The sequence below is a fragment of the Arvicanthis niloticus genome, chromosome 12 (genome assembly GCF_011762505.2).
Source record: "Arvicanthis niloticus isolate mArvNil1 chromosome 12, mArvNil1.pat.X, whole genome shotgun sequence".
Lineage (NCBI taxonomy): Eukaryota > Metazoa > Chordata > Mammalia > Rodentia > Muridae > Arvicanthis > Arvicanthis niloticus.
Window position 1 is genome coordinate 78924068 of NC_047669.1, and position 144179 is coordinate 79068246.

Genomic DNA, 144179 nt, shown 5'->3' on the forward strand with positions numbered 1-144179 from the left:
GGCCTCTGCTGCTGCTGCTGCTGCTGCTGCTGCTGCTGCTGCTGCTGCTGCTGCTTCCTCTTCCTCTTCCTCTTCTTCTTCTTCTTTTCTCTTTCTGTCTGTCTCTGTCTATGTCTCTCTGTCTCTCTCTGTGTCTGTCTCTGTCTCTCTGTCTCTTTCTCTGTCTCTCTCTCTCTGTCTCTCTCTGTCTCTCTGTCTGTCTCTCTCTCTGTCTGTCTCCCTCCCTCCCTTCCTCCCTCCCTCCCTCTACTACCCTCTTAACTCCCCTCCCCATGCCTTGAATAAACTCTGTTCCATACTATATCTTTGTGTGACTGGTCCCTGGGGGGAGAGGGGGGAAGATGCTTTGGCATGGGCCCACTAAGACATCCCCTTCGCCCATACCTGACAACACCTCCATAGAACATACCCCCTATCTCTTTATCTTTGTATAAACACATCAAGAGCCACCTGCATGAACCAGGTGCTAACTACCAAATCTGCCCTCAGTCTTGGGGCTGAGGTTAAGACCCCGTGACATGGTCTACTCTAAGAGGACCCTGGTGTCTGTCCTGCTAGTTTCCAGGACAGGCAGCCCAGGGAAAGGGCTGCAGCAAGCCAGTCCAAGAGCTCTGAAGAGGACAGACACTTCCCTGAGCTGAGGGATGTTATCTGCAGAGCAGGGCTCTCCTCTGCAGAGCAGGGCAAGGTGCAGTAGATCCCTGAAGGCACCTGTTTCCCTTACCAGCCCTGCAGCAGCAGTGTGCTCAGATCTCTAAACCTGCTGTCACAAGGGACCCAGAGGGGCTGGTAGGGTCCTTCAGTGATTCCTGGTATGGATTGTCTCTGACCCTCCCTAGTGCTGGGAGGGTCCTGACAGAAAGCAGGCATCCATCTGAACTGGTGTTCATATAGCATGCCTTGGTGGGCTGAGCGAGCCTACAATATCAATTTCCGAACCTCAGGACTGAGCCAAGGTCCTCTGAGGGTGAGTTTCATTTCTGAGCTCAGTGAGTTTCAGTTTTGTTTCTGAGCTCCGTTTGTGTGTGGTGGGGGTGGGCAGCAAGCTCAAGCCTTTTCAAGCCTTTTCACTAAGTTTCAATTCTCCTCTGGAAGGGGCGGAGCCAGCACTGTTTAAAGAGCTCTGAGCTCTGGCAGCTGCACACTCTGTCTCCAAGCCAGGAGTGGTGAGTATTGCACAGGATTCTGTGCAGGGATAGAGGATACCTTCTAATGGTTCTTTGTAGACATTGGTGAGCACTACAGGACATTTTTTGGTGCTGTTACAATAATGGGGACAGTGACAGTTTGTGTGTGGTGTGGTGGTGGTGGGAAGGCAGTGAGCTCAGTTTGTGTCTGATGTGGTGGTGGGAAGACAGTGAGCTCAGGCAATCTCTCTCAGTTTCATTTCTCCCTGGGAAGGGGTGGAGCCAGCACTGTTTAAAGACACTGGAGCCCAGAAAGCCAAGCTCTCTGTCATTAAGCAGGAGAGACTGGTGAGTATCTAGGGGACAACCCGAAGCTCAGGGCAAAGATGCCTCTGGGTTCCTTGTGGATCCTTGGGGGGGGGGGGCACTGTGGGACATTAAAATAAGGGGTCAGTGACAACACAGGTGGAGCTTCTGGGCTAGACACAGTGCCCTCCCCAGCTGCTGATTCTGGGGGCAGTGTGAAATACTCCCCAAACTTCAATTATCTCTGCTAGGAGGCAGCAGGAGATGGTGGGGGGTCCCAGGGCCTCCAGGGTCTGGGGCTAAGGCCTAGATGAGAAGTTCCAGATCCCCTGCTGCCTGGGCTAAGAGTCCATGAGAAATCAGATGCAGGTCTCTTGTTAAGGGTTGGGGGAAACCAGGTGACCCAGGGGCAGGCTTTGAAGTGCAGACTGGAGCCTGCTTTGGGGTCCTGCTGGAAAGGCTGACAGAGGATCTGTGTGGAGAAATGCATCTGTCCAGGTTCTTCCCGGTCCCTAGACAGGACAAGCTCTGGGTGGTCTGAAGCCCTACCTCTGCTCAGAGTGCAGGTGTTCCTTAGACCTTTCATTCTCAAAGGCTCAACTGCAGGGGACATGGAGGGCAGGAACCCTGGAGAGGAAAGGGCTCTTGAGTCTCTCTGTGGCCACTTGAACACCCTGATGGGCCTGGGAAGGCTCCCACTCTTAGCATCTTAGAGTTGTTCTGGACAGACATGGTAGTGGGTGGTTAGGGGTTCTGACACTGAAAGGAGCTGGATTCTATGTCCATGCTGTTCCTGTTTCCACTGGGCTGAGGATATATCCCCAACAGGGAGCCCTGCCTTAGGGATTTTTTTTTTTTTAAGAATAACTGATTGATGTCACATATCACATAGGGTTTACACAGATGTCCACTATGTACTATAGAGTGGAAGCAAGCCAACCATTCCAAGTACAGCAGGAATGGGCACAGGACCACCCCCCCCCCCACACACACACACACCTGTTTACTTATGTGTGCCTGACCCTGACCTTCAGGTGAAGCATGAGCCTGCATGACATGTGGTGGTCTCTGTGTGATGTGATCTGCAGTGGGAAAGAGTTAGGAAGTGGGGAGACAGGAGGCAAGGGTGTTTTGCAGGTCCCCTGAAACTTAGGATTGATCTAGTGCTGATTGATCTAGTGGAAGAAGCTTCTGTTTGACTGGACCGAGGTCTGAATGGGCAGATGCACCCACCTCAGGTGGACAGTACAGCTGGCTATCCAGGGCACTGAATGTGCAGAAAAGCATGTGACCTTTCAGGTTTCTCTGCTCTAATGACCCACCAATCTCAAAGGTGACTCAGGAGAATTGTACATGCTTGTGAATTGCAGGCCAAACACAGGGTTTAGATCTCAGAAAAGGAAACAAATGGAACAGATTCCTCAGTCCTGTTTTGACTGGTCACTCAGAATCTTTGGTCATGGAACACAAGGCTGGGACAAGTGATATTCCTTGATTGTGCAGTGAGACTAATCAAGACAGCCATGGACCAATATATGAGGCTCAACTGAAGTAAATGGGTGTTTACTCTGGAGGCTGGGTCCCCTTTAATATGTGGTCTTTCCAAAGCAAGGGAAGGAGAGCTGTGTCTGTAGGATTTTTTAGACTAACAGACTCCATGAGTGCCTTTAGGATTACTCCCCTTTCATGATCCCCTCCCACACAAGAAACAAACACCTGCCTTTCCAGAAGGACCCCTGGGATGGGATTGGCAGGAAAGAATGGAGGTTGTAATATTGGTATCTTTGGTGTAAATTTTAACCAAGGTCCAGAAAATTATATTCCAGACCTTTCTAACTTATAATATTCATTTCCAACAGAGTGGCCAATTGTGAGAAGAAATAAAAGATGGTTCTTAACACAGAAGAAAACAGAAGTGTTGATTTAGTCAACTTACCCAGTGACTCACTGCCCAGTGGAGAGACTGGCCTAGGAGAGAAAGACCAGGTATGACACATGTCCATCTGAGGGCAGCTCCTTTATGCCATACCCACTGGAGATGGAGTATGCATCCTGGGGCAGGGTGCAGATGTGCCTACTGGTATCTTTGCTTGGGCCAAGGCAAGACCAGTGGCCCTCTGGTGTTCTTCACTGAATGTGTCCAGGATTCTATCTTGCTCTGAAAAAAGTGGTATTATTATGGACTGGCAGGGCATTGGACAGTGCTATGCTGTCCTCTGCCCATACCATAGCTGTGTCTCCAGCTACAACCCCTGTTAGGACTCATGAGACATTACCTCCTGGAAGAAGCCACTTGGTATCTGTTTTCATAGATCTTTGCGGGATGTTTCAGATCTACGTATACACTCTCACTCACATGCTTTGGGAGCAGCCATCTATGGTTACTTAGCACAGTCTCTAGGCAGAAAGGTACTGAGCTTCTGATTGGGTGTTTTCAGGTCTATAGTAGCAGCACAGCTTCCTCTTCGTGAGTAAGAGTCCTAGGGCTGGAACCACTTTCTTGAACATGCACTGGTGTGCTCTGTTAGAGGTGCAAGTGAAACTCTTACATCGCTTGGGGACACAGCTGTTGTTAGCAACAAAGCCCTAATGGGCCTGGTGCTGCAGTCCTGGGAGCGAGGCCTGGGATGTAGAATACTGTTGCTAAAATTCTTTCTCTGGGGGAGACAATAACATATGACCGTCCTTCTAAGGTCCCAAGGACAAACCAAGGTGCATGCAGTTTAACCAGCATTCACCAGAGAACCAATGCATTTATTAGGCTTTCTTGCAGAGTAATGGGTAAGAATGACTTCTAAAAAGAAGCTTTCATTTGGGAGACCATCTCAGATCACCCCACAGACAAGAAGCCAAATATGTGATAACCAAGACAAACTATAGTAACAACTTGATAACTGTGATAAGAGTTCTCTAATGTAGTGGAGCTACACGCTGATCAAAATGAGAATAAAGAGAGTTTAGTATAATAAACCCCACTGGAGTGATCAATGTGAGAATAAAGAGTTTAGGATAATAAACACCACTGGAGAGCTGTGATGTGTGTGCATCTCAAAAGTGGGTAATAACACTTTAGTGTAACCAATAGCTGGGGGTTTGTCAATATCAAAGCTGGAATCAGAGATGGATAGAATGGGGCTTCAGTTACTCCTAACTGAGCAGGCATGACATAAACAGTTTATGATTATCTCTCTGGTTGGGCCAGAGGACATACATAGAGTATGGGCCCTGTCATTGGCTCAGCCCAGAACAGCCTGGAGAATTAACCAGTTTTCACAGAGATTACTTATAATAAAAACCTATAAAAACTGTGGACAAGGGAAACTGAATGGCTTTACTTCAGCCTTAGAAACACGTTTCTCTCTCTCTCTCTCTCTCTCTCTCTCTCTCTCTCTCTCTCTCCTCCCTCCCCCCCCCAAGATAGTGAATCTGAAGTTACCTTTGCAGGTCCATTACTGGAAATCAGGAGCCCGCTGTACTTTGGGTGCTTGGGCCATGCACAACATGGATCCTATCTTTCATCATTAAGACAGAAGAATCAACGTTTTTTTTTTTTAATTTCCTCAAATATATTTTGCCTATTTCTCACTGTTTAGGGAATTCTAACAACACATATATTGCTCTTGAACTCTGTTGGCTTTCCTAGAACATCTCCTGTGGAGCATGACCTCACTCTTGCTTATCCCTCATCTAGGAGTCTGTAAACAACCTCTGCAGTCAGTATGAGGAGAAGGTGCGACCCTGCATTGACCTCATCGACTCTCTGAGGGCTCTGGGTGTGGAGCAGGACCTGGCCTTGCCTGCCATCGCTGTCATTGGGGACCAGAGTTCAGGGAAGAGCTCTGTGCTGGAAGCACTGTCTGGAGTGGCCCTCCCCAGAGGCAGTGGTGAGAGCACAGTGCCTGCTGCTCTGCTAGGCTATGGGCCCTGGGACTTCAAGGGTAGAAACAGGTCCTCTCCTAGTTTGGGGACATAGCAGAATAAAGGTCAAGGTGCTCTTACTTTTTGGCTTGAAGCACAGGCTTATAGTTTATTCCTCCTCTCACAAGGGCACCAGGTTCAGGGTCAGTCACTAGGGTTCCACCCATACAGCTTCTCAAGCCATACATTGCCTCTTTTTGGGTTCTGTATCTAACAGTCACTCCAAGTGTTGGGGCTAAACACATGTGGTGGAGGCAGCTTTCAGTCTATCACACGCTCATTGTATATGTGAGAGTCACTTGAGGTCTGCAGTTTGCAGGAGTTCTGATTGAATGAGTCAGGTCCCAAACCCTTTCCTTTGAGGTGACTGCTCCCTTCAGAGAAGAGACTAGTGTCCAGGTAGTGTTGCTGTATAAATTCTATGGCTCAGGCAGTCATTGGGCACTCAGGGAGCCAACTGGTTCAAGGATGCAGGTGAAATGCCATAGACATGACAGGAGTTGAAAGGAGATCCTAATACAAGGCATGATGTAGTAACCTGAGGGACATGGTGACCAGGATGTGTAGGCTAGAAGGACATGTCAGGTATGTTAAAGGTTCTACCAAGGTCCCTGTGGAGCTGAGAGTGCCAAACTAGGAGGAACCCTCCTAAGGGTTCCTTAGCTATCAATCTGAAGTAGTTGGTAGCTTTTACCCCAAATACATAACCACGACCAGGGTTCTTGTTCCCAGAATATAGACCTGAGGTCACCCTGGACAGGCAGCATCAAAGTGAGGCCAGATGTTTCTATTCCCAGCATCTCTGCAGATGAGAGTGTGAAGGTGTGGGTACCTCTAGCCTAAGGCCCCATACTGGTGTGTGCAGCAGAGCACTGGATTAACATGGACCTTATCTTATAGGTATTGTCACCAGATGTCCCCTGGTACTGAAATTGAAGAAGCTGAATCAGGGAGAGGAGTGGAGAGGCAAAGTCACCTATGATGACATCGAAGTGGAGCTCTCTGATCCTTCAGAGGTGGAAGAGGCCATCAACAAAGGTCGGTATCCTGTTTCTCCCTTGTCCTCTGACTATCTGTCAACACTATGTCTTGAGTCAGTGGAGAAATGCTGAGTCTTTCTGTCAGGACCTTGTTCCCTTCAAAGCTGCTGCCACCCAGGACCCCTGCACAGAAGAGGCTTTGAATGTGGCTGTGGCACAGTTCTTCACAGAATGCCTTACAGGAGGATTTACATTCTATCCTGGATTCAGAGGGTTTTGTCCATGGTCACCTTTTCCTATGATCCTGGGAGGAACATTATTGTGACAAGGACAGGTAGAGCAGTCAGGAAACAGAATGCCACAGGAGGGGCCAGAAATAAGACATATGGACCTGCCCCTAATAAACTACTTCCTCTAGCATAGTTCCACCTCCCAAAGTGTCTAGAAGCTCAAAATATGAGCAGCTGAGGACCAATCCAACTTTTCAGTGAAGGAGTCTATGGGGTCACAGCATAGCCAAGGCATGCTTTCCCAGAATTCTCTGGAATAAGCTCTCTTTCCATCTGCCCTCTAGTCTCCTTATCCCACCCCACTAAGTTTGACCAGGCTATCTTTTTCCTCCTTTCTAGGTCAGAACTTCATTGCTGGGATAGGGCTGGGGATCAGTGATAAGCTCATTAGCCTGGATGTCAGCTCCCCACATGTTCCAGACCTGACTCTGATTGACCTGCCTGGAATTACCAGGGTGGCTGTAGGCAACCAGCCTGCAGACATAGGACGCCAGGTGAGACTCTAGACCTGCTCTGACACATTGGGTTGCAGAGGTGCTGAGGTATGTCCAGGGCTATATCTAAGAGAGACCCTGTGGAAGTGGGAGTAAGACTGGATAGCCAGGCTTTACCACGACCTCCATGTTTCAGGGAGACAGGGAGATAGGTAGATACAGTCCATGGAGGCCAGGGCCTGAATCCTGAAGCAAGTGGATGGTCAGGACCATTTCACTCTTGATTCTGTCACCATAATTAAGAGTCACCATCTCATTTCTTATAGATCAAGAGACTCATCAGGACATACATCCAAAAGCAGGAGACCATCAACCTGGTGGTAGTCCCCAGCAATGTGGACATTGCTACCACAGAGGCCCTGAGCATGGCTCAGGAGGTGGATCCTGAAGGAGATAGGACCATAGGTAAGGAGAGTGGGAGATAACAGTGGTGTGTGAGTGCAAGTGAGATACATCTCCTGGATCCAGATGGACCAAGCTCAGGATCCCACTGAGGCTATGGACCCCCTCATCTCATCTCCCTGGTAGAAAATGCCTGAGGAGCCAGAGGTGGACAAACATGGGGAGGAAATCGTATCTGTTGAGACTCACTGTGCCAGGAGCCATGGTAAAGTCCATGGCAGAGTGAAGAATGAACAGCTGTTGTCTGGGTGGTGGCCATGGAGAGGTGCTGAGAAGTCTGCAGAGGACAGAGGGGCTTTACAAGGCCACGTACACAAGTCTCTGTGGGTCGGTTTCTACCTTGCATGAGTTTTGAATAGATCATGTCTGCCTCAGACACAGGATGGGATTCTGGTGGCCAGTGAGAACTGAGCTTCCTGCAATCTTGGAGCGGTGTGTGTCCTCTGATCTCAATGCCTGTCCTTCAGGGATCTTGACCAAGCCTGATCTGGTGGACAGAGGTACTGAAGATAAGGTTGTGGATGTGGTGCGGAACCTGGTGTACCATCTGAAGAAGGGCTACATGATTGTCAAGTGCAGGGGTCAGCAGGACATCCAGGAGCGGCTGAGCCTGACTGAGGCTCTTCAGAATGAGCAAGTCTTCTTCAAGGAACACCCTCATTTCAGGTGCTTCTGCCATACTGTCCCATGTAGTGAAAATTCCCGGTTAAGAGCAGACCACAGTTGAATGGTACAAAAGCCAGAATCACAATTAGAGCAGAACAGAAGAAAAGTAGGAGACCCAGATCCTGGCCATGCATTTGACATGTCATAAAGGTAGACTCAACTACAAGAGATATCAGTTCAGCCATCCATTGCAGGGACGACTGTACAGTTTTTTCAGAAAATGATGCCAGGCTATTGTTTGATACATTACAGCAAAACAAAGGTTGGGCAGCAATAGACACAGGTGATAAGAGCTTAGCTTCCAAACGCACCTGCTGACGATGGCTTAGAATCCCGCAAGACCTTTGGAACTTCCTACTACAGGAACATTTTCTTTGAAAAGAAAGGGCTGTCCTAATCTTAGTGAGAATTGTTTGATTTTTTTTCCATTTAGTGTGATGTTGGCTATAGGTTTTTCATATATAGCCTTTATTTGGTTGAGGCAAGCTCTCTCCATCCCAAGCTTCTCCATGACTTTTGTCCTGAAAAGGATATTAGATTTTTGTCAAAGCTTTTTTCTGTGTTTAATGAGTTGATCATATGATTTGTGTTTGAGTTCATTGTGCGATGAATAATATGAATTGATTTACATATGTTGAACAATCCTTATATCTCTGGAATAAAACCAACTTGGTTATGATGGATGATATTTTTTATGAATTTTAACTTGGTAGACAATATTTTATTGAGAACTTTTCCATATTTCTTCATCCAGGAGAGTGGACTGTAATATTTTCTCCCCTCCCCTCCCCTCCCATCCCCTCCCCTCCCCTCCCCTCCCCTCCCCTCCCCTCCCCTCCCCTCCCCTCCCTTCCCTTCCCTTCCCTTTTCTTGTTTTGTGTTTATCTGGATTTGGTATCAAGGTAATACTGGCTTCATAGAGAAGAGTTTGGAAGCTATTCTTCATTTTCTATTTCTTGGAAAATTTGAACAGTACTAGTATGAATTTCTTGAAGGTCTGGTAGAATTCTGCAGTGAATCCATCTGGTCCTGGGCCTTTTTTAGTTGGGAAAGGTTTTATTACTGCTTCAATCTTATTCCTGGTTATGGATCTGTCTAAACTGTTTATTTCAATTTGACTTAATTTCAGTATGTCGTATACATCTAAGATTTTAGACATGTCTTTGATGCTTTTCAGTTTCATGTAAAATGTAGATTTTTAAAGAATGTCCTTATAAATTCCTGCATTCTACATGAATCTATTGCAATGTCTCTCTTTTCATTTCTGATTTTATTAACTTGGGTTTTCTCTCTCCCCCCTCCCCCCTCTCCCCTCCCCCACCCCTCTCCCCTCTCCTCTCTCCTCTCTCTCTCTCTCTTTTTCTCTCTTTCTCTTTCCTTCCCTTCCTCCATCCCTCCCTCCCCACTTTGGGTTTTTTAGTCAAAGGTTTGTCAATCTTGTTTATTTTTCCAAAGAGCCAAACTTACTGATTTTTTTTCTATTTTATTTCACCTATTTCAGCACTGATTTTAATTATATCTACCAATTAACTATTTGGAGATATTGTTTGCTCTTGATTTTCCAAAGCTTTCAGGTGCATCATTAAATTATTAATTTGTTATCATTCAAAATTTTTGATGTACTTATTCTGTAAATATTTCTCTTAAGACTGCTTTCACCAACCTGTTTCTTAGGACCATTTGCTTGAAAAATTGTTTTCCAGACTTTTACCCTAAGGTAAAGTCTGTCTTTGTCACTGAGGTGGGTTTCCTGTATGCAGCAAAATGCTGAGTCTTGTTTACGTGTCCAGTCCATTAGTCTATGTCTTTTAATTAGGAAATTGAGTCCATTGATGTTAAGAGATATTAAGGAACAGTGATTATTGCTTCCTGTTATTTTTGTTATTAGAGGTGGAGTTATCTTTGTGTGGCTATCTTCTTTTGGATTTGTTGGAAGAGGATTACTTCCTTGCTCTTTCTAGGGTATAATTTCCCTCCTTGTATTGGAGCTTTCCTGCTATTATCCTTTGTAATGCTGGGTTTGTGGAAAGATATTGTGTAAATTTGGTTTTGTCGTGGAATATCTTGGTTTCTCCATCTATGGTAATTGAGAGTTTTGCTAGGTATAGTAGCCTGGGCTGGCATTTGTGTTTTCTTAGGGTCTATATGACATCTGTCCAGCATCTTTTAGCTTTTATAAAGTCTTTTATAAATCTCCTCAGTGCTACCTGCCCTGTCTCTGACTGGAGCCTGTCTTTCCTATTATCTTGGTTGTATCAGAACTGTGTGGGGTGAGTGTTACTACTGGGGTTAGACTTTTTTTTAAAGACTTTTATAAAGCTTTTATAAAGTTTTATGAGAACTGGTGTGATTCTGATAGGTCTGCCTTTGTATGTTACTTGGTCTTTTTCTCTTACTGCATTTAATATTTTTTTTCTTTGTTTTGTGCACTTAGTATTTTGATTATTATGTGGCAGGAGGTATTTCTTTTCTGGTCCAGTCTATTTGGCATTCTATAGGCTTCTTGTATGTTTATGGGCATCTCATACTTTAGATTAGGGAAGTTTTCTTCTATAATTTTCTTGAAGATATTTATTGGCCATTTAAGGTGGGAATCTTCACCCTCATCTATACCTATTATTTTTAGGTTTGGTCTTCTCATTGTGTCCTGGATTTCCTGGATATTTTGTGTTAAGAACTTTTGGCATTTTGCGTTTTCTTTGACAGTTGTGTCAATATGTTCTATGGTATCTTCTACACCTGAGATTCTCTCTTCTATCTCTTGTATTCTATTGGTGATGCTTGTGTCTATGACTCCTGATTTCTTTCCTAGGTTTTCTATCTCCAGGGTAGTCTCCCTTTGTGATTTCTTGATTGTTTCTACTCCCATTTTTATGTCCTGGATGGTTTTGTTCAATTCCTTCACCTGTTTAGTTGTGTTCTCTTGTAATTCTTTAAGGGATTTTTGTGGTTCCTCTTTAAAGGCTTCTACTTGTTTACCTGTGTTCTCCTCAAATTCTTTGAGAGTGTTATTTATGTCCTTCTTAAAGTCCTCTATCATCATCATTAGAAGTGATTTTAAATCTGAATCTTGCTTTCCTAGTGATATGGGGAATTCAGGACTTTCTTATGTGGGAGAACTAGGTTCTAATGATGCCAAGTACCCTGGCTTGCTGATGCTTATGTTCTTGGGCTTACTTTTCACCATCTGGATCTCCTTAGTGCTACCTGCCCTGTCTCTGACTGGAGCCTGCCCTTCCTAATATCTTGGTTGTATCAGAACTGTGTGGGGTGGATATTACTACTGGGGTTAGAGCTGGGGCCCAAGATCTGCTCAGTGCTCAGGTGCAGAGAGGAAGGAACCAGTGTTCCAGGCCAAGAGTGACTTCCTGGGTCCTAGTGGGTCCCAGTTACTCCCTGTTTGGGGCAGGTGATGCTGTCTCCTTACCTAAGATACTGCCTGGGTTAGAGCTCCTGGGAGGCCCGCTTCCTCTGGGTTCTGTGAGATTGGGGGCAGAGCTGCCACCCAGGATTTGCTCAGTTCTGGGGCCCAGACCCATGAAGGATGTTATTTAATGTCCTGTGTTTGCTGAGATTTAATTTGTGTTCTAAAGGGGGATTAATTTTAAAGAGAGGTTCGTGAACTACAGAGAAGAATGTATTCTTTGTGTTTGAGTAGACTTTCTATAGATGTTTCTTAGGTGCATTTGATTTTTCTGTTTTCCTTTGTATTTTTTTTTTCTTTTTGACATAAGGTTGTGTTTTCAGTGTGTATATGTTTAAGATTGTAGTGTCCTTTTGTATTTCATTCCTTTGGTAAGTATAAAGTGTCCTTTCTTCTGTCCTCCCCCTCCTTGATTTTGGTTTTTATTTTTCAAGACAGGGTTTCTCTGTGTAGCCCTGGCTATCCTGGAACTCACTCTATAGACCAGGCTGGCCAGGCTAGTCTCAAACTCACAGAGATCCTCATGCCTCTGTATCCCTAGTGGTAGAATTAAAAGCATGCACCACCATGCCCAGCCCATTATTACCTCTTTTGACTAGTTTTAGTTTTATTAGCTATTAGAATATTTACCTTGTTTGTATCCTAAATCCATTTGCTTTTCTACCCTTTCCCTGAAGTTAGGTCTAGTAAGCTGTGTTTTCTGGGGGGAGCAAAAGAGATGAATTCTATATTCAGATCCAGTCTGCTAGTTTGTCTTTATTAGAGATATCAGATTTACTGTTCAGAGTTATTATTGATGGGTATGTGCTAATTCCTGTCATTGGTTTTGTTTTGTTTATTTTTGACTTTGCATTTTAAGACAGGGTTTCACGATACAGTTCTGGCTGTTCTGGAATTCACTATGTAGACCAGGCACACAGAGTGCACTACCATGCATGGCTTTGTTGTTGATTTAATGGTGTTCATTGATTTCTTTTGATAGACTATTGTGGTATTGCCTATCTTATTTCCCATAAGTTCTTGGATATGTTCATCTTTCTTTTCAGAGCCCAGTATTTTTTTTCAGAATCCTCTGTAAAGCTGTATTAGCAGTCATAAATTCCCTAAATTTGTTTTTATCATGGAAGTTTTAATTTCATCATCAATTTAATAGATAGCTTTGCTGAGTATAGTAGTCTGGGTTGACAATTGTGCTTTTTCAGAAATTGGCATACATCTTTCCAGGTTTTCCTGACTTTAAAAGTTTCTTTTGTGTGCCAGCTTTTAATGCCAGCACTTGGGAGGCAGAGACAGGTGGATCTCTAGGAGCTGGAGGCCAGCCTAGTCTACATAGTGAGTTCTAGAACAGCCAGGGTTACATAGAGAGACCCTGGTTCAAAAAATCAAAACAAAAGTTTCCATTCGATTCCATTTCTATTCTACCACACTGTGTTTGTTATTTTGTTTGTTTGTTTAAATAAATTGACCAGTGTAGAAGTTGGATCCCTAAGAGGAGTAAGCTAACCACAGGCAGGAAGAGTTCTAACTCACTTATGCCTTGCATCCTAACCATACCAGTGTACTGTGTGAGCACAGATTTTGGTGGTACGAGACTAGTATAGCTTCATGCCTTTAAGAGCTCATGGCATAAATCCTGTCTTGGGCCAGGGTGAATCTCCCCACTTGTTCATCACACATATGCAAATACATGTCAGCGAATTTGTATAAAGACCTGGATCTATATGTATTGTCTATATTTCTGTGTATTATGCATTTGAGTGTGCATGCATGTACTCATATTGTAGCCTATATGAAAGGGTATGTATACTAATATGTATTTTACATGTATATTGCAGGTTTCGGGGGTCCTGCTTGGGGTTTAGTAATAAAGACACAGTATAGTACAAAACACTGTACAGTACAAGGCTGCTAGCTTGGTTTCTGGGGCAGTTCCTCAGCTAGCCGTCCAGACTCTCTCTCTTCCCTGCCACTGTGTCTTTATCACATGGCTCTCTCTGCTGTACCTCCCAGTACTTCTGTTCTTCCTCTGCTTCAGCTCTAGCCTTCATCTCATTATTCATCAAGAGCCACACTCGTTTCTCATACAAAAAAGTTATTAGCATAGTGGGAGCTTCCACGGCTTCCTCACTCTTACACAGTCAGCAGCAGGCAGGACTGTACTCTATGCCTGTGGCTTGATTGAGAGCCACATGACCTCCCCCACTGAAGCTTGCTTTTTTTAACATGATAATCTCAGAGAATCATCTTTTTGGGTGGATGAGAAAGTGGCAAACGTTTACATTTAGAAAGTAGGTATTGTGGACTATAGAAATGACAATACCATATATCCTGCCAGCACCTGGCACTACCAGCCCAGCAATTAACAACTGAGAATACAGGGACACACCTTCATAGCCAGTTGATAAAATCTGTACGGATAGGTTACTCCAACACATGTCATGTGTGTGTTTACTCACCACACATGAAAGGATCTGTTGTATACTTGTGTGCATATGTTCATGTGTATCACACATGGACAGGGCTTTGTGTGCTGTGATAACATATCTGTAGTTGTGTACGTTTGTTTTCTGGAAAGCAGGTTTTACTCTGATTATTACGTGAGCCAAGGGGGATCATTGCAGCTCACTGAAGAACTATCCAAGCTGATTTCCCTACATCATCCCACAAACCCACCTCTGAGTAGGCATCCCATTCACTGATAGTACCCAAACTGCTCTGACCTCCCCACAGCAGGCTGCAGACTTGTTTTCTGGCCAGGTCTGATAGAACCCTCTCTCCTGTTCCCTCAGTGTTCTTCTGGAGGATGGGAAGGCCACAGTGCCCTGCCTGGCGGAGAGACTGACCACGGAACTCATCTCACACATCTGTGTAAGCTATAGAGATCCTGCTTGGAAACAGGAGTTCTTGGCACCTGTTGAAAACAACAGAAGAGTTTAGGGGTCATGTGTTGTTCCAACTTCCACTGTTTTAGAAGCTACTAGAAGGTGCTTTGTGGCACTTTCCTACAGAGAGTTCATGTCTCTGATACAGAAGGAGGTCTCCCTGGGTGGCTCTTTTAGGAACCAACCATGTACAGTAGACAGGGTTATATAGATGGAGGGGTGGGCAAACCTGGGTGGAAAGAGATGCTTTTCAAGTACTGCTCTGTACCCGGAAAATTCTCAGCACTTTAGAATGTTGTCCATATGTCATGATGACTGTGTAGAGTAGGCTTGGGGCCTCCTTTGCATTCCAGTCTAAATTTCTATGTTCCATTCACCTCTTTCCATTTCAGAAATCTCTTCCTTTGTTAGAAAATCAAATAAAGGAAAGTCACCAGAATGCAAGTGAGGAGCTGCAGAAGTACGGTGCAGACATACCAGAAGATGACAGTGAAAAGACTATCTTCCTGATTGAAGTGAGCATTGTCTGTGTTTCCAAACATGGTGACTACATCACTCTCTACACCGGAATCTGTCTGGTGCTCTTCAGATCTCATGCCTCCAAAGCTGATGCAAGTGCACCCTGCCTATTTAATGTTAAAAAGGGAGTCAGGACAGAGACCATGATTGAGTCCAGGGTTGAGCTGGGTGGCATTTTTCTTTTATTCACACTGAGAGAAGAGTTCTCCCTGAGGATCTCAAAGGAAGAGGGGTAAGGGAGGTATTTCTTGCTGCAGAAGTCCCTTCTCCATACTGTTCTGCTGGGCCCACCCACGAGGATGAGGTGGTGCTCCTGCCTTCAGAGCACACACATGTCCTTTCACTACCTTATCCCTTGCTTGAAAGATCTCTGTTTATATTGGTGTTTTTTCTTTTTGACAGAAACTCAATGCTTTTAACCAGGACATCACTACCATAGTACAAGGGGAAGAGAATGTTGGGGAGGGAGAATGTCGCCTATTCACCAGGCTCCGTAAAGAGTTCTTGTTGTGGAGTAAGGAGATTGAAAAGAATTTCCAAAGAGGTGAGTATCTTGTTCAATTGTGTTGGTATCCTTAACAATCTTACACTCCATTGTTATAGACACTAGAAGTTCATCGTTCATAGTTCTGGGTGCTAGGAAATCCCAGGTCAAGGCACCAGGAGATGGAGTGTCTAGTGAAGTCTTCATCTCTGCTTCCAAGATGATCTAGCCTGGTCCTTGTGTGAGGAAGATGAGAATCAGTTTCCTCTGTCCTCTGTTCTGAGGACATACATCTCCTCTGTGAGGATGGGGCAATCATGTCCTAGTCACTTCTTAAAGGCTTACTTTTCAATGCTAGTACACTAGATATGAAGTTCTACTTATGAACTTGGATAATGCATCAGATAAGGACCTGACAACAAGCCAAATTAAAAATACTACCAAAATCTAACTTGGTGAAACAAAGAAGTTTGGGGAGTGGATTACTTACAGGAATATGGGTAATTACAGGCACAGAAATGACTCAGAGATATGTGTATCCTCAAAGATTACCCCAGCATAGGTGATTGCCAATGAAATCTAGTACACACTGCACAGCCTGCACACAGCTTAATAGGTTGGAGTGTGTTTTTTCTGGGTAGTTCAATTGGTCTGAGCCTTTGCCAAGCAGCTTGACTTGTCTATGCTTCTGCCAGGAAGCCCAGCTTATATGAGAGTTAGTTTCAACAGTCCCTATTGTTTATATACACTTTAGAAGGGGGCCTAGTAAAATTTATCAGTTTCAGGGACTTCCTAAAACCACTCAGTTGTTTACTTCCTGAGTTTAAGGAGTCTCCCAGGAGGTTGTAGTGTTTACTTACCTTGGAAACATCCTATCTTTTCACCTCCTTTTTAACATCTTATGCCTTAGGGGCATCCCTCTAAAATGGAAAGTTTTAATCTTGGAGGAAACTGCTGTCTGTGCAGGGCCTTCAGGCTGGGATGTCTTAATGTGTTTCTTTTTGGCAATGAGAAAATAATATAAGTGCTAGCAGCCCTCTCCCTCTGCAGTACTTCACTTTTCCATCTTCATATCTTCAGAACCTGAAGCAGGAGAAAGGTGTTATATACCTATTCTTTTATCATATATCAGTGCTGGCCTGGCTAAGAGGAAATCCAAGGGACTTTGCCTTCCTTGAAGTTGCTTGATGAAGACATAGAATTGGTTTGCACCATTCAGAGATTCAGACAAACAGCTTCCCTTGGCATGAGTGACATATATATAAAGTGGAATGCTCTATCTTCCGCAGGCCACCTGTGGAATCCCTCTGTCTCCTGCGGGCCACTTGTGGAATCTGCTAGTCCCTTGTGGAGGATATGGAGAGTGGTCAGGTTGGGTAGCAATGCGCTTTTGTAGAGAGCCTTACAAGACACTTATTTAAAGGCTGTGACTTTCCATGTCCTCACTATGCCCACCATTTCTGGTGTGCTCACTACTAAGCCCAGACAGTTTAAGCCAAACACTATAGGCCCTACAGTGTGTCTTCACTCCAGGAAAGAGCCACTGCCCCATTTCAAAATTCTAGAAGTGTTCGCCACTACATCTAATAGATGGGGGAGGGGAGGTTAAAGAACAGAATATGAAGCAACTTTACAACTCCAAGATACCAGAACAAGATCCAGTTAGAAGAAAATGGGCAAAGGACTGTAAAAGGCATTCTGAAAAGAAGATATACAAATGAATAGTAAAACACTTAAAAGATGTATGACCAGAGGCCATCAGAAATGCAAATGAAAACACAGAAATAATTCATGTCCCAAGCCCTAGGGAAAGTAGATTCAGAAAGGCAGACACTGCCAGAGGCTGGAGAAGAAGCAGGGGAAAAGGAAGCCCTGGTGTAGGGATGGGGAATGTGAAATGGTATAGTTGCTGTGTATTACAGCCGTGACCCCTCAGAGAAGTGAACACACACTGCCTATTTCCGCTCCCAGGGGGATTTGGAAAGAAGTCTACAGGAAATAGACAGCATACAAGTCCTTTTGCCTTGACCTGACATTTCTCCCCATGTCATTACAAGTCTACTCTAGGTATTTATGCATTCTTGTCAATCCCTGTAAGGATCAGAGACCACACTAACAGACTTGTTTATACTTAGTACCTTTAAAAATCTCATCTGCAAATAGTGCCACCTTGAGGTTGTTGTGTGGTTAGGAGCACAGCACAGGAGTTTTGAGAAAGGCAATTCAGCTCCTAGCGTCTCTCAGTGGAGTATTTTAACACAGAGAAAGACATAGAAGGAATAGAGTCACAAGGTACTTGGCTGATGAACCTTGCGGGCAGGATACTGAGTGAAAACCGCCAGTCACAAGGGCCTGTGTCCTGTAATTCCATTTCAAAGACACCCAGAATATACATATGGTGTAGACAGAGGTAGAGCACAGGCTCCAGAGTTAGAGATAGAATAAGGTGAGGTACCAACTGCCAAGGGTAAGACTGTAGAGCTTGACTTACAACTCTCTGGATATATTTAATGTCTTGTTTAATGAGGTAAGCTTTCTTTTAATTAAAAAATATTCTTTGGAGCCTGGAGTGATGGCACAGTGGCTGTTCTTTTAGAGGACTTGAGTTTGATCTTTAGCACCTACATGCTGACTCACACAACCAACTGTAACTCCAATCCAGGAGATCTGACACTCTATTCTGGCCTGTGGAGGCACTGCATGCATATTGTGCACAGACATACATGGCAGGTAAAACACGCAAACATATAAAATGATTAAAAAACAAAACAATAACAAATACAAACAAACAAAAAACAAATTATCAGTTCATCGCAGAGAAAGCTGGTGCCATCTGAGTCTGCTGCCTACTTCCAGTAGAGGGGAGAGGGACTAGCTGTTTGTGTCATGAACAGGGGATCAAGTCACACTGGGGACATCAGATGCCTGTTTCTCCTGTCATCCCTTGATGAAAGGTGCCTCTCCTCCCACCCAGCTCATGATGCTGTCTAGGGGCCACAGGGCCTGGTGAGCCATGTGCTCTGACCTTTCTTTGGTCAAAATCCAGTTGGATTTATAAATCCACATGCCCACGTCTTTTTGAGGCTTGTATTTTCCTCTGTTTTCTACCTGTTGTATTCTGCCATGGTCTCTGGCTCCGATCTTGCCTTTTGCCTTAACTGAGAAGTAGCCTTGAGACTGTATTCTTCTCTATAACCCTGAATATTTTTCTTTCTTTCCTTTTTTAAAAAATTTATTTATTTTATCTGAGTATACTGTCACTCTCTTTAGACACACAAGGAGAGGGCATCAAATCCTATTACAGATGGTTGTGAGCCACCATGTGGTTGCTGAAACTTGAACTCAGGACCTCTGGGTGAACAGTCAGTGTTCTTAACTACTGAGCTATCACTCCAGCCCCTATAAATATTTTTTCAATATGCAGACATTTATTTGCTTCACTTTATCTTGCCAAATTCAGAAAGATCAGAATGGGTTTGTTTAGAAAAATCTGCAAGATGATTTTCTGAACAAGTAGCGGTTACTTCCTATTGCAGGTTATGATGCCTTATATAAAGAAGTCCAGACATTTGAAAGGCAATATCGTGGCCGAGAACTGCCAGGGTTTGTGAATTACAAAACGTTTGAGAACATCATAAGAAGACAAATCAAAGCCCTGGAAGAGCCAGCTATAGAAATGCTGCACACGGTCACGGGTGAGTGCTGCACAGGGTCTCACTGAAGAATGCTTTTGTTGCTCTTAGCCATTTTATTTCTGGGATGGGGACACAGGCAGTGCTCCACCTCAGAACTGTCCCTCAGCATTGGTTCTAGGCTGTGGGAGGTTTTCTGTGATCCCAGACACTACTGCGGTGTTCAGGAATTCAATATATCCTGACACTGTGGGCAGATTTGCTGTCAAAAGACAGAGTCACGAAACCTCCTAGGCCCTTAGCTCAATTCTATAGAGAACACGGCCAGAATCCTTCATGCAAGATGATGATCACCCTTCTGCAAATATATTATCTCTGGAAACTGGGTGTACTTCTCTCTTCATTGGGCAAAGAGAAGATAACGGGGAAAGAGCAGGAGAGCACCGGCATCCCTCACCTCTGCCCTAGTTTTGCATCTGCATAGCGTGAACACATGTTACTCCTCACCACATTAAACTTTTTTCTCTCTTCAACCAGAAATTGTACGAGCTGCCTTTGTAAGTGTTTCTGAGAGGAATTTTTCTGAGTTTCTTAACCTCCACAGAACTGCCAAGGTAAAACCAAATGTATTATTTTTAAAGCATAATGAATATAACAGTGGAGAATCGCTGTTTTGGATTGAGATTATTTCTGCTTTTCTGTGCTTGTTTGGAACTTAAGTTCCTGCTTGAATTTTAATGATGAGACTACTGGTGCTATCTGACTGAAGTCGGAGCATGGAGAGGAGGGGCAAGGGAGGAAGGAACAAAGGAGGATTCAGAGATGAATGCTGAAACCACAAATGAGTACCCTGTTAGGGAGGCTCACAGACCCATGTTACAAAGGCACTCCTGACATTGAGTGATAGATGTCAGATATGGGACTCAAGGGGGACATTAAGATGAATTGTGAGAAGTAAGACATTTATTAGAAAAAATTTTAGTGTTATAGACACAGAGTATCTAGGGCCCCAGACACCCTGATAGGGATCTGATGAGAATGAAGCTCACAGAAAAGACATGTGTCCCTTATAAGTCTCTGAGGAAGGAGGAATATTTTATAACCCTGTAGCCATGGTCTCTGATACCCTAACATGCAGAAGGGAAAGGGATGGGGGAAATGTGACCACTGGTAAGCATCAGATAACCAGCAGTAGCCTTTCAATGTCCTTCGACGTGTGCAGTGTGTCTTAGAAAACGTATTTCCCAAAATGAGAAATTCTGGTATCTGAAAACCTATTGGCTTAATAGGATAGCTGATATTCTGTGAAGCAGAGGAAAGGGCTGCTGAATTCTTGGGGCCAGAGTAGCAGTCTGGGCCGGATTCCATCAGTGAGAATGCTTCATGAAGACTATCCTCTATGACTCTCCTTAAAGCCCAGGACATGATGCCCATAGATGATTGGCCTAAAGTGAGCCCTTCTTATACCTGAACATTCTCTGGTAGAAACGACTTCCTTCCTGTAGATGTCAAAGCTGACAAAAAAAAAAAAAAAAAAAAAAAAAAAAAAAGCCAGGAGAGTAGCCAGGTCAGAGTTGAGAGTTCACACAGGTCCCAGCCCCTTCCTACCTGTATTCCTTACTTCTGTCCTGGTTGTGACCAAATACCTGATAAGAACAACTTAATAAGGGTTTATTTGGGCTCATGGTTTGAGGGGGTACAGTTTGTTGTGGCCAGAAAGACAAAGAGATAGGAATGTGAGCCAGCTGGTCACATTGCTCTGTTAAGAAAATAGATCAATGCTGATATTCAGAAGCCCAAACTATAGGATAGCACTGCCTACACTAGACTCAGTTTTCTATCTCATTTAAACATCTCTGGAAATACCTTCTCAGACATGCTCAGATGTAGACTCCTGTGTGATTCGAAATCTAGTCAAGGAGCTGGAGAGGTGATTCAGTAGTTAAGAATGCTTACTGCTCTTGGAGAAGACTTGGGTTCAGTTCCCAGTACTCACATCCAGTGGCTCTAGTTCCAGGGGATCCAGCTCCTTTGTCTGGCCTTTGTAGGCACTTGCATGAGTACGGTACACAAACGCAAACACATACAACACACATACACACATAAAATAAACAAATCTTTAAATCCACTCAAGTTGACACTGAAGATTGACCCTTGTGGCAGGGGGCCGCTCATACCTGGCTCAGATCTCCCTAGGTTTCCACCTTCAGCTCAGGAGACCTCCACACAGATGATCTGGGGGGTGAGGGGTGGGGAAAGGGACTACTCCCAGGTAATGACTTCTTTTATTTCTGCCAGGTGACTAGATAGATGCTTGTGGACCTGTTGAGTGTCCGTGTTCTTCCTCCACGGCAAGCATTTCTTGATAACTATTGCTTTTCTGTTTCTTTGCAGTCCAAACTTGAAGACATCAGATTAGAACAAGAAACGGAAGCAGAGAAGTCGATCCGACTTCACTTCCAGATGGAGCAAATCATCTACTGCCAGGACCAAATTTACAGGGGAGCCTTGCAGAAGGTCAGAGCAGAGGAAGCTGAGGAGGAGGAGAAAGCGATGAAGCATCGCACCATCAGTTCCTCTAAGTCCCAAGATTTACAGAACTCGAACATGGCTGAGATCTTCCAGCATTTGAATGCCTATCGCCAGGTAAGTATGTGAACATATTGGAACTGGGTTTTAGGCCATGTGTTCCCTTTAATTTTGTGTGTCTCTCTGTATAAGTCTGCAAGGGGTTTCAGGACAACTCTGTCCTACAGCTCTAGGTGAGCCTCTGGGAAGTAATTCTAATTCATCCAAATGAACAGGTAGTTTAGAGAAATAGACATCTGCCTTTTGTGGTCCATGTGGCCCTGACTGTGTGGCTTAGACTCTGAGAACATCAGCTTTCTTCTCTGTAAGATGTGGTTTCCCCATCCTGAGCACCAGTGATGAAGTGTAGGGCCCTTAGCACAGTGTTAGGATTCCATGCACTCATCAAGTAGAAGCTAGGTCCTGACACCTGTTTGGTGGGTACATATCACGTAACCTAGGTAACAGCAGATCCTACTCAATCAGAGCCATAGGGACTTAAAGCATCCACACAGGGGAAGTCATGGTGACCTTCTCGTGTACAGAACTTTGTCCTAATCACTGGCTGCTAGAAGGCCAGTCTTATCACGTGGCCAAGCCCATTGTTCCTGGATCCTATGGCCATGCACATATAGATAATCAGATTATCTATCTGTCTCTGGGACTCTGACAACTCCAGGGACCTCAACAAATAAGGGAGTAGAGGTTTTATTCTTTCTGACTGGCTTTTTTTTTTTCTCAGAGTATAATGTCTTCAGTGTCTCTACGTGTCATACTGTGAATCAGGGCTTGTCTGTAGACATCATCCCTTCCTTTTGGCCAAGGCCCTATTCCCACCTAAGGTACCCATGACTGGATATCTTGGGTCACTGTGCCTTCTCTGTGTCCCTCACCTGTGCACTTCACTCTTTCCCATTGCCTCAGTCTTCTGAGAGGACACTGAGGAAGGCCTGTATCTGCTTGCATCTTACTTCTCAGAGATGACATGGGCCACACCCTTGCCATCTGTCCTATGTCCTGACATAACTTGAAGTTTGTGCCCCAACTGTGACTGGGTACTTATCACTTGTCTGGCATCTTCTTACTCTGGTGTCTTGTGACATCCATTTAACCATCTCTAGAAGCCAGTGGTCATGGTATACTTGTATCCTAAAGAAGAAAACCAGAGAGACACCAGATGGGAAACCAGCAGCAGATGACATATAACTTGGAGAGCAACCTGTCTCAGGAGAGACAGGAAGAATTGAGCTGTTAGCTAGGAGAACAAAAGGGGCGAGTGGAGGCTGACTTCCTTCAGGCAGCTAATTTAAAACTCTGCCTGGTGATGCTTAGAAGCCTGGGTCTTAAGGACAGGTGAGCAATGCTCTCAGCAGAGGGGTCAGCCATTTTGAAATAGAGTTGGGGTGTCTCTGTGGACTATGTTCCATTGAAAAACCATTTGATGGTCAGGAAAACAAGAATCCAGAGTCTAGCTGCCAACTTGGACATGTTCAGTCAGGACACTGAGGGGCCTGAGGGAGGCCTGTATCTGCCAGGATCTCACTACTCAGAGATGACATGGTAAACTCAGGCTCCCTGCACCTCTCCCTCAAGCCTTCTGTGTCTCCCTCTACTAGGAGGCTCACAACCGCATTTCCAGCCACATTCCCTTGATCATCCAGTATTTCATCCTGAAGATGTTTGCTGAGCAGCTGCAGAAGGGCATGCTCCAGCTCCTGCAGGACAAGGATTCCTGCAGCTGGCTTCTGAAGGAGAAGAGTGACACCAGCGAGAAGAGAAAATTCCTGAAGGAGCGGCTGGCAAGGCTGGCCCAGGCTCGGCGCCGGCTAGCCAAATTCCCTGGTTAAGCTGGCTCTGTCCTTTCCTGTGTCTCCTGGATACTGATTCTGGGACAGAGGGCTCTTGCCTTTCCTGGTAGCTATACCACCACCCTTTATCCTCTGATAAATGTTAGTACTCAGATTTGAAGGAGCTTTCTGCTCACTCTTGAGATGAGGAAGGGAAAGAGGCTCCCAAAACTCAGCTAGTAGATGGATAGAGGAAGCCACTTTGCTGATAAGACAATGGCTTCACCCTGAGTACCCTTCCTACCCACCATGTGCTCTACCTTTTAGCACTCTTTGTTTAGGAACAAGTATTTGATGTACAAATGGGCCATGGTGTTGGGAGCTGCCTATATATTCCTTAATAAATCACTTTTCTTTGACTCACTTTGAATTGGGGAAAGGGGTTGCACAGGACTGCAGAGGGTGGAGGGCAAATGGGCAAAAAGATGGGTCACTAAAGCCAACCCTCTTGGAATTGGGAACCAAGGAGGGTTTACATTTTAGGGACTGCAGCAAGTGAAGCTTGGAAAGACAAACTATCAGACACATGCATGCTTTGTGTACACGGGCACTGGCCTGCAGGGAATACAAAGCAGTCCCGGTGTGAGCAGAAGCTGTGGAAGATTCTGTATGCACAGCTATGTTAGAAAAACCATCCAGAGTAGTCCCAGGTCAGCTAGGGAACCATACCCTCCCTGCAGAAGAGCTGCAGAGTCCCTCCATGACTGGGAGATGAGTAGATGAGCCTAACCCTCAGACTGACTCTCCCGGAACCCAGCTCCAAATCTACACAGCACTTCCTGACTTCAAGTTTAAGAAGCCTTGGTTGCAGGTCACAACACTAGCTGAGGACAGATGCCCAATAGAGGCCTTGACACCAGGTTCATTGAAGCACTGAAGCATCAGGAATGCCAGGCCCAGGAAAGAGAAGATGCCCCCAGTAGGGAGGGAGAGGGACATTCTCCAAGAAACATGATGAAGGACAAGGGGCACAGTGAGACTTCCAGAAAAACTAACTGCCTCAAGAGGCCTTGCTCCCTGAGGAGACCAGCTACACAGCCCACTCTTAGATGGCAGCTGAGCAGTTGACGAACTACCCTGTGCTCTCCTAACAGATTCTAGCCTACATGTCTTCTGACCTTTGAAACTCTATTATCACTGACTTTGAGAGGTTCTAGAATATGTTTACAAGGATGCTAGGAAGACAGTGGCCACTGTCCATGTGCAATTCCATAGCTTGGTTTGGGTGACACCAATAGGTCTCTCCAGGGCTGACTGACTACTTGTCATTCCTATGGTCACTGGAGCTCCCAGAGGCTGACTATGAACTGGAGCTTGAAGTATCCAAGCCTTTCATCACAGAAGATTCTGGAAGAATACAGTGGGCAGGGAGTTTAAACATCTCTGATTCGTATGTGTTCCTCCAGCCTGGTGTCTTAGGAGTTTTCCATGCCCAGGCCTAGCTCCATCTTATAGAGACATTAGATTCTGATGGACCAGAAACAGTCAGAGGCATCGAAGTATCAGATGTAACTTGCCTGGCTTCATTGGTTCACTGGATATATAGAGGGTGAGGAGGGAAGGTGAGAATTTATGCTATAAAGGAGAAAGTTTATGTAGCCTGCTGGGTGTGGTTCTCCCAAAGATCCAGGAAGATGGTTCTTTTAGGATATAAAGAACAAAATATTACAGAGTGGGGATGTTTGGGAGTATGTAAGGGGAGTAAGAGGAGGCCAGATATTAACGGACTCCAGTAGACTAAACACTGGGGCTGGCATGCTGCTGGCATGAGCTTTGTTTCAAAGGTCTTGTGAAATGATTTTTTCAATGAGGAGAGCCTTCTGCTTTCTATAAATCCTCTTCAAATGGAGCATATGCTTGCCACCAGCCAGCCAGCAGACCCCCACAGCAAGCCTCATATCAAGGAGGGAAGTTGATGTGAGTGTAACCCAATACCAGGTGATGAGCCAGCACACCAGCTGTGTGCCTCTCAAACTCATTGTATCCAGGCCAAGCAAGAAACTACCAGTCAGTGATGTGTCCCCTTTGTTCCCACAGAGGATGCTTCAGTGTTCCAGCTTGTTGGGTCTCAAGTACCATTACTGCAGGCTGATGTGTTTAGGATGAGCCCAAAACCTCCTGAGGGAAGTTCTCAAGTCTTCTTTCCAAGTACAGAGATTTTAAAGCTCTTGTCAAACACTGCACCCACCCAAGTGAGCCTGGGTTATGTCAAGCCACATAGTCACCCTTCTACACTGTGACTGGACAGAATTGCACTGCAGGTGTGCCTCTGGAAACACAACCTTGGTCTGAATGGAAAATAACTTTGAAATCAGGGACCTAGATCACAGTAGAACCTCAGAGACATGAGCTCAGGCAAAACTGTCATCCCCAAATTTAGCTAACCAGTGATCATTTCAAGGCTGGGTTCAGCTCCTTGCCCAGCTCTGAGAAGCTGCCAATGATGATTTTTACTCTAATGAGAGGCTGGGTTAATTTACATTCAGAAAATTAAATGTGTTGTTTAACTACACCAACATCAGTGTTTTCCTCATCTTGTTGCTTTTGGATTAATCTTTCAAGTGAATCCAGCCCTGTGTACAAATGAATCTGCCTAGGATGAAATTTCCCAACATGGAAGACGGAAACATCCCAGCTTGTTTGCCCGTGGAAGCACATTAAACCAGTATCAGTCTTCACTGTCCCCAATGTCTGATTGTAGTAACCCCAAGGCAGGTATCTGCAGCTGTGAATGGCCATGCCCTAGTGGCAGCAAGCAGCTAGCACTTTGCTTGGGGTTCCAACACACACGCTGAGGCAAGTCCTTCTCGGCCCGTATGTTGGCTTCTTTGCACATTTGCATTTTCATCATTTGCATAATGTGCAATCTTTGCATTATTTGCATTTTGCTGCTGCAAGCTCCAAACAGTGCTCTGTATCTGTAATGTATCCATCCTCAGCCCCATATGACTGAAGCAGCTAATGGAAACATGCTAGAGAAGGTTTGTTCAGGCTGAGATATGAGGCTGACAGATGTGGGTTCAATGGTGAGGGATCTACAGGGTATGTTAGATATGTTGTTTATGCTTACCTAATACCCAGGTAGCTCTGGGTTCAATCCCCAGTACCACATGAAATCTGTGTGGTAATAAATGACCTTGATTCTAGTACTCTGGAGGTAGAAGGATAAGGTCAAAGTTACCCTCTGTACATCTATGTATCGCCTTTTTTTTTTCTATCTATGTAGCGCTTGAGGCTATCCTGGTGGTCTTATACATAAGGTCCTGCTGGAAGGTAAGACAAGAAGGGAGAATGGTATCACAGCAGAAACACATGTATACTAAGAACTCCAAGCAGAGTGGCTTTTAGCTCTTATGTACAAGACCACATCCATCTTTCTCCTGTCCATAGTCCCAAATACAGGGAAGAAAAGTATACATTGTGTGAGGCAGCATCTCTGTCACCATGAACCATCTTGGACTTTGAGAAGAAGCCATAGGGTACAGATGCTGGACTTAATCTAGGTCAGCTTGCCTGATGATGTGGGAGCCTAGAAATGTGTCTCCAGCCGGGCAGTGGTGGTACATGCTTTTAATCCCAGCACTTGGGAGGCAGAGGCAGGCAGATTTCTGAGTTCAAGGCCAGCCTGGTCTACAGAGTGAGTTCCCAGCCAGCCAGGACTACACAGAGAAAACTTGTCTCGAAAAACCAAAACCAAAACAAAACAAACAAACAAAAAAACAACAACAAAAGAAATGTGTCTCCATATAAGGGCCACCACACGTCAACTGACATAAATAGGCTTTATTGGGTGCCTGCTCTGCTCTTTTTTCAGGGCCAAGGGGATACGAGGGAGGCCTGAGGAGGAGCTGGGATGGAGTGGTGGTAATTGTGGTTCTCGGAGTCTGACTTTGAGAGTTTGTGTTGGGGAGATGATAAGGCTCTTGCCAGAGTCACTGGAAGACTATATTCGAGCACAGGGGTCAACTAGGGCCTGCCAGTTCTGGGGTAGTGGTCTGACAGCATCTCTCTCCAGCCTAGCAGCAGCACTGACATCCTTCCCAAAATAGAAACTGTAGCCTGGCCTTGCTCCTGGGGCACTCTGACTTTGAGAGTTTGTGTTGGGGAGATGATAAGGCTCTTGCCAGAGTCACTGGAAGACTATATTCGAGCACAGGGGTCAACTAGGGCCTGCCAGTTCTGGGGTAGTGGTCTGACAGCATCTCACTCCAGCCTAGCAGCAGCACTGACATCCTTCCCGAAATAGAAACTGTAGCCTGGCCTTGCTCCTGGGGCACAACTACAGAGCCAACAAGTAATGAAAAGAATTATATACTTTATTCATATATTTCACAGTGGAATCTCACAGCTCAGAAAGCAGACACAAAGCAGGAAATAACCAACCAACAGCAAAGACAGGGAGAGCTAAGGAGGGGACATGTTCTCACACTTCAAGGTGTTTGCACATTTAGTCTGTAAGTAGGTACCTTATGGCATCTAAGAAGGTCCCTAGAGTGTTGATCCCAGAGGAAGCATGAGGGAGTTTTCTTTACATGGAGTGGCAACCATTCCCTGGGTGGGAGACCCTCCCCCCCCAAAAAAAAAGAGTCCCAGCTATGACCCATTCACTGCCTTCTGAAGAACCAGGCAGAGAGGAGGCAGAGCCTCACCATAGGTAAGACATTCATACTTCATATTTGGTAATTCTGGCATGGGTTTTCTGCTGTAAACCCAGGACCAGAAGAGGACAGAAGACCTCCTCTTTTACATCTATGTCCCAAACTAGGAACTTCTAATCCTTTTCCCAGTCTACAGAACAACCTAACCATCTAGAAGAGGTCTAATGTCTGAGGCACAACCACACAGTCCAAATACAGGTGAACTCCAGACATTCATCCAGACTAGTGTCCAGGTGCAGTGAGGTAGTAAGAGAAGAAACACGACCCAGAAGCAAGGTGACTGGAATCACAAGTTCCTGATTCTGATGGAACTTAGCCTCCAGGTAACTAGCTGAGCTATACAGGCTCCATCAGTTACTAGGCCTTGCGTGTAGTAAACCTAAGAGGTAAGTTTCAGGCTCCAAGAGGCTGAGAGAAACAGTGGTGGGGAGCCAAGAATCAGACTGAATGACACCATGCAGAACGTACCCAAGGGGCATGCATTAACTTCTTGCTCTGAAAGCTCTGCCTAGGCCCTCAGCCTGGCAAAGGCTCCATCCCTTAGAAATGGCTGTCATGTCAACATGTAGGAGAGCAAGCCCTTTACTCCCAGCCATGTTCACTCAGGCTGTTAATGAAGTCATTATAGAATGACCAGCCCAAACTGCACAGCAGAGCTAGGCCACAAGCAATGGGTAGCTCTCACTCTCATGGTACCTGTCCCTGGGCCCAAAGCTCTGCCTAGCCTCCCTAATCTTTCTCAGTTCATCAGGTTACTCAGAGGTCATAGTCCTTACTTATCCAAAAAAAAAAAAAAAAAAAAAGGCCTGAGCAGGAGCCAAAAAAGAAGTCCCAGTATGAGAGTGCCACCCTCCTCTGCATTTGGTCCTATGTGCCCAAACTCAACAGGATTTTGTCATCCTCTCTGGTGGGAGCTGCAGAAGTGGCCTGGGGGTGGGGCACTGAAGCCCGCACAGGACCAGGGAGCACATTCAGACAAGTCACTGTTTAATAAAAGTGAAAGGCCCTTTGAATCATCTCAAAAGGTACATTGTGCACCAGAAGTTAAAAAAAAAAAAAAAAAAAAAAAAAAAAAAAAAAACACCAGCCCCTCGGTTTTCTTGCAGAAGTTTGTTGAAGACAAAAGGAAGTCAGGGACAAAGCCATGTGGACTAGCTGTTCGCCTGTGCAAATAGGAAGAAGAGATGAGGTTAATCTCCTAAGACAGACAAAGCTGTCTTTTTCCCCTGATGATGTGAGAATCCCAGAGTCTGACACAGATCTCACAGACTCCTGCAGGTCGAGCTCAGGCCACAGGTTCAGGAAGCACATGTGACTCTGCCCAGAAGCCTCACTTGGTTCCAGCCACTCTCTACCTGCGTGGCCTTCAGGCTTAAATATACCTGCTGGTCAGTGCCCTCCATTCTGCCCCCTCCCTCTAGTCTCCTCTCTGTGCCCCTCAGCAAAGTCTGACTTGTCTGTTCCCAACTCTTCCTCTGACAGGAGGACTTCCCCTCAAGAGATAAAACACCCTGAACCCAGGTGACACTTGCATGGACATGATCAGGCTTCAATGCCTCAGTCCCATTCCTTCTTTATCAGGCAGATACTAGGAGAGATAGTCTTTCCCTAGGAACCCCTCCTATGAGTTCATGTCTAAGCAGACCATCATTTTGATCCCTGGAATGGAGGGGGCTGAAGACCCAACAGATTGTATCGATGAGCCAGGAGGGTAGGTTCACAGGAACTCCTGGGCTTCTTCCTTGCTGTGCAACCTCCACTGGACCCAAGTTGGGGACTTGAGGTCTTTAGCCACCCCTCTCCCTCTGAACATGAACATAAAGCCCCTCAAGAGACTCCCCTGAGGAAGAGTACTATTCTGACTATTCTATCACCCAAGTATATGAGTGGGTGAAGGTTGGGTAGGTGCCTGGCTTTGCTGACCCTGCACTAAAATGGGGAGACAAGGGGGTTCTATGAGTCCAGCTCTGCCATCAGCACTAGTAGGAAGGCCAGTAAGGTTGACAGTGCCTCCCTCCAGGTATATAGTCACCATAGGCCTGGAGTGGGTTTATAGAGGGATTGGGAAATGACAGGGATGGGGGGGGGGGGCGGGGATCTGGAAGAGAGGGGTGAAAGGTGATCCAGGAGAAGCTCAGGCCATGAAAGTGTCTGCTTTCTGTCAAGGTGCACTCTTTCCAGACCCGTGACTTAAGCTCAAGGAGATGGACAACCCAGGGATAGAGGAAATTACCCTCATTTGCTGGTAGATCCAATCTGTAAATACTGTCACGTTCCCATATACTCCAGGTCTGAATGCCTTGGCACAGCCCGAGCCCCAACTCGTGTCCCCAATCAGCCACCAGATCCCATTCTTCAAAGTAACCAGCGGCCCTCCACTGTCTCCCTGGGGAACACAGCAAGTTACTGAGAAGAAAAAGGCACACTAAAGCATATATGCAGAGAGGACACAGAGTCTCTGGATATGAGAGAGGCTGTGGATCTGTCTCCCACGAAGGAGGCAGTGATCACAGAGACATAATCCAAAAGATGACGTTGGTCTATGCCAGCTGCAGTTAACAAGTGCATGGAAGGACACACGTCAACCACACCAACACTTGTGCCAAGCTAAAGCTTCTCTGGAGACCATAGTGTACACAGCACTGGTTTCTGCCAGAGGTATAATTGCTGCTAGTAGCCACATCCCTCCCCACAGCTGCTCCCAGCTAGTTCTGTGTCCCTGGGAGGTATCTCTGATCCCAGCAGAGCCACATGTCTCACAGGGGCTCAGTGTGAACTGCACATTCAAAAGTTAAATAAATAAAAGCTCACAATTACCTGGCAAGAGTCGACAGAGCCCTGGAGGAAGCCGGCACAGATCATGGCTGGTGTGACTAGGTTGTTGTATATGTATTTACTATTGCATTTGGAGGGCTCGATCAAGGGTACCATGGCAGCATTCAGCACTTCCGAGGTCTTCCCTAACAACAGAGGCATCAGCCAGCAGCTCTTGTGGATATCTTCCTCAAGAGGCCCATACTCCATGCAGATGATCGCATACCTCTCTCCCCTCCTCCCTCCCTGTAATGGTTAACATTGATTGACAGGATCTAGAATCACCTAGGAGACAAACCTCTGAGCATGTCTATGAGGGAATTTCTAGAGTGGGTACATCAAGGAGGGAAAATGCTCAAATATAGCTGATCCGAGAGTGAATAAAAGGAGAAAGTGGGCTGAGTATCACATTCATCTCTCTCTTTCTGAATCTTGAACATACAGATGTGATCCGCCATCTGTGCTCCTGATACCGTGCCTTCCCCACAATGATGGACGGCACCTTCAAACTGTGGACAATAAATCCTTCCAATGCTAAAAGCCACTAAACAACTGGACTGGGATTCAAATGAAGAGGTCCCACTGTGGAAATCAATGTCCCATCCTGTGTGACCCAAAGCCTCACCTTTCTCATAGGTGGCCCCCCACCCTGAAATCCAGCACTCCTGGGCTAGGTCCAGCATCATGCCTGGGTTCGGCAGACACACTGGCTTCACTACATCTGTTTAAAGAAGAACAAAAGGTGAGTGAACAGTAGCTTTTGGAGAGATGGCTCAGTAGTTAGGAGCACTGTATGCTCTTCCAGAGAACCCATGTTTGATTCCCAACACTCACTTGGTGGCTCACAACTGTCCCAGGAAATTTGACACTCTTTTCAGGCACACAAATGGTACACAGACATACTTGTAGGCAAAACACCCATGCACATAAAATAAAAGTTAAAAAATTAAATTTAAACATTTTTTTAAATTATCAACCAGATGGCCTCAGCTGGAGAGGATGTTGTCCCACAGACACTAAGGGATGTTTGAAGCCAGCTCTGACCCATACAACCAGGGGGTGCTACTGCCCTCTAGTGGGCTAAGTCTCACGTACCATTAAAAGCCAAAGGCGTCTGCAGCTTCATGAGAGCAATGTCGTTATTCTTGGTCTTAGAGTCGTAATTTGGATGGGAAATCACTTTTTCTACCTGGTGTCTACTTCCATAGAACATGAGAGACTGTCTCAAAATTCCCGCAAATGCCGTCCAGTACCTCGGGCTGCTAAGGGGTCTAAGAGACAGAAGGACAGACATGGAAACTCAGGACCACAGATATGAGGTGTTCCCTTCACAAACACATATGCTGAGTCCTGGAGTAAGATGACAACTCAAGCCACAGAGTGAGGCTGGGGCAGGGGCTTTCTGACTTTCCTTCCACCTCCCCACAGCCGAATGGCTCCCCAAGGATTCTGTTCCTTCTCCCATCTTCTGCATCAGCCCACAAATAAAGCCAACACCTCTCTGTGATACCTGAAATAACATTCTGACAAGACCGAGTCTCACTAATCGTTATATGCCAGAGCATTTACTGACACAGGGGGTGCTTAATAAATGTGTACCGGTGGACATACTTGGAGTCTGATACTGGTCATGATTTTCTTTCATCTGGGGATTTTCTTTAGAACTTTTAGTTTCAACTACCAGAAGGACCTCAGAATCTGGGATGTGTGAGGAAAAATGGTACACTCCCAGTATAGAGAGCTTCCCTAACTTCCCAGAAGTGACTAGGAAGAAGAAGAGGAGGGTACTCTTGTGTGGTAGCAACAGGCTAAGAGACATTGAGTCATCTGTCCAAGGCCACACAGCCAGAAAATGGCTGGGTCAGGAGTTGAGCCAGACTGAGGCAGCAAGTACCCAAAATCTGTCCAATAAAGATGTGATTTTGTTGTAAGCAGGCTACACCTGTACACTCAGGAGGCTGAGGCATAATTATTCATTTGAGGCCAGCCTGAGCTAAATAATAAAACCCTTGGAAAGGAAGACGTGGAAAGAAAAGATGGAAGAAGTAAGAAAAAAAAAAAAAAAACAGAATGGGAACAATGTCTTTGGCAAGAGCTGACGCTATTCAGTATGATTGTCGTTGTCTTTCCTGCCCACCTGTGAGGGCAATGCCAAGGCAGAGGGTATCTATACAGGCTCCCAGAGAACCTACTAGGATAGTGTGAGGTTGTCAAAGTGGGCTTCGCCCTGAGATTAGCATCCAGAAAAAACAAGACTGATAGAACAGGAGCTTTCAGAACTTATACATGAAGCACATCTAGTCCCAGTGCTGTTGGTAGCCATCCCTATCTCAGGCTGGGATGAAGCAGCAGGCAGGATACACCATAGGAACATGTGTGTAACGAGTGGATGAGGCTGTGCACCTGTAGCACACATGTCCTTCACCCAGCAGCTCTGTCACCCCAGCAGGACATGGGAGCTTCCACACAGCTTGGTGTGGGTCACATGGTGGCAGAACCACACTCCAAACCCAAAAATTCTGGGCCATGTGACTCTACTCTACCACCCCAGACTTCACGGAATGTAGACATACTCTTCCACGCAGTGGGCTGCTGTCACAATCCACTCGGGGGTGATGATAGAGCCTCCGCAGACATGGACACCTTGGACGTGCAGGCTGACCTGCCAGGGCCAGTCTCCTGGTGAGGCGTTCGATCCACCTACAATCCTGCTCTGGCGTCTCACTGAGCGAACCCCGCATTCTGAGGGTGACAAGCACATGTCAGGTGTCAGTCAACAGAGCAGAAGACACCAGGGCCAGCACAAAGCCAATCATATGTGCTCTGCCCAGCTGCCTTTCCCTGACCTCACCTTGCAGTGGGGCTATTGGTCCCCAAGGGGCCACTCCTTCCCTGGCTGGAACACAGGCTAATTCTTATTGCTATCTGATTCCATCAAATCTCTGGCAGGATTAGGAAGATTCTGGATAACAGATTCCTCAGGGAGACTGACACCCCAACCTCCAGACTTTTGAGCAAAGAGGGAAGTAGATAAGGCTGAGAATGAATGAGGAGGCAAGCGAGGGTTTCAGCAGGTGGTATAAAGGTGAGCTGAGAGGCGAGGTCATGTGTGAGGTGAGTCAGTAGGTAAGTGAGGGGCAATGGGGTAAATGAAGGCCAATACCCCGGGAATAAGACACAGAGATTCTTTGCTAAGCAGGGATAAGATCTACTTCAGGGTGAACAGTCCCTGCTGGCCTGAAGAGGGAGCTCTAGAAACTTCACAGCTGTGGGTCAAGTTCTCAGTTGAGAGAAGCCAAGGTAATATGAGAAGTAGATGTTAAAGACTTCCTGATATGCTGGAAGGCCCCAAGGCTAATGGTTGGTGTGTGTGTGTGTGTGTGTGTGTGTTGGGGGGGGGGTACTAGGTGAGCAGGCCTGGTGCATCTCAGCACAGTATGGGGCAGGACTTCTGGAAGCCTTAAGGAGATTCAGAGCTTCTTTGCTAAAGTGTGGGCTTCAAGTCCCAGGCCTAGGCTGGACATCTATATTTATCTAGTGTGGGGGTCCATGAATAATTCATGCGTGCGCATGCATACACACACAGAGAGAGAGAGAGAGAGAGAGAGAGAGAGAGAGAGAGAGAGAGAGAGACTGACAGACACAGAGAGACCCCAGTTAGCCACCATGAAAACTCCTGAGGGAAGGTAGAAAGCATGCAGGCATGCTTGATGTCAGGCTCTCCTCAGGAAGCTGTGTCCAGCAGAAGACTGAATGATATTTCTCTGGCTTTGGTCTAGGCCAGGTCACTGATGCTGAGGCTTCAGGCTCACATTCAACTTGCTAAGCATCCTTCTGCTTCATGGAGAAGGATCCACTAAGGCCCCCTATTCATTGTGGCACCTAAAAGCAAGGCCTGTCAATGTCCAGCCATCGCCTACACTACAGTGCAGAAAAATTTCAAAATTGAGATCCTAGTATAACCAAGAGGCCTCAAGGTACATCCTTGCTGGTTCCTGGAGGCCTTCCCTCACCGTATCCCAAGACCCAAGGACATTTTCCCAAAACCACAGACTGGATCCTACTCAGAAACATAGAAAAGCACCATTGGGAAGTACTCACTCACCTATACAACGCAAAGAAACCACCATGCTGGATGAACATGAGTCACTGAAAAGAAGAAGGGACTCTGGTTACCACAGGCAGGGAGGGACATTGTTGTCTTCTCCCAGTGTTGCCTCGTGTCCACTACTAATAACACTACTGATATGACTAGACTTGCATTAAGACAATGTCAAAGAATGGATTCAGTCAGAGTACCAGACACAGAGTCCAGCTATGCAACCTTGGGTGTGATGCTTACCCTCTCTCTGCCTCTTCTCCACAGGTAGAATAAGACAACAACCCAAGTTGATCCTTGATCTGCACTGTGCCAAAATCTTACAACTTTGGAGCCCCTATACAATACCACAAATGACCTAACCACATGTGAAGTGTCATAGTCATGCTAGAATGTAATAACCTTCAGTTTGTGCATATAAGGTATGTACAAGAGCCAGAGAGATGGCTCAGTGGGTAAGGGTACATGCTTCCAAGTCTGAAAGTCTGAGTTTAATCCCTGAAATCCACATAGAAAAGATTGATTTCTCTGACCTCTGCATGTGTGCCATGACAGCAACCCCACCACATACACAGACTAAATAAATTTTAATAAATAGAGGAATATGTGAAATAAATGAATTCCTTAGATTTGATTCCTAGCCCAAAAATATCTCATATGAGTATTTTAAAAATATAAACTCTGAGAGGGCACAGGTGAGCTGGCCCCAAGGGTGAAAGTGTAGGAAAGCTGACACTACAACTTGTCAGCCATCCTGTGGGTGAGGGAGAGATGCCCTTCTCCCTTCCCCTTCCCCTTCCCCTTCTTCCCCTTCCCCTTCCCCTTCTTCCCCTTCCCCTTCCCCTTCTTCCCCTTCCCCTTCCCCTTCTTCCCCTTCCCCTTCCCCTTCTTCCCCTTCCCCTTCCCCTTCTTCCCCTTCCCCTTCCCCTTCTTCCCCTTCCCCTTCTTCCCCTTCCCCTTCCCCTTCTTCCCTTCCCCTTCCCCTTCTTCCCCTTCCCCTTCCCCTTCCCCTTCCCCTTCCCCTTCCCCTTCCCCTTCCCCTTCCCCTTCCCCTTGCTATCTGCAGGCAGGAAAGCTGGCCCTGCCCTTCACTGGTTATAGCATTCTAGAGAGAGGGCCCTGCACCTTGCCTGGGTAGAACAATAGAACTGGCCCTGCTGGTGTGGGCATGGGTGAGCTGGCCCCAAGGGCATGATAGCAGGAAAGCTAGCTCTTTCCCTTGCCAGCTGTAGAACTGCGTGAGCTAGCTGGGATAGTGCTGGAGAACCCACCCTGGTGGTGTAGGTGCAGGAGAACTGGCTAGCTGACCAATTCAGCTACTATACAAATCCATATCTAGGGCTTTAAGTTGGCCCACCCCAACATCTACCCCATCAACGAGCTTCTGGAGTCTATGAAGGAATCAGTCCTATAGATCCAAAGCTGCAGGATCTCCTTGGCAACAACAGTATATCTGAGAAGAGTCCTGGTAAGGATCTGGTACTGATACTGTAGCAGAAGCCAGTGACTTGAAAATGAACATCTGTAAGTAAAGAAGTGTGGACAAAGGGGTGTACCATGGGACACATGGCAACACACTACAGTTTCCACAACGAGATCTTTTTTCTTTTGGTAGGGGGAGGATTCAAGGGTGAAGGGTGAGTATAAAGGAATGTAGAGATGAGTGGAATTAGGGTGCATGATGTGAAATTCACAAAGAATCAATAAAAAGTTAAATTAAAAAATCTGAACTCTGAAATTTTTTCTGCCCTCAATATTTCAGACAAGAATGTTCAACCTTTGGCACCCACTAGGATCATGAGTTTGGGGAGAGGGCAATTCAGTTTTTACTTCTGTCCTTGTATAATTTGAAAATATTCTCTAATTTGGGTGTCATGGCAAACACTGGAAGTTTCAGTGCTAGAGAGTCTAAGGCAGGATGATTATCAGTTCAGAGACAGCCTGGGCTACACAGCAAGACCTTGTTACAAACAAATGAGCAACCATCCAGTTGTGTCATTAGGAACTTGTCTGGAAACTTCTGATTTTCCTGGATAGCTTTACATGTAAGCCACAGATCACACAACATAACCAACATTTTGCCAGGTATAGAAAAAAAGTCACTCAGTTGAAAGTCAAACTTCCCACCTTGTGCATGGGAAAGACAGAATCAGTGATTCTGTCCTATAGACACTGTCCCTGGTGCACTGAAGAGGCCACAGCATGCCCTGATGGCATCAACTGCCAACTGTGATTCTGTGGGGAACAGTCGATTTCCCAAACAGGCCACTTGGACAGACAGAGCATCACATGCACAAACCCACTACACTGTCACCCATGCATACACTGAATGAGGACCTTTCTAAACCCCCAAATAAGGAGCTATTGAAAGAGTTAAACATTTTTAAACCTTCCACAGATGGAGTCAAGAGTGCAGATCAGCTTGTTCTGCGCTCTGGGTCCTAGGAAACTAGCTATCAACAAGACAAAATAGATAAGATAGGAGTTCAGAGCTGAGAGTTCAGGTCAGCGTGACCGTGCACCATGGGTACCAGAAACTAAAAACTGACCATAAGATAGATTGAATAGGGTTTGAGCTGAGAGTTCAAGTTAGCATGCCTGTGCACCCTGGATACCAGGAACTTGGCTGACCACAAGATAGATGGGTGATTACATATAGGCTCTTAGAGAATAGCCTGTTCCTTGTACCCTGTCACAAACTGAATAATGGGCTGGGACTTTCCACAGGTGCTCTCCAATAGCCCTCCTTTACTCCCCCTGGGTTGTGGCTTCCCCCCCTGAGTTGTGGTTTTGGGCTTTAAATTCTCTCTGTCTCCAAAGCCCGGGGGTCAGACCCCACTGCCCCTGCATGGGTCATGGGTCTTGACCTCGGTATACTGATTGAAATATACCTCTTGCTGATTAGATCAAGTCCGGTGTCTTGCAGTTAATGGGTGGCCGCGAATTCCCGAGGCTTGGGTGAGGTCCTCCATTCGTGGGGGCCTTACACTATCATCACCCATCCTGGCTACCTTGTGCTCCCCACCCCGAGTACCAGGTAGGAAGCCTCAAGAAGGGAGCATTGGAAAGAGGGTATTTCTGCATCGTATGACTTTACTAAAGCTTTAACTCTGAACAATACCATGGACACTTTATACCGAGCACACAGTCAGGCCACATGCACCAATGAATACCTCTGCAAATGCCTCACTGGAGGTTCTAGACTTCTGTGTGTAACGAGCTGTAGAATGTTACTGTAATGCCTCATTTCTGAGTATAAAATATTCAGGTTCAATTGCAGAATGCAGGGACTCTTATGTATGTAAGTAAATTCTCATATTTTAATGTTATATTGAGCTACACAAACAAATGCATCTATCTCGGTTATTTTAGTATGCAAATTTGCTTTCATCTTTAAATCATACACACACATATACATACATACACACATACATACATATATACAAACAAAAATTTTATGGACATAAATTCTTTATGATTTATTACCAGTAAACATTTGATTTGTATACCTATCTTATAATCCTATAAACCTGAGGTTACATAAAATTTTCTTGGGTGAAAAAGAGTCACAACTTTAAGAAGCCCAATACTAGACAATAGCTTTCCTGTCAGCCACCTCTGGAGTTGTGAAGGGCCTCACCTAGGCTGGCAACCTGAGCCTACCTCTTTCTGCTGTGCTCCCTTCTGCACCAGAAGCCTGCACCTCCTCTTTCCTCCTTTCTACACCTGCTGACTCCTCTAGGCCCAAGTTCTTGTGGAAGACAAAGAGCCATTCAATTCACAAAAAGTACCCTGTCTCCTGTGCTAAGCCTTGCTGTTTGGGTGAACACCTGACAGGGTACTGTTCTCCAGCAAGGCCAGCCCTGCCACATTCTCAGGGATAGCCAGCCTACATCAGGACATGCTGGCTGGTGGCCACCAGGAAGGCAAGCCACTTAGTAGCGATGTGGATTGAGTGATTAGTTCTTCACCCCTGATATGCAGTACCTGACAGCTGGCCCTAGAGGCAGCTGAGCCACCTAGAGAAGAGCAATGAGGCCCTGGGGGAAGAAATTTCTACACAAAGAAGATATCATGGGTCCTCAATATCAAAACCATCAGAAAAGAGCTAAGGCTCTGTAAACTCACGCACAGATGATGGTTGTCTATGTCTCCCTCCAAACTTGAAACAGCTCAGCCAACAGCCCTATTATCTGTGGTTTGGGTACAGCAAATGTTTATTGAACTAACCATCCACAGCAGAACCTCAAATGTTACCCCATGTCATCCTCTCACTGACAGTCATGGGTTGGAGCTAAGGACCAGAAAGTCTCTTGAATTCCTGGTGCCCAATGCTGCAGTGTTATACAGTTTGTCCCTCTGAGCTTATGGCAGAAAATAAGCCCCAGAGTCACGGTACTGAGTGCAGAGACTTGATGTAACTGTGATCCTCAAAGGTGGAGCTTTGTGAAATTGAGTCATTGAATGGGGGAGTCTCTGTGAGAGTCCTGGTGACTTCATAAGGAAAAGCAGAGAGGCCACACAGGGCTTAGCATTCCTGACATGCTGAGATGTGGCCCAGGGACCCTGCTAGAGCCATGCCATGACATATAGCTCTTCTATTTCTTTTGTTTGTTTGTTTTGTTTTGTTTGTTTGTTTTTCAAGACAGGGTTTCTCTGTATAGCTTTGGCTGTCCTGGAACTCACTCTGTAGACCAGGCTGGTCTCGAACTCAGAAATCCTCCTGCTTCTGCCTCCCAAGTGCTGGGATTAAAGGCGTGTGCCACCACTGCCCGGTGGCTCTTCTATTTCTAAAAGGATGAGTCAATACATATAAACAACAACAACAACAACAACAACAACAACATAAACCCTTTTCTTTATAAAGCAGTCTGCTTCAGGCGTTTTGTTATAGTAACTAAAAGCCAACCAACATACACCCTAGCACAGTAGACATACCTTCTAGTGTCTGGAGAATAAAAACTGATCAACCAAACAACAACGTCTAACTAAAGTCTAATCTCATTTCACAATGTTAGTTATTACTAACAGGAGGCCAGACAGTAGAGATTGAAACCAAAGTGGCAAAGTACCATGTAAGTCCCAGAAGTTGGTAAGAATGAAGTCAAGGTCACTGCAAGTCCTTTTCTAACCTCCAGCAGTATGAAGCTCACCTCCTACCTCCACCCAGGACATAGTCTAGAAAAATCAACTCAGGAAGGCAGTGCCTATGGAATCGCCTCATCCTTCTCAAATTCTGCAAATCAAACAAGCCCTCCATACCTGTGGTAGAGTTTTTTATAGAGGTCGACGTTGCCTGCACTCACATTCAGCTTCATAAAGCTCGTGGCCCCACTGTGGTCTGGCATCCCTTGGCTAGAATAAAAATTGTTCCTGGAAAAAAGCAGGAAAAAAAAAGCAGAAAAACTGAAAATAATGCTTCAGTCATGTCAACTCACAGAGCATACTCTGTATCACAAAGCCACCCTTTGACGATGATTGCAATAAAAGGGACACCTGAACACTCTAGAAAACAAAACCCAAGTCCAAATTCAGCTACACTATGTGGGTGCTAGGAACTGGTCTCAATTTCTCTGGAAGACGAGCCAATTCTCTTAACTGTTGATCAATCTTCCTAGTCCCCTCTACCTTATATTTTGAGCCTGGGTTTCTTACTGAACCTGGGTATCATCAATTCAGCTGGGCTGGCTGTCCAGCAAGCCCAAAAGATCCTCTCGTCTCTGCCTCCTCATTACAGATGTCAGTTTGCCTCCAAAGCTAGCTTTTACGTGGGTGCTGGGAGTCAATCTGAGGTTCACATGTTTTTGTAGCAGGCACTTGACCCACTAAGTCATCTCCCTAACCCCATAGGGTGGCATTTTGAAGTGTCTCATTAGCTAAGATCCCAACCTTCATACCATAGACCAATTCACCTTCGAGAACTGGCAATCAGAACACCCTACTGTGCATAGGAACTCATGGTGACCCCATGGAAGAAAAATCCTCATTAAAACCATAGCTTTCTTCCCAGGCTTAAAGCCTGCCATTTTTATGAGAGTCATAATTTGGATATGGTTTGTCTGCTGAGAGGACTCTGATTCAGCAGTGTTGAGATGTGGCAGGAACTTTAAGTAACATTTGTGTAACAGTAACTCCACTCCCACAAAAGGATCAATTCTGTTCTAAGGGGTTGACTTTAAGTCTCTGTAGAACACAGCAGATCCAGCCCCCTCAATCTTCCCCACCACATGTGCTCATCAGCTCTCCCACTTTTCTACCATGAGGTGAAACAGTACAAGGCCTTCACAAGAAGCCAACACATGATCTTTGATTTCCTCCAGAATGCTGGGCTAAAATGAACCCCCATCCCCTATAAAGTACCCAACCTCAAGTGCTTTGCTATGAAAGAAGACACTGGGCAATGCTGGAGCCCCTGGCCAGAAAGATGGCAGAAGATACTCCAGTATTTCATCTCAACCCTGTCCAATGTCTCTGGTTGCTGCACACAGGAAGAGCATCTTTTTTTTTCTTTTTCTTTATTTCTTTTTTTTTAGACCACATTTCTCTGTGTAGCTCAGGTTTTTCTAGAACTCATGCAGACCAGGCTGGCCTCAATACCAAAGATCCACCTGCCTCTGCCTCCTAGGTGCAGGGGTTAAAGGTGTACACCACCATCACCCAGCAGAAAGGAATTCTTAAGTGTGACTCTGCCCAAGTCTCTTCCATGCCCTAAGCCTTTGGTGGCTCCCACTTACAGTGTCCAGAAAAAAGGCCCAGCTCATCTGACTAACTCCAAGGACAGAATGTGACCTATTTTTCTTGTTTTGCACCCTTCCTCTTGGCACCCCAGCACTCCATGGGCAATCCCAAGTAGCCAGGAAAGATGTAGGACAGGTGCAGTGAGGCTAGGTTGACAGTGTCGTGTGATGGGGTTGTAGGACCAGCTTTTGGAGGGTGACAAGTGTCTACAGCATTCAGTCCCTGGCACATACACAGAGCTGTAGAGACAGTCTTTCAGTGTCATTATGGTGGCATTGTGTTTCTCCTGGGCTGCCATACTCACTTGTATCCCATGTCTTTACATGCTGCTCTCCCATAGCTCTCGCTCCAGTCATCCTGGCACACAGGATACCAGGCTTTCCTCTGAGATGAGTAAACCTGGAGGATGAAGCTTGGTCCATAGAGCCTAACTGTTCAAGGAGAAAGATGCTCTGTGAGTCCTTGACTCTAACCCCATACCTTCTAGTTGCTGTCCTATCCTAACACTGCCCACACACACCACTACAGTTTCTTCCTAAGGCCCTGGCTGCACACAAAGAGGGTCCATGAATCTCTGTTCCCATGATTGAAAGCATTCTAAAAGAATTCCAAATAAATATTCAGACATAAATTCTTCACAATGGTCCACAGCCTACCAGTGATCACATTAATGGAAACATGCCACAGTCGAGCAATATAGTGGAAAGTCACCCAGCTGTCAATGGGAACCAATCTCTGACAGGAGCCAAGCTCTGACAGGAGCCACTATATGAATGAGCCTTTAAGGCAAAACACAAAATGAAGGAAATTCACAGCTTAGGCAACCTCAAACACATGAAATGTCTAGGCTAAAAAACCTAGGAAAGGGCTGGAGAGATGACCTGGGTCGTTAAGAACACATAGTGCCCTTGTAAAGGACCCAAGTTCAATTCCCAGCACCCATGTTGGGTAGCTCAAAAACAACCCCTTACTGCAGCTCCAGGGAATCCGATGCCTTCTTGTTGTGGTCCTGGGACAATTCACTAATGAAGCATACACACACTGAGAAGCACACATACACATATTTTTCTAAATTTATTTTAAAAGAAAATATTTTAAAAGGGGGAGATTAGTAATCTCTTGGGACCTGAACAAGGCTAGTTTTAAAAAATTAATAAAATACAGAGCAACACAAAGTCCCTACTAAGCTCTCATTTTGAACAAGTTGATCTCACATCCAAATCCCATGCCCTGGCAGAACACACGTGTCCCTGACAAGTGCCCCAGCATTACTACATGAATGCTGAACTGTTCATTTGCATTTTGCTTCTTGTAAACAAGCAGGTTTGGTGGAAATTTACCAGCCTGGATAAGAACTAATAGTCATAGACCTTGTGGATAGGTAGCCTTGGTGGATAGTACCAACTTATATAAGGACAAGTGATTCATAGACAGAATCATAGTGACCTGTTCCCTGAACCTCCACCCAGCCGATACCCTCTTCTGGAAGAGATCTGTACTCCCCCTGAACACCTACGCCCCTGTGTCATCCCCTTCCCCACAACCTGCCTCTATGTGTATATAACCCCTGTGTGAAAAAAGTAAAATCAGCGGTTTGATCAGACTATAGACAAGCCGCTCGTTCTTTGCGTTTGCCTGTTTCCCCCATTCTCTCTTTCAGGTGATCTCCCCGGACCCTGTTCAATGCCCTGCTGGATGGGCCAACATTTAATAGCAGACATGAAAGAGAGGATGGAAGTATGCTATTCCCATCTATACGGGGCACACACCATGTCAGGTCATCTGCCCCTTTTATATGAAACCTGCAAACTGCACAAACCCAAACCTCAAATGGAAATGCCTTCCTAGCAGCTCAGCTCCTAAGAAGGTATCCTACTGTCTACTCACAACCTAAGCATTACACCCTCGGCATTGAAATCTAGCCTTCATGAGAATCATGAGTTGAGACCAGCCTGGGTAACTTAAGGAGACCCTGCCTCAAAAAAAGTAGTGTATGCACAGGAATGCATGATAGTGGTAAGAATGCTGGCCTTCCATGTGTGTGGTCCTGGTTTCTATCTAGTATTGAAATAAAATGAAATGAAAGTTTATATATACACATGTGCTCACATATACACAGAAGCAGAAATACAGTGATATCTACTGCACATGACGCCTTAGCCATTTTCAACACAGACATTGGCCTCTTAAGACATTCGTTGTCACCCAAAGAAAGGGAAAGAGCCATCTTAAGCTGGGAGCACTGTATCCCCCAAGCACACATCGGCTGAGGAACCAGGGGGGGCACAGAACAGGCAATGGTCCACTCAAGTGAACTAACAGCCGGGACCCATGCTCCTCCATGGGAATTTCTTTGAGCCAAGACCAATGCCACAGATTCTAATTCATACAGGACATGGAGGTGAGAATGCAGCAGAAAGCTGCCCCCACCCAAAGTCAGCGCTAAATAAATACAACCCACCTTGGACAACTAGGTCTGTGAGTTTTTACCCCAAATTCCAAGGATACTGGAGACCACTTGGGTGGAGACAGCAAAGCTTGGTAGATTTCTGAAGAGAATCAAACAGAAATACGAACTTCCCATTTTGGAGAATGGCTCCTGGGTTAGGACACATCTGAACTTAACAGGAAGTCAGAGAGGAACCATGGCTGGCCTCAGCCCCTGGGCACGAGCAGTGCTTGTGGAACGAGTTCCAAGAAAGTCAAAAAAGCCAGACAAGACAGCTGTTGCAGGCAGCAAGACAGAGGTTCACTGTCAACTGCAGAGCCAGGGAAACCCAGGGTCTGCATCACCTCATCACCCCTTCAACATGGAGCAGCCAGACAGCAGGCTTGGCCCATGGTGCCAGAATGTCAAATGGTTTAGCTTCAGATTCTGGAACATGACTAACACAGCTCTGCTCCAAGAAAGGTGTCTTTCTTGGGCTCAGCCTCTTGACTGTCCTTGAAGTTAGCTTCAAAAATTAACAGCACAAGGAAGACAAATGCATTCAAGAAGATTCAGTGGGTTAGAAAGCCTGTCATCAAGCTGAATTTGATCTCCCAGAATCCTTGTAGTGAAAGGAGAGACCCAATTCCCGAAAGCTGTCCTCCACCTCCACACATGCACCATGGCATCTCCGTTCCTGCCATATATATTTAATATAATTAAATATATATTTAATATATATAAATTTAATATATATAAATATATTTATATATATAAATTTATAAATATATATAAATTTAATATATATAAATTAATAAATAAATTTATTTTAATTTAAAAATACAAAATTAAAACTTCTTCAAAGGGATATTGCCTTGTGCCCATTAAAACAGAATAGCTATCATTAAAATTTTGAACATAGCTTGTGCTGGTGAGAGTGAGGAGAGAGGAGAGAGCCTCTGAAATCAGCAATGGGATTGTAATGTGTCTAACCAGTAATGAAAGACAATATGGAGGCTCCTTGAAACCACTAAAGCAGAATTTTATCACATGATCAAGCAATCCAACGTCTGGAAACAAGCCTAAGCATCCATCAGCTGGTGCATAGAAATGCAGTACATGTACACAACGGACTAGGATCCAGCTCTAGAAAGGATGTAGCCCTGTCACTTGTGACAATACAGACAAACTTGAAGAACTTTGCACTAGGGAAGTAAGTCAATTCAGAGAGGCAAGCACCACAAGGACGTGGGATCCAGAAGTCATATTCACTGAAGCTGAGATCAGAGAAGTGCTCACCAGAGTAGTGCTGTAAAGGAGTGGTTGGGGACAGCTTGTCAAAATACACAAAATATTAATTTCACAGGAAGAATGAATTCAAGCGATCTATAGTACAAGATGGTGATAAAAGTTAACCGCACACTGTCTATCCAAAGACAGACCACAAAAGCCCACCATAAGAGCACAGGGGATATATCTTAAGCAGCGTGACTGTCCCAGCCACGGGGATACATGAATAGAGACATCACACTATACCTGACAAATGTGACACAAGCTTAGCTTGTCACATTTATTAAGTAAATAATTTAAAGAAAAAAGCAAATATACTTGTTCAATGCTGTCACATTAGACATGACCTTAAAGGCACTCATTTTAAAACCAGCATAGTGCACCCTAACTTATTTTCAACAGCCTGCTTGTTTTAACTGTCATCCAATGGTAGTTGGGAACATGTGTGTTCGAGTTACTGAGTCCTTGTTGGTTTTGTTCCCCTCCCTATCACTCTGTGTGCTGCAGGGCCAAAAACACAATCCTGAACCTGTGTTCAGCACTGTGCCTGGCTGTCCCCAGCTGCCACTTTGTAGCAGAGATACAGAGCCCAGTGGTTCCTGAGCCAGGACCAACTCACCACACCGGTTCTCGTCCTCCCCGTCAGGACAATGTGATACCCCGTCACACCAGAGAGAAGAGCTGATGCATGTGCCTGAAGACCCACACTCCATCTCGGATGTAGAGCACTTGCTGTACCCTGACACTGGATTGGGAGAAAGGGAGGAAAACTCATCAGGCTGAGTATCCAAGGAACTGCAGAGCCCTTAGGGGTCTTGTCATTTGCTCTCAAGTCCAGGGAACAGGAGAAACCACCTCCTTATAAGGAAGAAACATGCCTTTGCCACGTGTAGTGGTTTGAATAAGCTTAGTTTATGGGAAATGACAACATTAGAAGGTGTGGCCTTGTTGAAATAGGTGTGGCCTTGTTGGAGGAAGTATACAGAAGCTCAGCAAGGTACAGCACGATTGGTACTTGAATGAGAGAACTAGTTTAGGATTCCCACAAGCCACCAGTTAGGGAAGCAAGAGTACAGTGTCAAACATGTGCATGGAGAAAAGGGAGGAAAGAGCAGGCAGCCTTGGCCTCAAGGGAAGTCAAATTGGGAGGATCAGGTGGCTCCTCCAGCCTGGGGAGAAGGGTCATAGTCACAGCCATGCACACCAGGGCAGCATCCAGCCCAAAACTTACAGAACTTCCAAAGCAAACCAGCAGCCACAGCAGCACCCACGAGGACAGTGCCCAGGGCGAGGGCAATACACAGTGATTTCTTAGACTCTGTGGAAGAGAGGGATGCTCAGATCAGTGCTGTAAGAAGATGGTCCTTCCACCATGCTTAGAGTCATTGAACTTGAAAATATCACGTGTCAGGCTGGGCATGATTGCACATGCCTGCCTGTAACTCCAGGAGGTGAGAACAGGGGCACGAGTTTAAGGCCAGCCTGGAATACAACAAAGAGGAGGAGGAGAAGCAGGAAGGGGAGGATCTCAGAAGTCCAAGTCCAAAGTACAATTGCTACACATAGCAACTTACTTAACCTGGGCACCTTTAAACTAGCTTAGAACTCTTGCATTACCTAAAGCTGGGAAAACCACCCAGTTTGAAGCCTATTGATAAGGTACTGGATTCTGCATGCTCCTCACTGAATACCACACTGAGCCTGAGAAACAGAATGATTTTATGAGTACACATTAACATTGGCATGCAGCCAAAAGTCCTAGTTTTGCTGCTGTACATGGGCCCATTTACGTACCACGTTAGGGCTAGAAAAGGCACCGATTTATTCATTTGTTTTTGTGAGGCTAAGGATCAAACCCAGAGTTTCACCCATGCTAGGTAAGTGTTCTAATACCGAGCTACAACCACCCTAAGAAACAGGATTGCCACACACATACTAGTTAGTTTGAATGTTAAGGGTACCACTCTGAGAGTCCTGACGCTTCTGTAGCATGAAAACATGCTTGGGGAATGGAAGCTGCAGCTCTAATTTGACATGAAATCCAGCAACGCTAAGCTCTTAAAACATCTGGGACACCTCAGGAAGGGTTTGAAAATGAACCAGTGTTCACATAACTCAAAGAGGAGAGCTGCCTGGTTTCAGCAACTGCAAGAATGGGTTATATAATATTGTCCCCCAAAACATCAGGGGGCTCCCAGGGGGCTCCAGGTAGGGCACCTATCCTTTCTATGGTGACTTTGGGTTTTTCCTCCTGGCCACTTTGTTCCCAGAAATTACGACTCTGAAACAAATTATTTATAAGTAAATGCTTAGGCAATAAGCTTTGTCTTGTTCCCTAACTAACTCATAACTCAATTACCCTATTGATTCTATCATATGTCTTCCACATGGTAAGTTACCTCTCCTTGGGTTTATACAACTGTCTCCTCCAGAATTAAGGGCAAATCTCCCCCATCTGACTATTTCCCAGAATCAATCAGTCTCTCTCTCTCTCTCTCTCTCTCTCTCTCTCTCTCTCTCTCTCTCTCTCTCCTTGCCAGATGTCCCACCTTCTAATTCCTCCTGCAGCTCATTGGTCATTGGTTTTTATTTACAGGTGATGCTTAAGAGACTCTTTCTACATCCATGGCTGCTAAAAGAACCTTGTGGATCTGACAGCCACTAGCCACTTACTGCTATTGACACTTTCAGTAATCACAGTTCAGTGGAATTAAACTAAAGTGTATAAATTGAAATACTGAGCTGCCAGAGGGATTGTGGGGGAGGTTTACAAGATAGTTTGGCAGATAAAGGCACTTAATGCCAAGCCTGATAACCTAAGTTTGGTCCCCAGAACCTACATGGTAGAAGGTCAGGGCTGAATCCAACAGACTACTCTGACCTCTGCACACTCTGTGGTACACAAATAAATAAATGTTTAAAATGAGCAAACAAACAAAAAACAAAGAAGGAACTCTTTGTTTGGAGATGAGGCTCAGTAGTTAAGAGCACTAGTTCTGGCAGAAGTCGCTTGGTGACTTACAACTGACTTTGGCTCCAGTTTCAAGGGATCTAGTGCTCTCTGCTGGCCTCTGTGGGCACTACATGCACTTGGTGCACATATGTATGTCCAGGCACTCATAAAAAAGGATAAAAATTCAGCTAAGAATAAGAATTATTTCCAACAGCTCACTGATATCTTACAGCCATACAAACAGGGGTAGCACTGCTGGACAGAGGTTTAAGCCAAAAGTAGCATCAAGGTTTAAAGAAAGAGCCAGATGGCAGAGAAGGGACCCTGGGGAGTCTGAAATTTGGCCTCTTAACAGTGAGGGGTTGGTCACTCCCAGCAACTCCCCCTCCAGGTGGATTCCCAGTCTTGCAGGGAGCAAGGGGAGGGGTTCCTGGAGCTTTCCTTGGAAGAAAGGCTGAGAGATAGAATACAGGGCAGGGGAAACAGTATTGCAATGGACAGTCCCAGGTTAGAAAGAGCCTTCAGGCCTGGGGACTCCAGCTGCAGTGCCACTATGCTTCCAGAAGTCAACAGGGCAGGCTCAGGTTAGGCTCTGGAGCCAAAAGACCCAAGCTGACCTGCTTAGGACTGAAAGACTTGCTTTCATCTGGTTACTACATCCTGCTAATGGTATAAAAAATGCCTGGGAATTTGTCCTCATCTCCATCAACAGGGACTGTGCTCCTATGGTAAAGTGGGCAACCTGTACTCTCAGCAGCCTCACAGGGGAGGCCTGGGTCTGAAAACCTCACAAGGCAGTGATTTTATCAAAACGCAGTGAGGGGTGACGGTGCCTTCAGGCACCAGGGTGGAGCCACCAAGAAACCCACAAGAGAAATTCCTTATGGTTCACCTGATGAACTACCAAGCACACTTTCCTCTTTGGACAACTTATCTGCATGCCATTGTATCTGAGATAAAATAACTTGCTTAAAGCTGCCTGTGTAGCTCAGTGGTAAACATTTGCCTAGCATGTTCAGGAACCTAGCTCAGTGGAAAAAAACAAACACTGAATCAGTAACTTGGCTGGTGAGTAAGTGAGATTAAATCAGGTGTCCTTCACCTCTTGTTGGGGCATGTGCAGAGTCACAATCTGGCTGGTTTTCTCAGGACCATGTGTACAGCAAGAAACCCCCATTTCACCTCTGAACAGGCATTTGTCACCAGCTACAGTCTGCACAACATAGACTTGGAAGGTTCAGTCTCGGGCCATTGTTCATTTATATCCATCTTTCTCAGCAGAGCCTGTTGACTCAGTCCTATGGCATCTCTGCATCACAGGACTGTTGACTTTGATCTTTAAAGGCTCTTGCAGGTGCATGCACTGCCACTCAAATGGGTAAGTTCCATGACAGTTGCTAAAGCAAACAGATAAACCCAAAGCAGAATGTCCTTACACTCCTGACTTCTAAACTAGTGCTACCAGCTTAATGTAGGACACAGGTTCAGAGATTAATATTATGTCCTAACAACAACAACTTGTTTCATTTTTCTTTTGTGTGTGTGTGTGTGTGTGTGTGTGTGTGTGTGTGTGTGTACACGCTCAGAGGCCAGGAGACAACATTGGATTCCTTCCAGCTGGAGTTGTAGAGGAACTCAGGTGCTGTGTGAGGACAGCTAGTGCTCTTTACTACTGAGTTACCCCAGTGACTTTAAAAACATTGTCAAAGTAAGTGCAAAAAAATAATAAAATAAAATCACTAAATTACTTTCCAGTTCATGGGACATGGACATCAGTCTGTACTTCTGGCAGGCTAATGGTGGGAAGCCCAAGACTTTAGTCTGAAAGGCTGACCAATCAGATGGTGATTTTATCAAAGCACAGCCGGAGGTTTTACAATGCAGGTTTACAGTGAAAATTACACCTCAGTGTGTATCCTTCCTATTTACAGGCAACTGACAGAAAACTAACATGTCCTGCTCCATATCTGTCACTTCCTGATTACTTCCTGGGAATGCAAATGTATTCAGTAGGGTACACTGGGACCCTTCTGCCTTCTGGGCTGACCACTAGAGGCAGGACAGTCTTTTTGGAGGTGCAACCTTACATGAGGCTCTGTGGCTTCTGACAACTAACAGTTCCTTACCCTGACTTTCTTCCAGCCAGCATGGTGAGTAAAGGTCAGGTCTTCTGCACCTCAGCTGGGCTAAAACAAAAGGGTTCATGGAGACAGGAAAGAGAGCAAGTGACTAGAGGTGGAGCAGAGCAAAGGACAGAAAAGCCACTCAGAAGTAGAGGGGGACAGCAGGAAAGCCAGGAATGTCCAAGTAAGACAGACAGATTCCTGAGACCCAAGGCCTATCACTTGATTGTTGATGAGGTGATGGGTGGCTCACAGGATTCACTTCCTTATCAACCTTGAACTATACATGAAACACACAGACAGGTGCTCATTTCATAAAGCAGAAAATATCTGCTAAAAAGCTGGTGTGGAGCTGGAGAGATATCCATCAGTTAGGATCATCTGTTACTCTTCCAGAGGATCCAAATTCAGTTCCCAGTATTTGTGTTGAGTTTTTACAACCACCGACAATACCTGGAACTCTAGCCCCAGAGGATTCCAACACCTTCTTCTGGCCTCCATAGGCACCAACACACATGTAACATACACATGTTCTCACACACACTTTTAAAAAATAAATATAAAAAATAGCTAATTAACAGAGCCACTGGTGTCCTTTACAAAAGAGAGACAACACTGGGAACATTCTAAATTAAGAGGTGGAGGAACATAGAGGTAAGGAATCTGGATAGTGAGAATAACCATTGAGTGAAAGGCCAAAGGAGAAGGGAAAGAGATTCAGCTCTCATATTCAACCTTCAGCACTGTTCTGGGGCTGCAAGGGGGTTAAGGGGTTATGGGGAAGACATGATACATCCAGGGCTAGGAGAGTATTTGTGCTATGGGAGGGGCAGCCTGGCTCCCCTAAAAAGTATGTGGGCAGGCCCTGGAAGGGGAGAAACCCCCCTTATAAGGAAGACCCTTCTTCTGCTAGGGCAAGTACTGTCAGATATGAGAGTGGCAACAGGTCTCTGACTAGTCACAGGAGGTATCTTAACCCTGAGCCTTCTGTATTCTGAGCACATCAATAACATGTAAGACAGTTCAGTCCCAACCTTGAGGGATTACTGTTGATTCAAGACAACACATCCATAAGCACAGATGCAAGAAGGGACTGAGAAACCATGCCCTAACAGTCCAGCTGAGCTGGGTAAGCATACAGTAGTGCTGCACCAAAGGCCATGGGGAGAGGAAGGTCCCTGCCAAAGAGAGGTAAGGCAGAGTGGAAGGCAGATAGGAAATATTGGCTATTGACAAGGTAGGAGAAATAAGAGACCACAAAAGAAGGCAGATCCAGAAACTGTGGTCCCTTGTGGTACAGTGCTAGAGTCTTACTTGAGGTGCACAGTGTTCCTGAGGACTTGGGCTGTGTGTGGATGGCAGGTGTTGAGGTTTGCGTTGTAACCCTTGGAGCATACTGGGGCACTGGAGATGGGTAGCACTGGGCAGGATACAAGTTGTAGCCATTGGGAGCCACAGGTGGCCTTGGGGGATAGATGTGCTCAGACTGATACCCATGGTTCTCATAGTAAGGTCCAATTCCTGGAGGTGACCCCTAAATGATGGGAAAGGAAATAAATCAGTTAAAGCTCTCATTCATCCTAAAAGTTTAGAAAGTTAGAATCATTCACAGAAGACAGGGAGAGAGCCAGCAGATTGCTAATTACTCTGGCATCACAGCAACTCACTTAAAATGACTAGACTCTGTTTCTGAATTAACTAGAATGCTCAACTATCTGTGTTTTACTGGCTTTGGTTTCCTGGTCCATTTGTTTCCATCATTTGTTCTTTGAAATAAAGAAAAGGTGACTAATAACTAAGATTCTGTAGAAAACAAAGGAAAAATACATACAAGTTTGGGGTCAAAAGTCACATACCTAGAGAAACCCATTCTCTAGTTCCTCCTCTAGGTCATCCCCTGAGCCTTGAGGTGTGAAAATTATAAGCCAGGCTGATGTCAAGGTTCAGAATAGCTCATCTCTGAGAACTCACCTCCTGAAGGGACCTCACATTCAGGTCCTGTGTGCAACCTTGGGTGTAGTAAATACACTTTTCAGCTGGGCTGAGAAACTGCTAGGAACCCATGATACAGGCTCCTGTGGCAATTCTCTTCCAGGGTCCTTTCTCTCATGCAGCTATAGTTGGCACTCTCTACCCGTTTGCTCTTACCAGGGTGGTGGTAGCTCAGAGTAAGCATCTCTACAGAGTGCATGCATTTGCATGCTGAGGGCACAGGTGCCCTTTCAGGGGAACTTGGGGGTCCAAAGTATGTGTTGTGTAAATGTGAAAAGGGCAGGATCCTCTGCTCGGGTATAAATCCTTCCACTTAGTCCATTCACATGACCTTCCCTAGGCTGCACTCCTAGTGCAGCCTAGCAGTCTGTCAGGACTTCACTCTCCCCACTCTCTCAGTGACTGGACCTCTCCTGGAGGCCACAGTTACCCTCATCTATATCTAATGGCTCTTACCCCAAACTTCTCTAGCTCCCTTTCTGCTTAGGCTTTCTCATGGGCCTCAGGCATGACAGAGAAATCATGTTCTGGATTCAGGTATCCTCGGTAGGGGCCACTAAATGTTCAGATTTTTTAAACTAATTTATTTATTGTGTGTATTGCACGTGTGTGTAAACAGAGATCAGGGGACAACCTGTGAGAATTGGTTGTCTCCTTCTACCCTGTGGGCCACAAAGACTGAATGCAGGTCATCTCTTACCTTATAGAGCTGTCTTGCTGGCTTAAAGGTTGAGAATTTTAATACAAACACTTCAAGGTTAATAATCTGTGCTTAATAACTCACTAGCACTCTCCTTCAAAGTCCAAAGATTATGACTTGAAGCTAGAGGGGTGGGACAGTGAAAGCTGTCCCCATCTTGACAGAGCATTCCAGATTCAGAAATCAGGTGAGTGTCTGTCCCAGAACCAAATCATCTAACCAAACCATCCTCTCTCCAGCAGGAAAGACCAAGAATCACCTAGCACTTTGTCCTGGATGAAGCTCTTAAAATTATAAAGGGATCTAGTAAAAAAAAAAAAAAAAAAGTAGCAGAGACTCATAAAATGGGAATAGGACACTGGCATATATTTTACAGAACCTGGAGAAATATTTCTATTAGCAAGTAAGTATTTATAAATGTGGAACTTGTATGGTGAACTGACCAGGCTTGAGGATGACAAAGACAATTGCTTTTATTGCCATAGGGAGTGGGCTCCCAGCAGGAATGGGCCACCCAATGCCTCATCCAGATGTGGTGGATCCCCAGTTACTGATAGGCAGACACTGACAGTTTTGTCACAGACTCTCTTCCCTAAATTTATGTTCTCTGCCCCTATCCTGCCTCTCCTGTATACACACCTGCTGCCCTTGAAGGAAGAAGGAAACACATACAGTATCAGCTTCTTCCCTGCATTGGTGGTTTCCCTCACTGTCTCAATCTTCCCAACATAACTAGTGGTTTGAGTAAGAATGTCCCCACAGGCTCATATATTTAAATGCTTAGTCACTAGGGAGTGGACCTTTGCTTTAAAAGCCCATGCTTCCTATAGGTCAAAATATAGAACTTTCAGCTACTGCTCCAGAAACTGTCTATGTACCACCGTAGTCCCTACCAAGATGACAGACTAAACCTCTGAAAGTGTAAGCAAGCCTCCAATTAAATGCTTTTACTTATAAGAGTTGCCTTAGTCACAGAGTCTGTTCACAGCAACAGAACAGTGACTAATACAAACATCTTGAAGAATGTCCAAAGGGTCACCTGCTCTTACACACTGCTCCCTAAAATCACTGATGGACACCTGTGGAAGATACCAGAGGGAAGAAAGAACAAGGAAAAGGTCAGAGACGTAAGAACTAACCACTTACTGAGTTCAATGCCATCCTGCCTGTGTCAGCAGCATGAGGAGGTCAGTATGTGGCTTCCTCCAGGTGACCTGAAGGGAAGAAGCACATGCAGTAATATTTAATGCAGTTTAGCTTTAGAAGACTCTGGGTGAAAGTTGCATTATACCACAGCAAGCAGCAGTTCTGCCCCTGGCCTTCAGCCTTCACTTCACCTATGTTTTCCCATGTTTCTTCATTCCTGGTGTGTTTATGCCACACAACCTAATGTCCTCCTCTGGGGTACAGAGAAACTCATGAGTGGGCCTGGGGTACAAGTTGAACTACTGTGGCCAGGAGAGTCTGCCTAACCTTGAAGAAATTTGGACAGGCAGAGAACCCTGCCTACAGAGAAGACCGCAGGGCTGAGACCCATGGGACTCCGAGCCCTTCCACACTTACACAGTTTAGTAATGGACCCTCCCAGTTACATTTACCAAAAGGAAGATTCATGGGAGAAAAATACACAAGACCCATCATCTTGCTCCATAGAGGGCAGCAGCAAGCCTGGAAGACAAATACTCAGGGTTACCTTCTGCCTGTGCCCTTTCCCCAAAGCATCCTTAGACAAATAACTGAATCAGCCTGAGATCTCACTTCCATCTCTGCAAAGCAGATAACACAGTTGACACACTTAGGATGAAGTTCATTGCAAATGTACATGGAAAGGAGTCTTCAGAGAGTAGACAGGAGAGAAGCAACTGACAGGGTCAGACCTGACCTCCTTACAGGTGTGTCTATGCAGACAACTGCATGGAACTGGTGGCCTACAATTGAATACTAGAGACAGGCTGCATTTGACTCTTCTATATAAGCCTCACAGGATTGCCTAAGCTTTAGTAAATAATGTGTCTTTACGACACATTGTTATGGTTCAAATGTGAAACAACACCCCAGCTAGTTTGGGGTGCTTGGGAAAGGCACAGAGCTTTTTGAACATAGATCTACAGGCTAGCTTTACTCCCTGGCTCTGCTTCTGGATAGAGATCCTGCTTCCTGATATACTAGGATGTCAGCAAGCTGCTTCATGCTCCCACTGCTGCAGACAAGAGCTGGTCCTGGGCCACATCTTCTGGGCCATGATGGATGCATTTCCTGAACAGTGATCCATGAAAAATCCTGCCTCAAGCTGTTCTATCGGTCATTCATCACAAGGAAGGAAAGGTGTGTGATGTAGACATCCACCCCCAATTTGTTCACCATTGCAAACTCTAACTGAAAATGATGCCAAACTACTTAGACCAACCCGACAACTTGTAGTTATGAAAAGAAGACCCTGGGTTGTAGGAAGCTGCTAGAAGGGTAAGGAAAAATCTTCGGGCTATAAGCTCTTGATCGCTTACTCCCCCCCCAAGATGGAGTTTGCTTGATCGGGTTTGAGTTCGAATCTTATTTGGTACTACATTTATTCGGCAAAAGGCTGTTTCATATTAATAATTTAAACAGGGGGAGATGTAGGAAGCTGCTGTTAGCTGCGCAGTTGCTAGGCAGATAGGCGTGCCTTAGCCACTGCCAATCCCGAGGCATATTGGGTGGTGAACGAACAGCCAACCAGAAGTGAATACGTCACTCTAGATGGTACTTAAGCCGGGCCCCTTCCTCAGCTCTCCCCTTCCGCGTCTCTCCACGTTCTCCACGTGGGTGATAAAGATTAAAAAGCCTCATTTACAGTAACTACCTGTTCCCTGCGTCTCGTGATTTCTCCGCGGACGCAAAAGCTCGAAGGGGGGCGCGCTAGACTGGGTCATTGCATATGTAGCCACGTGTGAAATGTCAGTAATGACCAGAGATGCCATCAGCATAAAGTCCTTACTTAAGTGACCAATCTTTCCCATCATTGTCCTCTACCCACAGCCTTATCAAGCTTCCGAACCTCTGTGCACTGTCTCATGACATCTAGTTTAATAAAGCCTTGATAAATCAGTTTACTAAGAATCTCAACTTTAAATACTTGAGTAGATTCTCAGCCCTCTACCATCCTCAAAAGATTCCTGGTGAGCCTGGCCTGCCTTCAGGAGAAACCCTGTCAAGTCAGGCTAGCCTTCCACCCATCTCATCTCTTACTGATTTTTTTATTCGCAGACATTCTGTTCCATGGCTGTAGGTTCCCATTCTCATTTGTTGCATTGAGAATCAAAGCTGTCTCTTCACCACTGGCTCCCTCCCTGGTCCATCCATCTGCTGCGATGCTCCTGAATCCATTAGTCCTTACCTTACCTTGCTTCAGTAGAGGCTGTTGTATTTTTTTTTCATTGATATCCTCTCTATAAGGGCTTTGCTTCACTCCTCCATGCTAGACTTGAAATGATCCAAGATTATTCTAAGAAACCATTTTGGGGTGGCATCTATTCACCAGATGTTGTGCCCAGGAGGGCTGGAAGAAGTTCAGAAGCAAGGATAAGCCCTCTTCATCTATAAGAACCAGATACTCGAGTGCTGGGGAGATGATCAGTGGGCAAAGTGTTTGCTAAGCAAACATGGCAACCTGAGTTTGGATCCCAGATCCCCTTACAAATTTAAACATGGAAGTGCTCACCTGTAATCCTAGCACTAGAGAGGCAGATCAAGCAGGATCCCTAACACATGAATGGATACTCTTCCCCATTCAGTAAACTCCTGGCTCAGTAAAATACCCTATCTCAAAATTAGACTGGAAATTAGGTGGAAAGAGACTGAGGAAGACACCTAGCATCCACCTCTGGGTCTCCATACATATACACATGTGTATGGACACCTACACACACATGAATACATACACATGCATACACTATACTACACATGCACATACAAGCCTAATACTTAGGTACACAGAAAGCAGTAGGCAGTACTACATAGCTAGAAGCCAGGACACACTAGGCTTTAGGTGAGACTTGGATCCCAAGTAGATTCAATCTCTCACTAGCTGTGACCTGAAAAAGGTCCTATGCCTCAGTCTCTATCAAGACAGAAAAGAGATGCAGCCTTTTATACTACTCTCAGGAGCATTGAGTAATGTTAGCAATAACATGATTGGTGTTGGTACACAGTGCTACCTTAGTAAGAGTTAAATAAAACTAATTTTACCTGGGGACATATCTTGGTGATACAGTACTTGACATTCACACAGGAGACCATGGGTATGATTTCCAACACACCAAAGAAGCAACTCTAAAGGCTTCTAGTGTCTCCTTCAACACTTGCAGATTGGTATTGGTAAATTCTTCCAAGCTAATGAGAAGTTCAGCTGCCCTCAAAGCTCAGTGTCTCTGAAGGGAGCAGCAGAGGCCACCGGATTCATCTCCTAAGCAAAGCTAGTACTTGGATCATTAAACACAAGAAGCCCCCCAAACCAACAACCTGCAATGAAGAAAGACAATTACAGCTTTGAACATTGAACACGACCACAGTAAAAATGCATCAAGTCTTTCATTTCTTCTGTTGTAGACCTTTCTGGGCATGAGAATGAAACTGAGTACCATACAGTGAGAAGAATCGCTATTTAAAATATATAGGAAACACCTAAACCTCTTAAAATGATGCAATTGCCACCACTTTTCAAATAAGAGACTCTAAGCGTGGACATCTACCTGGTGCCTGACTTCCTCCCATAAGCAGGGCCAGCCAGGCCCTGCCCAGTGTCCTTCCAGAAGAGCCCAGCTGCACTGGCTCTCACTCCTAAAAGTTCTTTCTGGCTTGTTGATCTAGCTCACCAATTTCAGTCTTGGTTAACATTTCAGGAAATGAAAAACGGATCCACTGGCAGGCAGCCTTCCCAGTTTGGAAGCCCTCTGAAAGGAGCAATGAATGAGTGCTTGAAATTCATGCAAGTAGGGAGCCAGGAGCATGGCCGTGAATTGTCAAGGGAAAGCCATCAGAAGCAGAAGCCAGCAGAGACTCCTAATCTTGTCTAGGGATCCCATGACCCACAAAACATAGAAGCCAGAAATAAAAGGAGGGCCCAACTCAGCTACCGTGAACTTGGGAAAGAAGGAGAGGGAAGCCTAAACTTTCAGAAAGAAAGAAAGAAAGAGAGAAAGAGAAAGAGAGAGAGAGAGAGAGAGAGAGAGAGAGAGAGAGAGAGAGAGAAAGAGAGAGAGAAAGAGAGAGAGAGAAAGAGAGAGAAAGAGAGAGAGAGCAAGCGAGCGAGAGAGAGAGAGAAGGAGGAGGGGGGGCGAAGGAAGGAAGGAAGGAAGGAAGGAAGGAAGGAAGGAAGGAAGGAAGGAAAAGAAAAGAAAGAAGAGATGCCCACACTGGGTATGATTGGAAAAGGTGTCAAAAAGAGCCAGGGAGTCACATTCAATCTTGGTCATCTTCTAAATGGGGATTTTCATGGTTACATGTGGCTCTGACTCCTACATGTTGACTTCTGAAAGGAGCAAGACATAACCAGATAAAAGAGCTACCCTGTCATTTAAAGAAACCTGATGCTTGCCTTTGACTCTGAAAAACTAGACATAAGGAAGTATGGGTAACTGTCCTTTAAAGGTTAAGAAAGCAAATGAGGACAAGCTTTCTAAGGGCTCCTGGATGGCAGCCTCATCCACTCCATCTCAAAGGAACACAGCACCCTGGTGCTGTCTAGTATGAGCTCATGAATCACCTGTTCAGTTGTCACACAACGGGACAACACTGCGGAGTCCAGTCCCACCCCATGATATAAAAAAAAAAAAACTCTTTCCCAAACAAAAACTGCCTTGTAGTCCTTTCCTCTGAAAATGATGACATTTTTATTGATACTTTCATTCAAGAGCGTGGGATAACCCCAATTACTGAAGTCCACCGATGTCATCACACACCTTGTCCCATGTGCTGGCTCCTTCATGAGGCCCCCAGAGTGCCAGGTACTGTTCAAGATGCTAGAAGTGGGAGGGGACCCCAGAATCTTTCTTCTACCTCTGCCATCACACTGCCACCATCAAGAGACACTGTGCAGCCAATAAACACACAGAAGAGAACCATGGCTTAAGTCACATTATAAGATATTCTCTCTTCTAAGGGGCACAGTGTACTGTTAGGAGAAAGCTAGTCACTAGTAGTATAGGGTAGAGGTGCAAAGCATTCTGCATAGACAAGTACTGGACATGGGGATACTGCTCTGTCAGGGAAGAAGATATTTAAAGAGAGACACTTGTACTATCAGACTATCAAAACAATGGACCTGGAAGAACTAAGAGCTCCTCGGGGGCAGGCATAGTGGTACATGACTGTATTAGTTAGGGTTCTCTAATCACAGAATTTATGGAATATCTCTATATATTAACGGAAATTATTGGAATGATTTACAGTCTACAGTACAACTAACCCAACAATGGGCGGCTGTAAAAGGGGAGCCCAAGAGTCTAGAAGCTGCTCAGTCATATGAGGCTAGTCTAGTCTTTGCTCAGTCACACAAGGCTAGGTGTTTCAGCTGGTCTTCTGTATAAGCTAGAGTCCTGAAGAAGTAGGTTCTAACAAATCTGATGGCCAGTAAGTGCAAGCAGGCAAAAGAAGAATGAAACTTTCCATTTTTCCATTGCCCTTATGTAGGCCTCCAGCAGAAGGTACGGCCCAGGTTAAAGGTGTTTACCACCATGCCTGGATTTGGAACTTGCTCTGTTCCAGGCTGGCCTTGAAGTCAGAGATCTGCTTGACTCTGTCTCCCGAGATTAAAGGCATGTACCAGGCCTAAGGTTTTCATGACCACTATGTCTCAAGATCTGGATCAAAAGCATGTGTCATCCCATGTCAAGATACAGGTCAGAAGCCTGTGTTTTCCAGCCTCAGGATCTGGATCACGGGTGTGCCCTCCATTTCTGCATCATAGTTCATTCCAGATGTAGTCAAGTTAACAACCAGGAATAGCCAACACAATGACTTTAGTCCTGGCACTCAGGAGGCAGAGGCAGGCAGATCTCTGAGTTCAAAACCAGCCTGTTCTACAAAGTGAGTTCCAGCACAGCCAGGGCTACATGGGAAAAAAAAACCTGTCTCCAAAAACCAAAAACAAACAACAATCAAAAAAACAAAACAAAACAAAAAAGTACCTCATAAATCCTAGTGTAGAGTAGAAAAATGCTGAAGCCTGATGCCAGCCAGAAGAACTTGCTTCCCAGGAAAAGATTTCACACAGGTATGACAGCTTATACAGTCATAGTAAGAAAGACTGGAGCTGAGACCATGATGGCTCAGTATGTGACCTTGATCAGGACTGCTTAGATATCCACATTTCTTGTCCTCTATTCAGGCATGGATCTCATGTAAGGACTTCTCATGTAAGAAGGACTTAGGGGTCACTGGACCCCTAAATGTTCCTCATCCCGGTGTGGCCACACTGAATAAATCTCATTCTGCTCCTTGTTATGACTTGTTTCTTTAGCTGTATATTGGAGATGAGTGGCTGGGCCTGGCTTGTTGGTAGTGCCAGCTCCCAAAAACTAGGGGGAGAGAAAGAAAATGAAACAAAACACCTCAGAAAAGGCAGGCCCTTGTCATCTGCATTTCTTTTTCTGTGAATGCCTTGTTGTCCCAAAGGAGATTACAAGCTTTTTTGAGTGAAAATTAAGTCTGTTTGTTTTGGTTTTTGTACCATACCAAAAATAAAAATCAATCAATCTTTCTCCCTCTCTCTCTCCCTCTCCCTCTGTGTCTGTCTGTCTGTGAGTCTGCGTGTATGTATGTCTGTGTGTGTCTGTGTGTGTCTGTTGTCTGTGTGTAAACTTGATACAAGGTAGGGGCATCTGGGAAGAGGGAACCTCAGGTGAGAAAATGCCTCCATCAGAATCAGACTGTCCTATATACAAGTCCATGGGGCAATTTTCTTGACTGGCAGTTGAAGGATGCAGCCCACCATGGGCAATGCCACCCTGGAAAAGTGATCAAAGTAGGTTGAACAATCATGTAGAACAAGCCACAAAACAAAGTTCCTTGATGGTCTCTGCTTCATCCTGACTCCATGTTTCTGCCCTAAATTCCCTGGATGAGGGGCCATAAACTATAAGCTTAAATAAACCCTTTTATCCTGGAGTCATTTTGGCCCTGGTATTTTTTATTTGTTTAATCACAGCAATAGAGAAGCAAACTAGGAAGAAACACACACACAAAGACACATGTGCACACACACGTACACAAACACAGATACATATGCACATATTAAACACATACACACATAGATACACAAATGCACATACAGACACAGAGACAATGCACACATTCACACACATATGCAGAGGCACATACTAAGACACACATGCAGAAACATATGCATACAGATACACATAAACGTGTACACAGAGACATACATACACACACTTGATACAGACAGACCAGAGACATATACAAACATACAGACATACACACAGAGATTTGCATACAGTCATAAATACATATACTTGCACAAAGACACATAGAGACACATGCATACAGGCACACAGATGCACATACATATGCACACAATTTTTTTTTTTTTTTTAGTTTTAGTTCCAGAGCCTACATGAATAAGATAAAATTGAACAGCCAAGAATGGGAAGCTCACACTAAGACATTACCAGCTTCACAAGTCGGATACAGTGGGTGTCAACGAAAAGTTCAGTTGCCTAGAGCTAACACTGATACAGGCAGAAAGGCCCCAGGTCATGGCAGGCAAATTCTAGCACACGTTCCTGCTCCTGGCTCAGGTTAAAGGCCTTACTCAGGTGGATCTGTTTAATGAGATTAATGATTAATAAATGAGGTGTTATAAAGATTGAGTGAAAGTATGTTTTCCAGCTCTGAGCTCAATATGACAGAAACAAGCTTTGCCTTCCAGTATTTATGCTATTGCTATGTGGAGAAGGGACCTGATTCAGGCCATGTAAACCTAGAGGCTGGCTTCAGGATTCAAGATCGGAATCAGTCAGAAGGCAGACTTTGACTGAGAGCAGGAAAACCAAGTTTTAAAGTTTAAACCAATTCAAAAGTTTGCCTGAGTATGGGAGCTAGTGGAAAGTGCAAAATCCTCATTCATTTATGGTCTAGCACATTCTAGACCATAAATGACTAAGCACTTGCTACGAGGCCCGATATGGTGAAAAGTCACTGCCACACATCATAATGTAGTGAACTTGAACACCTCTTGGAGTTCTGTATAGAATGACCTCCAAATTTATGGTCTCTAGAAATCCGTTTCCTGTGTCTGGATGTCAGATCATTCTGACCCTGTATGAGTTCAGATAAGAGCTCAGAGCTACCTGCTTGGATGCCCCATGGAAACCAAACTAAATAAACTAAAAGGAAATTGACTCTTTGTATTGTACCTTAAGCAAACAAACAATAACAAAGCCAGACTTGTTTCATCTGCCGATTCAACTAACTTGAAAATACTACAGTGTCAACCTCACTCTTCAGTCAGCATTGAGGCTAAGCCTTCTGCCTATCCATTGTCCTTGTGTGAATTTCCACAGCCACTAGGTGCTTTGTTATCGTTCCCTGCCTCTTGAGCCCATGCCCCCATGCCTGATGGCTCACCTGTGTACACAGCCGGGCAGGCAGACCTCCTCCCTTCCCCCACTGCCTCCACTGCTACAGTCTCTGGGCTCTTCAAAGTCTACCCTGTGCACAGTGTACGTCACTGACAAAATACATACCCTCCAGTATCCCGCATGGATTCTCCTTCCAAGAGCTGCCATTGCCCAAGATGCCCCTATGCATTCCTATTTCTTTCTCCTGCTAACCACCTGCTGAGAGAAGCAGCCCTAGGTCCAGCTCGACTCCCTTCCAGAATCCCAAGTCTACTCCAGGGACCATCCTTTAGAATTGCCACTCTGATCAGATAAAACATAACTGACCATGTTCCTCCCCAAGAACCCACAGGCAGGTTTAAACCAAAGTTTCCCCTGGAATGAGGTACACATGAACCACCATCTTTCATTACCAGATCCACTATACCTGGGGACTCCACATAAAGGCTTCCCAGTCAGCCTTTATAGGTCTCAGCTCTTATGATCATGATACTTCTGAATTCCTGAATTCTTAAAGGTCCCCTGGGGGCAGCTTGGGAGGCCCCTGGGGAGTATTCCAGAAAGTAAGGAGGAGCTTGAACAAACTCAGCAATTTCAACCAGAGAGGATAGAGGTTTTCCCATTGAAAAGCCTCTGACAAGTTGTGTGGCTCCCTGGGAGCTCTCCTGCCCATCCCTAGATGTCTCCTTTGCCAACAGGGCCACCAACAGGGCCAGTTTCCAGTCTTTCAGGAACCCAAACTGATCAGCCACTTGACTGACCAGCCACCTTTCCTTTTTTCCTTAATACCCACCCAGTGCTTGGGATGAACAGGAGTTCCCAGACACAGAACTTTCTGCAGACCTTACAAAACCTCCTGGTTTCCACTTTCAGGGCTTGAAGAGTACTTGGGACCAGGGCAATGACCTCAGATTAAGGAAGGCCCCCTCCCCCAAGACTTTATAGGCTCCCTTAATACTTAAATGTGAAGAGTGATATAGTCAACTAGACTTTTGGTTTCCATTTCTTGGTAACTCCTGGTCCCAGGCTAGGCTAATCACGGGGAGCAGTCTCTGTAATATCACACCTCACATATTCATGCTTTATCACCTGCAGGATAGTCGCACAAGTGTCTGTCAGTCAGTGACCCTGTAACCCAGAGAGGCAGCCTTCTGGCTCATTAAGTAATCCCAGGTCCTGGCCACTGTGGTGCTGCAAACAGGGGTAGGCCTATGAGACTAGGCAGTATAGCAGCCTGGCCCTAGAGCACCTGTGGTATCTAGATTCCCTAGACTTCATTCTCAGTTTTCATCTCCTCTTCTTTTGACATGCTGCCACACTGTGACCTCAGGACTATGGGGAGAAAAAAGAATTGAGACTGTGTGGCCCTAGGTTCAGCTATAGTCAACAAAGCCTCTTTTACACATCTCTACTTGAAAGTCCAATGCTTATAGCACTGACCTACTAAGGCAGCTGCCCTGTGCTCTGCCCTGATTCTGCCCCTTTCTCCCATAGAGGCACCAGAAAAGCTACTGAGAGGTCCAAAAACCTTGGGAATAAAAATTTCAATTTCTTGGGAAGCATGCTGGGCTCCTCAGAAGGAGCCACTGACAACAGGTCTTTAGTTAATGACAGCCTTGATTTAGGGAGAATAAGTCTGGAGTTGAATCAGCTCTTGGGACACCTGGTTAGAGGAGATAACAAGGCCAGAACTAAGCTGGTTTCCAAAATCCTTCAAGCCCCCACCAAATATAGAGAAACTTAGCAACCAATCAAAATTGTACTAATGACACTGCTTTGCCCCTACCAATCAGAGGTGACCTAACCCTTCTGGAAATTTCCTCTAGTCCTGCATAAAAAGGGGCCTGTGAGCCCTTTTTGATGAATGGTTGACCCCTCCCACACCCACCCCGCATGCTGGTAATTTCTGTAGAGTACATGCTCTTTGCTTTTGTATACTATTTGAGTCTGGGGTCTTCCTTCAGTGACTCTTGGACCCTAACACTGCCTAACCTTTGTATCAGCCTCTCTTTAGCTGAGGTAAACAGATTACAAAGAATGTGTCCAGCTAGAAGAAATGAAGAGTGTGTAACTATTCTGCAGTATGGTCAAACTTCCTCCTCCAATGACTACCATGCCACAGGCAAGGCTCTCTGCACTTGACTCCAAGACCTTGTTGCTGAAAAGCTGACTTTAAAGGTGTGCGTGTGTAAGACCAAACCTGGGTATGAGCTGAGAACATGTGTCAGAGATGCCTAAAAAGACCAAAGGCTAAGATATGAGTCCAGCCACAAGAGCACCTCTCAATTCTCGAGCTTAGTCTCATGCTTTGGTGACACTCTTCAGTTTCTTTCCTCTTTCTTCCTTCTCTCTTTACACAGGGTCTCACTAGGTAGCCTTGACGGCCTTGAACTCACAGACTGCCAGATGTGTCTGCTTCTGCCTCCCAAATTCTGGAATTAAAGATAAATCTCACCACACCTGGCTTTTGAGTTTTCATTCTACCATCATATGACCAGTCAGGTCACTTGAGAAGGATCCCAAGCACCTCATCAGTAGAGGCAGGTAAAGGTGGGGAGTGGGCCACCTTATCTAGCTGGAATCTTTCAGTTCCTTTGTCCTCTAGCCTTCCTACCAGGAAGGAAGCCAGCCTTACCCTCACCAGCAGAAGAACCTCTCCCCTCCTCCCAAACCAGGTAAACAACTCCCACCTCACTTTGGATTTTACACCTTGTAAGTGGCCTGACCTTTGGAACTTTCCACAATGGCTGGCTCCTGCCAGTTGTGAAGGAGCCAGCACTAGATGGTTTATCTTAGCTCTAGGATTAAGGTAAGCATTTGCATGAAAGGTCTGCAAGCCCAACCCTTTCGGGGGACCCCTGTTTCCTAGGTACATTTAGGGCTTTCTCCTCCCTTAAACAAGCTGCTAGAGGCCTTTACATGCTCTAGACTGAAGTAGGGGCCATTGTGAAGGTGCCTGGGCTCCCTCCCAGCAAGCAAAAGCCCAGCCACAAGCCACCCACAGCCTCTGGGGGCATGGACACATAAAACTTTCGGGCCATGGGACAGTTAATTTCTTCAACTGGGCTTGCAGGTTCTCTCACACCGTGTCCACTGCCTACCTTCTGTTGGGTCACCCTGCCACCATCCCAAGTCCCACCCAATGAGATGCCCAGGTGGTCAGCCTTTTTTCCAGTAGACAGTTTGCCCTTGGCAGCCCGGCCTGCTGTCCCAGAGCCAGCTCCTCCAAAGCCGGTTCCAGTGAATGCTCAAAGCCAAGGCAATCTGACCCGCACCGTCGCACCGGGTCACAGCACGGGACCGCTGGAGCACTCCCTTCCCACAGGTGGCTGACAATTCTAGTCTTGCCAAGATCCCCAGGGCCCAGCAGCGCCGCCTGTATCGGTCCTTGGCATCTCAGCCAGTTTTCAGTTTCTCTCCACCTCAGTAGGGACCAAGGAGCGGAAGGAGTTCAGGTAACCAGCCCGACTGCCGAGATTTTCCCGAAACAAAGAGAACTGTGGACGAACCTCTGGCTCTGTGCTCTAGAAAAGGATATCAGCACGTGACGCGAGCCAAAGGACCCTTACCTCTAGGGACTCTCTTCTCCTAGCCATTAGTCAAGGACCGGCAAGGCCACATGCCGAGCCGCGAATTTACGGAGTGGACCTGGGATCTCTGCCGCGCGTCACGGGATTGGGGTCGTCGGGGCCCCTTCCCAGTCCCCAGGACGTACACTGGGGGCGCTCAGTCCCGAGACGGTCGCACCCGGAGCGCCCTAGCCTCGCCTAACTCACCTGTACCCTAGACGCCCAGGCCCGGCACCGCCGGATGGACCCGGGTCACCCCTACTTCTTGTCTGTGCCGGGACTCGGAGCTTGTCCGGAGCACTGCTCACCTGCTGCGCTCTCCGCCCCTCTCCTCCTCTGTCCGAGCTCTTGGTTTCCTCGTCTGCTCCACGTATACGACCTACTCCAGCTCTCGCTTAAATCTCCGGAGGCGGCGTCCCAGGAGCCAAGGTGACACCCCTAAAGGCAGGTGCCCGGTCACCTCCGCCAGGAGGAGGGAACGGCCGGGAAAGGCTGTCCGCAGGGGAGAAGGAGGAGGAGTTTCCCCGAGGGAAGCCCAGGGAGCGCTCCTCCCCTAGCGCCGAGAGACCAGACTGGACTTAAGGCATTCCCCCTAGCAGCGACCCGCCTCCGGAGCAGCGGACCTTTGAGGCCCAGACCCATGCAGTCTTTGGACTGCACTATGAGTGAGGGAGGAAGCCCCAAGGGAACGCTAACCAGGTCCCTTGAAAGTCCGCGAGCTGATACATTCCCAGCCCCGACAGGCTCTGGGCTGAGGACACCAAGAGGGCCCCAGTTGGGCACATCTCTTAAGTGTAGATGTTTCAGCTTCCGGTCTTAAGGACCCTTGCCAATGAGCCCAGGCTTTACTACTGAAGAAAATCCCTTGGGTCAGAAGTCTCCCAGCCTCCAGCTGCCAAAAACTGAGATGTTACTTGTACCCAGGGTGGGGCAGAGGTGGGGCTGGCAGAGAAGCTCTCTGCATTTTTCTGCTACTTGACAGATTCCAGAGGCATCCTGCCAAACTAAGTCTCTAAAAGACCAGAGTAGTCGTCCCAAGCCAGCGAGCATCCAGCTGGTGATTTTTCGATTAAAGCTGCCCCTTTTTTGTCTGGGGCAGCTGCAGCTACAAAAGCAAAACAACAAAACTACAAGAAAAAAAAAGTCCTCTTTGTAAAGGTGTCTGCACCAGGAATAGAACTGCTCAGTGGGAGAAGTTCTCTCCCCGGGCTTTTCCCTCTAGCCCCTCCCAGTTTGCTTCCATGGACCCCCCATAGTTTACCTTCACGACCCACAGAAGTAAATCTCTATTTTCTCTGTATCAACTGGTGGAGTGATAAGCCTAGGTTCTTGCACAATCTCACAGCCTCAGATCGATTTTTGTATTTTGAGACAAAGTCTTAATGTGTAGCCCTGGCTATCCTGGAATTTGCTCTGAAGACCAGACTGGTCTACCTCTGCCAACCACGTGCTGGGGTCAAAGGTGTTCGGAGCAAGAAGGGCATTAGAAGCTGAGAATTTTGTGGAGTTTTGCAGGACCTCCCTCCATGCCCACGTGAATTAAAATGATTTTTCTTTTGGAGATCTGTTGTGTCATTTTAAAGAATAGATTGATCACTCATGTCAAGGGCATTTTCCCACTTAGTAACAGGCACTCAGGAAGTATTGTTGGCCTAAAACCCTTGTTACATCCACACTACACACAAGTCAACACAAATCCTTAACTCAAAATAGAGGCAGAAGATTAGGAACGTGCTAGTGCAGCATGGCTGCTAGTCCTGTGAGCCTTTCCTGGCTTCCCTGAGACTCTTTTTCCCTTCCACTCTTCCGTGGTCCTTTCTGGAAAGGTGCTTAACACGCATGTTTGTAAGGTTATATCTGGAAGAGATCAGCCCTACACCTGGTGAACTTGATACAGGATAAAGAAAATAGAAGGCAAAGAAGCTCCTTCCTTAAGGGTACAGTGGATTGAAATCTCTCTCCAGCCAGTCAAGAATTTCAGCACACTTGACAGTCAGCTGGGGATATGCCAGTGCGGTTGATGATCCTTTTATAGGAAAGTGCTTCAAATAAGAATGTGAAAATAGCAACGGACCATGCGATCTGATCATGTAAAGTTGTCTTATTCCTTTCCCAGATGTAAACCTGATTTTTTTTTTTTCTGGTAACCTCACAAACAAGACTATGAACTTTAGTTTTCTTGTTAAAACATCTTGACTTCTGTGCAACCTTGTGATCATGGGCTGCAGTCCATAGGCACCTCAGAAGCCAACTTATCTCACCTAACTTCCTTAACAACCCTTTGGGGTGTAACTCCAGAAGTCACAAATAATTGTCTGTTATGGCTGTTGTAAAAACTCTTAAGCTTGACTCTCCCCAAGAAGCCACACACATTCTTGAGCGTTTTATTGTCCTTTTCCCTAAGTGTGCTCCCTTCCCTCACCCCTACCCCCTGGTCCCACACAACCAAAGCTGACTAACTCATTCTGTTGACCAGGCTGGCCTTGAACTCAGAGGTTCACCTATTTCTGCCTCTCTTGTGCTGAGATTAAGACATGGGCTACCATGCCTGACTGTGACCTTGAACTTCCTGTACCACCTTCTAGGTATGCACCTCCACCTTACCTTTTTAAATGTGATGCTGAGGAGTCCATAGCTTCATTTTCATACATGCTAGGCAAGCAGTCCCCCTTACCACCTCCACTACATCCCCAGCCCTAAAAAAAGTCTCTTTATAAAAAAAATTCCCAACTTTACTTCATATTGGCTCATCCTGAAAGACTTTCCAATGGCAAAGTCAAGACTACTGGTTTCAACTGAGTGGAAGTCTCTGAAAAGAACTCAGGGGCTGAGCACTTGCTGCCAAGACTGAGATCTGGGGCTTGATTCCTGGAAGCAACATTGTGGAATGAGAGACCTCACTCTTGAAAGTTGTTCTCTGGCCTTCACATGCACACTACAGCACACAAACACCACCAACAACAGGCTGCTGTAGGCTACACCATGGGGATATGTACATGTGTAACTGGTCTGGGCTACACTGCCACTGACAGACTGAGTAGACCAGATGTCCCTCATCAGTGTCATCAAGTATAGAGGGGACTTTCCCAGGTGTGTCATTGTTAAGTGGGATCCAGTGGGTTTTTTCTCCTCCACATAAGCCAGGTCTTTGGTGACAACTCACTTATATTTAACACTGTGTTGAGGGCTTCTAGTCATGATCCCTAATGTCCACCTACACACAACTAGCAGGTACACTCAGCTCTCTTGTGAAAGGTGTTCACTCAACATTCATTTCCCCCTTGGATATCACTTCTTCAGAGAAACAGAACCAGGAGGAAATATTTAAGAGATTTATTACCAAGAATTGGTTCATGATTTTGATTGATAATTCTAGTCTGTAAACTAGAGAGAGAGGAAGCTGGTATCATAGCTCAAAGGCCTGGGATGAAACACCAGTTCACATCTGATGGACAGAGAACCAGGCACACTCAGGAATGGAGAATATTAATGTCCACTTCAAGCCTCCCCCACCTTTGGTTTTTCTACCCAGAATGTGGAAAAACTAGACAACCATGAGAACAAATCTGCTTCATTCAGTGTTAATACTAAGCTCTTCCAGAATAAGTGCTAGTCACATACCTGGACATCTTGCAGCCCTGCCAACTTATAGTGTGAAGTTAGCCATCATAAGCTTGGCCACACCAACAACACACCCAAGTTGTTGGTCTCTCTCAACCATACCAAATCCCTGAATAAAGACCTTGTAAGGCTGTAATTCTACAGAACCTGAAAAAAAAAAAAAAGCAAACAAATAAAACTAACATGTGCTGGGCAGTGGTGGCGCACACCTTTAATCCCAGCACTTGGAAGGCAGACGCAGGCGGATTTCTGAGTTCGAGGCCAGCCTGGTCTACAGAGTGAGTTCACACAGAGAAACCCTGTCTTGAAAAAGCAAAAACAAAAAACAAACAAACAAACAAACTCCACCACCACCAACAAAAAACTAACATGCACACAACTGGAACGAGCTGACTTCTTTTCCAGAGAGCATAGAGTCCTGCATGGTATCTCTGCCCCTCCCTGATTCCCCCATAGCTTATATACCATGATGCCAAATTACAGTGCTTATGACTGCAACGATATGAAGTCAATTCATCTTTATGTATATGCCACATAGATGTATATAGAGGCTAGAGGAAAACCTAGAGTATTCTTTCTCAAGTACCATCCACCTTTTTTAATTTTTTATTTTGTGACAAGGTCCCTTGCTGGCTTAAAACTCATCGAGTAGTTTGGGGGTGGGAGGGCTGGTCAGCAACCGGCAAGAATTCATCTGTCTCCCTTACACTGGGATTGCAAGTATGCGCCACCATGCCTGGCTTTTATTGCATAGCCTTGGAACTAAACTTAGCTCCTCATGCTTGAAAGCAGCCTCTTAATCACATGAATCCTCTCCCCAATCCTAAAGCCAGTACATCTTATGTATATAAGGGAAGGAAGGGAGGGAGGAAGGAACACACATTTACACAAAAGAAGTATTCAAAACAAAATAAGAAATGCATATTCATGACCACTACTGTGTTCCTTTCTATACAGGCTAAATGGGCCTGACATTAGTAACTACCTTTTTTCATTACCCACTGTGTTCACGATGCCTTCTCCAAGCTCCTGAGCTGGCTGGTGGTGTGACACATGCCTTCATTCCAGAAAGGTCTGGACTGATAGCCGTGTTCCTGAATTGGGTTGTTAAAGCTTCCATTTCCCTTAATTACAAGCATGATAAACTGAAGTGATGCCCTAAGGAATGGTCTGCATTCCAGACAAGGGTCTGGAATGGGGCTGTATAACTGCCTGGGCTATACTGACTGCATAGTGCACGATGAAGTAGTAATAATATTCTTTCCTCTTAGTAGTCCAAGTCACCCATCCACAATAGGATTGCAATTCTTTTCTTAGCCTGTCTACCCAAGGTGATCAGGTGATCCTTTTCACTTACAGCTGAATGGAATTTTGTGTCTCCCAGTGGAAGCATCTGCCCTCTAGAATGAAGTTCTCTGGTCTGGCACAGCATAAAGTGGAAGGATCAGGAAGCAAGGATTTTTGAGTAGATCACTGGATATAATAGTGGCTGGTGCTACCGTTTCCACCACCTTGATTCCTGAATTCATGAGTTCTAGCTGTGAGAGAAATAGCACTGTATACTGCATCCTGATCTCCAGATCACCCACAACCTCTTGGAGAGCCCTGACCCAGCCTTACAAGTTATTGTCACCTGGCTAGAACTGTCTACTGCTCTGCCCTGCCAGCCACCTGAGGGTGGCAGGAATGTGGTACAACCAGTGAATTTCGTGAACCTGGGCCCAGTACTTCATTCCTTTGGCTCCTGAGTGAATTCCTTACAGAAGCAGAACTATTCGGAATGCTATGATAGTGGGCAAAACACTCTGTAAGCCCCAAGATGTCATCAATTCCAGCAGAAATGTTGCATACATTGAAAGTAATCTATAGCCAGAGTGTCTGTTCTGATAAGAACAAGGCATTGGTCCTTCCATGGTTGAAATGGTCCAGCATAATTAAACTGTCACCAGGTCACTGACTGACCTCTCTGGGGAATACTGTCACATCAGTGAATTTACTGCTGGCAAATTGGGTATCCAGAGGTGGTTATAGCTAGGTTAGCCTATGTCACTAAGTCCTCGTATAAACTTAATTTCTGCCACCATGGCCCATTTATTCATAAACCCAGCAAGTAGCTGGGAGAAGCAGCAGGCTGGTGTCCACAGAATAGACTTTCCTAATTTCAGTTATGAAAATCTTCCCCTGATGAAATCACCTTTGGTGAACATACCATGTATTGTTGTTTTGAGGTGGTTTGCTTAGTTGGTTGGTTTTTGCCACTTCATAGAGTTCTAGTCACATACCTTTCTCCAAATTTTCATATCATTCATCTTACCATTGACCAAAACACTGGCTGCAGGCCATGAATTAGTATACAATCAGATCTGGCCATTTTTTTCATCTTCCTCCTCCTTTTCCTCGTGTGTCTCATGTGTGGCAGCATGTTTTGTGTATGCTCTTCCACCTCATTCATTGAGCCAGGGTCTCTCAATTAAACCTAGAGCTCATATGGCCAGCTTGCATAGAGGATTCACTGTCTCTGCCTTCCAAGGCTGGAATTACAGGTGGAGCTGCCATGCCTGCCTGTCACTTACATGAATTCTGAGGATTCAAACTCCAATCTTCTTGCTTGCACAGCAAGTAGTTTAACGCCTGAGACATTGAAGGCCTGCCCTGTCTGGACATTTCTAAAACAAGAGTGGGTACTTAGCTCAGAGTTCCTTGTGAAAGCTTTCTCTTCATCCTCTTTCTCTGTCAGTGACTGGTAAGGAATCTTTTACGGCATCATGGGTGCATGCTGGGATAAAACAGGCAGCGTAGCAGGGCCAGATGCCTGGGCATTAGGGTCACATCTATATAAGTTGTACCAGCAAGACCTGTTCTCCCCTGACTGTACATATCCTACTTCCATTTAATGACGAATTTCTCCTAAGCATCATGTTTTCTTGATTCACAGCTCAGATAAGACCTAGTTCATGAAGGGTAGGGCAGGTCACAGGGTAGAAACCTGGTGGCCCATCAGGTTCCACTGAGGCCTAGCAGCAGGCCAAGAGCTATGTTCCAAAAGGACAAGAGTTATTCTGGAATCTGCTTCAGATTCTAAGGACAATTTCTGTGGGCCAGCCAAAAAAAACCTTCAGGAGGCTCCACACAGCATCTTGTCTGCTGCTGCTGTCTGCCAAGGATGTGCTGAGAGAGCTACCTACACAATAGCATGGACCTGTTGCAGACCCTCCTGGCTTAACCTGACTCAAAATTGAAAGCTTTGTGGGCAACTCAGTAAGAGAGCCAGAGTATCACACCTAAATGAGGAATGTATTACCTCCAGAATCTAAATACATCTACTAGGCACTGAACCTCTGTTTCACTTGCAAAGAGGGCTGCTATCACACCTTGTCCTTTGTGTTAGAAGCAGTATCTCAACTCATACCCCTGAAACTCTAAACATTTCACTGAGGTTTTAGGGTACTGAAGGGTGTTGGTTAGTTGGTTGGTTTGTTGGTTGTTTCCCAGGCTCTGACACATCAACAAATATAGTTGTTACTTCTTTTTCACAAAATGTGAGCACCACACTGAACCAAGAATTAGGTAGGCCTTATTTGCTAAGGAAATCACGGAGCCACTAAGTCAAATCAGTACTGGTGTTAAACAGTCTTCCCTCTTATTTCTACAATTAAAAATGGAAAATCAGAAGTATGCACCAGACCAGTAGCTGTGATGCAGTGATTCAATGATAGACAGTTGAGCATGCATAAAGCCTTGGGTTTGATCTTCAGCACAAGAAAAATAAGCCATGGTCATGATCCTAGCAATATAGTAGACTAAGCATCCAAAAATAATAATCACATTACAAAAAAAAAAAAAAAAAAAAAAAAAAAAAAAAAAAAAAAAAAAGCCTGACAGATCAAATAAAGCATATCATGTGGTGTCCTGAATTTACAGAACCACAACAAATCTCAAACAGGCTCAAAAGGAAGAAACCACAGTCATCTGAAACTGTAGTGTCCCCTAAAAAGAAGTCCCCAGAATTTCCTAAGCAGTATGCTACCTCAAGTGGAGCATCATGGGTTTTCCTGGAGTTGGGGGTGAAAATTACAACTGACTTTGCAAGAAATCTGCATCTGTGAAAGTGGCTTGTGAGCATATGCTGAGAGGGGGGAAGGAAGAGTCCAGATGGCATCTGGAAGTCACAGAGCATCTCTGGTAGGGTGGAGTTTGTCCTCAGGAGGTGCCAGACAGGGTCCAAGAGTCAGCAAAGTAGGAAATTGGTTGGGACCCTAGCTCCCCAAGCCAGGACATGAACAATCATGCCCTAGAAAGAGTGATCATCTGCACTTGCCTACCTGAGTCAGCTCTCAGTGAGCTGATAGAAACCTCTAGAGAATTTAAGATGACAAACACACCCTTGTATAAGGTTAATGATTTTATATGTGTGTCTGACTTCTCAGATTATGAAATATTCCATATTTACAAGAGAATACATATAATACAAAACAAGACACAAAGAAAAAAAGATTAATTATCCATATAGGCTAAGAAAGAGACTATTCTCAACATCATCTTGCCTAGGGCTGAGCCAGCAGAGGCAGGTAAATGCCTATCAGTTCTATCCCAGCCTAATCTACATAGGAAGCACCAGGTCAGCCAGGGCTGCATAGTAAGATCCTGCAAAAAAAAAAAAAAAAAAAAAAAAAAAAAAAAAAAAAAAAAAAAAAAAAAAAAAAAAAAGGAATGGTTGAGAGTTTTCCAAAATCTATTGAAGTTACAAATGCTATGATGATTGAAACACAGAGAATCTAGTGGGAAAAAGGAAGAATCAAGGATTAGAGGGAATTTCAGCATCCCTAAAATAAAATGCTCTGAAAAAAGGTTTCACATGTAAAGAGAGGGTTTTCCCTGGAGAAAGCTGGAAGGGGAGCAGTAGGAGTGAGGGCCACAAGTTGGAGGCACTGGGCAAGATGGTGTTGGGAATAATTCGTTAGCCTAAGTTGATACTTGATTTTTTTTCTTTATATCTTGTTTTGTATTATATGGATTCTCTTATACATAGGGAATATTTTATAATCTGAGAAGTCAGACACACATATAAAGTCATTAAGCTAACTTGTTTGTTTTATCAAGACAGAGTTTCTCTGTATAGCCCTGGCTGTCCTGGAACTTGCTCTGTAGTCTTTGTAGTCCATGATGGCCTCAAACTCAGAGATTCTCTGGCCTCTGCCTCCCCCCAAGTGTTGAGATTAAAGGTATGTGCCATCATTCCTGGCTAATTAACTTACTTTAAGACATGTACACCCCAAAAGAAGTTTCTTGGTGTGAATAATGTGATCACTCATGGTATGCCAATAGTAAAACATCATCTGGTGCTGGGAGGAATGGCTCAGTGATTAAGAGTGTGTCTCAGTTAGGTTTTCTGTTGCTCTGATAAGTCACCATAACCAAAAGCAACTCCAGGAGGAAAGAGTTTATTTTAGTTAACAGTTCATAGTTCATCATCCAAGGAATCAAGACAGGAACTTGATGTATGAACTTGGAGGGAGGAGCTAAGGCAGTGGAGAAATACTATTGGCTTGTTCCCCATGGAACTCAGCCTGCTTTCTTATAGCACCCAGCATCACCAATCCAGAGATGAAACTACCCACAATGGGCTGAGCCTTCCAACCACAATCACTAATTATGAAAATGTCTCACAGGCTTGCCTGCAGACCAATCTTATGGAGGTGTTTCAATTGTATTCCCTCTACACAGATAACTCTTGCAAGTTGACAAAAACAAACAAACAAACAAACAACAAAAAAAAAAAAAAAAAAAAAAAACCAAAAAACTAACCAGCACTGAGTATTCTTCTTAGAGAGGAACCAGTTTCCAGCACCCATGTCAGGTGACTCATAACCATCTGTAACTCCAGTTCCAGGAACTCTGATACCATAGACACTCCACTCATGTGCACAAGCCTATATGCAGACACACATGTATGTGCATAATTAAAAATAAAAATCTTAAAAAGTATATCTGGCCTCACATTGCTAAGATGGACAGTTTTGCACTTTGGATTTGATGTTAAGCAGTTCCCGGATTCCCACAGTTGGTGTCCACTCATGGTATCTAGGACCTTGCAAGAGAGTTGAGGTCCAGGAAATGGCTGAAGTCACTCCTAGATGTAATCGTTCCAGTAAAGCAATTTGCATGTCCTAAGAAATATGGAGGTAACTTCTGGTATTTGGAGGCCTTCATCCACCCCCAAAATGGGTGAGGTCCCAAATATATACAGTATTGCTTAGAAAAATGAAGACTCAGACAGACCCTTAGGTCCTAGAAGTTCCAAACAGAGAGGGGGTTTTACTATTCATATTTGTTGTTCTATAACTACCAAGGCTCACTGTGTTCACTGTAAAAGTAATTACCTTTTATTGAACATCCACTGTGCCAGTTAGCACATTGAGGTTTACATTACTTCATGGTGAGATAGGTGTATTGATTTCTCTATTGCCCATCAAGAGAGTTGGTTTTCAAAGAAGGCACAGAACTTGATTGTGTCACACAGTAGTCACTAGATGTAGCCAAGACCACAGCTGAAGCTACCAGCTAGGAGCCATGGGCTAAGATTCCTGCCTCCAGGACTTGAGAAGGGTCCCTTTGGTGATGTGTTTGCTCTGTTCCCAGGAACCCTAAATCTTCCAGATTCCTTTTACTCTAGAGTTAAACAGGAAACAAGTACAAGGAAAGGGTGCTTGTGAGGGTACAGGAAGTATTGGTGATAATGAAAGAGAAAGCCGCACCCTGGCTGCTCATGGTAGAGTTTTCTCACTATGGGACTGGGCTTCCAGGCTGGCTGTCAATGTAATTGAGAGAACAACTTTTCTCAACACAGGTTCAAGGTTGGAGGGGAGATGAGTTCACTGCAATGAAGATACACTGGGCAAGAAGAAACAATAAATAACATTTGCCATCATCCCTACCCTGCTGTCCTGAGCAGTCCTACTGAACACTTGTACCCATCTCTGCCCTCAAGCCATTTCCTTTGTCTAGTGTTTGGGCTGGGGGCTTTCCAGTACTTCCTCCCATTCATGATGTCTTCTTCCTGCTGTCTGACAAGGATCTGGACTGGCCTTCAAGTATGAATAGAGGTTTAGGGTTAGATGGTACTGATGAAACAGTGAAGGCTCCTTAGATCCCTGGCTGGCTTTCTGCCAGTTGGGTTATTGGGGCCAGAGTTCTGGTCAGACAAGTTTCTTGTACAGGGATGGTGTGGAGTAGAGGCTACAACCTGGCTGGTCCTTCCCAGATAGTGTTGTAGTACTGAGGGCAGAACCTGTTGTAGACCCTCTTACAGGAGCGAAACCTCCCTCTAACCTTCCCACTTAGCCAGATCAAGGTAGACCTATGGGACACCCTTAGATTTTCACCTGTCTTTAATGGGGTCTTCTTATGTTTTTTTTTTTTTTTTTCTGTCCAGTTGAGTTCCTGATCTGGCAGGCTTCTTTCTTTGTGGCCTTATGTCCTCTGTGGCAGGGATGATGTAGAACGTGAGATAACCCATTTTTTTCTAGTGCCTAGGGTCTCTCTGTGTGCTGGTCAGCTTCAGTCATTATCTGGATCCAGGGCAATGGATTCTGTGATGAATCACCACAGCCCCTCAGCACAGAGATACTCCTCTCTACCTATAACCATGAAGGTTCTCAACACTCCTCCTTCCTCCTTTCTCTTACATCTTCCCTACAAAACCACCATTGCCCCCAGAAAAAGCTCACCCACCCAACCCCACCCCTTCTGTGATCTCCACCCCTTTCTGAGGGTTATATCCAATGTTTGGTTTATCAGAGGCAAGCCTCCAACTGAGGACATCTCCAAGGGCAAGATGATCAGACAATCCTAAAAATAGTGATACCCTGGAACTAAAAGTGGAATTCCTGATATTCTTGGTGTAATTAGATTGTCACGTGGTGGTCAGGAAGAGTCAGGGAATGGTACAGTTTGGTCATATGGCAGATGCTCACAATCATCATTCCACCTGAGGACTTGTCATAGGCTAGGAGTTCCCAGTGCTGGATAGAGAAGAGGGCCTCTGAGGCTTCTTCCCCAGAACAGGAAGCATCTGGGCAGAAGAGGCCCCACAGAGCAACAGAGAAGAGGTGCCTGGCTTGGCATCTCAGTGGGCAGGTTCTAGCGATCAACACAAGGACATCTTTCCCCAATCCCAACTTCTATGCTGCAGAAAGTGAAAATGTCACCAGGGGAATACTTGCTGGTATTCTCACATATTTGAAAGTCCCTTGGAGGCATGATGAACTCATCCTGGGAGCTTGCTTTGTCATCACAGGGCATCCTTGAAGGACTTGGAAAGGTCTGTCTTCCTTTGTCATGCATGTGAAGTGGCTTCCTTACCCAAGCCAAGGACATAGCAGGTGACAGGAAGAACCTGTGCTTTGGAAATGGAGACTTCCTCATGGATCAGAGTTCAGGGCAGTCATTTCTTTGGACTCTCATTTGCATAGCAAATAATTTTCTAGGTTTTTTTTTGTATTTAATTAAAATTTGTTCCTCAGTAAGTGCGATAATTTTAATTGTTGTAGAATGCAGTTATCTTCAGTCCATCAAAAGAGACAAAAACTCATTTGTTTCCAGGTATGATTTTATCTCCAGAAAGTTCTTTCTGAGAAGTTGGGCCCCCAAAGTTCTTAGTTATGCCCTACTAGTCCATTCATGGTAAATTTTAATGACCTTTGATAAGGAGTCTTTGGGGGCTCTTAAGAGTTCATGGGGTCATGAGGTAGGACCCCAGGTAATAAGAACAAGAGAGGCCCAGGATAATAGTGCTTTCTGTCTTCCTCTGTAATCCCCTCTAACATGTTCTGATACAATTTGGGGTGCCCCTAAGTGCCATGCTTCTCATTTCCCAGCCTGGGGTGGTATCAGCATTCACTGTATGTATATTACCCTGTGTCAGTACAGTGAAATGTGTTTCAGAATCAGAGAGCACATGAAACATACCTTTTGTGGTTAGTGGGCTACACAACAGCCCTTCACTAAGTCATTTGATCCTTTCACTCTGTTGTGTGTGTGTCTGTGTGTCTGTGTGTCTGTGTGTGTTTCATGCATAGTGTGTACATGGCATAGGCAGTCAGAAGACAGCATATGGGAGCTGGTTTTCTCTACCATATGTGTCCCGAGGCTTCAGCCCACACTCAGTGCTCAGTAGTCTCCTGACTGTCCACTCTCCATTAGACTCAAGTCCTCTTGACCAGTAAACCTGGATGTTCCTTGGGATAGTATTGAGAAGATGGTGGTAATACATCCGGCTGAGACTAGAATAACTGTATATAAATAGACAATGGCATTTACACACTGTTATTATTGCCCAGTAAAACTAATAAAATAAAATAGCGCTTTCATTCTCAGTCATGACGATCTTTAGTCCTGGGTGCAAACTGTCTTCTAAAACACAAATGTGTTTCTGCTTTAAAGGATAGGAGAATAAAAGTAAAAGCTGCTCTCTTCCTTTGCCCAGATGTCCTCCAGAGGTCACTTGTGACCCCTTGGAAAAACAGCTGTGTGGAAATCAGGACTAGAACATCTGGGATCCTTGAGAAAATGCAGCCAATCAGCTGCACAGTGTACATTACACTAGTGCACTACAGTAGTGCATTACACTTAAGGGCTTGCAGAGTGTGGACAAGCAAGTGCACCCAATGAGCAGCCCTGGTGTCACTGTAAGAGCTTGAGTTCACTGAGGATATCAGAAAGTCATCTGTGTGCAGCCTGGGGTGGAGGTGGGGGCACATTGAAGAAAGAGCACTAGCTCCAGGGCATCCCAGTGATGCAATGTCCTGAAAGGAATGGAGCTAAGACCTGGGGGCTCTGGGCAGGGCTGATGATGTCACCTCCCAAATGATGCAGAGAAAGATGGTGGGGACATATCACCAGTGCATCTCTGAGCTCCAGGCCACTGAGATTTACTCCTTGTGCTTGCTGTATAGGGAAGTTGGTGACAGTAACTTTCTGTAGTCACCAAACAGGCACAATAAAATGTGAGTCTGGACAAAGGAATGAGTGATCCTGTGATAAGGAAAAGACTTGCAAACACCACAGGGCTAAGCACATTCAAAGCATATTTCCTAAAGAGCAGAGAATCCAAGCAGCTAAGTGCTGTAAGTGCAGGTGGGTGTGTTAGCATTTCTTCTAGGCTCCGCCCTACAGTTATCTGGCAACAGCCAGGTATGCCTGACTCACTATAAAAGGGGCTGCTTGCCCCTCCTCTCTTTCTTGCTCTTCCTCTCTTACCCTCTTCTCCCTTTGTCCCTTCTCTCCCCATTCCCCTCCCCCGTTTCTCTCCACATGTTCATGGCCAGCTTCTATTTCTCCTCTTCCTCTTCTTCCTCCTCCTCCTCTTTTTCCTCCTCCTCCCCCTTCTCCTCCTCCTCCTTCTCTTCTTCTTCTTCCTCTTTCCCTCCCTTCCCCCCTCTTCCTCTGCCTTTCTCTGTCTCTACTACCCCCTCAACTCCCCATGCCCTAAATAAACTCTAGTCTATACTATTCTCATTGTGTAGCTGGTACCTCATGAGCAAGGGATGCCTCAGCATGGGCACACAGAGGCACCCCTTTCCCCCACACCATACAGCACCTCCATCAAACATATCCCTGGCTTCTTTTTGTTTTTTATAAAACACAACAGGGTGGAATAGCTTGTGTAATGTACAACCAGAAGAAGCATCACTGAGATTAGTGGTCAAGAGAGGTGTGTACATTCAGTGTGACAGTTCCCAGTAGATGCCATAAGATGCCTTGTGCAAATTGGTGATTTGTTAAAGATCATACAAAATTCTCAGGAAAACTTAGGTGAAGTTCTGCGTCCATGTAGTTCTATAACCAGGAGAGTTTGAACCTTAGAGCTGTGCTGTTTTCTACCTGGATTGTAATATTTGATCAACTTTTTTTGTTGTTGTTTGCTTTACCTGTCCTATTAAGAACAAACCGTGAGAGGCTGGCAAGATTGCTCAGTGGGTAAAGTTGCTCACTGCCTCAGTGGGTAAAAGTGCTCTCTTCCAAGCCTGATGACCTGAGTTCAGTCCTCAGGAGATACATGATGGAAAGAGATAACAAATTTCTGCAAGTTTGTTTTCTGACTGCACATAAGCCTGGGCATGCACATACATACATAAAAACATGCATATTAAACAAATTAATGCAATTTTTAAATTTAAAGAATAAACTGTAGAGAACAAGAGATATCCAGTCATGTACTCTCCTCACTTCCCAGAGCATCCAAACAGTGATGGGTGGGGTGGACTGCTGGGGCACACTGCCTAAAAGGAAAGGGAAAGCCTTGGGAGATTGTACAGCTGGAAGATGGGATTTTCAGTTGACTGGAGAAGTTGTATCAACCATTCTTGCTATTCCATCTGAAAGGAGTGGGCTGGGTAGAGGGATTCCACAGAGACAAATGCTCAGATAACCAATGATCCTTCCAGAAACTATCCCCCAGGTCAATCTAATGAAGCAGTCTGCTTTATCTGTAAAGCTATTTTCCTCTGATCATTTGTCCACTAAGCTGTTAGCTGGCCTGTGGACTACACACATGTCTGACTTCATAGAGTTGTGCATGGTCTGCACACTCTGCACATATATGCATTTGCTAACCAGTCAGAACCCCCAAACGCCTCAAAAACTTGCCAATGAAGCTTCCAATCTTCCCTTTGTTTGGGGGAACACTTGAGCAGCTGCTTACTCGGTAAATAAATGTTTAGGCCTGAAATACTGTCCTTTATTTCCAAATGAATGCTCTTCCTATTGGATGTTGTCCTGGCTAGTTTTATGTCAACTTGACACAAGCTAGAGTCATTGGAGAGGAGGGAGCCTCAAATGACAATACCTCATAAGATCAGGCTATAAGCAAACCCATTGGCATTTTCTTAATTAGTGATTGATAGGGGAGGGTCCAGCCCATTGTGGGTGTGACTAACCCTGAGCAAGTGGTCCTGGGTTCTATAAGAAAGCAGGCTGAACAAGCCATGATGAGTAAACCAGTAAGCCGCACCCCTTCATGGCCTGTGCATCAGCTTCTGGCTCCAGGTTCCTGCCCTGTTTGAATTCTTGTCCTGACTTCCTTTGATGATGAACAATGATATAGAAGTGTAAGCCAAATAAACCCTTTCCTACCCAAGTTGCTTTTTGGTCATGATGTTTCATCACAGCAATAAAAAACTTAACGGAGACAGAGACCTATCTTGTCTCTGCATCTTTGTTTGACTTTGACAAGGCAAATGAGAACATAGATGAAGGAAGAGATGAGGCCTTTTTCTTGGACATGTTAAATTTACCATGCTGTGGGGATTTCTGGGCTTATGTAGAGTTTAAGAATGGAGAAAGGGACTGCAAGTCATCAGCAAGTCATGTTACATAAGGCCGGGCCTCGAATGAGCCACTAGCGAGGGCTGCAGCCATGGGTAGAGCTCAGGGATACCTGTGAGGGAAGATTGGCAGGAACCTCCAGGACCGGAGGCTAACAGAAAAGGGCTCATTGATGCAGGAAAGGCCTTGGACAGCAGCACTCTGGAAAGGTGGGTGAGAAAAGAAAAGAGAAGGTTTAAAGACATCCAATGAACTCAGAAGGACCAGTGAGCTGGAATCCCTAGGATGAAGAAGAGATGATGATTCCAGCAATGACAGTGATCTTCAGGATTCTGAGCATAGAAGCCTTGCTGCTGGGGACTCCAAAGAGGAAAAACAGGAGATGACCCTTGCCTCCCCTCTGGAGATAACAGGCTTCAGGCTGTCTCAAGAATGGAGGGTTTTTTGTTTCAACTATGAAAGGAGGACTGGCCTACTTGGGCCTTTGCTAACGTGGCTGCAGAGTCTGGGTATGAAGACTGAAACTCAGGATTAACACATGAAAAAGCTAACTTGCACAGAAAAACTGAAGCCCATCCTGACCAGCATGTCATCTAACAAACAGAGGAAGGTATCTATCTCATCATCCCAAGACTATTCTACTCAAAGTTGCATACAAGTTTGGATGTGTATGAAAGTATGTAGTATGTAGGTGGTGTGCTATGATATGCACACATGCATATTCATGAGTATGTGTGTGAAATGCCTCTGGTCAGTCTCAGTTACTTCAATGTAAACAAAAGAGAAACTAACTAGATCTCAGGTACAATGCGGAAGATGCAGGCTTCTCAACCTTGCTGCAGATCCAGAGTGCCTGCAGTTAGGGACATATTTTCTCCCATATACTTCTCAAAAAAGTGTGAAAACATCTTCAGAGTATACCTGGAGAAACCCCTCTGTACAGAGAAAGGTAAAGACTTCTAGGAGTGCTGAATGAGACAATCTTTTAGGGGCATGTGTGTATATACGTTTGTTGAGAGAGGTGTATGTACATGTGTATGTATGTGTATATTGTATATATGCTTGTAGAAATGCTAAAAGCATTTTATATGTATATTTGTGTGTATATATGTATATATATATATGAATTTAGAAGAGGTATGTGTATGCATATATGCATGTAAGAGGAGCATGAATGTATGTGTAGAAGCATGTGGGAGGCATATGTATATATGTGTATGTACATGCATGTAGGAAGTATGCTATGTATATGCATATGTGTATGTAAGTATGCACATAAGAGGTGTGTGTAATATGTTCAGTAATTCTCACATTCCACTCTATATTGGGATCACCTAGAAGTCCAGACTAGAAATTTGAAAATCTCTAGGCTTTGCCTCCAGAGACTGTGGTGCTCTGGGCCTGGGAGAAACTAAGACTAGTGGCCCTGAGTATACCTGCATATTCTCTCAGTGGTGTCCAGGCTTGGAGAATGTGAGGAGTCTCCAAGGAACATCTGGCCCCATATGAGCTGAGAAGTCAGGTCTCAGCTTGGAAGGTAAGGGTCAACTCAGCATTGTGACTCCCCCAGGGTAGTTCTTCTCCTCCATAGGAACACCAGGGTGCCTGGTACAAGCCTGAGACTGAAGAAGAGGTCATGTGATGTCATTTTTTCTTCTTGAGCCACGTGAGTTCAATAAAAGTCACCTCTGGGCTGTGTGCTCATCAAAGCATTGACAACCTAAGTTTAGATCCACAAACCACACATAAAGTCAAACATGGTAGTTCATATTTTTAATCACAGCATTTCTATTCTGAGATGGAGGTAGGGATAGGAGAATCCCCATAAGCTCACCAGCTAACCAACATGGTGTTCAAAGTGTAACAAGAAACCCAGTCTCAAAAGGTGGAAAGTAAGACCAGCATGTAGATCATCCCCTGTCGACATTATGGCATGTGCACACTTACACCCATCTCACACACAGAGTGATGGTTAGTTTCATCGTCAACTTGACACAATCTGGAGTCACTGGAAGAGAGTCTCAGTGAAGGATTACCCAAATCAGCCTGACCTGTAGGCATGTCTGTGGGGATTATTTTGATTATGTTAGTTAAAGTGGGAAGTATTGTTTGACATGGCTCATGACAGACCACACCAGGCCAAATGGTTTCACATGAGGTTTAGTCAGGAGATAGGGCAAAGGTGACGGCAAGAAGAGAGAGAGGTCAAGGGGCTCTGCCTATTTATATGAATAGTGACTGATGTAGCCTCTCATAAGAAAAGGTGGGAGGTGAGCCAAGTGGATTCTGGGAATGTATGGCAGTTGCCTTGGCAACGATGTGGAGGTCACCTAGATGTGGTGTCACTGGATTCGGAGCCTGATACCAACAGGAAGACCCACCCATTATGGGTAATTATCCTGTAGGTAAGGAATCCAGAATTGTGTACGAATGGGGAAATTTGGGATGGAGGCATGTCTCCACAATTAAGAGAAGTTGTTGCTCTTACAGAGGATTTGGTTTGGATTCCCACCACATCTATGGTAGTTTACAAACATTCATAACTCCAATTCCTGGGGATTCAATGCCCTCTTCTTACCTCTGGGGGCTTTAGGAATACATATGGTGCGTAGACATACATGCAAAACACTCTTACATATTAAAAAAAAAAAAAAAAGGACTAGCACTTGGGAGGCAGAGGCAGATAGATCTCTGTGAGTTTGAGGTCTGCCAAAACTACATAGACCCTGTCTCAAGAAAATCAATTAATTTAAAAGAGGAAATCAAGCTGAATATAAGAAGGTATGCATTCATTCTTTCAGCTTTTACTCATAGATATGACTAGCTGCTTCAAGCTCCTGATGTTTTTTGACTTCCCTACGATGATGAGTTGTAATCTGGAATGAGACAAACATTTCCTCTTATGCTGCTTTTGTCAGGGTCTGCACTGTATTTTTTGTCAACTTGATACAAGCTAGAATCATCTGGGAAGAGTGAACCTCAGTTAAGGAACTGCCTCCATCACACTGGCCTTAGGGAAAGTGTGGAGGACATGTTCTTGATTAATAGTTTGCAGTGGTTTAAATGAGAAGGGCCTCTGCAGGCTCATATATTTGAATACTTAGTCTCTATTGGGTAGAACCGTTTAGACCTCTGGAACCCTGAGACCCCAAATTAAACACTCTCTTTAATAGGTTTTCTTGATCATGGTGTTTTGACACAGCAATACAACAGTAACAAAGACACCAAGCTAGCACGATTATCCCAAGGATGTTAACTAAGCTTCATTTTACCAGGTGGAGTTCAAAGGATGAATGAATGTCACCAGGCCATGCTGGTTCTTGCTCAGCCTCATACACAAAGGATAACAAAAACAATGGGGAACACATATTAGAAGGGGGAGTTGAGGGTATGTGTATATTTGTATTTAATTTAATTTATTATTCTCAGTGCGTTTAAGATGTGTGCACATGTGTTGATGTCAGAGGACAGTTCTATGGAGTCAGTTCTCCACCATCAATGTAGATTTATCTTCTCTCTCATGTAGCCCAAGCTGACTTCAAATTTGCTATCTAGCCAGGAATAACCTTGAACTCCTGCTGCCTTAGACCTCCCAAATGCTGGGATTATAGCTCTGTGCCACTGCACGTGGCTTATGTGATACTAGGGATGAAACCCAAGGCTTCAGGCACTCTAGGTAACACTTTACTAACTGAGACACATGCTCATTACCCCAATTTAGATTCTTGAAACAGCAATGGATATAGATATTGATGTCACTGTGATCCAGAGGAGGCTTGAGCTGAGTGTAGTATCAGAGTAGCCAGCCCAGGGTTTGGTCAGCCCATGCCCACTGTATCTCCTTCAATGTAGTTAAACTGTGCACCAGGTGAACAGGAGACCATGCTGTCCAGGTGTGAATGCAGAGGCTAGGATGGACCCTCCATACATGGAAATGGACCCATAAGCTGATTCTTAACAGGCACCTTCAAGGTGACCCCATGTCTCCAGATAACTCTGTTGGGAGCTGTTGAGGCTCCATGTTTTTGACATTAGTTCTAGGCTCCACACTGGACAGGGATGAGTTTGCCAGAAGAGGATGACCTGCTTCTTCTACTTGGAACCTAGGAAGAAGGGCAGCTGGCATGAATAGGAGGTGGTGGTGTCAGTGGGGATGGACAGTGGAGAGTGAGATAGTGATTCCTGACTTATTCCAGGCCTAGAGGCATCTAAGAGAGTATACGGGAGGCTGTGAGATCTGAGGTCCCTCCCCTTCCCAGGGATCTTCCTATCCTTCTACCCACTCAGGAATGCAGTGGGTCCACTCTGTTTATTGAGCCATCCAGCCTCTCTGCTCACTACCTGCACCTGGAGGCACTTTTTGTCCAGTGGTTACCCAGACCCTGGCAGCATCTCTGGTTTTTCCAGTTGGACAGGGAACACCTGAAGAGCCAATAAACCCTGTGCCTGGGGAGAGAGAATGTTTTCCAGACACATCCTGGCTGTCTCTGGACTGTCAGCTTGCATTACTCAGTGGCCATGTGTGTGAACCCCAAGATACTGGGATTCCTTTCCAACAAAGTGGCTGTTGCCAACAAGTGAGCCTTGGCCATGATCCTAGCCATGGTGGCTATCTGACCTCCTCAGGGCTCTGTTCCAATGAGCACAGGGAACTGTAGAGGTGATAAGACCAATGCTTCGCAGAAGGAAGGAAGGCCAAAGCAACTACAGAATAAAAGCACAACAGGACAGGAAATCGGGGAGGGAGGCAATACCTGGATTCTTAGGCGTTGTTTCATTTAAACTCTTCCCTTATGTCAACAGAGGTAAGGTCCACTCTGACCATCTACCCATCTAGCTAGGCAGTTAGCATTACAAAATATTGCAAAATTAATAAAAACAACTGAGATGATTTTCTCGACTTAAGATGTTGGTAGCTTGTTAACTAGTTTGAGGGGGAGGGGCATGCCATGTCATTGCCTTGAACTCTCAATTCTTCCTGCCCAGCTTCTCAAGGGCTAGGTGTAATTCCAGGCCAGTGCCACCATAAGCTGATTAAATTGCATTTATCACAGAAATGCAAAGGTCTACTTTATAATTTTAAAATTACCCCAAAATATAAACAATTCTTAGAGGTGTTATCTATCAATACTTCTAGTAAGTTCTGTTCTGTGATTCCAGCCAATGGGATGAGGAAAAATAAGAAAAGAGAGATGGGGAATGGGGAGAAAAGAGAGGGAGAGGGGTGGGTCAGAGGAAAGGAAGAAGGTAGAAGAGAGGAGAGAGGGAAAGGAAAGTAGGAAGGGAGACTGGAGAGAGAGGAAGGAAATGTACCATATTCTAGAAAACTGTCCTTACATGCAGTTGATGCCTTCAGGAAAAAAACAAAAAAACAAAAAAACATCTGAAGGTGAAAATTGCTAATTGTACCAATCAAGTTATCAGGGGTTTAGACATGTCAGTAGCAGACTACACTCCAGTCATCTTACCTCCCCCCCCCCCAAAGAACCTGTGCAATAGTAACATGGTTGGATGCCCAGATCTAACAAAAAGCTACAGAAAAAAAAAAAAAAAAAACAAAACCACTCACTGGCCAGATAAAACCACACTGTGCCAATAAATCAGAATACTGGTGAGGATACCATAACACCAATTCCCTTCTTCCCAAACACATCTAATGTCACTGAGTAAAACTCCTGAGGACTTTCTAAGAGTTGCACCAAACTAATCCCCAAATTCACAAAAAGACCTGAAGTTCAGAGCCGTTAATGAAAAAAGGAGGAGAATGGCTCTTGAGAAGACACAAGTTCTGCAAATAAGTAGAATCACATCAGTGCAGAGCTGTTTTCACAGAACAAGGAGCCAGGGGGACAAAGCAGGAATACAAGGGAACAAGCCACTTGGTAGAATTTGTGCTGCTGGAGTATGGGCAGGCTGGAAAAGGAGGCCCTGGCTTTGAGAGGCCAGGCTGACCAGTGAGAGACGATTGTTGCCTTGTGCCCAGCTTCGTCATTTCTGCTTGAGTGGCAGGTGCAAACAAGATGCTAAATGAGGAAGATAGAAAGAACCACTGTTAGCATTCTATCTAAACTCCACCCCACCGTTACCTGGCAACAGACAGGTATACTACTCCTCAGTTACCTGGCAACAGCCAGGTAGGCCTGGCTCACTATAAAAGGGGCTGCTTGCCCCTTCCTCTCTCTTTTGCACCCTTGCTGTCTTGTTCTCTTGATCTCTTGTTCCTTTCTTGCCCTCTTGGGCTCTTCCCTTCCCCCACCCCTCTCCACATGATCATGCCCGGCCTCTTCTTCTCTTCTCTTCTCTTCTCTTCTCTTCTCTTCTCTTCTCTTCTCTTCTCTTCTCTTCTCTTCCTCCTCCTCCTCCTCCTCCTCCTCCTCCTCCTCCTCCTCCTCCTTCTTCTTCTTCTTCTTCCTCCTTCCTCTCTCTCTCTCTCTCTCTCTCTCTCTCTCTCTCTCTCTCTCTGCCTTTCTCTGCCCCTACTACCCTCTTAACTCTCCTCCCCATGCCTTGAATAAACTCTATTCTATACTATACCATTGTGTGGCTGATAACTCAGGGGGTTGAAGTCCCAGCACGGGCCTGCTGAGACATCCCCTTCCCCCATACCTCACCACACACCCACAGAACATATTCTATATCTCTTTATCTTTTTATAAACATGTCACCCACCCTAGAGGGAGAAACTTGACCCTAGCTCAGTTCAGGAGCCATGGCTTTGTCTGCAGCAGTGGGGCATGGATCGTGTCTAATCATTTCTGAGGAACAATGATGCCTGTCCTCATCTTGTCTAAGCCACAGGGCATTGCTCAGTCCTGTTGAAATCACCAATGCTGGTGGCTCCTGAAAACACAGAACATAGACTGGTGAGAGGATTTCTTACTCTTCAAGTAAAGTTAGTCATTTCAGAGTACACGCTGCCCCGGCTAGAATAGCTGGAATTCCATCTTCCTTACATGGTGATGGTGCAGAACTGATACACATCCAGCAGAAAGCATTCTTGGAGTTTCCAACTAGAGACTTTTCCTGCCCAGTAGGACCCTCCTTCAAAGCTGCATAACATCTTCAGAAGCTGCAGCTTCCGGGGGCTTCTGGTGGTGTCAGGAAACAGCAGCAGTTCAGGTGACTAAGCAAGGAGGTACAGCAGGCCAGGGGAGCTCAGTGAGTTTTCTACCTTCTGTTTTTCACCAGATGATAAGTTTATTTGGAAGGAGAAGGATCTGTATATTAAATTCAGATAAAATTAGTACACATCATGAAATAAAGATGCAAGGCTGAGAGGGAGGAGAAGCCATGTGGACTATATACAGAGACCTGGTTTCTGTGCTTTGCAAATGGTAAGTAGCTGAGGTGAGAGCTCTAGCAGGTACTGAGAACTTTAGTTATAACGTCGGTATTCAAAAGACACCACATTCTTTCTGTGAGTAATGCAATGAATGGCAGGAGCATTTAAATATCAGGAGTGAAGGTGTAGCTCCAATAATGAGCACTTATCTAGAGTGTGCAAGGTCCTGAATATCTCTCTCTCTCTCCCTGTGTGTGTGTGTCTGTGTGTGTCTGTGTGTGTGTGTCTGTCTGTCTGTCTTTGTCTCTCTGTCTCTCTCTCTCCCTCTCTCTCTCTCTCTCCATCTCTCCCTCTCTCTCACACACAGGCACACGCACACACACCATAAGAAAGATAGCATGTATGCTGTCTTAGGGTTTCTACTGCTTTGATGAAACACCATGACCAAAAACCAATTTTGGGGAGAAAAAGATTTATTGGATTGGCTTCCACATCACAGTTCATCAACAAAAGGAAGCCAGGTCAGGAACTCAAGCAAAGCAGAGACCTGTAGTCAGGAGTTGATGTAGAAGCTTGTTCTCCATGGCTTGTCAGCCTACCTTCTTTTGTTTTTTATTAATTAATTAATTTACCTCCTGACCACAGTTGACCCTCCCAATTCTCCTACCAGCCCTTTCCCCTGCTTCATCCACTCCTCCTTCATTCCTCTTCAGAAAAGGGGAGTCCCCCCCCATGGATATCAACCAGCCCTGACATATCAAGTTGCAGCAAGACGCATGTCTTCTATTGAGGCTTGACACAAATGCAGCCCAATGGGAGAAAGGGGTCCTAAAGGCAGGCAACTGAGTCAGAGACAAATCCTGCTCCCACTATTAGGAGTCCCACATGAAGACCAAGCTGCATGACTGTAACATATGTGCAGAGGGCCTAGGTAAGTCCCATGCAGGCTTCCTGGTTGGAAGTTCAGCCTCTATGAGCTCCTATGAGCCCAAGGTAATTGATTCTGTAGGGTTTTTGTTGTTGTTGTTGTTTTGGTGTCCTTGACCCCTCTGATTCTTACAATCCTTCCTCCTTATCTTCCACAGGATTCCCCAAGGATTAAGGAACAAAAGAACTTAATACTCAGTTGTGGGGTCTGTGTGTCTGTTTTCATTGGTTGCTGGATGAAGTCTCTCTGAAGACAGTTATGCTAGGGTTCTGTTTGTAAGTATAGCATAACATGATTTGCAGTGTCAGTGTGGGCTCTCTCTCATGGGTGTCAAGCTGGACCAGTCATTAGTTGGCCACTCCCCCTCAACTTCTGCTCCATCTTTACCCCAGAACATCTTGTAAGAAGGGCAAATTGTAGGTCGAAGGTTTTGTGGCTGGGTTGGATTGGAAGTCTTGCCTGGTTACAGGAGATGGTCAGTTCAGGCTCCATATCCCCCACTGCCAGAAGTCTTAGCTATGGTCACCCTCATAGATTCCTGGGGTTTCCATTGCCCTATGTTTCTAGCTCACTCTAGAGATGCTCCCAATTCCAGTTGTTTCTCCCAGTACTCTCTCCTCCCTCTATGTGATCCTTCCTGTTCCATACCCTCATCCAGCCCTTCCCCACCCAACCCCTTCTACCCATGATGTCTATTCTATTTCCCCTTCTCAGTGAGACTCACAAGTTCCCCCTTGAACTCTCCTTGTTAATTAGCTTCTTTGGGTCTGGGTTATCCTTTATAGCTATCCACTTATAAGTGAATATATTTCGTTTGACTTTCTGGGTCTGGGTTACCTTACTCAGGATGATCTTTTCTAGTTCCATCTATTTGTCTGCAAATTTCATGATGTCTTTGTTCTTAATAACTGACTAATACTCCATTGTGTAAATATACCACATTTTCTTTATCCATCCTTCAGTTGAGGGACATCTAGGTTGTTTCCAGTATCTGGCTATTATGAATAAAGCTTCTATGAACATAGTTGAACAAGTATCTTTTTAGTATGGTGAAGCCTCCTTTGGGTATATGCCCAGGAGTGGTATAGCTGGGTCTTGAGGTCGAACTATTCCCAATTCTCTGAGAAACTGCCAAATTGATGTCCAAAGTAGCTGTACAAGTTAGCACTGCCACCGTCAATGAAGGAGCGTTCCCCTTGCTCCACCACCTTTCCGGCATGAGATGTCACTTGAGTCTTCTATCTTAGCCATTCTGATGAGTGTAAGACAGAATCTCATCTCAGAGTTATTTGATTTTCAGTTCCCTGGTGACTAAAGCTGCTGAATATTTCTGTATGTCCATCTCAGCCATTAGAGAGTTCTCCATAAATAACTATCTGTTAAGAACTGTACCTCATTTTTAACATTTGGTTATTTGGTTTGTTGATGTATAATTTCTTGAGTGCTTTATATATTTTGGATATCAGCTATCTATCAGATGTGAGGTTGGTGAAGATCTTTTCCCATTCTATTGGCTGCTGTTTTGTCCTTTTGACAATGTTCTTTGCCCTACAGAAGCTTTTAGGTTTCATGAGGCCCCATTTATTAATTGTTAACCTTAGTGCCTGAGTTGTTGGTGTTCTGTTCAGGAAGTTGTCTCCTGTGCCAATCCATTGAAGGCTATTCCCCAGTTTTTCTTCTATCAGTGTTAGTGTATCTGCTTTTATGTTGAGGTCTTTGATCCACTTGGACTTGAGTTTTGAGTAGAGTGATGGACATGGATCTAGTGCATTCTACATGCAGATATCCAGTTAGACTAACACCATTTGTTGAAGAAGCCTTCATTTTCCACTGTATAATTTTGCTTTTTTTTTTTTTTTTTATCAAAAATCAAATGTTGCCGGGCAGTGGTGGCGCATGCCTTTAATCCCAGCACTTGGGAGGCAGAGGCAGGCAGATTTCTGAATTCGAGGCCAGCCTGGTCTACAGAGTGAGTTCCAGGACAGCCAGGACTACACAGAGAAACCCTGTCTCAAAAAAACAACAAAACAACAACAATAACAACAACAACAACAACAAAATCAAATGTCTGTAGGTGTATGGATTTACTTTTTGGTCTTTGATTGGATTCCATTTATCAACCTGTCTATTTTTATGCCAGTACCATACAGTTTTTATTACTATTTCTCCGTAGTACAGCTTGAAGTCAGGGATGGTAATATCTCCAGAAGTTCTTTTATTGTACAGGATTGTTTTTAGCTATCCTGGTTTTTTTTTTTTTTTTTATATGAAGTTGAGTATTATTCTTTCAAGATCTGTAAAGAATTGTGTTGGAATTTTGGTGAGAATTTCATTGCATCTGTAATTACTTTTGGTAAGATTACCATTTTTACTTTAACCTTACCAATCCATGAGCACAGAAGATGCTTCTGATGTCTTCTTCAATTTCTTCAAACACTTGACATTCTTGTCATACAGGTCTTTCACTTGCTTTGTTGGAGTTACACCAAGACATTTTGTATTATTTGTGTTAGTCTGTTTGCTTATAGAAACCAATACCACCAGTCCAAGGTTGACACCACCTATAATGGGTTGGGCCTTCCTCCACCAACCACTAATTAAGAAAATGCCCTACAAGCTTGCCTGCAGCCCAATCTTATTTTTCTTATTTCAGATAACTTTATTTTTGTTATTTATGTGTATGCACATATATGGGTATGCATACCTACACACTTGCAGAGGCCAGAAGAAGGTGCTGAATTCCTGGAAGCTGGAGTTGTGGTTGTTTACACACCACAAATCTGGGTTCTGGGATCTAGACTCTCATACTCATGATTGTTGAGGAAGATCTTAGCCCCTGAGCCATCTCTCTAGCCCTATGCACATATTATAAAAAGGGGTTCACTAGATTGGATTACATGATAGGAATTGGGTAATCCTATGGGGTAGGGGATGGAGGGCATCTATATGTTAGAGGGGCTGACAACTCAGTAGCTGCTCATTCCACAAATCTGGATGGCTCATGTCTTAGTCAGGATTTGTAATCCTGCACAAAACATCATGATCAAGAAGCAAGTTGGGGAGGAAAGGGTTTATTCATCTTACACTTCCATGTTGCTGTTCATCACCAAAGGAAGTCAGGACAGGAACTCACACAGGGCAGGAACTTGGAGACAGGAGCTGATGCAGAGGCCACGGAGGGGTGCTGCTTGCTGGATTGCTTCCCCTGGCTTGCTCAGCTTCCCTTCCTATAAAACCCAGGGCTATCAGCCCAGGGATGGCACCACCCACAATTAGCCCTCCCTCATCAATTACTAATTAAGAAAATGCCTTTCAGCTGTATCTCATGGAGGCATTTCTTCAAGGGAGGCTTCTTTGTGATAACTCCAGCTTATGTCAAGTTGACACACAAAACCTGTCAGTACAGCTCAGTAGTCCCAATTTAGCTCTGAAAGCCTGGAAGATACCTGGAGAGTTCCTGTTGGACAGCCAGAGAAGCTGACACCTGTTGTGGGTAGAAGGTGGCAGGCAGAGATAGCACAGCAATTAAGACCTACACTTAATAAGTTGACGATCACACTTAGCCATCTCCTCCTGAAATTACTATCCTAGCATCTCCCAATAGTGCTACCAGCTAATATGTGAATCTCCAGGGCTGTTGGGCTTATTGACAGATTTGAGTCAGGAGCATGAGGACAGTACTACAGTGTTGCGGCCCAAGCTGCCCCATGTTTGGGGGCCCAAGTGTCTCAGACCGTTCTGTCAGTGTTAGAACCCGCACTGCCAAAAGCCTTGGGGGCTCAATTGTCCTCAACTGTCCCAAGCAGCTCCTGTCCACGGGTCGGGGTTCAGCAAGAGAGAGAGAGTGAGGATGGATACGAGGAATGGAGACCAGACAGAGTGTGATTCAATCCTGTTTATTCTTCAGTCTCTCTTCCTAGTCCAAGTCCCAAGTCTTGAGTTCCTAGTCCCTAGTTCCTAGTCCCTAGTGCCTCCAAGTTCCAAGTTTCCAGTTCCAAGTTCTCTTCCAAGTGCCTGCTACCTAATGCCTAATAACTAACTCCAAGTTGTACTGTTTAACCTCATTCCTAGTTCCAAGTTATACTCTCTGAAGTATCTGATTCTCTGTTCTGCCTCTCACCTTTTATATGTCTCACTTCTAAGCCACGCCTCTAAGTCACGCCTTTAATCATGCCCTTAGGTCTTGTCTCTAAATCTGATCTCTAAGTCACACCCTTAAGTCACACACCTCTAAATCTCACACACCCAAGGGAAGATCCTGGGTATCTAAAACAAGATGTTATCAGAGTGTGCTCAGCTGTTGTAGGCTAATGTAATCAAGTCTCTGGTCAGGGTACATGGCTCAAGATGGCTGCAAGGATGATAGCCGCTTTCTGTCGGCTCTCTACACTACAGCAGGACTGGAGGCCACCTTTAGTCCTGGTCATCCATCAACTGACAGCTGGTAGAGACTTCTGGACTGCCCTGCTCAGCACCACTCTTCCTCCCTACTCTCCAAACCAAGGGCTTCTCTTAGCTGTAATGTACAGTCTCAGCAGGGCTCCCAGCTCACTCACCTGGAAGAAGGCCTCTGCAACCCAGGGATGCCTAAGCTACATTCTGGGGCTACTTAGATCTGAATCCTAGAGGAAGAATTATAGCCTCAGGAGGATGCTAAGCTTCTGAGTGATTCCAGGTGGATATCCCCCTTCCCTCCGAAAAGAAGGCAGCCACCACTGAGCAGGGTTTGGCTCAGGTTCTGTCAACATGTACTTTAATGAGAACAGAATATTACTGATGTTGTTAAGTGGGCCCAGGTCAGAGACCCAAAGTGGTTCCTTTTTCTGCCCTTTTCATAATCCAACCCACACCCAGAACTTACTCTGCAGATGTGGTAACATCTTACCCTTGCTTTTATTCCATCTTAAAACAGGGCCTGATAAACTGGGGCAGAGGAAGAGGGAAAAAGAACCAGAACTGGGGTTTGTTTGGGGTTTGTTCTCTGGCTTGCTTGTTTGTTTTGAGACAGGTAGGGTCTTGCTTTGAAGCTATTTTTACCTGAAGAAGAAGCACCTGTGTGTCTTAAACAAGATGAGCAAGGGTCTCCGTTGCTCATTGCTGTAAGGAGACACCATGACCAAGGCAACTCTTTTTTTTTTTTTTTTTTTTGGTTTTTTAAGACAGGGTTTCTCTGTGTAGCCCTGGCTGTCCTGGAACTCACTCTGTAGACCAGGCTGGCCTTGAACTCAGAAATCCACCTGCCTCTGCCTCCTGAGTGCTGGGATTAAAGGCATGAGCCATCACTGCCTGTCAAGGCAACTCTTATAAGGACAACATTTATTTGGATCTTGCATACAAGCTCAGAGGTTCAGTTCATTATCATCAAGGCAGGAGCATGCCAGTGTCCATACAGGCATGGTGCTGGAGGAGCTGAGAGTTATTCTACGTCTTGATCTGAAGGCCACTAGGAGAAGACTAACTTCCAGGCAGCTAGAAGGAGGATCTCAAAACCCATTCCACAGTGGCACACTTCCTCCAACAAGGCCATACCTACTCCAACAAGGCCACAGATACTAATAGTGCCACATCCTGGGCCAAGCATATTCAAACTACCACAATGTGAATGTGAGTGTGAGTGTGAGTGTGTGTGTATGTGTGTATGTGTATGTGTGAGTACAGTACCTACAGAGTCCAGAAGAGAACACTAGCTTCCTTAGAGCTGGAGCTAACAGGCAGTTATGAGCCTCTTAATATGGGTGCTGGTAACTGGGTGTGGGTCTTCTGCAATGACAGCAAGCATACTTAACCAACTGCTGAGCCGTTTCTTCAGTCATTGCTCTAGAACTTTCTAATTACTAAACCAGAAGCCCATAACTTTACAGTTTATATGTGCCCCCAAGTCCTTCCAAATAAATGTGTGTGGATGAGGCCTAACCTACTGCCGTGGTTTGCATATTAAGTGTCACCCACAGGCTCCGGTGTTTGAATGCATGGTCTCCAGCTGGTGATACTGTTTGGGAAAGCTGTGGAATGCTTAGGAGGTACAGCCTCCCCTAAGGTCACTGGGGGGTGGGAGCAGATCTTGAGGGTTTGAAGCCAGGCCCCGATTCCCACCTTACCTCTGTTTCCTGAGTACAGATGCCATTGTGACTCCATGCTTCTGTCACCATGAAGCTGACTGCTGCTGTGGCTGCCCCACCATGGTGGATTGGATCTTGTCAGACTATAAGCCCAAAAGAAACCCTTCCTTCCTGAAGATTGTTTTTATCAGACATTTGGTTACAACAGTTAGAAAGTTATTATACAACAGAATTTGGTGGGCACCACATGCCACAGAGTTTGGTGGGCACCACGTGCCTCTGCCAAGATCAGGATGCTTATTGATTCATGTTGAGTGAGTTGTGCTGTATATGATGCTCTTGTTGTTTCAAGTAATAACTGGGCCTTGTCTCCCAGGTCGGTGGGCCCTCATTCCTCTCACTCAGCTGCTAGTCTCACTCTGTTCTTCTATGCTGAAGAACAGAACAGATCACCGCTGACTGACCTCTGGGTCTGTTGCTCTTAGTTCATTGTGACCAGAAGAGTTATGACTGAGATGATCTCCAAATGCCATCCTACCTTCAGCTTAGTGGACTCTGGAGATAAATGCACTCTGAAGTGCAGGTAAGTATCAACCTATATGCATACACACATGTATAAATCTCATGATTTCACATGTACACACTCCACTCACAAGTATTTGTGTCAAATATGAATATATAACATGCAGATAAGTGTACATACACACACAGAGACACACACACAGTCCTCAGGCACACCTGCCAGCTTGTGTTTTCCTTTCAACAATTCTATTCTTTTTAAGCCAAGATTCTCCTGGGAAGACCAAGCAGCTTGAATATGCTGATGATGGAAGAGCTGAAAGCAAAAAGGAAGAGAGGTGATGAATCATTTCATAAACATTCTATAAACATTATTGCATAAACATCCTTTTATGATTATATAGAATGATCTAGAAAATGACTCCTATAACTTCTCTTCTCATGAAGAAAATCACTGAAATGATGAGTCATGAATAGGAACTTCCTCTGAACCCAGATTCACATGAAGAGAAGGGGTTACTTGACATTTGGCAGTTTACATGGTCCCTTAAGAACTATCCCTAAGTCACCATAGTCCTTTTTAGTGTTATCAGCTGAATCATGAGCTGGCAGGGTGGTAAGTGACAATCACAAGGCTGTGTTCACCTAACCAGCTTCCTCTCAAGTTGTTGTAAATTGTCTTCATGGGAGACAAGGTCACATTCTGGGGAACAGAGGGCTAGGAGCAGTCTGCATGGACAAAGGGAAGCAGGTGGCACATCCTCAAGCTACCCATGTGTGCCAAAGCCTGGAGACTACTCTTCCTATGAAGGCTGGGATACATATGCTAGGCTGCATTGATTTGAATAACGACTGTTTGCTTAATTGTGGAAGAAGAGACTTCAGAATGGAGTTAACCACAAGCCTGCCTACCACAGTGGGTTAAGAGAAAGACAAAGAGTACTAGGCACATGTAGAAAATGACATACAGAGGCTGAGAGAGAAAAAAATGATGCCCTGAAAAAAAATAACAGGTGCAATAACAAAAACAGGTGCAAAAATAGAGGAATTTTCCTGAGGAAATCTAAATGACAAAGTAAATAGCCAAGGACTTGCCTGTGGGTAGTCTTGAAAGACACAGAGTGGGGGATCATGATAAGAAGAAAAAGGGAATGGGGTGCTCTGAAGTAACTCAAGTAAAAAGAAATACTCCCATAAGAATGACTGATGGATACACCAAGGCTGATCATTCTGCAATATACAATTCTCAAAACAAATTTTAGTATCAAGATAGTTTTTTTTTTTTTTTTAAAGAGGGCTGACATTTTATTAAGAATGTTGGTTCTACCCGCTTTTCTATTTTTTCCCCTCTTTTATTGGATATAATATTTACATTTCAAATTTTATCCCCTTACCATATTTCTCCCACCACCCAGGAACCCCTTATCCCATCCCCCTCCTCCTGCTTCTATGAAGGTGTTTATCCACCTACCCCCAGCCCCCCTCCCCACCCTCAGATTTCCCCCCCCCCCTCAGTGCTCAGCCTTCAGGGTACCATTGACCTTGTCTCCCACCTATGCCCAACAAGGCCATCCTCCCCTACATATACTGCTGGAGTCATGTGTCTCTCTATATGTGCCCCTAGGCTGGTGGTTTAGACCCTGGGGAGCTCTGGCTGGTTGGTATTGTTGCTCTCCTCACGGGGCCACCAGCCCTTAAGGTTCCTTCAATTTACTCTCTAACTCCTCCATTGGGAACCTTTGATCAGATTAATGGATAGCTGTGGGTATCTGTCTCTGGATATGTCCGACTCTGGGAGACCTCTAAGGAGACAGCCTTATCAGGCTGCTGTCAGCTTTCCCATCCTGACATCCCTATCAGCGTCTATTTTTGGTGACTGCCCATGGAATGAATACCCAGATGGAATGGTCTCCCTACAACCCCCCCTTCAGATTCTGACCCACACTTTGTGTCCATATTTGCTCCCTTGGGTATTTAGTTACTCCTTCTAAGAAAGACCCAGGCATCCTCACTTGTTCTTTCTTCTTCATGAGCTTCATGTCGTCTGGTAGTTGAATCTTTGTTGTTTCAAATTTTTGGGCTAATCTCCGCTTATCAGTGGGTAAATACCATGTGTGTTCTTTTGTGATTGGGTTACCTCACTCAGGAAGATATTTTCTAGTTCCCTGCTCAAACCTCTGAGGTCCAGGAATTCCATCTGGAGGCAGCGAAGACACAGCATCAGAGGATTGTCAATTTGCTCTCCCCCCCACTCCTCTTCTAATATCTCAACGCCCATAATCAGCTTGAAGAAGCTAATGAAGAGTCAGCACCCCTATTCCCTGGGCTTGGGGACTAAGGTGGTAAATGTTGGGCTGTCTCTCTAGGGAAAAGTAGTGGTTTTGTCGGAATAGAGAGGATTAGCTAGGGTTTATTGCATAGCCATAACCTATTAGTAGAAATCTGTATAATTAATATCAAGATGAAGATATAAATTCTTAAATGGCACCAATTTACTTTGTTTACAAATTTTAAGGTTTTCATTGGCATGAGCTTCTTAGTGATATAAGAGTGAGACGAATATTGTTACTCTCATAGGCATTGTACCAGTATAACACATTTAGGAATACAAAGCTTAGACCCAGTCCTTCTTTAACTTTTTTAAACTGATTTGAGATGGTCAGCCTGTGAGTTAAGGGACTATAGCAAATTCATGACTTGGAGTTTATTATAAGGGTGTTCTCTATGTTTTATTTAGAAATAGCTGAGTGGAGTTAACAGGCAACAGTCCAGATTACCTTACATGGATAGCTGGTTTTTAAAACATCAGAAATCCTTAGAATTGACATGACAAACATTTCAGTATTAATGTTCATTTTCATTAGAGACCTGTCTGCTCCGGACAGCTTCCTATATTGAATTCTAAGAAGAAATTGAGCATCCTTGGAGTTACTCCAGTTGTGGTGAAACAGCCACTAGGCAAGAATTGCCACTTTCCTTCTACAGACAAATTACTGTCCAGAAAAGGACACACTTGCAGAATAGTTGACTGATTATATCTGCCTAGACAGAGTAATCAGCCCTTAATAATTCTGCAGCACTAAGGTCTGTCAGAAGATCCTGGGCCAGAAGGCAGAAGAACAGATGCTCCAACGTTTTGAAGTAGAGCGAGTGTCCAGGTGGTCAGAGGTCTCTATAAATTGGCTAAGTTTTAGAAACTACGATTTGTGCTTCCAACAATTATAGTTAACTCAGTCATTCTGGATTTCTGATGGGGTTGAAAACATATAGCTATTGACCTTAAGAGAAAAGATTTGAGTGGATGGTCGTCAGCTGACATTCATCCTAAAGCCAGGTTCAGAACTAAATGTTCTAGTTAGAATAGATGACAGAGGAGCTAGTTAGTCAACAAAAGAATGGACTGGGTATTAGGACTATCCTGTACCTCACTGGTACAAATTGGCATAATTATGCTCTAATTGTATTTTGAGAGAAAAGTTTCATTTTAACAGGAAGGGTGATGTGTAGGAGGAGCTAAGGTAGGAGGAGTACTGAGAGGAAGAAAAGGAGTAAGAAGAGGAGAAGAAGAAGGAGAGGAGAAGCTAGGTGATGAAAGAGAGAAAGAGGGGGGAGACAGGGAGGCAGATATTCATGTATCTCTACCAGTCAAAGATAGTTGTTATATCTAGGTCAGTCAGTGGGTTACACCTCTGATTGAACAATTCCAAACTTATAAAGCCTATGATTAACATTTTTAAAAAATGTATAAGTGCAAAAAGAAAAAGGGGGCTTGGGATAGGGGTTTCCTAAGGGGGGTGGGGGGGAATAGGGATAGGGGATGCCATCTGAAGTGTAAATAAAATATCTAATAAAAAAAAAAGAATGACTGATGGAGATTCTGAAAACAAAATCCCAAAACTCTAAAAATGAAGACAACTCCATGAATTCCATAAACTTTAAAGTGGACACAGTTAAAGAGAGAGTCAATGAAACAGAAAATTCTACAAAGGAAGTAATGGTAATAGAACAGTAAGAGAAATAGAAAATATATTAGAAACTTAAATAATATGGAGAATGAAATAGAGACACTCAACAGAGTCTTGACAGGAATTCTAGAATTGGAGAAGCTTGGGGGCAACACAGAAGTGGCCATGTCAGGTCTGTCAGCATCCCAAAAATGAAGGACATGCTTTTTCAAGTGGAAGGCTAACACTAAAGAGTCTGAAAGGTGTATAGAAATAAATACACAGATTCAATACAGTGAAGATGGAAGTCACCAGGGACCAGGAGAAAATCTAAAGATCCCAATAAGAAAAAAGCAAACACTGACACACAGCAGTGACGAATGGGAAGTTGATATCTCAACAGGGAGTGTGTGGGGTAGAGAGAGAAAGCCTTTCCAAGGCAGAGAAATGGGCTTTGACCACAGACACTTCCAACAGTGAAATGAGGAGTGAAAAAAAAAAAAAAAAAAACTTCACCATCTATAATCCCTGCAGGTTAGGTGGCACCACCACCTATAATCCCAGCACTCAGGAAGCAGAGGCAGAGCTTTGAGTTTGAGATCAGCCTGGTATACAAGTTTCAGGACAGCCAGAGCTATACAGTGAAAACCTGTCTCCAAGGAGGCAGGGAAGGAGGCTCACTATATAGCCCAGCTAAGGTTAGAACTTGTGATTCTCCTGCCTCAGCCTCCTGAGCATGAGAATCACCAAGCTCATACAAACTTTGATGGAAGAATTACAAAAGCAGTGGTTCTCAAACAGGAACCTAGGAAATCTACCAGAAAACATGAAAAACTTCCCAAAGCCCAGGCCACATCTAGTTTAGACACCTGTTATTTTAACTCAGGAATTCCAGTGTTCAGCTGGGACTGAAATCTTTTTTTTTTTTTTTTTGGTTTTTCGAGACAGGGTTTCTCTGTATAGCCCGGGCTGTCCTGGAACTCACTCTGTAGACCAGGCTGGCCTCGAACTCAGAAATCCGCCTGCCTCTGCCTCCCAAGTGCTGGGATTAAAGGCGTGCGCCACCACCGCCAGGCCAGGACTGAAATCTTAATTACCTGAGCAGAGAATTGGTTCTAGGAGTGGTTACTAAGAACAACCACATAATAAACTTCATCATCTCATGTTTGTGAGATTGTCACCATCTAGGCCTCAAGATCTGGATCATTTTCTCTACCAGTTAAAGAATTAAGTTAGGAAAAATCTAGGACATGACTGATAGCAGCAGAAAAATTGTCAAACAGCAAACAGTAGCAACAGAATCAGAGAAGGACTCTTATGAGGGAAACACACACACAGCAAGCACGTATATGGTTGCGTTGAGACTGGGGGTGTCTTCTTCCCATTGCTCTCTACCTTATATATTGGAGCGGGTGTCTGGCTAAACCTGGAGCACATGTGCTTACCTGACATTTCAGATAGTCTGTCTTTCCAGATTGCATTTCATTCTCTAACTTTCCAATCACAGGATTACAAGTGGCTGCCATGCCTCCCCAGCTTTTATGTGGGTGCTGGGGTTCAAACTCAGGTCATTGTACTGTGCATCAAGTGCTTTACCTACTGTGCTAGCTCCCATCCCCTGAGGAAGAATTGTTGTTTAGGGATTCATGCCTCAAGCTCCTCACTGAGGCCAGAGGCAGACACTTCCATTTATTTATAGGAGTTTTTAAACTCCCTCAGCAGCATCTAAGTCTGAGAACCACTGAATGGGGATTTCTTGGGGTCAGAGAACCAAAGGAAACAAAGAGGACGGAAGATGGAACCTGGGGGAAGTTCTAGAAATTACAGTCTGCTGGGTCCTTTTGAAGTTGTGATTATGGCTCATTTTCACCATTAGACAGGGGATTCATGTTCTCACCAAATTAAAACCCTCTAAACAGACTGGAGCATCTAGAGAAGATGGTTTCGGAAAGACGTGCTTATTTGTACTTCTTAGTGGATTTCTACTGTTCATGCCAAGATCTGACCACTCACCGGAGGACAGCAATGGCTAAGCAATCTTACTGTGGTGCTTTTACTTGGGGAACCTTAAACAAATCAGTTGCTGTGGTGTCACTTCCTGGAAGGGAGAGTGGAAAAACCCAACCAATCCCATATGTGGGCTGGTTATAAAATGATTTGATAGTCAGCACTGGGTGCTGTGGAGATAAGGTGATTGTTCCAAACTTCCTTGGGAGCTCAGTGACCTTAGACCATTTCATAAGCATTTACAAGGAACACAGTCATGGTAGGGGCCCTGTGCCCTAACAGAAACAAACCCAGGATGAACTAGCCAAGGCTTGCTCAAAGCTAACACAAACAGTCATTCTTAGAGTGAGGGTTGCTGACAGCAAAGGCATCATATACTCACTGACTGGACCCGGCCTCCAAGACCCAGAGTTAGTGGGTATGAGGCAAGGCCTGTTGGGAGCCGACTTTAGTAGAAAGCGGCTAGATCAACTTTGCAGCCATCTGGAACCATATACCCTGATGAAAGACTTGGTTGTCAAAAGCCTATAACAGCTGAAGCACACTCTGATAAATATATTGTTTATCCCACATAGCTTGTTTTGCTGTTTAGTGACCTCAGCTGTATGGTGCATGTGGTAAAGTGTTTTCACCTGTGTTCTCCTGCTTGTGTATATAAATACCTCAGAATTCCCTTCAATAGAAGAGACTCAAAAAGAGAGACTTGATAAAAGAGAGACTTGATAAAGGAGACTTGATAAAAAAGAGACTTGATCACACCCTGTTTTGTCTCCATTCTTCGCATCTCTTGCCCCAAGAGCCCCACTCTCTCTCTCTTGACCAGAGCACTTAGCCCAAAAGTGTTGAGCCAAAGCGTTGAGGAAGAGTAAAAGCCACAACAAGGCCCAGGAACCAGCATCTAAAAACCAATCTAAATGGGGCTGGGGAAATAGCTCAATCAGTAAAATGTTCATCCTTACAGCAGGAAGATCTGACTTTAATCCCAGAACCCATTCAAAAAAGAATCTGGGCGCTGTGGTTGACGTATATCCCTGTTCTGGGGAGATGAAGACAGAAGGACCCCTGGGGCTCACTGGCCAGCCTGCCCTGCCTAATTAGTGAGCTCCAAGCCACTTAGAGACCTTATCCCAACAAAAAAAGGTGGGTGGTACATGAAGAATGACACATACTCACACACATGTGTACCTGCACACATACAAACACATACACACACACACATACACACAAACACTAGCACACTGAAACCCATCTCAGGTGACTAGATCACCTTCTAAAGGAACCTACAGTTTCCTGTAGGTGTGAACTTCTGCCTGCAGGTTCCCTACTCTCCGAGTTGACTATATCTGTCCTTTCTAAGTTTCACACACTGACATCCACCTTCCCCTGGAAAACTGTGAGAATAGGGAGGCCTAAATTTTCTTTTCCAGGGCAGTCTATAAGCATGGAGTGTGCATTGCTGGAGACTCAATGGCAACAGGTGCCATCTGTCACCACAAAGGCCACACAATCCTGGGGCAGGGATCACTGGGCTATTGGTAGATAAGCAGTCTTTAGATATCACCTAGTTTGTTTCCACAATTGCAAAAGGGAAACTGTAAACAGCAATTTTGACTTCCCCTGTGACAGATTTCCCTGTTTTCAGATCACAGGGGAAAACTGTAATTACTCCTGCTCTGTCCTAGACACCTTCTGTGTTCCACCATGTTGAATGAAACTCCTTGTTTCTGGTGGTGTCTGGCAAGCAGTGAGTCACTTGTTCCTGGTAGATAGAACAAAGGGACCCTCCCAAGGGCCTGGCTGTTTCCTTGTTCCTAAATCTTTATTGATTTTTTTTACAGCTTTCTTTTCAAACAACTGGAGGCTATTTAGTGCAGGGCATACTTCCTGGCTTGCCTCTGAGCTGTTACCCTACCTTCTCTTATGTATCCTCTTCTCCATCAGCTAGAAAACAAGCCACCTGGGTTTCCTGACATCCCCAAATTTCCAAGTCAGTACAGAACCGTCTTCTAATGTTCAGTTTTTTCCATACCAAGGACTACCTATCCACTTTTTTGCTCAACCTCTGTCTTCTCCCTCTCTCTAGCTCCTCCCCTCCCCATTCCTTCCTTTTCTTCCCTACTTAAAAAAAATTATATATATATATATATGTGTGTGTGTGTGTGTGTGTGTGTGTGTGTGTGTGTGTGTGGTCTATCTGCATGTACAGCATGCCAGAAGAGGGCATCAGATCTTATTATAGATGGTTGTGAACCACCATGTGGTTGCTGGGAATTGAACTCAGGACCTCTGGAAGAACAGCCAATGCTCTTAACCACTGAGCCATCTCTCCAGCCCTTCTTCTCTACTTTTGTCTGAAAGTACTGGAGATGGGGCCTAGATTATGATGGGCAAGTGCTCTCAGTTTGGGCTGCACAAAAGTTCTCATGCCCTCTTCTCCCAGAGTGTTGTTCTGGATCTCTGACAATATTTTTCAAATGTCAGTATTAAGACAAGACTTTCCCTGTCCTTAAACTAAAAACACAGGTGGCCTTTCATGGCATCTCTGTTTTCCTCCAGCTTGTCATCTTAGCTGTTCCCATCTGAGGCTGTGTTTAGAATCAGCTCACTCCCTCCTTGCTATGTGGGTCTTCTTGAACCATATGGAAAACAGTGCTGTTTCTGGAAAGGAGCCATTTACTGTACCTAGACCTTAGAGATGTCATCAGCCTAACAGCACAATGAACTGGCCCATCCCATGAAGGACTGTGTATGTTCAGGCAGGAAGCCATTTACTGTTTCTGAACCTTAGAGACATTATCAGCATCACAGCACAATGAACTGGCCCATCCCCTGGAGGACTAAGGAGGAAATATCCATTTTAAATGGAGTTTTGGTCTAACAAATGCAGACATGGTGACAGGAAGAATCCATGTGCCTGAGCATGATGAAGCATGGGGTCAGTGAGGAGCTCTGCCTCTCCCTGACCCCTGTTAGCCTCCCACTGGCTGGACTTCATGACTAGACTGGCCCACCACTCCTGTTGTTGAACACTCCTGATTCCTCTCTACCTGGTTTTTACTCTGAATTCCTTTGCCTCTTTTCTAGGATATCCACTTTTTCCAATCTCCTAAAGGTGAAGATCCCCCAGGCCATGGCATACAGCAACGCACTTTTGCAGCAGCTATATTACGCTAGTCCATATCTATCTGGAGTCTGCCCTGCCATCCTGCCTCTGCCCAGATGAGTCAGGCATGAGAAATGCATCCTAATTGCCTGAAGGTTTACTCAGAGATCTACACTTATATCCTGGAAGGCCCTACCTGGATCCTGTTTCATAAACAGAAATGGCAGCTTGAGGAGATTGAATATTGTCCTAAGGCCAATACTCATACAAGCTGAGCCTTAATCATTGCAGCTTTGACTGAGTCCCTTCAAACTGTGGCCCCTGCTAGCCTCCTCCAACCCCCATCTGCAATTCCAAGCTAGAAGAACAGAGCTTTATTCTTTTATAAATGTAAGTGGTGTGGTTTGGCACCAGTTACAGATTCTAGTGTCTTTGCTCAATGGAATTTTCTCATAAGATATGAAATATAACGATCCTGGCCAGTCTTTTATATGAGTGAGAATTAATATAACTTAGCCTATTCTCCTGAATTCTGGTTATATAGAAATGAGAAGAGGGGAGGAGCCATTGGCTTCCTAAGACTGAAAGGGTTTAAAGTATCAGAAGGTAGAAAAGGCCTCTGAATAGAGTCTTTGTCTAATTTATAGTCTACCTGGATCCACCCTTCCTGGGTTATAAGTATAAAGAATCAAGCTAGTACAAAAGGGCTATAAAGAGAAGAACTCCCAGAAGAAAGCAGGCTTGACTATAAGATTAACACTCTCCCATACTCTCCCTCTCCCCCAGGGCAGACAGCATGGGCAGGTTCCCAACCAGGCATAAATGGGGCCTGAAGAGGCTTCATAAATGCCAATAGTCCACTCTGCTCCAAAGTACCCCTGTAGCTGGAGAAGTCCCCATAGCTGAGACTCCTTTCCTTATTACAAAGGATAAGTGTCATAAGTCACTCACACAGCTGCCACAATGTGGGTACTGTCTGGGAAAGCAGGATGTAAGTGAAAGTTGGCAGGAGGTGTGATCTCTCCTCCAGTGTCCTATTCCCTGGATGCTTGATGGCTCTATAAGGTTTCCTCATAGGAACAGTATCTTCAGACCACCGCTATCCCAAGTCCCCTTGATTCTGGAAACATGCTGGAACAGAAGAGCAGATACTGTTTCAGGCCAGTGGCCTACCTTTGTCCCACGGTTTTACAGTGTATTCGGAAATATAAAATTTGGTTCCAAATAGTCTAGGATTGTAAGCCAGCTGTAAGCCCATGATAGCTAAAAAGCCCAGCATGAGGAAAGAGCCAGAGCCAGAGGATGACATCATCACTTTTGCAGCTCTTCTACAAACTACGTGTCACCTGGAAACATCGGGTGACTCAAATCCAAGGGCATCTTACCATTCACCCCAAAGAGGCTCAATCAGATATTGTTCCATGTTCAAGGGGGTGGAACAGCATTGTGACCAAGCACAGCTTACAAGCTGGACCAAATAAAGCATGCTAAGAAATGACATGAACCTTGGACACAGTCTGCAAGTGACATGGGATCACCCTCTATGCTCATTTTTAGCTTTCGATGGTGCCCAGGGGTCATGGAAATGCTACCCTGAGGGAATCAGAGCTAAGAATGCTACCACAACCGTGAGTTGGGATGCATTTTAAAGTGAAAAGTAAGACATTGAGGGGCCTGGAGAGGTTACTCAGGGGTTAAGAGGACATGCTGGTGCTGTTCTTGCAAAGGACCCATACTGCCAGCAATTCACAAGCACTTTAACTTCAGTTCCAGGGGATTCTGAACCCTCTTCTGGCCTTCATGGGCACTGCATACACATGGTGAACCCAAACACACATGCACATAAAATAAAAACACATCTTTCCTTTAAAAGATAAAAAATGTGAATAGTAAACTTGGAATTAAGGACGAGTCTTATTTAGAATTCAGCTGAGAACGACAACAGGAAGAAAACACACAACTGAGTAATAAGGAAAGAGGACATTTAACAACCACCATGGGGACAGAACCCCAGAGGCTGTGGGGAAATTAGATGACTGGGAACTTTCTAGAATGTTGAGAAACCTGAAATCCTGGACTCAGGAAATGGATTGGGAGCTGAGGATGGTATGGTGTAGACAAAAGAAAACATTACATCTAACAGCAGCAGAAGACATTTCAGAGCATCAGAGGAGAAAGAAAAATGAAGGAGCTGGGCAAGAAAAGGAAGATGTGAAGTCACATGTTTCTCCCAGGCCTGTGAGTCTGTGTGTGCACATGTAGGAAATCCTGCAAAGACAAGCAAACAGATAACCAGATGTAATTGAGTATAGGAAGCTGCAGGAAGCCAGGCAGACTATAAAAAGTCAGCTTTGATTTATGTGAGCAAAGAACTTTTAAATTGTTGTTTAAGCGATATCATGGAAAAAGTCACTGTTGGAGACTTATCCAAATAGGTCGGAAATTGCTACACTGAAAATTATGTATCAACATTGAGGAAAGTGTTTAAAAACCTAAAGAGAAAAGTCAGGCCTGGTGCTGCAAGCCACAGAATGGGCTACTTAGCAATACCTGGTCTTATAAAAATAAAAAACACCTGAATAGGAGCACTATTCAGGATGTATCCACTATGTAGGAGATCCTTTTGGGAAACAATGGCATAGACCAATCGACCCAAGGAAGAACCCACAAATGTCCCTCACTTACTGCTCGACTCTGACAAGGGTGGCAAAGCACTTCCATGGAGAAAGAAAAGATGCTCTGAACTGCAAGAATAACAAAAGTGAGTCTTTTGCCCATTCCAGGTACAACAAATTAAAGTTCAAAATTCCTTTATTCAGGGAAACAAAAACTTTTTTGTTTAAAGACAGGACACAAAGAACACTAGACTTCATTGAAGTTAAAACTTACCAAGAAAATCAACAGGTAACACAGACCGGGAGAAAATGGTTATATTACATATAACATAATTTAAAGTGTATAAGATATATATACTTATATCATGTAAATATATATATCTATAATAAAGGACTTCAATAATATATTTTTTCCTTTTTATTTTATGTGTATGGGTTTTTTTCCTGGATGCATGTCTGTATATCACTTGTAAGCAGTGCCAGAGGAGACTGAAAGTGAATGTCAGAACCCCTGGGGGTGGAGTTACAGATAGTAGTGAGCTACCATGTAGGTGCTGGAAATCAAACTGGGGCCCTCTGCAGGAGCAGCCAGTGCTCTTAAACACGGAGCCATCTCTCCAGCCTCATATCTCAGAAACATTCAAACCTGCTACAACTCAAGGGTTTAGTTTAGTGAAGGGGCTAAAGGTGCCATGTTGGGCTACAAAGGTGGCAAAAAGAGGCCCTGAAATAGCCCAAGAAGCAGGCCAGAGAGATGGTTGAGGAAGATAAGGCTTTCAGGCAGAAACAAAAAGAGAAACAGAAGAAACCAGAGGAGCTAAAAGCCAAGGCCACAGGGAAGGGGCCCCTGACCACAGGTAGAATTAAGATATCTGGCAAAAAAAGTAAGCTGTTCCTCATATCTGAGGAGATGGTGACCCTCTTCCATTCCTATTTAAACATCTGGATTCTCTGTAACATCTCAGCCACCTAATAGCTAGAATCCAGTGTCATCCTGGAGCCTACTGTACATTGTAATAAACTTTTGTTTAGAAAAAGAATAAAATGAATAATACAATGGCAAAAGACCCTGCTACAACTCAATAAGATGAAATATTGTAAAATTTAAAATGACAAATGGCGCAATGAAGTAGATTTCATCTTATTATTGAGGTGCATCAGGGATTACAACTTTGGACTGTAGTGCCAGCTTTTACATGGGTGCTGGGGACCTGTTCTTGGGTCTTTTCACTTATTTGGCAAACACTTTACCAGATGTCCTAGTTGGGGTTACTGTTACTGTGATGAAGCATCATGACCAGAAGCAAGATGGAGAGTAAAGGGTTATTTTGATTTACACCACTTCCACACCATAGTCCATCACTGAAGGAAGCAACTCAAACAGGTGAAATACCTGGAGTTGTTACAGAGGCCACCGAGGACTGCTGCTTACTAGCTTGCTTCTTATTGCTTGCTCAGGCTGCTTTCTTGTAGAACCCAGGACCAACAGCCCAGGGCGAGCTAGGCCCAATCATTAATTAATGAAATGTTCTACAGGCTTGCCTATAGCCTGATCTTACAGAGGTATTTTCTCAATTGAGGTTCAAGTTGACATAAACCTAGCCAGCATATTATCATCCCTCTGGTCCAGAGTCTCACTATGTAGTCCTGGATGCCCTGGATCTATTTCAGAATGGCCTCAAATTCCCAGTGATCTAACAGCCTCTGCCTTCTGAGTGCTAGGACTAAAGGTATGTACCACCATGCCTTATTTACAGATACACCAGGGAGCCCAGGGCCAAAGAACTTCAGAGAAGACCCTGGCCCAAACTGGTTCAGCTGCATGCACAGCACCAAGAAATGGTGAGATGTGTGATACAGGATACCTAGGGCTGCTGAGTGTCTCAAAGGTTGAAGATGCCTTCTACAAAGCCCAACAACCTGAATTCAAAGTGGTATGGTGATAGAAGAGAGTCCACTACTCTGAAGTATCTCACCAAGTAAAACCTAATGAGCTAAATTCAAACACCAGGCACCTCAGCACTCACACAGTAGAAGAAGAAAACTGACTCCACAAATTTTCCTCTGACCTCCACATATGAGATTTTGCATCCGTATGCCCACACATAAACACACACAAGTGAATAAATGTAATTTAAAACAAACAGACAAGCAAAACCTCACCTATGTCTATCCAGGAACACGGCATACATCTGAATTCCATCACTCTTGACTTGGAGGCAGGAGGATCAGTTTGAGATACATGGGCTACTTTGTCCCAGTTTACTTTTCTGTTGCTCTTCGTTGGACAGGACAACCTGCCTCTCTCTCTTTTCTTTTTTCTTTTTTGTCTGAAACTCTGATCCCTCTACTGCATTCTTTGTGCCTAGTGCCCATTCTCATCTTCCCTAGAGTTTATCTCTATTCCCTTCAGAATGTGTTTTCCTCTGACCTGTCTTCCAGTTTATTAATTCTCTCTTCAGCTATTTCTAACATCTGGTAAGACACTCAAGGTGTTGCTAATTTGCTTTCAGATTTTTCAGTTCTATAATGTCTATTTTTTTTTCAGAGCTTCTACTTTTTTTTTTTTAATTTCCAGTTTTCTATCGAAATTTATTTTTTCTTTTACATTCTTGAGTAGTATATGTTTAATTCTTTTAAAGACTATAAAAAACTATTTTACTTTTTTGTTTGTTTGTTTGTTTGCAAGGTACTGGGAAGGGTGCACAAATCTAGAAGTCAGAAGGTAACTTGTTCTCTCCTTCTACTATGTGTGTTCCAGGGACTGAACTAGGTTGTTAGGCATGGTGGATAAGTACTCTTACTCACAGAACCATCTTGTCAGCCTTGATAATTCTTTTCTAAAGCCCTGGATGCCTCTATAATTTGTTCTTTCTGCTGCTTCTGGGCAGTATTCTCATGTCTACTTGCATTTCTGATGCACTTTGATGAAAGACAGACCACTTGCTTTGAAGAAATGAACTTGTGAATACTTTGAGGCCCAGCGGGATTTATCTAGAGATGATTCTCCAGCCAGGTACCTGGAGGTGTGGTCAATCTGGGGTCGCCTTGATGCCATACCATTGGTAGATACTTTTAGGGACACTGGGAGCCATGCTGTAGCTCTGATTCAAGATCCTCCTTATTGGTAGGATGTGATCCACTAGACTTCCCACTTACTTTCAGAAGTTATGAGGGCACTGATCTGACAGCCTTGAAACCCGATCTTGGCCTCCTGCCTTTCAATGTAGTCAAAGTAATCCCCAGCAAATCAGAAAATCACTCCAAATCAGCAGACCCACAGGGATGAAGACAGAACCCATCTGGCATGCTTGTCTGGATTTCTGCCTTCTTCTTGATCTACATGATTTTACTGCCTAGTTAGGGCTCCAGTTCCATTCCACAGGCTTAAGAGACATTTTATCTGGGTTTACACTTGTTCTCATTGGGACTGTTGATCCAAACAACCAGAAGTGGGAATCTTTAGAGCTTCGATGAATAAAGAGGTACTCTCAGGTGCTCGTTTCTCATTAATACGATCCCCCAAGTCTCTGCCAAAGAGTAATCCTCCTTCAAACACCTCTATCTCGGTTTACAACCCATCACCATTTGGCTTTAATAAACTCAAGGACCAAAGTGATCATTATGTCCTCTGTTTGCATAACTTACCTGCCATTCTAGACGATGGCCCATAACAGGTCTGTATCCAAATAAGAGGAAGTGGGGCCATTCAGTCCCAACAATAAAGACGCAAGACAGGTGTCCTGGACCCGGATCTGTATCTGAGTCTGCTCAGATGGAACTCAGCTCAGAGCCTAAGCCAGGGTTCAAAAGATAAGCACATGTTCAAACTGCCACTTTGATGTGGGCCCTGTGGGGTTTCCTGTTCAGTGTGAAGTGGATGATGTTTGCCAGGGCTGAGGAGAGGGGAAAGAGAGGGCTGGGAGTGATTTGTAAGAAGAATGAGACATGTCTATGCAAAACACAGCTCCTGCTCAAATAGGACTAGAAGCAGTTTATTCTGGGCCAAATCTAAGCAACCATGGCCTGTGAATAGAGATTCAGGTTACCCCAAACTCCATGGTTCAGTGTGGAATTGGTTTCATACGTTTTTCATAGTTACAGAACAGTCATAATCAAGACACTTTTCAAACACACTGGTGGGAACCACAGGCAGGCAAATTACACCAGACCAGAGGAACATTAGCTACAGGCCTCAGATGCTCTCTGAGGACATGTTGAGCGTTGGGGTTGGTGAAAAACAGTGGCTGTTAACCTAGTACATTCTAAGGGATGTTAGATAAGACACAGAAGTGGGCAAGGGATGGCTACTAAGGGAGTTGAAAAATAGCCCAAGGTAATTTTCTCTGGCTCTGCAACATTGCAACTCTCCACAGCTACAATCGCACAAGCTCTAACCAGTCCATCTGGCTTGTAGAATCTCCCACACAGGTGCAGCTTTTTTTTTTTTTCCTATGAACTTCAATTCAGAGGCAGACCCATACCAAGCCTCTTCATTCAAATCTCTACCCCCATCTTTCTTCTCTCCACCCACACGAAATTCACACTGGCTCCATTCATGCCTCTTTCACGTCTCAGGGCATGGTTAAAGTCACAATGTGCAAAGTCCTGAGATCTGAGTGAGTACTTCCAACCGTGCTGTCAGAGTGCATTCATCCATGCAGGACACTGACACTTAGGGCAGTGGTTCTCAAATGTCATAATGCAGTTCCTCATGTTGTTCTGACCACAACCATAACATTATTTTCATTGCTACTTCATCACTGTGATTTTGCTACTGTTATGAGTTGTAATGTAAATATCAGTGTTTTCCAACAGGTGAGAACTGCCGCTTTAGTGGAAGGGCAGTTTTGTGACATGGAACAATGACATCAGCTCTCTGTCCATGCAGCCACAGGGAGAGAGACTGAGGTCCATAAACCAGGGCAGTAAAGGGGGCAAGAACAGGAGAACTGGGAGTTTCTGATAGGGTGATGGGGCTAGATTCTAAAGCTGCAGCAAAGTAGAACTTGGTCAGTTCTGAGCAGTTTAGTGGCCTTGTTGCAACTTCCTCTGTCCCTGCAGATCCTTTCCATCCAGCTTCCCTGCTGGAGTCACCCACTGAGACTTTCACAAAAGCCACTGGATCTAGTTGTTAGATGACAGGTCTTAGGACAAGACCACAGTTCCAAATTGGGGCCTTCAGGTGCCATACATGAACCTGTCTCACAACAGACTTGACTTAAAAATCACCAGGCAGGTAGTAAAAATAAAAAAGAAGAGGGAAAGGCTGGTTAAGAGGTGGGAATGTTCCCCAGGGTGTAGAATACTTGCCCAGTGAGTACAACACCCTGCCCTGGTGACTATCAGAAAAAGGGGTCTGAGCTGGGGCTTGGTATGGGCAGAGGCTTGGGGAAAGGTAGGACTTCAGAGTAAACAGGAGTTCTCTGTTTGAGAAACGGGACACCCAGCACTTCTTCCTGCAGTCAGAGTCTGCTGTGGCAGTGCCCAGGAGAGTGAGAAGGGAGGCTGAGCATCTCCACCAGTACAGAGCTCCAGCTTCCAGGCAGTGAGATACAAAGAGGAAGTGAGAACTCAGTAGGCTCAAGAGAGTAGGCAAAGGCCACCACCATTCCCAGAGCACAGAGCCAGGCAGGTCACTTGTAATCAGTGTTTCTCACCACGCCCAAGATTTATTTGTGATGCAGTTCTGAGAGCTACAGGCCTTACCCTATGGACAATGGTTATGACACATATGTGCTAACAGCTCATGCTTTTCTGGAAGGCTCAGAATTTGCAAAGTCAGCTCAATTCTTTATATGGAGTCACCACTCTAAATACACACACACACACACATACATACATACATACATAATACATATATAGCACTAGGTTGTGCAGAATAGAGCACACAGAGCATAAAACACATCTTCTGGTCCTCTCTGATGGGTCTGCCATGTAGTCTCAGACAGAATTTTTTAAATGCTAAGGCAGAGGTGGAATGCCCTGGCTTTGTGCATCCTGGCTTCTCCAGGAACAGAGTAGTGGTCCAGGAGGCACCTGGGGTAGAAGGCATGTGAGGAACAAGGTCTGAGTGTGCTCCTAGCAGCTTGTGTACCAGAACAAAGGGTGTCAAACACACTATTTTCTGCGGTGTTTTGGACCCGAAACCTCCTATGGAGGCAGGCTCCTGGCTTCCTTCCCAGTGCCCAAGGGAAGCTGCAGGCTTTGCACATCACCCTACTGCTCAGAGCAGGAAGGGAGTCAGAAACAGGGCTGGGATATTTGAATTCCCAAACAGGCTCTGTGTGAATGCAGGGCACCCTTTCTAAAGGTGGTCAAAGGCCAGAGCTATGGGTCTTCTTAGCTGGCCATAATGTCCCAAATTATAACCCAGCATTTGGGAGATAGCAGGAAGGTCAGGAGTTTGAGGCTAGCCTCTGCTATGTAGGCTGTTTCTCCATCCATAAAGGGGAACTCCAATATCACAAAAGCCTCTGCACCTTTCTCGTCTCTTCACCACTGACAGTGACCTGGTTCTTTAGTCTGTCTAGATAGTTCTGCCAAGTGACCTGCCCAGGGTCAGAGAAACCATGCTATACTCTGCTGTCCCTGGGAAAAGCCAGAAATGTGGGAACAGATAGGCAGATGCCAGGAACTCCATAGGGAGTCACAGTGATTGACAAGAGTTAGTGACACAGTAACCTGGGTCCTGGAAGAGGAATGAATACAGCTTCCTCCACACCCTGCAAACAACTAGGCCAATTCCTGTAGGAAAGTAGACCCTTAGAGGTTCTTCCAGGTCAGCACATTATCCTCAGGAGGACTTGACCCACCTTGTGCAGATTGTTCCAACTGAGAATTTCCAAAGCACATCAGAGAGAAAAAGCCATCAGGAGCCAGGGAAATTCTTGTGTTCCAGGGACCATAGAGTCTCAGAGACAGGCTTAGCACAGCCCAAGTCTCAGGCAGATGAGCTCCATGACAGATGTTTGAAATCACAAGGATGCTGGAGTGTGTTACTGTCTTAGGGTTTTACTGCTGTGAACAGACACCATGACCAAGGCAACTCTTATAAAGGACAACATTTAATTGGGGCTGGCTTACAGGTTCAGAGGTTCAGTCCATTATCATCAAGGTGAGAGCATGGCAGCATCCAGGCAGGCATGGTGCAAGAGGAGCTGAGATTTCTACATCTTATCTGGAACCTGATAGCAGAATACTAGCCCCCAGGCAGCTAGGATGAGGGTCTTAAAGCCCACACCCACAGTGACTCAACTACTCCAACAGGGCCACACCTTCTAATAGTGCCACTCCCTGGGCCAAGCATATACAAACCATCACATTCCACTCCCTGCCCCCCATAGGCTTGTTCAAACATATGAGTCTATAGGGGCCACACGTAAACATAGCATAGTGCAAAATACATTTAGTCCAACTTCAAAAGTCCCCATAGTCTACAGCAGTCTCAACAGTGTTAAAAGTCCAAAGTTCAAAGTCTCTTCTGAGATTTACCCAATCACTTAACTGTAATCCCCGAATCAAGACAGGAAACCAGCTGGACAAACTCCAAACTCTGAATCTCCTTGTCTGATGTCAAAGCAATCTTCAGATCTCCAACTCCTTTTTCATTTTTGTTGACTGCAACAAACTTCTTTCTCCTGGTTCCACTCCCTGTTAGCAGCTTTCGTCAGCAAATAGCCCACAGCTCTGGCATCTCAAACGTCTTGGGGTCTCCGAGGCAACATTAGTATTATAATGAAAGAGCTAAAAATCTTTTAAAACTTTTCATAGATGAAGTCAAAAGTGCAGATCAGCTTGTTATGCACTCTGGGCTCCAGGAAATTAGCTATCCATAAGACAAATTAGATGAGTTGGGAGTTCAGAGCTGGGAGTTCAGGTCAGCGTGACCAAGTGCTATGGATACCAGGAGAGTTTGGGTTGGGAGGCCAGTGCACCCTGGATACCAGGAGAGTTTGAGTTGTGCTCCCTGGATACCAGGAGAGTTTGAGTTGGGAGTTCTCAGCGTGCCCGTACATCCTGGATACCAGGAACAAAATTAACCATAAGATAGATTGAATAGGGTTTGAGCTGAGAATTCAAGTTAGCATGCCTGTGCACCCTGGATACCAGGAACTTGGCTGATTACGTATAGGCTCTTAGAGAATAGTCTGTTCCTTGTACCCTGTCACAAACTGAATAATGGGCTGGGACTTTCCACAGGTGCTCTCCAATAGCCCTCCTTTACTCCCCCTGGGTTGTGGTTTCCCCCCTGAGTTGTGATTTTGGGCTTTAAATTCTTTCTGTCTCCAAAGCCCTGGGGTCAGACCCCACTACCTCTGCGTGGGTCATGGGTCTTGATCTCAGTATACTGATTAAAATATGCCTCTTGCTGATTACATCAAGTCCAGTGTCTTGCAGTTAATGGGTGGCCGTGAATTCCCAAGACTTGGGTGAGGTCCTCCATTCGTGGGGACCTTACAACAGCTTCTTGTTTCAATGTCTGGGATCCACACATGATCTGGGCTCCTCCAAAGGGCTGGCATTACTTCTCCAGCTCTGCCCTTTGTAACATTCTAAGCTCAGGTTGATCCACTCCACTGCTGCTGCTGTCCTTGGTGATCATCCCATGATACTGGCATCTACAATACACTGGAGTCTTTCGATGCAACTAGGCTTCACAAATAGCCTCTCATAGGCTCTCTTCATGGTGCAAAGTCTCTACTCCTTTGCATGACCCCTTCAGTCCTGGGCCATCAACTACAACTGAGGCTGCACCTTCACCAAGGGCCTTCCATGGCCTCTCACAGTCCCAAGTCTCAGCTGTTCTTCATGACTCCATGCTTCAAAACCAGTACCACCTGTGTGATTCTTACACATTACCAAGTACAGCTGCAGCACAAGGTACAACCTTGGCTATCTCTGGAACACAGCTTCTTCATAATATCAGAAAACAATTCCCAGATTTCACCTCAGTGATACTGTTCTCTTCTTAACCACTGCTAATTTCTTAACTCCAGCTAACCAGCATTAATTATCCTAGTAGTCCCTTCTATTTTTCACTTTAGAACCAGAGCCACATGGCTGAAGCTACCAAGTTCTCCTGCTTGCAGGAGCTGGAACATGCCTCCCTTGTTCTATTACATTATCACCAGCTTTCTGTTTTGTTTTTTTTTTTTTTTTTTTTTTTTTTTTTTGGTTTTTCGAGACAGGGTTTCTCTGTGTAGCCCTGGCTGTCCTGGAACTCACTCTGTAGACCAGGCTGGCCTCGAACTCAGAAATCCGCCTGCCTCTGCCTCCCAAGTGCTGGGATTAAAGGCGTTCGCCACTACTGCCCGGCGCTTTCTGTTTTCTAACTCCTTCACTGCCTAAGCTTGGCTATCCTGGATCTTGCTCTGAAGACTGACCTTGAACTAAGAGGCATGGCTGTGTCTCCTGAATGCTGGGATTAAAGGTGTGTACCACCATGCCTGGACTTTTCTTCAGCTGCTCTGTCCTAGGCTGGCCTTGAACTCAGGACTTGTACTACTATGCCTGGACCTAAATTTAGCTAGGTGCGATCTTATCCCAAGGTCACCACTCCCTTAATTCAATTTAATATCAAGAACACAGGATTCGGCTCCATTTCACTTTCTGGTGCCCCTTTATATTTTTCCTTTCTAAGCTTGCTACGCTTGTTCAAAATTCTCTTCATGAGACTTAGCCAGAGAACAAGGTCTCTGCAGGGCTTTTTTTGTGACTTTCTTTGTTAATGCAGTTAATACAAATCTCTTTACCTTAGCCTCAGGTACACTCTTCAGGCAAGGGCAAAAAACAGCCACATTCTTCACCAAAATACCACAAAAACAGTCTCTACACCACATACTAAAATTCTTCTCTGAAACCTCTTGGGCCAGGTCTGCACAGTTTAAAACACTCACAGGAACAAAGTCTTCCATATTCCTACTAGGATGGCTCATTAAGTTCCATTTAAAACATTCTATGACTTTCCAAATCCAAAGCCCCCAAATCCACATTCTTCCCAACAAAGGCATGGTCAGGCCTATCACAGCAATACCCCAGTCTCTGGTACCAACTTCTGACTTAGTAAGGGTTTTACTGCTTTGAACAGACACCATGACCAATGTAGCTCTTATAAGGACAATATTTAATTGTAGTTGGCTTATAGGTTCAGAGGTTCAGTCCATTATCATCAAGGTTGGAACATGGCAGTGTCCAGGCAGGCATGGTGCAGGAGGAGCTGAGGATTTTACATCTTCATCTGAAGGCTTCTAGCAGAATACTGGCCTCCAGGCAGCTAGGATGAGGGTCTTAAAGCCTACACTCACAATGCCATGCCTACTCCAAAAAGCCATGCCTACTCCATCAGGGCCACACCTTCTAGTAGTGCCTGCCACTCCCTGGGAAATGCATATACAAACCATCACAGTAAGGGATGTTGAAACAGGGCCTGCTGCTGGAAGAGGCCACAGAGACAGGAGGGTCAACAGGACTGGGCCAGGGCTCACTTACCAGGAAAGAAAGAAATCTCACCTTCTCTTTTTTCTGTCTCCCCATCATTTCTCTTTCCCTCTTCTCCTTCTCTGCCCATCTCCTTCCTCTTCCTGTTTAAATGGTGACCCACACTGGAGGGTCAATCTAAGAGTCAAACAACAACCACAACAAGGAAGTGAGGGCAGTTTTCTAGCTGGCCCACCTTAGCCAGTGTCCTGTGTATACTTTCTGTGCAAGGAGACAGTAATGTGGTACCTGTCTATGGCTTCCTCAGCAGCAGGCCTTTTGGAAACAGACTCACCCCCCGCCCCTCCCCCCCCCCACATGAGTGACCATGAGTTTGTGCATCTGTGACCTTGTGATACAGGGTCTGAGGCTCACGAATTTCTCCAAGAAGAAAGGGAAGGGAAGGGAAGGGAAGGGAAGGGAAGGGAAGGGAAGGGAAGGGAAGGGAAGGGAAGAGAAGGGAAGAGAAGAGAAGGGAAGAAGGGAAAGTTATGAAAGGGAAGGGAAGGTTAGGGAAGGGAAGGGAAGGGAAGGGAAGGGAAGGGAAGGGAAGGGAAGGGAAGGGAAGGGAAGGGAAGGGAAAGAGAAAGGGAGGGATGGAGGGAAGGAGGAAGGGAGAGAGGGAATCCAAGGAGGAGGCAGGGAGTCTGAGCCTATGTCCAGAGCAATGAATGGTCCAGAGAAGGCCCCATATAATCATCTGCCTGGAATAATAAACCAATTCTTCAGGTACCCAATATTTCCAGACAGCCTTGACTCCTCCTAAGCTATGGCATTTTTATCACAACTTTGGATCTTGGTCCCTCTTACCACAAAGAAGAAGGCCAGGTCTTGGTTTGGAAACCCAGACAACGTAGTGAATTGTCCCTATGTATGGGCCACCCAAGTGGATGCCCAGGATGATGAAGGTGGGTGGCTGAATCCAAGAAGGCTCTTCCATGGAAAGAGACATCAAGCAGGACAAGCCATCAAGCTCGGACAGGAAGAAACAGCAGAGCAGCAGCAGTTAACCCTTAGTAAGGACTTCAGGCTCACAAAGCAAGTGCAAGAAGATGCCAAAAGCTACCTGTAGGCTACTCAGCCTTCACCACCTTCTACAAGGCACCAAGAGTAGGGCCTGGTCACTTAGAGCCAAGGGCTAGCTGCTCCTGCCTGCCAAGTGGCTCCCAGTTTCCGCTGGGCTTGACATCTTGGGTGCTCTGCTTTTCTCAGAGGTAGATAATAGGCCCAGCTAGAAATGCTCATCTAGGAGTCACCACAGGATATTTCTGACAAATTTTGGGAGAAAGTTCTGCTTTCTTAAGACCCACACTGTTTTCTTTCTCCCATTCTGTCTTTCCCCTTGAGGCATAGAAGTAATGTCTGGATCTGCAGCAGCCATTTTATGACCATGAAGCAATATTCCAAGAAATGAAGATACAAGCTATGTATGGCAAAGCAGGGAAAAAGACCAAGGGTCCCTGATGGAATTAGCTCCTCTCACAGCCCTAGGAGGTCCACTATGCAACTTGTCATTTTGTGACCAGGCAGAACCCAGGGATAGCCACTTGCAATGCACTGCAGAGCCCTCTCCAGGACATAACGGCAAATGAAGGACAGGCTAGAGGCTGGGGTGTGAGAAAGCTCAGTGATCTATGTTTGATTCCTCCACAAAGTTGTGCTCTGATGTCCACACATTTTACACACACACACATACACACACACCAATAATATAAGTAAATAAAATTCAAAACCATGAAGAGGTAAACACATCAGCTCTGGGAGATAAGGAAACGGGTGGTGTAGGGTCTGGGCAGGAGCCAGCTTTCTGTGTGAGACTCAGAAGGGTAACTGCAAACAACTCTCAGGACTCAGACTGCCCTGGGCAAAGTGACCACAGCTGGCAGGTTCTGCCCAGGCTGTGCCAGCCAGTCGGAACTGCCTTGTCTGTGAGCTAGAAGGGATTACGAAATTCTCAGGAATTTTAGAAGCTAGTTGTTAACAGATGGGTGATGTCCTACCTAAGCCCTACTACCTTCCAGGTCCTGTGAGAGCAACTGCCACCACTCGTAGGGGGACAAATGGCCTTCACTTAGTAACCTAGGACTCGTTTCCTTCCAACTTTCTCTTTCTGTCCTTGTGTGTTGCTCAAATTCATTCTCTCTCTCTCTCTCTCTCTCTCTCTCTCTCTCTCTCTCTCTCTGTCTGTCTCCAAGGTCTCATGTTGCCCAGGTTGGCCTTAAACTGGCCATGCAGCCAAGGATGACTTTGAGTTTCTGATCCTCCTGCCTCCAACTCCTAAGTGCTCAGACTGCAAGTGTGCACCACTATGCCTGGTTTATGCATGGTGCTGGCGTTGTGCATGGCAGACAAGCACTCTACCAACTGAGCTGCATCCCCAGCCCTGGCTCAAGTTCTTCAGTAACAAAGTAACATGCAGGTAAACCTACTTTCCACAAACACAAGTGTTTCCCATTTTCTAGGACACTTGCAACTCACCCTGGAAGAAGGCAGAAACCTATGACACTCTGACAACCTAAAAGATGTAGATGCAGCCTCAGTCTACAGCACCCCATTTTAATTCTCTAGTCTGACCTCTACATGAACCAGATGGAACCTACAGGATTCCACCAAGCCAACCAAGGGGAGACCCAACTCTATTGCAGGAGACAACATACTAGACCAGGCACTCGGGAGACAGCAGGCAACTGTCCGCTCCTTAAGTGTGCCCTGTTAGCACCTTCAAAGAAGGGTGGTTATAAAGTGCTCACATTCAGAAAAGTGTCAGAAGGAGACACAGACAGTATTATAAACACTGATCTGAGTCCTGAGCATAGGATACCACGGGACCACATCATGCCCATCCCAGGGACCTTCTCAAAGTCATAGCAAGCTGTCAGATAAGCAGGTCTGACCCAAAGCCTCTCCCATCAGACTAGCACCTCTGTCACCAGAGCATGACAAAGGAGATAAAACTTTGCTCTACACATCAGGCTGAAGAATGCTACAAGCTTGAAGCCATAAGTTGAAAATGTTCAATGAGCCTGAGATCTCTGAAGCCATACCAGGGCAGAGGGCAGAACATACAGTGGTTTACATGTGGTTAATGGCTTGTTCAGGAGTCTAGGGCTTGGGAGGAGAAGGATGGGGACATTCAGAGCTTGCCAGCCAGAAGTACCACACTGCCTGCTTGGCAGTATCATTCCTCAGAACTGAGGCTGCATTGAGCCAGTACCTAGGTCTTATCTTGTACAGAAAACTAAACTTTTTTACTACTTTTAAGGGACATTCAAGGAGAAGTCTGTTAAACTGAAAGGGACTTGTGGATGATACATGCCTGTACTTCCAGCACTTAGGAGGTAGTGAAGGAGGATTAGGAATTCAAGGGTTTTCACTATATAACAAGTTGGAAGCCAAACTGGGCTGTAGGAAGACACTGTCTCAAAAAAGAAAAATCAAAATAATAAGCAACATTTTGTTAAGACAGAACCTCATGCAACCTAGCCTGGCTTTGAATTTTCTATGTATAACACCAAACACAGATCCTCCTTCTTCCACCTTCCTAAGTCCTGGGAATACAGGTGTGAATCACGACACCCAGTGTTATGTGGTGCTAAGCATCTAACCTAGGACTTTGCACGTGCTAGTCAAACATTCTAGCAACTAAGCTACACTCCCAGACTCCAAACAAAATAATAAGGGTGTGTCACATGCTTTTTGTGAACAGTGCTGAAGCTCGCACTTGACGTCATCTTTCAGATCCTATCAGAATTCATCAAGCATGAACTAGGCAACTACTGAGCCCAGGTCACTTTCACTGTGACTGTTTCAAGTGTGTATAAATGCTGGCAGTCTACATGTCTCCTGAGCAGTATCCACAGATGTCTAGCTGTGCCCTCCACCCAGCCTTGAGCAGGTCAGAAAGACCTTGCTTACCACAATAGACCTAATAATAGGACCTAGTGTAGTTACCCACCTTGGCTGCACATACAACCTCCTACAGGAACTTAGAAGAATAGACTGCCCACTGAGCTTGCCTTGAGACACAATTCGCCTGAAACAAGAATGGGTTCGGTGGGCCTTTCCCTTTATAAAATAGCTGATATAAAATAAAAGAGCTGATAAATATTAAACTTCGAGCCTTGATCAGAAAACTTTGTCTTAGCTTCATGCTTCTCTCACCTCTCAATCTCCCTTATTCATTTCCAGCTCTCCCCACCCCCCACCCCCCACTTTCAGGTGAACTCAGTTCGTCCGTGGCTGCAGGCAGCTACATCTAGCTACACAGAATATGGAGCCCCATGCTCCTATTGGGCCAATCCACCCATCTCAGAAAAGACTTGCTTTCTTCCCGTGTCCTCACACAAGCTCTGCCTTAATAGTTTAAATAGTGGTGTGTGTGTGTATATGTGTGTGTGTGTGTGTGTGTGTGTTTATGAGTTGCTTCGTGTGGGAGCTGGGAGTCTAATGCAGGTCCTCTGGAAGAGCCATACACACTTTAACCACTGAACCATCTCTCCAGCCCTGCCTGCCTTGCTGATTTTTAATGCCTGTGTGGCATTTCACCATGTATATATGACAGAATAATGCCATTCATCTTTTCAAAAATGTCATTACCTTTATTTTTTGTGTGTGCCCATGCTGAATCTGAGGATCAAACTCTGGCCACCAGGCTTACACAGCAAGCACCTTTACTTGCTGAAACCTCTTGCAGGTTTCCATTTTTCTATCAACAATATTCATGTTTTTAATAGTTTCTTTTTGTTGCTTTAGTTACGGAGCATATAAGCACCCTTGTTGTGCAGCTCATATCTCTGTTGGGCTGTTTCCTACGAGAAGGTGCCTACTCTTTTAAACAAAAGAAAACAAAGACTTTAACAAGATTTAAGTGCCCACCGTGACATGGTCAGTAAACAGCAAGACTGGCATTCAAACGAGGCTTGTGTAACAGAAGGCTGACTGTATTTACCATGTCCTTTCCTGCCACCTGCTCTGAATCTCTTAAACCATGCAAGATGCTGGTCTCTGTGCCTCGGAAGGAGCACCTAAACTTTGATGCAAACACCTGAAAGCTATTGTCACTCAGTCTGGGAGCATAGAATTGAGCAGTCACCTATCATAATGAGGTGAAGACTGAATGAAAAGCCAGTAGACAGGACAGGATTTCTCTCAGGGGACAGTGCTAGGTAACAGACACTGAGCCACACCTAGGGTAGTCACTGTCAAGCACACTGAACTGAAGACTAGGGAGAAGAAAGAACAATGAAATCACTTGAGTGGGTGGTCCCAGGAGAGACTACCCTGTCCTGTCTCCTTCCCAGGGGCCACTGCACTGACCTCAAATGGAGGCTTCTTTCTGGAATCTCTCCTGACCCATTTTGTCCATCTCAGGTGAAGGAGTCATTACCTAGCAACAGGAGGAGGGCAGTGACGTGCTTGGACCATTTCTATCCTGCCAGGTGATACCTAATGCTGGTTGATAATTAGCACAAAGACAGGAGAAGGCAGCCACCTTAAAGGAAAACAAAGCCACTGGGGACAGAAGGGACTGGCTGATACTGGATTTTTCCATCCTCAGGAAGGGTCTTTCCTGAACTGCAAGATTTCTTGGTCAAGGGGACAATAGGTGTTAAGAACCTGCTTTGAAATCTGAGCAGTTTTTCTAGGTTGTAAACTGTATTGACTAAACACTGCCCTCCAGCCCAGCACACAGCCTTCATGCTTTGTAAGCATAGTAAGCTGCCTCTGAAGCTCTGAGGTATGCAGTGTGTGCTCTGTGCCCTTTTCTATAGAATTGGTTAATGGTTTACGCTGTGACTAAGAGTTGCTGTTGACACTGGAGCAGAGAGACTTTTCAAAAAGCAGGCTTCTACCACCAGGTAAAGACTCTCAGATGAGCTCAACTGGACCTAGCACTCAAATGTCTCGGTGAGCCCTCTCTCCTTCTAGCCCCAACCAGTCAAAAAGAGCAGAGCAAAAATAAAAAAAAATTAAATAAATAAAAACATTATCACACAAAGAAATGTCAGTGTCTTTAATTGCAGAAAAGAAAGAGTGACAGAGAAAAAGGCAATCACACAGTTGCTGCTTGGGACACGGGCTGCGTGGTTTGTGTGCAGCATTGCAGTTTTGCTGTCACGTACCTTCCCGGAGCCTGGGACTGAGGGGTCTCGCATGTGTGTGTGTTGTGTGAAGGACAGAGGGACTTGGGTAAGGCCGTCCCCTGCCCCCTTTTCCCTTAGCGAAGGTGGCAGTCCGCACGCTTGTTTGCTTGCCGCCCACTTGGGGGCAGGCTCGGGGTGCGGAGTGCGTCTTCTGTTTTTGATTTTGGAACTTGTGAGAGTCTTCCCCCCCACCCCCCCACTCTTCCATTTTTTTTCTTTTGGCTTGGTGCCTCTAGGGCTGGTTTCCCCAGTGTGGGGAGCCGACAGAAGGCAGCTATCATCCTTGCAGCCATCTAGAGCCATATACCCTGATAAGAGTCTTGATTGCATTAGCCTACAACAGCTGAGCACACTCTGATAACATCTTGCTTTAGATACCCAGGATCTTCCCTTGGGTGTGTGAGACTTAAAGGTGTGTGACTTAAGGGTGTGACTTAGAGATCAGATTTAGAGACAAGACCTAAGGGCATGATTAAAGGCGTGACCTAGAGGCGTGGCTTAGAAGTGAGACATATAAAAGGCGGGAGGCAGACAGGAGAGTTCAGAACAATTTGGAGTAGCAGAGATTCAGACGCTGGAGTAGGAATTAGGCATTGAGGAAGAAGACTCTTGGACTAGAGAACTCAGAAGAGAGCAACAGATTATTAGGCACTAGGAAGTACAACTTTTGGCCCCCAAACGTGGAGTAGTGTAGTTCTCAACATTTCTGGCCCCCAAGTGTGGGGTACCTTGGGCTGCAACACCCCAGCGCCTGAGTAACTGCTTCCTGACCCCAGTCGCCAGCCCTACCCCAGCTTGCACCCAGCTCTGCCCCTGGTTCCGGAAGGTGGGAAGCCTTGCCTAGTGGATCTCTGAAGCATAGCCACACCTGCCTCAGTATGCACGGGGTCAACAACCCTCCTCTTTTTATAAAAGACATTAAGGCCGGACTGAAAAACTTAAATGTCATCTTTATTGTCCTGGAGATAGAACGAGTGACCAAAACTAAAGACGGCCATGAAGTGAGATCCTGCAAAGTAGCTGATAGAACGGGAAGCATCACTATTTCTGTGTGGGATGAGATCGGAGGGCTCATACAGACAGGGGATATTATTCAGTTGACCAGAGGATATGCATCAATGTGGAAAGGATGCCTGACACTTTATACTGGAAGAGGTGGTAAACTTCAAAAACTTGGAGAATTTTGTATGGTGTATTCAGAAGTGCCAAATTTCAGTGAGCCAAACCCAGATTATAGAGGACAGCAGAACAAAGGGATACAAAGTGAGCAGAAGGATAAAATGAGCACCAGTACATTTGGACCAACGGGAAATGGTGTTCAGACCAACCCTGAATCTAGGGGATATCATCTTCCATATGGTAGAAGCAATGGCCCAGGACCCATCAGTCCACAGCTACCAGGAGCATCTAGTAGTCAAACAGTCAGACCCACAATAAGTAATGCCAGAGATCCGAGAAGAGCCTTTAGAAGATGACCTAAGCCAAAGAGACACATGTAGGTTTTAAACTACGTGACCTACTTGAACACTTAGTGCACTTTTATTGATTCTTAACTGTGAAAACTTTGTCGCTTACAGGTTTCCTTTTATATTTTTGGGTTGTTAAAAAGAGTGGTTGGATTTTACTGAAAAACTGTTAGGCTGCTCAGTTACATCCTATTGAAGAATAGGAACTCTGAAAACAGGAACATTTATTTTTAGAGCAAGAACTTGAACCCTTCCCCCCCAGCCTTGAGCAGGCCTGAGAGACCTTGTTTACCACAACAGACCAAGTGATAGGATCTAGGTGGAGTTACCCACCCTGGTTGCACAGAACACAGAAGCAGAACTGCCCCGGGCTTGCCTTGAGACATCTCTGGCCCTGACCTAGAACGGATTATGGATTATCCCACCCATCTCTGGTTGAAACCAGGAGGGGTTGTGGGTTGTGGGTTGGGCCTTCCCCTTTAAATTGAGAGCTGAACATTAAAGCTTTGAGCCTTGATCAGAGAACTTTGTCTTGGCTTCATCTCTTCTCGCCCTCCGTCCCCTTTCATTCCCAGCCCCCTTTTCAGGTGAACTCAGTTGACTTGTGGCCGCGGGCGGCTACAAGAACTTACTGGATATCACTTGAAAACCTGTCCCTGTGTCCAGGGTGAGTTAAGACACCAGCTTATATATGGCCTCTGTGAGTCTGGCTTCTGCATAAACTTTGTAATGTTTGCCATAATGTTTAATGGAAAAAAGTCTTTTTTTAAACTTGAACATTGCTACCTGAAGCAATAACCACCTCAAGCCAGAAACTTGGTCAGTGCTGACAGCATTTTTGAGTGTTGATCCAGGAATGACTTGACTTCATAGAGTTACTGACTGCCATTAAGATTTTTCCAAGGACAAAATCATCCTAAACTCTTGTTTAATGACCAGATAACCAGATTCTTTATCAGAATTGTGGAATAAAATGAGTAATGTAACAAGTAATTTTTAGAAGAAAACTGTTTAAGATAATGTTCTTAACATTTGTTGCAAACATTGAAAATTACATTGAAGAAAAATTTACAGCTGAGACCATGAATATTTTATTTTTGAAGTTACCATGTTAAATGTTGGAGTGTAGTCAGAGGGATTGAAGGGAGCTATAGCACCTTATTAGACGGTCTCATTGATATTAGTTGTAGTATTTTTGAGTTAAGGTCCTCCTGTGTAACCCTGGCTGGGTTGGAACTTGTTATATACATCGGGTGTGTCTCTGAACTATAGATTGGCCTGCCTCTGTCTTCCAGGTGCTGGGATTAAAGTTGTGCAGCACCACATAAGGCTAACCTGATTATTTACAAAAAGAATACTCATGGTAATTATTGTAGCAAATACAAATCAAATTGAGTTCATATAGCCATGTGACTACTGGTTACAAGTATTCAGGTAGAAGTAGACACTCCCCTTCTTCCAGGGGTGTGCATTTTTAAAAGTTTCTAAACAAGTCACGTAGCCTTACTAGCAAAAGTTAGATGGCTCAAGAAGTGATTATACCTCTGTTAAGGTGGGATTTGTGTGCTGGGACTTCACTTACGGTGGATAAGTGGTAATGTTTTTCATTGTTATTATTTGTCTCTCAAGTATCGTCTTTTGAGTAAAACTTGCTCTAATGATGTCGTATCTACCTACTTTTTTTTTTTTTTACTCTTTCAGTAAACATGGAGAAGCCCAGTCCATTTCCTGAAGTTGTAATCAGCTTCAGCCTGGCTGCTCCCTAGCTCTGTACCTGTCCTTTCTCCTTACCTCACATTGTAAAATAAGGAAGTTTCTGTTCAACTTCTGTAGCATCTGAATATAATTTGTGTCAGAGTTTGTTCTAATTCAGTTTGACAGATTTTCAGTATGCACTGTATTAAGTTCTGTGTGGAGATTATCATAGCATTTTTTTTTTTGAAAAGTCACAGAGTTTACTTTGGTTTATAGGTACAAGGCTTTGATATTATTTGTCATTTATTCATATATTAATAATTATAGCTGATTTGGCTTTGTGAAAAAAAGAAGAAAAAGGCAATCACACACATACACACAAGCTCTTACATGTGAATACACATGCACATAATTAAAAATAAATCTTTTATTTTTATTTTTCAAGACAGAGTTTCTCTATGTAGCCCTCTCTGTCCTGGAACTTGTTCTGTAGACCAGGGTAGCCTGAAACTCAGATATCAGCCTGCCTCTGCCTCAGTGTTCATACACTAAGTTATGTGGTATGTTGAAGTCACACCCCACACATGTGCCTATGGCCTCATTTGGAGAAATGACATTTGTAGTCAAGGGAAGAAAGGCCAGGCTGGGAAGTATAGGAGCAAATACAGTATGACTTGTATCCCTGAAAATAAGACATTAGGACTAGGACACACCAAGAGAAGACCACACAGAAGAAGTTAGCACCAGAATGTACAGCAGTAAGTCAAGGACACCAAATCTTTCAAAACCTACATGGAGACAGGAAAAAGCAGAGATGGATGTTGTTGTTGTTGTTGCTGCTGCTGCTGCTGCTGCTGCTGCTGCTGCTGCTGCTGCTGCTGCTGCAACAGCCTCACGTACTGGCAGACACACATGGTAGAAGCAACCTTAATTCACAGCTCTGGAGGTTGGTTGGACACTGGAGATCTAGAGCAGGCATGTGATGAAGGCCTTTGTGGATCATCATAACATGGAAGGAGGGCAAGTGAGTAGCACAGAAAGAAAGAAACTCAGCTGACTCACCCTGTGCATCTGGGATCCACTCCCATGATAACTCACTCCTGTGATTACCAACCCACTCCTGTGATAACTAATCTATTCCCATTATAAGCAACCCATCTTCATGATAACCAACCTACTTCTGTGATAACTAAACCCATTACCTTGATTACCAACCTTTTCCCATGATAACCACCTCACTCCCTGTATAAATAAACTATTTCCATGATAATTGATCCATTCCCATTATAATCAACCCTAACCCATAATACCTGACCCACTCCCATTATAACCAACCCACCTCCATGATTACCAATCCACTCCTATGATAATTAACACAGTCCCTTGATGATTTATTAATCCATGAATCATTATCTTTTAAACTGACTCACTCCCATGATTACTAATCCACTCCCATGATATTAACCCAGTCTCATGATAGTGCCATTAATCCATGAAATCTCTTTGAATCTAATCACTTTTAGTACTTTTGTGGTGTTAATTAAGCTTCTCCCAGTGTTGGGGAGGGGACATTCATGCCCTAGAAGGACTCTCTTCCATGGGTCTCATTGGAAGAGCAGACCTGGTATACTGGATTTCACACTCTGGTCTCAAAAGCTACGAGCACACATTTCTGTTGTCTTAAGTCCTGCTGTGGTTAGGCTCTGGACTGTGCTCCACGGGCCTGTGCTGAGGGTTAGGCTTCACCTCAGAGCAGTCAGGAGGTGGTAGAACCTTCTGGAGGTGGGGCCTAGAGTGAGGAATTACATCACTCAAGGTGACCTCCAGGGAACTGTGGAACTCCGTCCTTTCATTTTGTAATCTGGCCATGAGGTAAGCAGTTCCCTACCATGGGCTTTCTCCAGGATCCCCTGCCTCACCTCAGGCCCAAAGAATGAGGACCCAGGGACCATGAACTGAAACTTGGAGACCTTGAGCCTTTCTTCTTTGTAAGTTGGCTTCAGCTGGTGTTTGTTGTAGTAACAGACTAGCACAGGCTGTCTAGTCTCTGGTCATTGTCACAGCAGCCAGAGGTTCTCTGTGTTCATGTCCTTCTGTGAGCTGAACCTGGCAAAGGCAGCAAGCATCAGGGAAGAGGGAAAGATCACCTCTTCCATCTTCCATCTTGTTGAACTCTCTCTGTAACCTTCTCCTGTTCATACTTCCAAGAAGAACAGCAGAGGAAGAGAGGCCTGAGTGGGGAAGAACTCCAGCCAGAAGACAATAGGGAGCTGAAGCCAGCAATATAAAATCCATCAAGGGGACTTGCAGAGAACTGGCCCTGGTGGCTGAGATACACTGAAGAGCCTAGCCTATCTGCAGGGATCTTAGACTCACAGAATGTAGGTAACTGATGTTTAGAGCCACTTGACGGGGGTAATCTGTTACACAGCCATAGCTAACACATACAGAGCCTATCATAGGCCCTCTGGATCTCTATGCTGGCAGACTTATACATTTTTGCCACAGAAATACACTTCCTGAACACAGATGTGAGCTAGCTATTTTCGGTCATGGGTGGGTGGAGGCAAAACATATGTAGCCTCTGAAGCAAAGGCAGGATCTGGTCCTCTTCAGAGGCACATGTTCCACTGAGTCACAATGCCAGGGGTACAGGGCCCCTGGTGCCTACTGTGTGACCTAGAAACCACACAAATCTGGGGATGAAGGTGAGCTGGACAGATGAACAGGGCTGGGCATTTGTCCCTGAAACATCAAATTGGGTGTGTCTGCAAAGAGCTACATCTCAGAGATGTCTTATTCACCCAAAGAGCTCTCCATAGGACCATTCCAATCTCACCTGGAGAGCTAGGTCCCATGGGACCTCCCCACAGTAAGCACTTAGAGAGCTAGGTTCTGTGAGATTTCCCCACACTCAGTGCCTGAATACCTGTGTCCCGTGGGACTTCCCCACACTCAGCACCTAGAGAGTTAGATCCAGGCACAGAGTCTCAAGAGTTCCTCAATGTATAGACCAGGTCCCTCTGGATGGCTAGTGCCTGGAGCCTACAGTGGTCAGTTTCTATGAATCTCACTCTAGTTAATTGAGCCAGGCTGCACTGTTTCTGTATGGCTCGTCTCCTTGCTCCATCCATAAAAAGATAGCTACATAGGACATGTTCAATCTGACATCATAGACAGGATCTTCAGCAAGAAGAGGAGCTGAGTAAAGATGGAGCTGTTGTCTCCCTGCATAGGTGAGCCAGCATATGAGGGCTTGGTGCTGGCAGCTAGGTTGTAGGTTTGGCATTTCATCTTATCTAGCTGGTATGAGACCAGGCAAGCCTCTGAGGCATGGTTTATTGTAACTATCTGAGTATCTGACAGATAAACAGGGAAAATAAGCATAAAGAGTGTTTCCTGGTTTATACCTCACCTCTGCCTTAGTCCTTTACTGGGCATCTCTGGACCCAAGCAGAGTGCTGACCACTATACCAAACAGACTTACCTGCAGCACTATGTTATTGGAGCAAGCACTACCTGAAGCAAGTCACACACACAGCATCTGTGGTCCTGTGCTGCCTCCTCAAGGTTTAAAATGTCTTCAAAGATGTCTATCTCATCCTTGAAGGCCATGGAATGTGGAGAAGTATTACACATTTGCTTTAAAATAGAAAGAACCCTGTGGCCCATGAAACGAATCCACGTAAGAAGGCTTATCTTAGTTATGGTTACTATTGCTGTGACAAAACACCAAGACCAACAGCCCCCAAGCTGGTAAGTTCTGGCACTGATAGTGGTTTGGTGGAGATATGAACATCTGCCCTTTCCTAAAGCAGCCCACTGGGGTCTCAGTCCCTGGCATGGAGCTTTCAGACCTTACCTGGAGACTGAAGTGGCAGAGAAGGTGAAAACCTGGCCCAGCACTCACAGCAGAAGACCTGCTAAAAGAAGCAGCTGTCTCTAAAAGGAGTGACTGCAAGTGTGATGAGCTTCCTTCCCTTGCACTCTGGGAAAGTTGGTATAAATGCATATATACTTTTATCAAAGCCCAGGACCCATAAAGTCTTCCTACAGGATATGGGCAACACAGTGGTGGCTTCAGTAGATCACATTTCCCAGTCAACAAATCTTCAAGGTGCACATAGCACAGTTAGGTGGGATTTGAAAGCTATCAAAATATTCATATTTTGCCAATAAGAAGTATATGGGCAGTGCTGCAGAACTGCTTCTATTGGAGCTCTGATCCCTTGTTAAAAAAAAAACTGTAATATTTTTATTTCTCAATAGTCTAGCCTTTATCACTACCTCTGTCACTAGGAATATTTGCTACATGAGGAAAGGGTAATTTTGTTAGTCAGAAATTTAAAATAATAACCCATAAATCTGATTTCTTCTGTAATGTGACTGCCCATTTACTCTCCTGAACTATAAATGTGGCATCTACCAAATCATAGGACAGATGAAAATATTAGGTATGAGAGTCACAATAATTTAGATGTTAAAACCCATTTCTCTAACATTACAATTGAGATACTCCTCTATGTGAGGTTATGATTACAGAATTGAACACACATTTGTGTGTTTGCGTGTGTGCATGTATACTATATGCCATGGGACATATGTGGAGGTGAGTAGACACCCTTGGGTGTCAGTCTTTGCCTTTCATCTTTTTTGAGGTAGTAGTCCCTTGTTACTGGCCACCTTGTATACCAGGATAGCTCATTTGTGAGCTTTTGGAGGCTCTGTCTCCACCTCCCATTTTGCTGTAGGAGTATTAAGATCATAGACATGTGCCACTCTGTCCACCTTTTATGATTTCTGGGTATTTCAACTCGTGTTCTCATTTTTGCACAAAAGAAGGTATTAGATTCTTTGAATCTGGTTATAGGTGGTTGAGGCCCCTGAAATAGGTTCTGGGAACTCTGAAAGAGCAGCAAGCACTGTTAACCACTGGGCCATCTCTCTAGCCCATTCCTTAATGGTGTTAGTGGGTATTTCTCTTCCCTGAAGACTGCACTATTGACTACCCTAATGGGACAGATACTAATGTATCTAGTTTCTGTATACATAAAACGTGTCTGTCAACATGCAGGACTGAAGTTCTTTGACAACACTTCAATTGTCTTAAAGGGCCTGGTGACTGATTATGGAAAGTTTGAATGTTATAAAGAATCAAAATTATCTTAGGCTTCTCTAGTTCTCATCATAGGCACTTATCACCTCTGTGTCTGATCTTTTGACTGTCAGTTAAACCTTTGGGAGATATTAAGAATATCATCAGATAGTATCTGAGATCCACAGCAGAGATTTCCCTCCTTTCTTTAACCCATTACCTGATGTCCTCACTAATGTGTCTAGTAACTATGTTGATTCATGACTATCTTTTGTTCTGTGACAATAAAAGTTCAATTAACTATGTCATTCAGGGCCTGAACCCATGCTTCCTGGCTCTGGTCATCACATATTGCTGTTGTTCCCTTGGATCAAGGGCTCTTTTGTTTCAACAGACCTCATTCAGAAGAACCTGAGATGGGTTGTTTGTTTGGAGATAGTGTCACTTTCTGCATAGTCTTGGCTAGCCTCAAATTTGTAATCCTCCTGCCTCCACCTCCTGAGTACTGTGATCCTAATGCAAGCCACAATAGGCAGAACTCCTGGAGAGACAAAATCAGAGGGAGAGAGACTCAGTTCCTTTCAGGTCTCAGCAGTGAGGCTGAGGCAGGAACACCTACAAGGACCTTTCTAACTCTCGCCCAAGTCTTGCCTTATCTAGTTCAATCTCCCTCCAAGCACCCACCCCAGGCTGTGGATTCAAATATGGCCTCTTCTCCAACACCTCCCATGCAGAATCTGGCAAAATGGCTCAGGCCTTTCAATTCCACAGCTTTCACCTTTCTTCAGCTACCTAACCAGATAGCTTAAGCCATCTTTTTCCTTCCTCCCTTCCTACCATGGGTCTGATGTCTAAAAGGAAAGTTCTAGAATCTTTTGGTGGTGATACAACGACATGCTAGTTTCATACTCAGAAGTATTGACAGCAATGTTCATCCACTGAACCTAGAAGGGGACGTTGTGCCACTGTCCAGGCACTGATTGGGGTGACCTCAGTCTGCCCTGTACCTTGGGGACTGGGGTGCTCCCCAGGAGTACAAGGCAAACTGTGTCTCTTGGCTCAGAGAGGCTGAATAACTGTTTAGGCAGGTGACAAGTAGCTGCAAAGACCTGGAAAGGATCCCAAAGGAGATGCTACTAAAGTTACAAATGAGGAGCGAAGCCAAGCCAAGAATAACATAAAGTGTTTCTTCTTGAGAACCAGACCAGTGTCACTTAACCCTCTACAGTCCTTGAGAAGGGTGTCAAATGACCCCTTATTACAGTTAAGGCTGCAGAGTTATTACAAGGTCCACAGCTGAGAGTTGAGTTGGGCTCATGACCCCTGAAGAGACTTGCCACACCCCACCCCACCCCACCCTGGTGTACCCAGTCAGTCCCTCCCCAGTGTGGAATGGTGGCCCCAGGCCAGACAGTAGCTGGCTCCTTGGTGAACTAGCAGTGCTGAGCCAGAGCCAGCAGCCCGGATCCCACAAGTGTATGTGTAGAGAGACCTGGGGTTTCTTGCTGTCTCAGGTTAAGGAAGACAGAGACTGAGGTTTCACAGCTATCTTCCTGAGAAGCCCACTGGTGTGTTCTCAGGAATGGCTTACCTTTCCCCGAGGAAACTTCTTGATTCAGTAAATGGCTACACAGGTGCAAAGGGTAGGTACTGCTCTTGTCCTAAAGACTTATGTTCAAGTCCTAACCCCCTGTGCCTGTGGAGATGACCTCATTTGAAAAACAGGAAGGAGTCAATTGATATTTGATGAGGTCAGGCTGAGGTGAGGCAGGTTCTAAGAGATGGAAAGCATGGAGTAGACTGTTCAGAGACTAGGATATTGCTCCAAGCCAAGGACACCACAAGCAATATAGAGGTGGGAAAGAGAAAGGAGACAAAGCCACCTTGGTCTCAGGCTTCCCATCTCTACAACTGTTAAGAAAACACAGCTCTGTGGCGGAAGGTGCCATATATGCAGCCTTTATTTGGCTAGCACTGGCATTTCAGGCCCCTGCAGGAGCAGAGAAAAGAAGGGAACTGAACTTAAAATGAACTCGATGGTATAATCTGCCAGGGCTGGCATCAAAGAGGTAGAGGCTGGAAGCAGAGGCCATATTCAGTCACCTAGAAGGGACTTGCAGCTTCTGACCTGCCCAGGCCTTACTCCTGAACTCTGTGTCTACTGAACATTTCCTGTTTGGGTCCAGACAGCACCTCACATTGCATAACAGGAACTGAATCCTGCTCCTTGTGGTTGCTCCTTGCCCTCTTCTTGCTGCAGGTGACCTTAAGGCCCTTGGAGCAGACCTGTTGCCTGCCCAGCTAAGGTTCCATTCCCAGGTCATGTCCATGGCTAGATAGAAAGGAGCCTTGCTGGTTCTCAAATGCTGCCTTTTTCATCTCCACAGTCCAACAAAGCAGGCCTTCTTTGTCATCACTTGAGGCTGCTAAGCACTTCTGTTCCCTCTGTTTTCCAGAGAAATCCACAGTGAGTATCCATTCTGGCCATACTCTTCCTGATGCTCCCTAGGATACCTGTCCAGTCAGGATATATCTAGCCAGCAAACCTATGTACTCTCTCCCTCTGACCTACATTCTGTCCTCTGTCACTGTGATCTGCTTCAAGAAGCATTCTAAAGCCTATGGAGAGTGGGAGGTAGCCTTCTGCAGGCATTTCCACACTGTGCTCATGGGTTGTCCTTGTATGTATTGTATGTATTGAACTTGTGTTCCCCTGCAGACAAGGACAGCAGCTGTGCTTATCCAAGCTTATAGGTGGTGCTGCGGTGGCCCTGAAATGGGCACCAAGAAAGCCAGTAAACAGAGGAACCAGGAAAGACAGGACTTGGCAGGGTGAGGGCTTCATCTTGTATCCAGTCACTGATTTCTTCCCCTGATGGTACTCAGTTCTTTGTGTATTGTAATAACACAGGGTGACACGAGCATGTGTTCAGACACTGAAGCAGACTGAGTAGGTCAGCTCTCACCTGCACGCTGAAGATGTCTCCATCTGCAGAAGGAGAGCGTTGAGGGAAGGGACTGGAGGGGACCTTGGCTTTTCATGCCAGAGTGCAGCCAAGAAGCATCTTGCCGTGCTGGCCTGTCATCTCAGCTACTCAGGAACCTGAGGCAGGAGTGCTAGTTCAGATTCTGGTAACTATAGGGCCAACTGAAGGCTGGACCTGGCAATTTGGTGAGATGCTATCTCACAAATAGAAAGTAAAGGGAGACCTTGGGGTGTGGATCAATGGTAGAGTAGTTGTCCCTTATGCCAACTGCAGAGCAGAAATGAGAAGCTGACACCTTCTGGCCAGCAAGGAGCATGCACTTGTCTCCTCTCCTGGGGTTATGGCTTGAGTAAGGACAAATTGATAGCTTCCATTAGTCATAAGGCAGGACTAATGGCTTCTCAGAGCATCGAGTAACTTCTGGTAGTGTTTTGGGGAGAGGGGTTTGTGGCCATTTTTTTTTTTTTTTTGAGACCATCATAGATGGTGGGAGGGATGCAAGGTAATTCAAATTCCATCTGTTTCCTAAAGAGGTTGGATGCTCTTTAGGAGGTGAACAGAAGTTTTAGGTCTGGAGTGCTCCTTGAGGGAGGACCAGCCTGCATAGTGGAATTATAGCTGGCAAAAAGAGACAAGGGTATGCCAGAAAACCAAGTGGCTTGTGCTTAAAGGAAGGATCCACAGCAAATCACACAGTGACAATGTGCTGATTCTCAGTCCTTCTTGAAGAGAGTCCTAAATATGGCCCTGGTGGTCAAAACCAGCCTATGGGGAAGGAACTGCTCACATCTCTTGGGCTGAAAAGGATTTTAGTTGGGAACTTCTGGAAACTTCTCTGGAACCCAACAGTCAACTCTGGATAAACCCTTTAGCTGTACTTGCTTTTATTTCTTTTTTAAATTATTATTTTCTTTGCATAATTTATTTTTTATTCACATTACATCCCAGTCACAGCCTCCCTCCCTACTTTCTTCCTAGTCCTGCCTTACAAATCCCTCCCCCTATTACCTCCTCCCTTTTTTCTCAGAGAAGGGAAGCCACCCCCTCCTTGGGCACCTCCCCACCCTGGAACATCTAGTCCCAGAAGGACTAAGCACCTCCTCTCCTACTGAGGCCTAACCAGGCACTCCAGGTAGGAGAAGGGGATCCAATGGCAGGCAGCAGAATTAGAGACAGCCCTGCTCCAATTGTTAAGGGACCCACATGGAAACCAAGAGATGCACTTGAAACCAAGTATTGTAGACCTAGAAAGACATGTATGGTATGAACTCACTTTTATAATTGAACATTAGCCATAAAGTACAGAATAAACATCTACAGACCCAAAGAAACTGGGTAATAAGCCTGAGGGAAGATTTGTGAGTTTCACTCAGTAGGGGAAACAGATGGAGAGAGGGAACTGGGTGCGAGATGGGGAGAGGAGATGGCGACCAGGTGTGAGGGTGGGGAGGAGAGGGATGGGGTTAAGAGTGGAAACTGGTGGGGGCAACTCTGGGACTAACCGGAGGCCTGGAATAGGGGAGGCTATAAGGAGTCTATGTGGGTCACTCTAGCTTCTATTTCTTAAGATTTACCTTTATTTTTAATTGTCTCTGTATCAAGTGTGTATATGTGAATGCAGGTGCCTGTGGAGGCCAGAGGTGTTGAACCCCTGGAGTTGCAGTTGTGAGCCAACTGGCATGGGTGCTGGGAACTGAACTCAGGCCCTCTGTGCTCTTTACCACTGCTCGCTCTCCCATCCCCACATTGACTTTAAGTCACTTGCTTTCATGATGCTGGGGATTAAACCCATAGCTTCTTGCATGCCAGGCAAGTACTCTACCACCCGTGACCACTCCAGCCTGCGTCATTTTGCTTTTGGTTAACTTTCAAAATCACAATTTTGGAGATGAGACAGCTAGAACCTCGTCACTAGCCTCCACAGGAGATACCTCTGTCCTATGGGTGAAGGCAATAAAATGGTTGCCTGGTTACTTTTCAGCAGTTGAAGGACACTTTTCTTGAAACCACCAACCATTCACTTGCACCTGGCAGGTATCTGATGGGTGAGCTATGGCATCAAGAGCCAATGTTTTCCAATGCACTCCCCCTACTCAGATCACATATATGCATGATTATTCTCATCTGTATTGCAAGTGTGCCTTAAAAAGTAACTGTCTTCCTTCTTCCCTTCCCAATCTGCCTTTTTGCAGGATGTGAAATAGCCTGAGGCTCTGCCAGTCACCAGTGAATGTGGACAGCTCCCACCTCCCAAATAGACTATTCCAAAGCAAGAAACACACACATGAGTTCCAGACAGCTTGAAAAATGTAGCCCCTAATTTACTCACCCTTAGGTACAAATCTCTCAAATGAGGCCTCTTAGTCTTCCATCCCCTGTGGCTGTTTCTCCTAAGCAGTGGCACTGGTACTGGAGCCCAGCATTGAGCTATCTGGTGAGGATGCCAGATGGCTTCTTCTTCCTAGGGATGGCCACATTTGTCCCATGTGGGTTAAGCTTTTGGACTTTGGTTTTTATTATATCATGTTTTATAGTACCTTAATTTTTAAATGGCTTCCAGTTTTTGTTAGCAATAAGGGAAGTACAATAAAACACTTTGTACCATAAGAGCCTGGACACAGTCAGAGATGGCAGAACCTCTCAGTAAGCTGCTAGCTGCGGGAGAGTAGATACTGGATGGTAGAGATACGACTGGATTCTGCACTCATAGTTCTGTGGTCCTTAATATTAGGCAGGAGGGTTGGCCACATGAGACAAAGCCCCTCCCAGGGAGCTTTTCACTCCTTCAGATTTGGCAGCAAATGCCGGCTCTGGAGAAAACCAGATGCATCCTAGCAACAGGGTTCATTATATACATGTTATTGGTCAGAAGGATGTAGCAGCAATACCACACCCCAAGTGGAAGGACAAGGTTCTGCTTGCTGGGTGGAACCTAGCTGAACCTGAGCAGGAAGCAGCCACCTGGCTATAGACTCACAGCTTCCAGGGGAGGGAGCCCTATTCTCATCTAAGCTACTTAGACACACCTTCAACATCTGGAACTCCCAGATGCTGGGAAGACAGCCATGACCACAAGTATAGTGAGATGAGCAATGGATTTCTGAAGCTCGCCTCTGGCCCATTTGTAAACATATACACAGTATCCTTGTCCATTCAGGAAGATGACATCATCATTCTTCATAGTGGGCTTTGCAGCAGTACAGGGCATTTTCTTTTGCTCTTAGCAAAATCAGTCCCAAAGTACAACTTTGAGTTGTACTGCTCAAATCTCTGCCTTCTAGAACTTGCTAAATAGTGACAGATCTTCAGCCAAGCATACATTGAAGGTCTTTTCTACAGGTGGGTTGGAGAAAGGAGGTGGAAAGTATAAACCACATTGCTCAGAAGCAGTGCCAACAGACACTGACCACCAATGCGAACAGTATCCACAGCCCTGCCTCCCTGGGCTAGCCAGTCAGGTCTTGCCTCAAGCTCATGGACTGCCTCAGTTCAGAATGTATCTTGCAGCCTTCAGACTCCTCACCTGCTCTCTGTGGACCATCATGCTGCCAAGACCCACAGGAATGTGTGGCTACCTCCAGCAACTTCAGCCTCCGGGGCTAGACAGAGCTTTGATGCAGCCGCCAGGATGGGATCCTGGAGCCAGTGTGGGAAGCTTGTTGCTTGGCCTGGGAACAAGCCCAGGCAGCCCAGCTCAGGGCCTCTCTCTGCCTGTCTTGCTGGGATAAGAAGCAGGAGGCCTGGTGAGACATGGGTTCTAGAAAAGGAAGTGGCAGGCCTCCACTGCATGCATGCCATCTGGTGGACATGTTGAAGGACTTTATGTGTGTCCATGACTCTGCAGGATGGACACTTCCTTGGCTTTCCTTTCGCTTAGCATGAATCACTGAGTGCCTCTCATCCATCCATCCATCCATCCATCCATCCATCCATCCATCCATTCAATTAATCAACACATCATGGATCCATCCCTATACCTAGCTCAGAACTAGGTTCTCATGGAGATAGATGGACTATTAGGTCCTGTATTGATAACACTTGAAATCCTGCTCATGTAACAAGATAAATCACAGATAGGAAGAGATGCATGGAGCCTGTCCAGAAACATAGCCACCCCATACATTATGTGGTAAGTGTGGAAAGAGCCTCCTAGTCTTTGTAATCAGGCATGTCACTTGATTGAGCTAAAATGTGCCATGAGGAAGGTAGCTTAGTTAATATTGCCTTTGCTTAGCATTTTCACAGTCCTAGGTTCAATCCATGGCACAACATAAGCTGGTTCACTCCTGTAATCTCAGAACTCAGGAGATAGAGGCAAGAAGATCAGAGTTCAAGGTTATCAATACTCAGCTACACAGGGACCTTAAGAACAGCCTAAACTACAGAAGACTTTGCCTCAGGGCTCAGAAAACAAAGAAAAACAAAACAAAAAACAAAACAAGAAAACTTAAAACCTTGACTCAACAAAGACTGCCAACAATCTCACTGGCCAAGTCGACTATGGAAAGCCAAGCAAATAGAAGTCTATACTGGGCACAGACAGATTCAGTCACTGCCTCCTGGACTCAGTACGGATTCAGGAGACAGGTGAAGTTAGCAGCATTGGGAATTAAACCTGAGCTAAGAAGGAACCACAGTGGAACCCACCTGCCCTTATCAGGTGGAGTTGCTGAGCCCTCAAACAGCAAGAACAGCGGCAAGGAATATTCTTCCAGCAAAAATATGAAGAACCCTTGGGTAGGAAGGTCTGGCTTACTCCACTCTGCCCTTCCATGGGGCAGAGGGAAGGCAGGTTCTGTTGGCTCCAGGCACCTCAGCAGCTGTCATAAGGAACCATTTGCACACCAAATAACTGCTACTAACCCAGAGGAGCAAACTGTGTAGACTTTTAAAAAAAACATCTTTGGGGCTGGAGAAAAGCCTCAGTGGTTAAAAGAACTTGCTGCTTTTGTAGAGTTTCTAGTATCTACTTCATGTGGCTCATGAGCACCTATAGTCCAGGTTCCAGGGCATCCAATGCTCTTTTCTGGTCTCTGTGGGCTCCTGCACACAGGTGGTGCACATACATGCAGGCAACCACCATACACATTAAATAAATACAAAAATCTTTAAAATACACATGCAAGGAGCATGTATGTGCCCTAACATGCCTAACATGTGGCAGTCAGAGGATAAATCTGGGTGTTGGTCCTCACCTTCTGTCTTGTTTTTGCCTTTGTCTACACCAGGCTGGCTTCTAGCTTCCAGAGATTCTCCTGTCTCCTCCCAACTCTCCTTAGTAGCAAGGATATTATAGACACACACTGCCATGATGGTTTTCTGTGGTGTCTAGAGATCTGATCTTGGGTCTTTTTGAGCAGAAAGAACCTCACCCACTGAGGCATCTCCCAGGCCATGTCACCCTTCTCCTGAGATGTACAAGTAAGACTATTTATATCCACCATAGCAATGGGCAAAGAGATACCTTGTTGGCGGCGGTGGTGTTCTTATATCAGTCAGGAGCAGAGCAGATGTTCATCCTAGATTGATGCCTGGCTTACTGGCCAAAGATATCTTATGCCTAGGACTCATAAAAACCAAACCAAACCAAATCAAATCAAATCAAATCCAGGCAGCACAGGAAGAGGAAGGCAGAGACCTGCAGGCAGCCATGCCACAGTCAGACCTACCCTCCAGCACTTGGCACAGGCAGGCTATAGATGCCTGATTGCTGCTATGCCATGCAGCATTAGAGGGAGGATGTCACCCAGGGACCCACCAGCCACATGGCCAGCCTGTAGTGGAATGTGTGAGTATGCTGTGGTCAGATGGGAGAGAGAGGGAAGTGGAACAGCTTGAGCACTATGAAGAGAGAGGAAACTGGAGACTCAAGGGTGGAGAGGACTAGCCTCTTATGAGTAGCCATTCCGGCCATCTGGGGCCATGATGAGGTCCCAGCCCGAACTGCTGCTTAGAACCATGTCTGAATTCATGGCTATGCAGAGGCAGGAGTTAGTGTAGATATGTGTGGCTCATATCCCCATTAGAGAACATGAGGATGTCCCTGGTCAGGACAGTTACCAAGCTCCATGTGGATGTCCAAGGGCTATGTTTAACTGGCCCTGCCCTTTACTGCCTACACTACTCTGGAGAGCTGACCCCATCTCTCAACAGCAGCAGCACTTGGGAGAGCAGGTCCTGCCCAGGCAGTCCAGCACAGTGGAGCTGGCTCTGATGTGGGTGTGGGCGAGCTGCCCCAAGGGTATGTGAGAGAACTGACCCTGCCACTTGTTTGCCATGGGCTGGCATGGGTGCAGAGGTATTGCTGTCCCCACTCACTGTCCCTTGCCACCTCTAGCAGTTGGGAAAGCTCTCCACAGGGTCATGAGCTATATCTGTTCCTCACCAGCACTTGGGAGAGTGGGCCCTGTACCTCATCTAGACAGCAGAGCAGAGCAGCCCATGGTGGTAGAGGTAGTGCAAGAAGGCCAGCCTCAAGGAAAGAGTGTGGGAGAGCTGTCCCTACCATTCATCTGCTGCCTATAAGGCAATATGGTTGTGGAGGTAATGCCTTCCCTGACCCCTGTGGTATTGGGAGAGCCTGGGCAGAGCTCTGGGAGAGCCCTACACCTTGCCTGGGCAGCACAGTAGAGCTGCTCCTGGTGGCAGGGATACAGGCGAGCTAGCCTTGAAGGCATGAGAGAGGGAGAACTGGCTGTGCCATCTCTCTGCTGTGATGGCCTGGGGAAGAGGGAAGACATGCCATTCACCCCGTCACCACTCACCATCTGAAGCAGATGGGAAGTTATGGGAGTGGGTGAATAGGCCCTGCTCCTCATAGGATGCAGCACTTGGCGGAGTGGGCCCTGCACCCTGGCCATATAGTACAATGAAGCTGACTCTGGAGGTGTGAGTGCAGGTGAACCAACCTAAAGGCAAAAGAGCAACTCAGCTGACTCTGCCTCCTGCTGATGGCAGCATTGGGTGGCCTAGCCAGACCATTGCTGGAGAGGTCACCCTGGTGGTGTGGGTAAGGGAGAGCTGGCAGGCTGACCAGTACCACCCAGGCCTAGATCCAGGGCTCTGAGTTGGGCCATCCCAAAATCTATATCATCTGCAAATGGCTGGGATGCATGAAAGGGGCAGTGCTGTGGTTCCAAAGCTACAGGATCCCCATGACACAGGGCAACAACAGGATAACCAGGAGGATCCAATATTGATGCTATCACAGAAGCCAGAGGTCTCCAACCAGACCAATGATTCCTTGCAGTGAACATTTATTTGTAAGTGAAGATGTGCGGGCAGAGGGATACACTGTGGCACACACTGATTGGCATACTACAGCTCCCTCCATGAGATGCTTTTCTATGCGGTGAAGTGATAGTCTTACCATCCAGCTTTGGGGCTGCGACTTCA

General features: G+C 45.2%; 2 protein-coding genes and 1 pseudogene across 6 annotated transcripts; 2 read left to right on the plus strand and 1 right to left on the minus strand.

Moving 5' to 3' along the window:
* The first annotated feature begins 1048 nt into the window (after positions 1–1048).
* LOC117717483 (interferon-induced GTP-binding protein Mx2) lies at positions 1049–23898 on the plus strand. Of its 2 annotated transcripts, none has more exons than XM_034514685.3 (14): positions 1049–1166; positions 3293–3419; positions 5125–5317; positions 6252–6389; positions 6961–7115; positions 7382–7520; positions 7985–8183; positions 14397–14475; positions 14882–15004; positions 15411–15552; positions 19029–19187; positions 19662–19738; positions 21519–21770; positions 23309–23898. In XM_034514685.3, the coding sequence occupies exons 2-14, from the start codon at positions 3321–3323 to the stop codon at positions 23537–23539; spliced, it is 1986 nt and encodes a 661-aa protein (XP_034370576.1). In that variant the 5' UTR covers positions 1049–1166; positions 3293–3320; the 3' UTR covers positions 23540–23898. The 2 variants fall into 2 exon arrangements, with proteins under 2 accessions (XP_034370576.1, XP_076799337.1); XM_076943222.1 differs by lacking the exon at positions 1049–1166 and adding an exon at positions 1396–1475.
* Positions 23899–27834: 3936 nt separating this feature from the next.
* Positions 27835–66992, minus strand: Tmprss2 (transmembrane serine protease 2). Of its 4 annotated transcripts, none has more exons than XM_076911139.1 (14): positions 66826–66992; positions 54933–55002; positions 54481–54548; positions 51957–52176; positions 46798–46884; positions 46186–46311; positions 42153–42279; positions 40373–40483; positions 35117–35160; positions 33585–33753; positions 32107–32282; positions 31637–31732; positions 31015–31157; positions 27835–30583 (listed from the first exon to the last, which is right to left on the minus strand). In XM_076911139.1, exons 3-14 carry the CDS (start codon positions 54493–54495, stop codon positions 30359–30361), a joined length of 1539 nt encoding a protein of 512 aa, XP_076767254.1. In that variant the 5' UTR covers positions 54496–54548; positions 54933–55002; positions 66826–66992; the 3' UTR covers positions 27835–30358. The 4 variants fall into 4 exon arrangements, with proteins under 4 accessions (XP_076767254.1, XP_076767255.1, XP_076767252.1 ...); XM_076911140.1 differs by lacking the exon at positions 54933–55002 and having other exon boundaries at positions 27835–29360; positions 30431–30583; positions 66826–66989; XM_076911137.1 differs by lacking the exon at positions 54933–55002.
* A 59427-nt stretch (positions 66993–126419) lies between these two features.
* On the plus strand, positions 126420–127090 carry LOC117718196 (SOSS complex subunit B2 pseudogene; annotated as a pseudogene).
* The last annotated feature ends 17089 nt before the right edge of the window (positions 127091–144179 follow it).

Excerpts from the sequence above, each read along its gene's own strand:
- Tmprss2 (XM_076911137.1), bottom strand. Across the intron at positions 40,484-42,152 it reads TGTAAAGACATGGGATACAA|GAACAATTTTTATTCTAGCC; the intron begins GTGAGTATGGCA and ends GCTTTTTTCCAG. Across the intron at positions 35,161-40,372 it reads TATAAAAAACTCTACCACAG|TGACTCATGTTCATCCAGCA; the intron begins GTATGGAGGGCT and ends TCTTCTTTTCAG.
- LOC117717483 (XM_034514685.3), top strand. The coding sequence starts at position 3,321 with ATGGTTCTTAACACAGAAGAAAACAGAAGTGTTGATTTAGTCAACTTA. Across the intron at positions 5,318-6,251 it reads GGCCCTCCCCAGAGGCAGTG|GTATTGTCACCAGATGTCCC; the intron begins GTGAGAGCACAG and ends CTTATCTTATAG. Across the intron at positions 15,005-15,410 it reads AGACTATCTTCCTGATTGAA|AAACTCAATGCTTTTAACCA; the intron begins GTGAGCATTGTC and ends TCTTTTTGACAG.